Genomic DNA, 128,820 nt, shown 5'->3' with positions numbered 1-128,820 from the left:
AGGAGAGGAGAGGAGAGGAGAGGAGAGGAGAGGAGAGGAGAGAAGAAAAGACCATACATAGCCAATCCCCAAAACCTTGTCTTGGAGCAAGCTCAGGATTAGCAAAAACATGGGAAACTCCACAGCTCATCCCCAGTGTCTCCAGAAATTTCCTGCTCTGTGTCAACAATCATGAGTATTGATGATTCACAGGTAATCAACATTTCTGTGGCTGCATGGTTTATTAGACATAGCTAGCCTCCAGCAGAGAGCTTCACCTAATTACCTCTCAAACCTCCTCCCTCCCCTGTCAGCCATGGAAAAAGGAATAGGGAAGGGGGAGAATTCGGTATCTGTGACGCACCTGGGTTTTATAGGGGAAGGGCAAGGAAGTGGACTCATTTCTTTATTTTTTCACCAGCCTGAACATTTGGGCCCTATAAGGGGCAGCTAAGTAGCCCCATAATGCATAGAGCATTGAGCCTGGGGTCAGAAAGACTCATCTTCATGAATTCAAATTCAGCCTCATTCACTTCCTAGCTGTGTGACCCTGGGCAAAAATGGTAGCTGCCAACCATTGCTATTTCCCCATCCTGGGTGCATACTCTTTCCTTATACACACAAGGTCCTTGGGAAGAATTGGATCAAATTTAAAGTACAATGGGAGTGAGAAATACTTGTAGAGAACACGTGGAGCTGAAGAGGACCTTGAAACTCTTGGCCATGGGAGTCCTATCCTCCTTTTGTAGAACCCTCATCAAGTCCCTAGTAGGTGGAGCTCTGTGGTTTGAGGGTCAATGACTTTTTAGAGTCCAGAGCCAGAACTTCTCTCTGCCATGAGGAGTCATGATCCCTGAAGCTACACCATCCTTGGGTAACTGTCTTTCCATTTCCATCATCTGACATCAGCCACTGCTAAGGCCTCCATGGCCTCCAGGGGACCTTACTACCAACTCTGATGGCATCTCTGACAGAACTGATGGATCTCCTGGTCAGCTGGAGACTCTGCTCTTATATTCAGTCACCTAACATTGGGAAAGAATAAACATCCAAGAAATGAGTTGAGATGTGCACATGGGGAAACCAGGTGGGAAATAGGGCAGCCACCCCAACAGGAAGCACACCACAATTCTGCCTCACTGGCTGCCAAGAAGGGAAAGTGTGTGTGTGTGTGTGGGGGGGTCAATTGGGATTAAGTGACTTGTCCAGGGTCACACAGCTAGTAAGTATCAAGTGTCTGAAGCCAGATTTGAACTCAAGTCCTCCTGACTCCAGGGCCAGTGCTCTATCTACTGTGCCACCTAGCTGCCCCCAAGAAGGGAAAGTTGTTTTTGTTTTTGTTTTTTTAAAGGCCCAGGGGCAGCTAGATGGCGCAGTGGATAAAGCACGGGCCCTGGATTCAGGAGGACTTGAGTTCAAAAATCTGGCCTCAGACACTTGACACTAACTGTGTGACCCCGGGCAAGTCACTTAACCCTCATTGCCCTGCAAAAAAAAAAAAAAAAGGCCCAATAGAGGGGCAGATAATCTCCTTTACATGCACTCAGTTCATGAACTCAACAGCTCATGAGTCATTAGTCCTTTCAGATCCTCAGTCAGCCAGAAGACTCTTTACCACCTCAAGGACCAAGCCCTTCAGTTGTATAAGGACCTAAGTAGGCTCACCAAGCCTCTCTATCTTAGATTGGAATCAGACCAGAAATACCTGTTGTATATTCTGTATTATCCACTAGGAAGGGCAACACTGAGCTTATTCATGAGATAACCCTGGAGAACTCAAATGCTGAGAGCCCCCATTCATGGGGCCAGGGGCCAGGTGCAGGGCGTGCATGCAAGCCAACCTTCAGGCAAATGATTATTCTAAGAGTTGGCTCTAATTAGCCAGTTTCTCCATTACACAAGGAAGATGAAGTTCTTGGTCTTAAACCTTAATATGAATATATGGATCACCTGGATTTGATGAAGGTACCTTATTATCCAAATGGATTTTATGAGACCCTGGATTAATAGGAGCAGAATGCCCTTTGCTCAAAGACTTCAAAGTGAACCAGACAGTCCCTATTTACTTTCCCCAAGAGAATAAACAAACTCAAATACCCCTTTGAAATTCTCATTCACTATCTTCTTTCCCCAGGAAGTAAAGAGAGACCTCCCAGGCTCTGATAATACCACTCCTGTTTCCACCAATCTATCCATAGCATCTGCTTTAAGTTGAGCTGTTAAATTGATTTGTTTGTATTGTATTGTTTAACTGATTTATATTTGTAATGGGTTGATCTATATAATGCTAATGAAGTTATTCTGTAACCCATGAGCAAAGAAACCTTAAAACCCCTTAGAAAGGGGCAGCTAGGTGGCACAGTGGATAGAGCACTGGCCTTGGATTCAGGAGGACCTGAGTTCAAATCCAGCCTCCGACACTTGGCACTTATTAGCTGTGTGACCTTGGGCAAGTCACTTAAACCTCATTGCCCAGCCAGAAAAACCCCCAAAACAAACAAAAAAAAAACCCCAAAGAATACCAAATAATATACATACAAAAGTTTATCTTTAAATGCCCCAAGGATAACTCTACTTAGGTAGGTCTCTTGCCACGCTTTCTTTCAACAAGTTCTCTCTTGTTTTATGAAATGTACTTGTAGTCTTCCATCATCCTTTTCTGTAGGAGGTTACAAACTTCTTTATTTTCTGGGAGAAATAATTATTAATAATTAATATCTTGGGGGACCCAGAGATCTTCCCTTCTTTCATAGTCCTTAGTCCTCTCAGGCTCAAGGTCTGAGGTCTCCCAGAAAGTAAAATTCATCTGGGCCAAACCTGGCTCAAACTCACAAAGGAGTCTTGGGTGGAGATGGATTCTTTTGTCTAGATAGCCAGAGAACTTTACTGATGAGATTAAGCCACACCTAGATGAAATTATTTTGCCCTGAACAGCTTGAGTTGGGGGCCTTGCATTCCTTTCTCTGATGTCATCCCCTACTTCATTTAATACAACCCACCTCCAAAGCACATCAACCAATTAGATTTGATTGATGTATAATGACTCTCTCTTATCAAAAAGGGATAAAAAAAAAGCCTGGACAGGTAGCTTTGTGCTCTCTTGGGACCACAAGAAGCTAAGGAGATGTTGGGTCAATCCCTTACCTGTAGAAATTGATAAATTGATAATAAGCTTGGGCAGCTAGGTGGTGCAGTGGATAGAGCACTGGTCTTGGATTTAGGAAGACCTGAGCTCAAATCCGGCCTCAGACACTTGACACTTGCTACCTGTGTGACATTGGGCAAGTCACTTAACCCTTATTGCTCCACACACACAAAAATAATAAATAAATTACTTAAGGAGGTCAAGTTGAAGTTGTTTTAATTGCATACCACATCTGGTGTTTTTTTCCTCCTTCCATTTTTCTTCTTTTTTTGATCTGTGTATGAATTCTGGGTGTTACTCTGACAAGTTTGTAGTCTGACTTTAAGAGATTGGTGATTTTTGGATGGCTCCTACCCCAGCAACAAGTTGCTGCTTCATGTCTTTCAAAATGTAATAATAACGATAATAATAGCTATAATACGTTGAGGTTTGAAAAGCACTTTATAATTACCTTATTTGATCCTCATAACAACCCTGGGAGATGGGTGCTAATCCCCATTTTATAAAAGGGGAATCTTGGGCAGACAGCCTTTGCCCAGGATCACACAACTAGTGTCTGAGGCAAGATTTGAACTCAGGTCTTTCTGACTCCAGGTCCAGCATGCTATCCACTGTGCCATCTAGCTGTCCCTTCACACACACACACACACACACACACACACACACACACACACACACACACACACACGTTGATGTTTCTCCTTCATTTTAGAAGAGGACCAATGGCATCAAAAGATTGATGTCTTGACTTGTGTGTGAATTGGATTTAAATGAGGCAGAGTTGCTTGTGTCTTGCCTCTCAGAAGCTTAAAGAAAGAGTTATCATTTTATCATTAACCAACAAGGGAATGTAGTTTTCCATATTTGTCCACCAGGGGGTGGGCTGTTCCAGGTATCAGCCCAATCCTATCATCATGGATATATGAGCAAAGGATCCCCTTTCTTTGTTCTCAAGCATTGTAGTCCTACCATATCAGTTCAACTTCAATCAATCAATGAAAATTCACTAAGGGTATGCCTCTTATTCATAGGGCCAGGCCCTTTGTGTGCTAGTTGCAAAGATACAAAGCCCTCACTGACCTGGTTCTGAATGAATCTGGGGTATACTAAGAAATATGCCTCAGGATTTTAATGAAACTGTCTATAGCTCACTCCTACTCCACTCGTCCTGGGGAATTTCCTATTCTATGTCAACAATCTTCAGATTGATGATTCATAGGCAGTCAACATTTCTGTGGCCACATGGTTTATTAAACATAGCAAAATTGCAAAGAACCTGCCAACCACTCCCCTCCTAGATAGGGCTTCACCCAGTCATGTCTCAACCTCTTCCTATAACCACCAGTAACAGAAAAGGATCAAGGAAGTGTGTGTGTATGGAGGGGACAAAGGGGAAGGGGAGGAATTCTTTGTCACCCACCTGAGGTGGACTGCTCTCATTAACTTCTCCCCAGTCACCATCACCATGGCAGTCTTGTCTTACTTCTGTCTCATTGGTCAATTCCATCTCCGAACTTGGGATAGGTTTGACACTGGTCATAGCAGTGCCCCCTGCTCCCCTCCACATTCTTTTTTTTTTTTTTTAGTGAGGCAATTGGGGTTAAGTGACTTGCCCAGGTTCACACAGCTAGTAAGTGTTAAGTGTCTGAGGCTGGATTTGAACTCAGGTCCTCCTGAATCCAGGGCCGGTGCTCTATCCACTTCACCACCTAGCAGCCCCACCTCCACATTCTTTTGATCTCTGGTAATCAGTGGTAATCATCTCCACCCTCCCACCCCCACCCCACAGTTTTCATTTTCAACAGCAAAGGGGCAAAAGTTGGCTGTGTTTCTTGCTCCCTTTTCTGCTCCCTGGTGGCAACATCTGCCCACTGCACACATGGTAAAGGGGGTTTGAATCCAAGGGTAGGTGGAAGGAAGGAGACCATCCAGTACAATATACTCACATACTGGTTTCATCATGATCTTGGCCTCTACAGCCTCCTGTCCCAGAGGGAGGGAGGACTTCCCCTTGAACTCCCCCAGAAGTGCAAGATTAGTGACAATGATGTGATAACTGTAAAAAAGATAAGGATTGGGGGCAGGTAGGTGGCTAAGTGGATAAAGCACGTCCCTGGATTCAGGGGTACCTGAGTTCAAATCCAGCCTCAGACACTTGACACTTACTAGCTGTGTGACCCTAGGCAAGTCACTTAACCCCCAATGCCCCACAAAAAAAAAAAAAGAAAGAAAGAAAAAGAAGATAAGGATCCCAGCTCTAGAACCAAAGGGAAACTCAGAAGCCATGGAGCCCAACCCCCTCATTTTGTAGATGAGGAAAGACTCATCTCAGTGAGTTCAAATCCTGCCTCAGACACCAACTATGTGACACTGGGCAAGTCACTGAACCCTGTTTACCTCAGTTTCCTCATCTGTAAAATGAACTACAGAACGGGGCGGCTAGGTGGCGCAGTGGATAGAGCACCAGCCCTGGAGTCAGGAGTACCTGAGTTCAAATCCGGCCTCAGACACTTAACACTTACTAGCTGTGTGACCCTGGGCAAGTCACTTAACCCCAATTGCCTCACTAAAAAAAAAAAAAAAAAAGAGCTACAGAAGGAAATGGCAAAACACTCCAGTATCTTTGCCAAGAAAACCCCAAGTGGGGTCACAAAGAGTTGGACGTGCCTGAAATGACTGAACATCAACTTCCAATTCCAAACCCAGTAAATCTTTTGACTAAACTACATTGTATCCAAGGAGACACTTTTTGCTCTGGATGCCTCTTATACTTGTCTTGATTGAATAAAGGGAAAGTTTAGGGCATTAGACCCAGAGACTCAGTGAAATATTGAGGCTCTTGGGGATTCAGGGTTATGGCAGGTAGTCAACACTAAAGGAATAAATTCCCCAAAGTGGCTACAGTTTTGTTCACAAGATGTAGACCCTCAGACCCTCGAGTCGTGTGTGTGTGTGTGTGTGTGTGTGTGTGTGTGTGTGTGTGGTGTAAACCTAGTAAATATCAATGCAGTCAGATTCATAAAACAGAACCCAAAATTTTTCACACGCAGCTTATTTACCAACAAAGGTAAGTATTATCTCTCACAAATTAGTAATAAAACTGCTCTGTTCATTTTCTCTAGCACCTTCCAAACTTTTTTTTTTTTTAATGCCTCTCTGTTTTTCCAGACTGGAGCCAGGGGAGCCAGTGTGGAGGGGGAAGAGTCCCCAGTGAGGGGGATCAGAAAAAGGCTGCCCAGTGAGTGAATGAATGAATGGGTGGATTGTATGTTCCTCTCAGCCTCTGCCTTCCTGGCTGCACCCTCAAGGAGGGTGTGGGCTAGACCACGGAGCCCTGATTGCTGTATATGATGTAGAATGAGGGGGCACCCCAAGGGCAGTGGGCATAGTAAGAATTTAAGTAGGTGGGACTAAGAAAACAAGGCTGAAGTGGGGAAAGATCCAGAAAGAAGACTAAAAAAGGGGAGAGACTAGACCCTATTTGAATAATGGCCAGAACAGGCCAGCCTTAAGAGGATAAAAGCATTTGCAAGAAAAGGGAGGGGCCATTGTTCTTCTGACCCAGAGAGACTCCCCCTCTTGATGCTGGTAGCAGTGGTTGGATCACTCTCCCTCTGTAACTACTTTGGGGTCTGACTTTTCACCCTGTTTGTTTGTTGACTGATTGATAATTAGCACATGACAGATTGCTGTATCCCTTGATGATTCTCAGTTAAAGGGAGGTTCTATGGCCAGGCTTTGAAAAAAGACATTCTCTTCTGACCGACAAGGAGACAAGAGCACAGTCAAGTCGGAATAGCTGCCCAGAGGCTTCTGTGGTTGGCATCCCGGGCACGTCTGACTGCTCAGACCCTGGAAAAATTTGTGTTGCTATTACTCGTTCATTCTAAACATTAGTAACTACCAAGAAAAACAAATTTTACCTTTGAAAACAAGGTTTTAGAATATTCCTACGGAAAACTTAAAAACTTTGCAACTTGTTCAAATGATAGATGGTTGTCCTTCATTCCCAAAGGAGACCAAAACAGCTATGTTGGGGTCAAGGCACAGTGTATCTGACTGTGGCTGATCAGACCAACATGAGCTCAGAAGGCTCTACCACAGGTTGGGCACAAATAATCCATAGGAACTTTTGAAATGAAGATGGCTCTAAATTCAATCACAATTCTACTTTGCTCATGGAGCACAGCACCGGTCCTGTGCTAGTGTCTCCCATGTCTCACAATTGATTCCAAAGTTCTTCCAAGAGACCTTGAGAGTTTCCTTGTATCAGTTCTTCTGACTTCCATGGGAACACTACTTTGATAAAATATCAACAAAATGTCCTCTTGGCTTCCATGTCCTCTTCTCATCTCTTTTTCTGATCTTTTTCTTTTCTGATTTTAAAAAAATGTTAAATGGCCTCCTAATTGCTCTCCCTGTTTCCAAGTTCTCCCTTCTCCAATCCATTCTCCATACACTTTTTTTTTTTGGTGGGGCAATGAGGGTTAAGTGACTTGCCCAGGGTCACACAGCTAGTGTCAAGTGTCTGAGGTCATATTTGAACTTGGGTCCTCCTGAATCCAGGGATGGTGCTTTATCCACTGTGCCACCTAGCTGCCCCCCAAAGATTATTTTGAAAAATGTATGGAGGGGGCAGCTAGGTGGCACAGTGGATAAAGCACTGGCCCTGGATTCAGGAATACCTGAGTTCAAATGAGGCCACAGACACTTGACACTTACTAGCTGTGTGACCCTGGGCAAGTCACTTAACCCTCATTGCACCACAAAGCAAAACAACAACAACAAAATAATCTTAAAAGCTTATCTATATGTGTCCATCTTTATCCCTGCTCTAGATATTCCACAGCTCTCCATTGCCCCAAGGATAAAATGTGGATCCTTAGCCAGTCAGGACCTGTCCAAAAGTAGAAGAATGGGATTTATGTCAGACAGCCTCAACTGAGTCTTCACTGCTGCCAGGCAATCCTGCTATGCCTCCCTTTATCACCTCATTCTCCCTGTCTCCACAGTAGCTCTTCCAAACCTTTTCATCCTTCCTCAAACCTCCTGTGGCTCCTTATGCCCCGAATCCTCTCAGCTGAGAACCTTGTCTTATATTTTACAGAAAAAATTGAGTTGAACTCCCTCTTCTTCATTTCTCATACTCAAGTGCCTTTGACCATTCTGTCCTCTGTGAGAAAATGGGTAGTTGTCTCTTCTCAATGAGGATATAACAGTCAATCATACTCCTCCTAACCTGTTTGTAGGACAAAGGTCTCAGATCCCCTCCACCCCCATTGGCTAACAAAATCACATGGTTCAAGGAGCCCTGGACTCAGTAAGGTCCACTCTGGAGTTATGTCCATATAAGGAAGAATAAGGTCCACTCCTGAGTTATACTCATATAAGGAAGAGGGGTAGGAATACTGCATTCCGATTAACTAGTTTTTGCACATAGATTGTAATCCTTGAGTAATCGGACCAATGAGGAAAAGGGGAAGGTCCATTCACATTAGGGACTAGGGTATAAAACAGGGCCTGTGAGCCCCCTTTCTTTGCACCCACTAGCTGCACACTAGGGTGCCTCCTTCTCAGGAGAAGGAAATAAAAGAGCATTTGTCACATCTCTGCTGAGTTTCCTAGAATTATTGAGAAGAGGATTGTTTTTCTCTCACACCTCAATCATCCCTGTCTCACATGATGAAGTGGCCTTACCAAGGCTGTTCCCCCCCCACCCCCCTTCAAATGATAAATGATCCCATTCTATCCCATCTCCTCCAACAGATGGCCCCCTCTGTCATCACTATTCTTTCACTTCTCTCTCTCTCTCTCTTTCTCTCAGCTCATTCCCTCCTGCCTACAAACATGCCCATGTCTCCCCCATCCTGAAACCCTCCCATCTGATTCTTCCATCCCTACCATCTTCTCATCCTACCATCTTCTATCTTCTGTCCCTTGTAGCTGAACTTGAAACAGCATCTACAACAGGTGTCTCCACTTTCATTACTCTCACTCTCCTTGACCCCTTACAGTCCAGCTTCTGTCTTTATCTTTCTACCAACACTGTTCTCTCCAAAGTGACCAGTGATCTCTTAGTTACCAAATCCAACAGCCTTTCCTCAGTTCTCATTCTCCATGACCTCTCTGTGGCCTTTGACAGTGTGGATCACTCTCTCCTCCTCGATACCCTCTTCTCTCTAGGTTTTTTAGACACCCCTGTCCCCCACCTTGTTCTCCTCCTCCTTCTCTGACTGCCCCTTCTCAGTCTCCTTTGCTAGACCCTCCTCCATATCACACCTTCTGACCATAGGTGTCCTCTCTTCTCTTTCCCCCTCTAAAGAACTTCACTTGGGGATCCCATAGGCTCCCATGGGTTTAATTAACAGCTCTATGCTTTTAATTCTCAGATCTATCTTTCTGCTGTAGGGCATCTTCACATTCCTTTCATACATCTTGAAGGAGATATCCAGTAGACATGATGATGTGGGCTGGGATTAAGGGTCAAATGGATCGTGAGTCATCCCAAAAGAATCACAAGACTCAGTGACTCAGTTTCCCAAGTTTTATTGCATTACTGTGGGTGACCAGAAAAGTGGAAAGGTATCTCTCGAAGAGGGAAAGAAAAGATAGTTATATTTATAGTATGGATAAATTGAATATCAGTCTCATTATAATAATCTCCACCTTTGGGAGGTACAGGGGAGGGCTTATCCTTGTTTGGAGTTCCTGGGATCCTAAGCCAACCCCCGAGGCAGGTACCTTTTTCAGTGGAGGTGTGTTTTGGGGGTTTACACGTCATAAGGTGAATCTGGGGACAAATTTGGCCTTTTCTGGGCATTTCTCTTTCTAATTCCCATGGCTAGTTTCAAAACACCTTCATTTTTCATTTAATCCTAGTCTAAATTTCTATAGCTTGTCATTTAGTCTAAGGTCTTCATGGCCTCTCTCTCTCTTTTTCCATTATGGGTACTGATTTATGTGGGTAAGAGAACTTAGCATCCTGACTTCTAAGTTATCCATTAACTGAGGTCTGAATCTCTTTTAGAGCTCATATCTGAATTAGAGCTTGGACCTTAGGTTTTTCTTTTTCTTTTTTTAATTTTTAATGTATAAGGTATTTTATTTTTTCCGTTACATGTAAAGATAGTTCTCAACTTTTGTTTATACAAGCTTTCCAATTTCAGATTTTTCTCCCTCCCTCCCCTCCCTCCCCCCCTCCCCTAGACAGCAGGCAATCTGATATAGGTTATGTCTATATATCTCTATACATATAGATATAGATATATACACATAATAACATTAATCCTATTTCTGCATTAATCCTGTTACAAGAGAAAAAATCAGAGCAGTGATGCAAAACCTCAAAATAGAAAAAAAAAACAATAGCACCCAAAACAAAAGAAATAATATTGTTCAATCAGCATCTATACTCCACAGTTCTTTCTTTCTTTTTTTTTCTTGGATTTGGAGATCCTCTTCTATCATGAGTTCCCTGGAACTCTTCTGTACCATTGCATTGGTGAGAAGAATATAGTCCATCACAGTAGGTCAACACTCAATGTTGATGATACTGTGTACAATGTTCTTCTGGTTCTGCTCATCTCACTCATCATCAGCTCACGTAAGACCCTCCAGGTTTCTCTGAACTCTTCCTGCTCATCATTTCTTACAGCACAATAGTATTCCATTGTATTCATATACCACAACTTGTCCAGCCATTCCCCAATTGATGGGCACCCCCTCAACTTCCAATTCCTTGCTACCACGTAAAGAGCAGCTATAAATATTTTTGTACATGTGGGTCCCTTTCCCCCTTCCATGATTTCTTTGGGCAAAAGACCTAAAAGTGGAATTGCTGGGTCAAAGGGTATGCACAGCTTTATTGCCCTTTGGGCATAATTCCAAATTGCTCTCCAGAATGGTTGGATCAGCTCACAGCTCCACCAACAATGCATTAGTGTTCCAATTTTCCCACAGCCTCTCCAATATTTATTATCTTCCTTTTTTGTCATTTTAGCCAATTTGATAGGTGTCAGGTGGTACCTCAGAGTTGTTTTAATTTGCATCTCTCTAATCATTAGAGATTTAGAGCATTTTTTCATATGGGAATAGATAGCTTTGGTTTCTTCATCAGAAAACTGCCTGTTCATATCCTTTGACCATTTCTCAATTGGGGAATGACTTGGATTCTTATAAATTTGATTTAATTCCCTATATATTTTAGAGATGAGGCCTTTATCAGAAGCACTGGCCTCAAAAATTGTTTCCCAGTTTTCTGCCTCCCTTCCAATTTTGGATGCATTGCTTCTGTTTGTACAAAAATTTTTTAATTTAATATAATCAAAATCATCCATTTTGCATTTTATAATATACTCTATCTCTTGTTTGGTCAAAAACTGTTCTCCTTTCCAAAGATCTGATAGGTACACTATTCCTTTCTCTCCTAATTTACCTATGGTATCACCTCTTATGTCTAAATCATGTATCCATTTTGACCTTATTTTAGTATAAGGTGTAAGATGTTGGTCTATGCCTAATTTCTGCCATACTATCTTCCAGTTTTCCTAGCAGTTTTTGTCAAATACTGAGTTCCTATCCCAGAAGCTGGAGTCTTTGGGTTTATCAAACACTACATTACTAGTGTCATTTACTACTGCATTTCCTGAGCCTAGCCTATTCCATTGATCTACCACTCTATTTTTTAGCCAATACCAGATAGTTTTGATGACTGCCGCTTTATAGTAAAGCTCCAGGTTTGGTACCGCTAACCCACCTTCCTGTGAATTTTTTTTCATTATTTCCCTGGATATTCTTGATTTTTTGATTTTCCAGATGAATTTTGTTATTATTTTTTCTAGCTGTATAAAATAATTTTTAAGTAATCTGATTGGTATGGCACTGAATAAGTGAATTAATTTAGGCAGTATTGTCATTTTTACTATATTAGCTCTGCCTATCCATGAGCAATTGATATCTTTCCAATTATTTAGATCTGATTTGATTTGTGTGAAGAGTGTTTGGTAGTTGTGTTCATAGAGTTCCTGGGTTTGTCTTGGCAAGTAGACTCCCAAGTATTTTATATTATCTACCGTTACTTTAAATGGAATTTCTCTTTCTATCTCTTGCTGCTGGACTTTGTTGGTCATGTATAGAAATGCTGATGATTTATGTGGATTTATTTTATATCCTGCTACTTTGCTAAAGTTGTTAATTGTTTCAAGTAATTTTTGACTTGATTCTTGAGGATTCCTTAAGTAGGTTTTTCTATTAACCCCTTTTTGCCTCCTACATCAATCTAAAACTCAATATGTCCAAAGTGGAACTCATTATCTTTTCCCCCAAACTATCCCCTGCTCCCACCTTCCCTCTGTTTTTTTTATGCCACCTTCTCTTTTGTGAATTTCTTTCTTTCTTTGTTTCTTTCTTTTTGCAAGGCAATTGGGGTTAAGTGACTTGCCCAGGGTCACACAGCTAGTAAGTTGTCAAGTGTCTGAGGCTGGATTTGAACTTAGATCCTCCTGACTCCAGGGCCAGTGCTCTATCCACTGTGCCACCTAGCTGCCCCCATTTTTCTTTCTTTCTTTCTTTCTTTCTTTCTTTCTTTCTTTCTTTCTTTCTTTCTTTCTTTCTTTCTTTCTTTCTTTCTTTCTTTCTTTCTTTCTTTCTTTCTTTCTTTCTTTCTTTTTACAACTTCTCTTTTACTATAGAGGCAGCACCCTCCTCCCAGTCCTTCAGGCTCACAACCCAGGAATCAGCATGAACTCCTCACCCTCTCTCACCCCCAACCCCATATCCAAGTTATTGTCAAGGCGTGTCCATTTTACCCCTGCAACATCTCTCTCATATACCTCTTTTTCTCTTCTGATGCTGCCCCCACCCCAGTCCAGGTCCTCATCACCTCACAGCTGGACTATTTCAATAGTTGCTGAGGAAGCTGCCTTCCTCTGGTCTTTCCCCCTCCAATCCATTCTCCATTCAGCCACCAAAGTGATTTTCCTAAAGTACAGGAATGGCCATGTCACCCCCCTACTTGAGGAAGTCAACACTCTATCCACTGCACCACCTAGCTGCCCACCTGGTACATAGTAGGTGCTTAATATTTATTGATTAATGACTGGATTCCTTGGATAACTATTTTTTGGTTATGTAGTACTGGGCATTTCTTTAAGGCTATGGTTGGTCAAGATGGCTCCTTTCCAGTCTGCAATTCTATGTGTAGTCTAGAGATTCAACCTTGTTTTGATGTTTCTGTGGAGATCCTCTGAGTCCAAAGGAATGCTTTGGAGTAGATTCTGAAATCTGGGCACAGGAAAGGGTTTGATTGCCCTGGTTTTCAGTGTGGTTGCAATAATTCCTTTGTGACAGGAGCACAGATCTGCATGACAGGATTTTAAAAAAAACCCATCAAAAAAATCCATAATGTACCCTTTGTGGTAGACACAAGCTTGCCATCAACAATTTTCCCAAATTTATCGTTATTCTAAATCCAAGCAATGTTCAATCAGGAGAGAAAAATGTCTAAACTGAAAGAGATACTTGATGCTCTGGGACAGCTCTCTAATAGAAGACATTTTAAAGGAACATTTATAGGTTTCCTGAATAAGGAAATGTAACACAATATAGTTATAGAACTGAGGGTAAGGTAAAAGTTTACATTTTGCTTCATCAATCAAGAACAATTATCATATGATCTTGGAAAACTATTTTCCTAAAATTCATTCAAAGGGCCACATCCCCTCAAAGATTTCTGCTCTCCCTGCCCCCGCCCCCCCCCCAGGTGATCAAAAGTATGGAGGTGGCATCTTTCTTTAATGGGTTATCCCATTCATTATCTCTTCTGGGAGGGTGTGGAGAGGGTAAGGCAGCTACATTTAGGTGTACTAGTCAAGGGTGTTGGTCTCCTCCTTGCCTTGGTCCTTGTCTGGTCGATGACCCAATTACTTCAAAGGAGAAGTTCTTCATGGTTGATGAGAGAGGGGAGGGGGAGCATTGTTTCAGAAACTTGTTGTTTGTCCTTCATTCTGGAAGAGAACCATGACATTGGGAGGTGATGTCATGGCTTACAGTTGATAACTACAAGTTTACAGAGAACTGACTGATCCCCACCTACTCTCCATTCCCAGGCCTGGGGCTAACCAATCTTTGTCAATTCCAGACTCTTGATTGATTTATGGATCTCCCCCAAGAAAACTATCCCCTCCCAGTGATTCCCCACCTTACTCCTAGGAGTAAAAGGGTCCACTTACATTAAGTAGTTTCTATTTAGAGTTAAGTAGTGTCTATACTTAACTCAGAAGCAGTTAGTTCTATGGTTTCTTTTGTCAAAGGTTCATTTACATTAAGTAGTTGTAAGACTCTGGAGCAGTCTTTTGGTTCCCTTTTGTTCTGTTACCCCATAAAAACCCTGTCCTTGGTTCCTATCTTTGGGTATTCCTAGCTTCTTGCTTTGTGATACCACGAGCTATAGTTCATCTGCCCCAATTAAAGACCTTATTTTCTCCTATATTGATTGTTTCCTTAATTTCCAGGTTAACACAGTGAATTCAATTTAAGTGAGGAAGGGCTGTGCAAGGTCACCAACCTCATTCTCTCTCAAGATATACATCAGGATGACTGGAGATGGCCCTTGAAGTTTGAGGCAATCCGGCTTAAGTGACTTGCCTAGGGTCACACAGCTAATAAGTGTCAAATGTCTGAGGCTGAATTTGAACTCAGGTACTCCTGATTCCAGGGCCAGTGCTCTATCCACTGAGCCACCTAGCTGCCCCTGTTTCAGAACTAATAGTAAGAAAAAGAAGGATAAGCCTTCCCCTCAGAATAATCCAAAAGCTTCAGACCAGGCTAGTATTATTAAGATGCTATCTTACTATTTCTAAAAGAGGTTGGAGGGGAGGGAGTGTTCGTTCCCACAGACACTCACTGTACTTTGTCATCTCTTTTTCCCTAAATAGTTTCCTGGTTTTGAGGCAGTCAGTTCCAGAAGTCAAGAGGTAAATCGAGATTGGATCTGCGAAGGAGGGGAGAAAACCATGCTGAGATCATACGTAACAAGATAGCAACACAATGCCTCATTAGCTTCTGATCACTTTTCTAGCATCAACCAGAATCTATCAAGTGTCCTCCCCAAATCTCCTGAGGACTCACCACTGATAAGAATTCTGTTCTCCAGAAGTCTGGTGAGCTGGAGAAAAATCATCATCTCTTTGTCTTCCCCAGAGCTTGAGACAAGGGAGTGAAAACCTGTTCCCTGTCCCTCTTTTGGAAGCCCCAGGTATGAGTGCTTAGGAGGGCTTCTGTTCTGCTCCAGTGATCCATCAGAAGCAAGCATGACTGGGGCAGGAGGGAGCACAGGAATTGGAGAGTTTTTATTTCTTTGTGCATTTTAACTCCATGTCATTGAAACTACATTTTCATACATTGAATGTCTAAATTTAGGCAAGAGACTCCGGAGAAATATCTCAGAGGGTGGGGACATTAAGCCACGTAAATGTAGTCAATGTCATTTTACAATATTTGATCAATATTTTATGTCTTAGGCTAAATTGAAAGAACAAGAAGATGTAGAAAAAGCTAATTTGGAACTCAGAATGGATCAGGTTGGGGAGAACTGCTTAGCCGTGACTAGGCTTTAGTGCCCTCTGGTGGCCAGTAGTGGTACTGCGTGTTATAGAAAAGTGGAGAAGTGTACCCTTGTACCTCAAATAGACTTTAGATTAATTCAAATATTGCATCCTAAGAAAATCCAAACTCCTTGGATGGATTTTTTTTTTCCTTTTTTTTTTTTTGTGTGTGAGGCAATTGGGCTTAAGTGACTTACCCAGGGCCACACAGCTAATAAGTGTTAAGTGTCTAAGGTCACATTTGAACTCAGGTACTCCTGAATCCAGGACCGGTGCTCTTTCTACTGCGCCACCTAGCTGCCTCTGGATTTTTTTTTTAACAGCATCAGCACATTCAGGCTGATAGGCCAATTGAATACCACTACTTATCCCACATATGAGTCACATGTGTATGTAGGGACTTGATGTTATCACCTGTAATTCTGTTATGTCAATTTGGAATGGAATGAATGGTTAGGCAAGTTCTCAGGTAAAATTGTAGAGGAATCAGGGGAGCCACAGGAGGTTTGAGGAATAATATAACAATAATAGCTAACAATAATAATAACATTTACTAGTGCCAGGTACTGTGCTAAATACTTTATAATTATTATCTCATTTTGCTAAGCATTTTCTAATTATTATCTCATTTGATCCTGGGATCAACAAATGTGGGAGCTACATGCTTTTCCTGTCCCTATTTCACATGTGGAGAAACTGAGGCAAACAGGTTAAGTGATTTGCCCAGAGTCACCCAGCTAGTATCTGAGGCTGGATTTGAACTCAGGCCTTCATGACTCTAAGCTTGGCACACTAACCTAACTGCTCCCTGAGGAGGAAAAGATTTGAAAAAGACTTGATGAGTGACATAATGAATTGATATGGGAGGTATAAATGTATTACCTTGCTATAGTAGGGCCCCAGTTGAGATTATATACCATACATTTCTAATGGATCCAGTCATCAGGGATTTGTGTTTGTTTTTTTTCAGATCCATTCATAGTAGTATGTAAATTGGAGCAAAAGCAGTGGAGGATGGAGTAATCCAAGGCTGAATTTTGATCAGATATAGGAAAAGGGGGCCAAGAGCACTGGCCCTGGATTCAGGAGGACTTGAGTTCAAATCTGACCTCAGACACTTAACACTTACTAGCTGTGTGATCCTGGGCAAGTCACTTAACCCCAATTGCCTCACCAAAAAAAAAAAAAAAATCAAGGTGAGGATAAGGAACAGGGTTAAAGATTTCGAGGTAGAGAAAGAGGTGGAATGACAACAGATTATGAGTTAAAGAAATTTCAGAGTCATAATTGTGGAAGTGGAACATTTATGGGTGATGGAAAGATCAGGGAAGAGCAGGTCATGGAATATGAACAAGAGATAATAAAATGATGTCAAAGAAAATATGTAGAAAAAAATAAGATATCTCAGCAAAAAAAAAATATCTAGAAAACAAATTGAGCTAATTTACAAATAACTGGACTACCTGAAATTGATGGCCAAAAAATAGGAGCCTAGATATCGTATTTCAAGATATTATAAATGAAATCCACCCAGATGTCTTAGAACTACAGGGCAAAGTAGACATAAGGATATACCAGTCACTTCCTGAAAGAAACTCCAAAATGAAAATTCTGAGGATCATTATAGTCAAAATCCAGAGCTTCCAAGTCAAGGAAAAAATACTGCAAAGACAGACAGGAGCCACAGTCAGGACTGTACAAAATTTAGCAGCCACCACGATAAAGGAGCAGAGATCTAAGTATATAATATTCCAGAAGGCAAAAAATCTGGGTTTACAACTAAGAATAACTTGCTCAGCAAAGCTAAGTATAATCCTACAGAGGGGGAAATTAATCTTTGATGAAATAGAAGACTTCTAAGCATTCCCAATGAAAAGATCAGAACTGAGAAGAAACTTTAAAATATAAACACAGAAATCACTCATTTGATATGTTCAATAAGGTGTGATAGATGATGAATCAGACCCCTATTTTATTCCAGTCAGTATTTTTTGTTTTTGATTTTTTTTTTTTTTGGTGAGGTAATTGGGGTTAAGTGACTTGCCCAGGGTCACACAGCTAGTAAGTGTGTAAAGTGTCTGAGGCCAGCTTTGAACTCAGGTCCTCCTGAATACAGGGCCGGTGCTCTATCCACTGCACCACCTAGCTGCCCCTTATTCCAATTAGTATTAATCAGTTTGATAAGATTCCATAGGGGCAGTGATGATAAGTTCTGTATATTAGGCCCTAGAGTTGTGAACTTCAGATTGTAAATTCACTTGTTTAATCATAGGAAATTAACCAGAGGACCCCCAGCATGGCAGAAGTGACTCAATGACACAGAAAGTTCCACTCCCCCCAGCTATTTTTATTGCCTCTCCATCCTTCCTCACCCCTCTATTGTCCAATATGGGGAGATGGCCGTGAACATTTGGCCAATAAGTGATCCTGTTTGTCAGCCTGTGGACTGCCTTTCTACTGGACTATCTGTCCAGGAAGGTGTTTTGACATTGTTTATCTGCATAGCTTATGGGTCTGCTCAGCTAGGTAGGACTTCATGAAAGGTCCTGATAGGTAGGTCAAGGTTTGCTCATAGGCTCATTTGTCAACTAATGGAATTCTGTATTTTGTATTGTCAAGCTCTATTAACCAATAAGACTCTGCATTTGTCGTTTGCTTCATCTGTTTGGTTGGGTATCAAGCACCATAAAATGAAGGCCCTGGAGGAAGGGGGCATCTCAGATCATGAGATATAAGATTAATGTGAATGGAATGAACTCATCTATAACACAGAAAAGGATAGCAAATGGTTTAGAAAGCAGAATCCAATGATCATTTGCTTATAAGAAATATATTTAATACAGAAAGATGGACAGAGTTAAAATAAGGAGCTGAAACAAAATATATTATGTGTTGGTTGAAGTTTAAAAAAAGGTAGACGTAGCAATCATAGTCTGAGACAAAGCAAAGGCAAAAATAGACCTCAATTTACCCCTTTCAGACTTAAGTAAATCTGACCATAAAAGAAATGAAGGACCTGAATAGAATTTTAGAAAAATTAGACACGATAGATATCTGGAGATTATTGGAGGGGAATAGAAAGAAGTATACATTATATATATATACAATATATATACCCACATAAATGTATGTCCACATACCTATTATATATATATATATACACATACATACATATATATATGTTATACACAATCATAGGTGTGCATGGTACCCTCACAAAATAAATGCAGACAAGTGGCAATATGAAATAGTTTATTTACAGACCATGAATCAATAAAAATTATATTCAGTAAAGGTCCTTTGTAGCAATGATAAAAAACCCAAAACTAAATGCCAATATAGAAATCCTGAAAATTGAAAAGCAAAAAATCCCCCATTAAAATAATAAATAAAACTAGGGGCAGTTTAGAAAAAGACAATAAAACAGTAAGTGATTAGCTAGCTTAATTTAAAAAAAAGAAGAAAACCAAATTAAAGCATCAAAGATGAAAAAGTTGAATTCCCAACAAATGAAGAAGAAATAAAAGAAATTATCAGGAGGGCAGCTAGCCCTGGATTCAGGAGGACCTGAGTTCAAATCCGACCTCAGACACTTGACACTTACTAGCTGTGTGACCCTGGGCAAGTCACTTAACCCGCATTGCCCTGCGAAAAAACAAACAAACAAAAAAGAAATTATCAGGAATGACATGCCAATAAAATCACAATTTAAATGTAATGGATGAATATTTACAAAAATATAAAATGCCCAGGTTAACAGAAAATAATTAACAAGAAATAGAGGACTTAAATAACCTAGTCTTAGAAAAGAAATTGAATAAGCCATAAATGAACTTCCAAAGGAAAAAGCCTAAGGACCAGATGGATTAACACGTGAATCCTATCAAACTTGTAAACAACAATTAATTCCAATGCTACAAATTCGGGAAAGGAGGGAGAAGAGGAAAGGAGGAAGAGGAGGAAGGAAAGAGAGGAGGAAGGAAAGAGAGGAGGAAGAGGAGGAAGGAAAGAGAGGAGGAAGAGGAGGAAGGAGTGGGAGGAGGAGAGGGGAAGGAGAAGGGAAGAGGTGGGGGAAGAGGAAGAGAATCCTGGCTCTCTCGAATTTCACACAGTCAACCCACATAGAGACAGGGCTGTGGAACTGGCCTGGGACAATTCCGGGGGCCTGCCTCGTGGTCTTCAGTGATTCTTCGGTGGCTCAAGGAACAACTTTCCGGATGTCTGGGTACCAGCATCCCTGCTCCAAACCCAACTGAATCTCTCGCTTGGGGCTCAGAAAAGCTTTTCTCTTGGTCTATCGCTGGCCACACCCCTTTCCCCTTTTGGTCAATAGGAACCCGGCTCACACCTGCGGCCACAGCCCCCAGCCAATCGGAGGCTTTTCTCGAGGACGCTCTGGCTTTAACTCTGGACCAAGGTATGCAGGTGTATAAGGGACGGTGCGCAGCGCGTGAGGCCAAGAGAATTTCTCTTGCTGGCCGAGGGTTAAAGTGTTAGCTGTCCTCGTGCCCTTGGTCTGTTGGAGCAAGGCCTTGTCACGGATAGGACGCATCATGAGGGGCTTGTTGGTGAGCGCCCCACCCCCTCCCACCCCGACTTTCCGGTTTGGGATCCAACCCTAGAAGGATCCCCTTCTGACCCCAGGCAGGGAAGGAGTCATCCCTTATACCCTGTTACAAGAATGTTCAGATTCCTTACTTGCCATTGTATGAACAAGCTAACACAGGTGACAGGTACAGCTTCTTTGTCCACTCAAGAGTGAGACACCCCGCTCCCCAGTATGTATATATACATATACACACATATAAATAAATATAGACCATATATGTGTGTGTATGTGGAGATAGATGGATAGATGGATGGGTAGATAGATGGATGGATGGATAGATAGATAGATAGATGGATAGATGGATGGATGGATGGATGGATAGATAGATGCTTTCAGCACCTCCTATCCCTACACCCCTACCCCCAATCAGGTGGTGTGTGCAAAGGACTCTGGGCCAGACAATTAATGAGCTTCCATCCCAAATTGAGATTCTGTGACCCCGACTGATCCAGGAGCCAGAAGCCAGGGATTTAGCACCCCTCCCTGCTCTGCCCTGAGACCCTCACCCCAGATCCCTGTAGTCCCTGGGGCCTGCCTCATGCCCTCTGCGGTGTGTCTCCCATTCAGGTACGCCATTCCAGAGCTCTCTTCCGATCCTTCAGCTCCAGTGCCAGAAATCACTTTGAGAACAGAGTAGCGGAGAAACAGAAACTCTTTCAGGTTGGGGGGAGCCCAGGCCCTGCTCCCTCTTTGCCCAGGGACTCCCAGGGCTACAGACTTCCCCAATATAGCCCCCTTCCTTGGGATTCCCCCTTAACTCATAATTCTGCCCTCCTGCTCCTCAGGGACCCCAGCTTATCCCCCTGTGCTCTGAGGGGCACTGATTTCTGGTGGGGGGCTGAGACTTCCACCCAAGGGGCCAGGCTGCTGAAGCTTCCCTTAACTCTTGGGAGTGAGGGGAAAGACTCTGCCCTCACCTATCCTCATGGTCTCCATCCTAGGAAAACAATGACCTCCCAGTCTACCTGAAGGGTGGGTCCAAAGATAGATTCCTATATAGCATAACCATGGCGCTATCTGTGGGAGGTGAGTTATGGGGGAGGAAGGGGAAAGAGGGACTAAGGATATCGAGTCTGTGGGGTGTCTAAACCCAGACTGGGACCCGGCTTTCTGTCCAGGGTCTGAGGACCCTAGATTCTCTCTGGGCCCTCGGATTTTGTCTGGTGGGTCTCCAGGTTGGGCTGGGGTGTGTGGGGGGGTGGGTGCTGAGTGCTGCTGGAGAGCAGGGATCTGGGAGGGGGAGGTCAGGTGTAGTTCGGGGCACCCCTCACTTTTCCCTTTCTTCCTTCACCCTCCCAGGGACTGGTTATTGTATCTTTTTCTTCGGCTGGGCCTCCTTTCCCCATAAGAATAATTAGTAAGACAGCAAAGAAGATGGGCCTGGAAAAGGTGGGGCCAGAGCCAGGACTGGCTGAGGGCTGGGGCTGGGAATCAGTAAAACTTCCCCCCTGGGGGGACAGTTAATTCAGAGCCAGAACTGGTCTTTCTGTCTGTCTCTATGGACACCCCAGGACCCTCCCCATCCCCAGAAACCTCTCCAAAGCCCTATAACTATTGTTAGTCCCTACCCACAAGTTCCAATAGAAGAGAAAGGCTTCATGGCCTGGAGGGTAGGCTGCGGGGAGAGGGGCATTCCCATGCAAGGAGCCCCTTCCCCGGTAGGATCATCCCCTCCTAAGCAGAATCTTCCCGAGGTCAGGATGAACTTCCCGAGAGGTCTCACCCATGTTCCTAATAGTTTCTCTACATCTCCTTGCATTCGAATGCTCCTTTTTAGACCCCGGATCCTTGGGCTCAGCATGATGCTCCCTCACCCCCTCAGGACCGAGGGTTCCTGTTTTTTGGGTGTCCTGAGCCACAGGGGAAGGCTGGGGGCAACAAGATTCAGTCAAAGGGGATGTCCTGGTCCTGTAGCGGGTGAAGTGGTCTTGGGGGGAGGTGACCCCATGGGGCATCTGGGCACACGGATATCTGGACATTTAGCCCCCCCCCCCAGGGCCAACCTTGGACAATCCACCCATATTTGCTGCCAGTAATCTCAGCTTTAATTCACTCTTTACCATTGAACCAAACATTTATCAGGCAGCTACTATGTGGCAGGTGCTGCTGGGCACCAGGATACAAAAACAAAAAAGCAGCAGTTCCTTTGCCCGTAGGGAGCTTATATTCTTATCAAAGGAGACTCGTGTACAGAAAATAAGCATGTGTGTAAAAACATGCAAATGCCAGATAATTGGGGGGAGAGGCAGCCAGGGGCTGGAGGGAATTGGAAGGGGGGGTGGCATTTGAGCTTTGTTTTGAAGGCAGTTGGTGATTCTGAGAGGAGGTGAAGAGGGAGGGCATGCCCAGCATGGGGAACAGCCTATGCAAAGGCATGGACATGAGAGATGGAATATTGGGTGTGGGGAATGGAAGAGCATTAGTTTGGCCAGCCAGCCAGCCTGACTGACTGACTGAAGCTTTCAGTGCAAAGCTCACACATTCTAATGGGGGAGACACCACACATAGAAGGTTCCAGCTGCAGGGAGAGCTAGGTGGCACAGTGGATAAAGCACCTGCCCTGGATTCAGGAGGACCTGAGTTCAAATCTGACCTCAGATACTTAACACTTACTAGCTGTGTGACCCTGGGCAAGTCACTTAACCCCAATTGCCCTGCCAAAAAAAAAAAAAAAAGAATGAAAGAAAAGAAAAAAAGAAAAAGAAAAGAAGGTCCCAGCTGCAAGTCAGATGGGAAGGCCCCATGGTCCTTAGGGTACAGGGGCAGATGATGATGTCTCCTTTTTAATGCCATTTTCATTAATGAAACCATATCAGTTTCTGATATTGAACCATGATAGTGACAAGGACTTTTGGTGACAAGAACTTGCCTTTCTGGGTCTTCAGCAGCTGTGAGAGAAAGAGGAAGAGGAGGGGTGGGGGAGAGAAAGAGGGAGAGGAGGATAAGAAAGGGGAAAGAGGAAGAGGAGGAGGGGGACAGCTAGGTGGTGCAGTGGATTGAGCACTGGCCCTGGATTCAGGAGGACCTGAGTTCAAATCCAGCCTCAGACACTTGACACTTACTAGCTGTGTGACCCTGGGCAAGTCAATTAACGCTCATTGCCCCACCAAAAAAAAAAAAAAGAAAAAAGAAAAAAGGAAGTGGAGGAGAAGGGTGAGGAGAAAGAGGGAAAGGAGGAAAAGGGGGAGAGAAAGGAGGAAGAAACAGAGGGAGAGGGGGATGTGAAGGAAAAGAGGAAGAAGGGGGATCAGGTGGAAACAAAAAAAGATATCCAGATGACCCCTTTCTAAGAGATGAGGCACAGAAAAACATTTACCCTAACCCACCATTTAGAGATGCCAAGTACTAAGTATGCTGATGTGACACCTGGAGGAACGAGTCCTTATAATCAGTCGTTTGACCTTCTACTGGCAGAGATAAGGGTCAGGTGTGGGTTGCAGCTGAGCTACCGGCCAGAGCTGAGAGGCCACTGAAAGTCAGCCAATTCTCTCATCAGCCAAAGAGGGGCTGCTCACAGGAGACAAGGAGGAAGTTCATTTTCAGGGTGGGAGGGTTAGGAGAGGAATCCCCAATGAGTCCCATGTTCTCCCAAAAGTGTTTCCTGGTTTCTTGACTCTCCCTTGGGGCTCAAGGCACATTTTCCTATAGAAACAACAGAAAACTTACAGGGCTCTTAAAACCATGTTTCAACTGTACTATGACTTAACATGGCTTCCGGGGGCTAGCCTGGGAACCTAGACACCCTTTGGAAAATTGTTGTTCAGTCATTTCAGTTATGTCTGACTCTTCGTGACTCCATTTGGGGTTTTCTGGACTGAGACATCGGAGTGGTTTACCATCTCCTATTCTAGTTCATTTTACAGATGAAGAAACTGAGACAAACAGGGTGAAATGATTTGCCCAGGGTCACACAACTAGTAAAGTGAGGCCAGATTTGAACTGGAAAATTACCTTGCAAAAATGCATTTTAAGTCTGATAAACTTTGAAAGAAATAATAGGTCATATTTATATATTATCTATTGTGTACCAGGCACTGTACTTTATTCTTATCTCATTTGATCCTCACAACAACCCTTGGGGGCAGTGTCTGTTACGATCTCCATTTTCTGGCCGAGGAAACAGAGGTTAAGTGACTTGCCCAGGGTCACACAGCCGGTGAGTGTCTGAGGAGAGCTGAACTCGATTTCCTGACTCCAGGTCTGGTGTGCCACCTAGGGGTCTGCTACTTGCAGCGTATCTGATTTGGGTTACTTACCCTGTCCCTGCCTCACTTTCCTCATTTGTAGAGTGAGATGATTAGAATAATGGTTTCCAACATCCCTTATGGGTCTGGATCTTGTGATTTTCTAGCTTGGATCATAGGAACCTGTGGGGAGGCCACCAGAAGAGCAGCACTCCTTTGGCGGTCAGTCTGGTGAAGCCAGACAGACTCCTCAGGAAGCATAAAGTGAAATACATAGACAAGCAATTCTGTGGAAATGCAGCTGTCCAGTAATTGATTCAGCTCTGGGGTGAAAGTGCAATGAGGCACTCATGGGCCATAAAATTCAATGAAGCAACATTATTAATAGAGTAAATGAACGCAATTCCCAGAGTTAAAAAAAGCTACTAGTCCCAGCGTTACTCTACTCTGCCTCTCGTGCCACTGGGGACAGGAAGGTCTCCACAGAGCAGAAGCACCAGTCAGAATTCTGACCTCAATTCCCCCCAGGCTGGGCCCAGGAGACAATGAAGCCAAACGGCTTCCCCCCCCTCAAGGACCCAGTCCAGCCTCCAAACCACTTGAGCCACCACCTGTTCTGAAGGGCACTGGGCAGGCTGAGGAGGAGGAAGGGCGGGTAGGGACAAGAGGGAAGAGAGGAGGAAGTGCCAGCTGCAGCTCGGTGCATGGGGAAGGCCCACCCCTGATCTTAGTGGTGGGTGGGTACTGAGGGCTGGCTCAGGGGGCCCCCTCAGCATAACCACTGTAGCACAGCAGCAGCTATGACATCAGAGCCACAGGTGCAGAAAAGAGAGGACTGTGAATACCCTGGGGTGTGCCCTAAGACGAAAGGGCTGGTGGTAGTAAAACCTGGGAAGACCTGTATGAACTGATGCAGAGTGAAGTGAGCAGATGCAACCTCGATAACAGAGGACAACAGAACACACTGCCCTTCTGAGAGGGGAAGGACTCATGATGGAGAAAGAAAACCAGAGATTTTTGGACATGGCCAATGTAGGAATTTGTCTTGACTATGCATATTTATTGCCAAAGTTTTCTTTTTTTCCATCCCAGTGGGGTGAAGGGTGGGATGTGTGCAGGGGAATAGGAAGAAGAGAAAATATTTTTTGTTCACTGAAAAAATTTAATAAAGGGGGAAAAACCATGTATCATTCCTTCCACAGAGTCCCTTCCACTGTGGAAGAAGTGGGGCATGGCTCTTAAGGGTAACTGTGAGGGCTGAATAATCTAAAGTCATAACATGCCATGTGAAGTTGACAGAACAAAGAAATGCAAGAGATATCATGGTGGCTTCAGGCTGGGGATGCACTTAGTAGGTCCTCTTTTGTCTCCATTCTCACCTAGCCTGTAGTCATTGAATGGCTGTTGCCTGGGAAACACTGAGACCTGGGAAAGCCCTGAATGTAGAAAGACCAAGGTCTTCCACTGCATTCCAGGTCATCACCAGTCATCTTGACCTTCATCTTGTCACTGGACTTCAGTGACTCCAGAGGAGAGAGTTGAGACTGAGGACTTTCCACAGCTCTGCCTCACTTAATTGCAATTCATCCATGAGTCAAGATGTCACCCTTGAGGGGCAGCTAGGTGGCCCAGTGCATAAAGCACTGACCCTGGATTCAGGAGGACCTGAGTTCAAATCTGGCCTCAGACACTTGACACTAGCTGTGTGACTCTGGGCAAGTCACTTAATCCCCATTGCCCCGAAAAACAAACAAGATGTCACCGTTGTGATATCATTGGTCCTCTTTGAGAACAAAGGACAGACAAAAGAGTACAGGCCTGGAGCCAGGAAGACCTGAGTTCAAATCCAGCCTCAGACATTTTCTAGCTGTGTGACTCTGGGAAAGTCACTTCACCCAGCTTGCCCTGGTTTCCTCATCTGTAAAATGAGCTGGAGAAAGAAATGGTGAACCACTCTAGTATCTCTGCCAAGAAAACCCCAAAGGGGTCTGACAAAGAGTCAGACGTGACTGAAATGACTAAACAACAAAGCTGTCTCATTAGCCTATTTAGTAACTTATCCCATTTTCTCTGGAGAAATGCTCTGGCAACCTTACAGATTAATAGCTGTCTGGTCTGACAGCTCTCCAGATCATTACCAGGAGAGAACAAAGTGATATTCATCAGGTTCTCCTCTTAGAATGTCATAGGATTGGGAGATGGCTGTCCTCACACAGATATATGCAAGAGGATAAGCCTTTAGGCTGGTCCTTGGAGAGCAGACTCGAGATGTTTCCAGGTCCGGACTTGCCAGCTTAGTAGGACCTTCTCGACTTTGGGTTCCACCAATGTAACATGCCAATGCCCAGGTCATCTCCAAGCCGCTGAGACATCAGAGGAGAGGTATTTATAAATCAATGCAGTTTAGTGGCTCACTCCTAAGATCTAAGGTTACTGTTACTTTAGGAATGTCATATGCTGTATGAAGCCAACAAATATTTATTAAGAGCCTACTATGTGCAAGACCCTGTGGAGATGACAAAAAACAAGCTGCCTGCCCTCTGGAAGCTTTCAGTCTAACAGGCTGAGAAGATATCTACACAAATAACTCTAATCCAATTTAGATGATGCCAAGTAAATAGGAGAGGCCCAGAGGAATCACTCTTTTTTTTTTTTTTTTTTTTTTGGCAAGGCAATGAGGGTTAAGTGACTTGCCCAGGGTCACACAGTTAGTAAGTGTTAAATGTCTGAGGCCAGATTTGAACTCAGGTACTCCTGAATCTAGGGCCGGTGCTTTTATCCACTGTGCCACCTAGCTGCCCTGGTCCTTTGTTTTCTAATAGAACCAGTGACATCGTGGGATGAAAGAAGACCAGAAAAGAGAGAGAACACTTCTTTTATTCTCCATTACAAAGGATGGCTTTCTGGGGGAGGGAGGGAGGAGAGAGATCTGGAAATGAAGATGATGGAGAAAAGGATATCAATTCCTAAAAAACAAAAACTGGTAAATGTCAAAATGAGAGCAAAGACAATTATTATTCTCGGTATCTCTGGGACGCTGTCAAATTAAACCGAAAAGAGTAACCACAAAAAGACAAATCAGAGCCAAGAAAATACCATCACCATAACACTGTAAATGAAGGCAACAGTATTCTAGTCGAGAATGGTGGCCAGTGATATACCATACTCCCAGACCTGGGATATCTGTCACCTTCCTATGGATCCTAGATAAGCTTTTTTTTTTTTTTGGGGGGGGGTGTACTTTGTAACAGGATTTGTTAGGAAAGGGGCCTATTGTGTCAAAACAAAATATATCTTTACCTTTAAAAATAGGGCTAGAAAGGTAGGTTGAAGTGAGATGATGGTGGGGGGGGGCATACATTGCAGGCTGCTTGGTCTTTAACCTTTAGGCCCTAGGAAATGCTTTTTCACTTGTGAGCAAGGGAACAAGTGGATCATGACAGTAGATTTGAAAAATGTCTACTTTTCCCTTTCATGTTCCGTTCTCCACTCCCTTGCTTAATCCCAATGGAGAATGGAAGAGAAGGGGGCAGCTAGGTGGTGCAGTGGATAAAGCACCGGCCCTGGATTCAGGAGGACCTGAGTTCAAATCTGGCCTCAGACACTTGACACTTACTAGCTGTGTGACCCTGGGCAAGTCGCTTAAACTCATTGCCCTGCAAAAAAAAGAAAGAAAAAAAGAAATGGAAGAGCAGGGAGGGGGCCAGGAGGTACAAAAATCCTTAGGGGATAGGAAGAAAAGGAAGGAATGAAAGGGGCAGATGCTGGGGACTGAGCAGGGAGAGGTGGGAGGAGATGAAAGTCCAATACTCAGTCCTTCACCATCGAATTCATAGCAAATCCAATGATGACCAGGCTATATAAAGAAGTCTGTCCTGCAACTTTTTTTGTTTTTGCAGCGCAATGAGGGTTAAGTGACTTGGCCAGGGTCACACAGCTAGTAAGTGTCAAGTGTCCAAGGCCAGATTTAAACTCAGGTCCTCCTGAATCCAGGGCCAGTGCTCTATCCATTGTGCCACCTAGATGCCCCCGTCCTGCAACTTTTAACAAGTAGAAGTAGTAAAAGAAAGAGAGGAGAGGACAGTTTGAGTCTATAATGGATATGAAATAGCACTGGTTACCCAAGGTGGACCCTATGGGAGATAGTTATCCCTTCCACATCACCACTTTCCCCATGGAGGTTTCAATATAGTGGGTCCACATACAAAATTAAATGGGAATTTTGGGGAAGTTTTGTGGAAGCCACAGACTACACATAAAGGCCAGCAGATGACAGAGAAAAGGTTCAGATACTCAGAAATGCACAAAATATATGTATAGTATTGTATAATATTAACATATTTTATCATTTAATACCATAATAATTTAGGCTTCTTCTCTGGTACAAAGGGAGGGCAAAAAGTTTTTACACAGATTTTCTAGATGGTGGGGGCACTGTGCCCCTAACCCCTGCGATGTGGAAGAGAAAACTATTTCTTGAGTGGTCACTGAGACTCCCCTTCCAGCTTGACCGTTTGGGGGTAACTAGTGCCAAGATATTGCACTATTTATCCAAACATATAGAAAAGGAGAGGAATGGTCAGTGTGATTTGAAGCTCTTCCCTAAGGTCCAAGCCTTACTCACCCTCGCTAACAAGCTTGGGCTGGTGGATAGCACAACAAAGGACAGGAATTGGAGATCAGAAGGCACAAGGGCTAAAGGAACACACTAGGTGAGGGGGAGGAGAAAAGCAGAGGCAAGAAGGGGCCATGCTCTCCCCCAACCCCAGTGTACCCTGCTGTATACATTCATCTTCCCCAGGAGCGAATCAGAATAATAAAGTCAGTGTACAAACTTGAAAAAAAAGTTACCTCCCCCCCCTTTAAAAAGTCATTAGGAGGCGGGGGGCAGCTAGGTGGCGCAGTGGATAGAGCACTGGCCCCGGATTCAGGAGGACCTGAGTTCAAATCCGACCTCAGACACTTAACACTTACTAGCTGTGTGACCCTGGGCAAGTCACTTAACCCCAACTGCCCTGCAAAAAAAAAAAGTCATTAGGAAGAAGCTTCTGATGCTCAGCAGGGATCTAGTCAGAAAATTGTCCAACTACTCAGCAAGAGAGGAATATTGAGAATTAGGTGCACTCTGGAGAGGAAGTGCTCTAAAGATGCTGAACTGTGGAGTAATTCCACTGGGGGGGGGTCTTTATGACAAGCTGCTAGGTAGGGAGCTCTCAGGAGTCAGCATCTTAGAACTGTGCAGGCTAAATTAGGCCCTGCTGGGGAAAAGTTAATGCAGTCTCGGTGTGAGAAGAACAAAGCAGGGAGAACTAGGAAAGAAGGAGGCAGGCACGGCTGGAAGATGTTGGAAGAGGATGTACCATTCCTTTTCCCCTGGTTTGCTGTAGCTTCTTCGTGGTTTTGCCTGAAGCTGTTCCAACCTGGGGAACAGGGAAATGCCACTGTAGGAAGGTCCCAGGTAAGCATCAGTCATTCCGGTCAGAAGGCTTGGACTGCTCTTTTACCACCACCACACATATGGGTACACACACACACTCTCTTTTTTTTGTTTTTGTTTTTGTGTGTGTGCGTGAGGCAATTGGGGTTAAGTGACTTGCCCAGGGTCACACAGCTAGTAAGTGTTAAATGTCTGAGGCCGGATTTGAACTCAGGTCCTCCTGAATCCAAGGCTGGTGCTCTATCCACTGCGCCATCTAGCTGCCCCCACACACTCTTTTTTTTTTTTAAATTAATAAAGTATTTTATTTTTTTCCCGTTACATGTAAAGATAGTTCTCAACTTTTGTTTATACAGGCTTTCCAATTTCAGATTTTTCTCCCTCCCTCCCCTCCCTCCCCCTCCCCTAGGCAGCAGGTAATCTGATATAGGTTTTATATATATATATATATATATATATATATATACACATAATACCATTAATCCTATTTCTGTATTGGTCATTTTATAAGAGAAAAATCAGAGCAATGATGAAAAACCTCAAAATAGAAAAAACAACAGCACCAAAACCAAAAGAAATAGTATAGTTCATTCAGCATCTATACTCCAGTTCTTTTTTTTTTTCTTGGATTTGGAGATCCTATTCTATCATGAATTCCCTGGAACTCTTCTGTACCATTGCATTGTTGAGAAGAATATAGTCCATCACAGTAGATCAACACTCAGTGTTGATGATACTGTGTACAATGTTCTTCTGGTTCTGCTCATCTCACTCATCATCAGCCCATGCAAGACCCTCCAGGTTTCTCTGAACTCCTCCTGCTCATTGTTTCTTACAGCACAATAGTATTCTATTGTATTCATATACCACAATCATTCCCCAGCCATTCCCCAATGGATGGGCATCCCCTCAACTTCCAATTCCTTGCCACCACATAAAGAGCAGCTATAAATATTTTTGTACATGTGGGTCCCTTTCCCCTTTCCATGGTTTCTTTGGGGAAAAGACCCAAAAGTGGTATTGCTGGGTCAAAGGGCATGGACAGCTTTATCGCCCTTTGGGCATAATTCCAAATTGCTCTCCAGTATGGTTGGATCAGTTCACAGCTCCACCAACAATGCATTAGTGTTCCAATTTTCCCACAGCTTCTCCAACATTTATTATTTTCCTTTTTTGTCATTTTAGCCAATCTGATAGGTGTCAGGTGGTACCTCAGAGTTGTTTTAATTTGCATCTCTCTAATCATTAGAGATTTAGAGCATTTTTTCATATGGGAATAGATAGCTTTGGTTTCTTCATCAGAAAACTGCCTGTTCATATCTTTTGACCATTTCTCCATTGGGGAATGACTTGGATTCTTATAAATTTGATTTAGTTCCCTTTATATTTTAGAGATGAGGCCTTTATCAGAAGTACTGGCCTCAAAAATTGTTTCCCAGCTTTCTGCCTCCCTTCTAATTTTGGATGCATTGCTTCTGTTTCACACACTCTCTCTTAATAGCCAGAGGGTAAATTACCATTTCTACATGGCAATGGGCATCATTCTAATTCCCAAGGGCCTCTCCAGGTACCATGATCTGAGGCTGGAAGGGATCCTGTATCCCTTTCCTAATTCAAGAGGTATGAAAATGCAGATCCCTGCTTCTTTCTTGAGGCTCATATCCTTCCCATCTCACTAGGTGCTGGAGACAGCCCTGGTGCCTTCACGTCTTCCTGCCTTCTTGCAAGCTCCATGGCTGGATAAGGTTCCAGGGTGTGTAGGCCTAGGCCTGGACCTGTGTACACAGCACAGCAGAAGAGAGAGAAGGGAGAGGGTATGTAAATGCTCATGGAGACGAGGGGCCACCATCAAATCAGTAGGCCGGCAGACTGAGCAATGGAGAATGGATTAAGGGCAAAGTCAGGTCAATTTAGGGTATATCTGTAGTTTCCTAGCACTAGCCCCTCCCAGGTCTGTCTCCCCCAGGCTCTATGGCTCTCTGCTCACTTTTAATTTACAGGTATCTTTGACCACTCATTACAGGTCTTATAAGTTAGTATGAACTGTTTCTCAGTCTTCCAGGGGAGAGAAATGATTACTAGTAACCAATGATTTGGGGAGTTTCCCCCCTTTATCTAAAGTCCTCATCTCAAGACTCAGCCTCTGAAGGACAGGACCAATGTTAGTATATAGGATTAACAGTCTCCTCAATCTAGGTATTGCTACCCTGCCCAACCTTACCAAGAATTTAATGTAAGGTTTTGAAACTCTGGCCCACTGTGTTCTACTCAGGCTTGGGTGGGGAGATATAGATCCTTTGTCTAAATTTCCCCAAGACTGGGGGTGATTTAGAAGTAAATGATCAAGGTCACATGCCCAGTCCCTCATTAGAATATTCATTCTCCCTCATTAATTGTTAACCAATCAGAACTGATTGCCACCCTCAGGAACACCCACTCTTCCAAGGGCATATAAACTGGGAGCCTACCACTATGATTCATCTTTGGTCTGAGAGAGATGGTCAAATGACCATTCCTTTTATTAATAATACTCTAGTATTAGTTAATTATCCAGAAATTATGTCTTTTGAAAATTTCATTTGTCACATGGGTAAGCATCAGTCATTGGTATGGCAGTGCAGCAAGACTAAGCATAGGAAAAAGCAGAGGTGCAAATCAGTTTGTATAAAAAGGTGGGGCAGGGGCAGCTAGGTGGCGCTGCAGTGGATAAAGCACCAGCCCTGGATTCAGGAGGACCTGAGTTCAAATCTGGCCTCAGACACTTGACACTTATTAACTGTGTGACCCTGGGCAAGTCACTTAACTCCAGTTGCCCCGCAAAAAAAAAAAAAAAAAAAGGTGGGGAAGGGAATGGTATTATGTCAATGGAGCTCTTGGGTGAGCAGAAGGCATGAGTTTGAGAGAATCAGAAACATTTTTCAATAAGTGACATCTTTAAGGCACATGTATGTTTTCATGCCTCAATGTAGGAAACCATTCTCACCTTCCAGGTTCTCATGAGTTCAGGCTGCTCACTGAGGCTATCTTTCTATTAGTGGAACCATCTGTCTCAGAGGCAGTGGAGAGGGTACCCACGAAGTAGGTGGGGACTTGCAACCCACAAATGTCAGAAAATTAAAGGTTCTTCTCAAGGCAGAAAGAAAAGCCAAGATGTAGGTAAGCACTGCTTACTAACAACTGTATTTGGTGTTAAGGGTATTTAATTTGTGATAAAACATTTCCAATTCCTTCAGCTTCACTCTAACTGGTGTACTACTTCACTTACAAGCAAGGAAAACATACTGGAAGAATTATCAGCATTTACAGGGTTGGCTCTGCAACCCTGTACAGTGTAAATGTACAGTGTAACAAGTAGAAAGTCATCTAGGTTGACAACTAGGTTGATAAAAAAACATTTCCTAGATCCCACTGGTCCCATGGCCCAAAGGTCTGGATTTCCTTGGGGAATGGGCTGTCTTTAACTTCCATTGCTGTAACTTCATTTTCCTGTGCTACAGGCCTTGTAGGTTTTTCCCAACCACATTCCATCCCTGAAGTCCATCCGTTCACTTCTCTGCTCTCCCAGCGTTTGTTCTTCAGATTGGAGATGGTCTCATATTTTACTTTGCTAATTTTCAAATACCCCTGTATTTTCTATATGTCCAGACCTATGGGAGAGAAGCATGGAATGGACACTAGGGTTTAAATTCGAGCCATAACTTCATGGTTGAAAGTGTTTCTTTCACCAAGGCATTCTGTGGTTGGTCCCTCCTTCAGACTTCCTTGTCTTGAGTGATTCTGAACCATCCATCTGTAAATCCTTCACTGGCAACTCAGCTGGTTCACTGGAGGATTTTCTCTAGTCCTTTTAGCATCTTTCGGGTGCCAATGCAGCACACAAGTTGTGTATCTATTGTTTCTTATTCTCACTCCATTACCAGCTCACCTCCAATCTCATCACACATGTTCTTTTTTTTTTTTTTTTTTGACGAGGCAATTGGGGTTAAGTGATTTGTCCAGGGTCACACAGCTAGTAAGTGTTAAGTGTCTGAGGCCGGATTTGAACTCAGGACCTCCTGACTCCAGGGCCAGTGCTCTATCCACTGCGCCATCTAGCTGCCCCCACACATGTCCTTAATGACATCTTCTACATCATGTGTTACACATAAACCATCTCAGGAATTATGTTGCTACCTCCACTAGACCCAAGAGGCTTCTTTCTATTATACTTCGGAATGACTTGTGATTTCCACTCTTACGAGATTATGGTCATTTAGTAGTCACTGCCCAATAAGTCACAGGGAGAATTCAGGAGGTAGAGATGTGGTTGGGGGCAGCAAGCATTTTGAAAGCTATGCACAATTTCATCTGTGATTAGGAGCATTGGGAGACACCATGCCCCCTTTGACTAGGAATCATTTTGTTTGGACTTTGGATCATACACTATTGCAGGCCAGAGGGAGAGAGAAAAGCACCAAAACTCCAAGCTAGAAGAGTAAGAATTAGATGGGAAAGTAAGGAGATCACATGCCCATGTCATAATGTAGGGCTAGCTCAGAAATACCCAGCAGGGGTGAAAACGGCGGGGGGTGGGGTGGGGGGAGGCACTGACCTAACACCTCAAAATAAAGGCTACTTGGGTATGGAAAGGTTAAACTTGGAACAAGGCTAAGAAAAAAACAACCCTTAAACCACAAAAAAGGGTTAAGGTTAGACATGTTGGGAAGAGATCTAAATCTAATGAAAGTAAAAAGAATCATCTATACTTTTTTTCCCTTCCTTTGTTCCAAAAGGTTACCTTTAAGTTTTATTGCATTGTTTAGTATTCAAGTCTAAGTTATTTTGGGATCAACTACAACTCCAGAGACCTCATGATGAAGCATATTATCCATTTCCTGACTTGAGAAGTGATGGATTCAGGGCACAAAACCCATTTTTTTTTTTGGACACAAACCAATGCAGGAATTTGTTTTGTTTGCCTATACATATTTATTAAAGAAAAACAAGGGCTTGTTTTTCTTTCTTTTTCAATGAAGAGATGAGAAGATGGATTTTTATTAATGGGAAAATTAAATTAAAAATTTATTTTGAAGGAAAAAAGGTTTCTTTTTTTTTTTTTTTTTGCAGGGCAGTGGGAGTTAAGTGACTTGCCCAGGGTTACACAGCTAGTAAGTGTCAAGTGTTTGAGGCTGAATTTGAACTCAGCTCCTCCTGAATCCAGGGCCAGCACTTTATCCACTGTGCCACCTAGCTGCCCCCAGGTTTCTATCTTTTAAAGTGGATTCATAAATTAGGGGGTATTATTCCTATTCTCAGACTAGGGTACAACCTACTTGAACCTGTATGAGTTTACCACCCTTGGAGACTGCTAAAGTAAAAGGCTCTCCCCCCACCCTCAACCCTTTTTTCCCTACTCACATCCCAGTGTCATAGCTGCTGACAAAAATGTCATCTGGACTCTTGGGAATTTAACAAATTGAAAAATCTAAGTTCAACTTTGCTTTCTTTTATTGTACCCCTAGGGTTAATTCTTCAGTGTGCAGTTTCTGATGTTTGGTGAGGGCTGCACGTCTGCTGAAGGCACTCCCGCATTCATTACATGCATAAGGTTTCTCTCCTGTATGAATTCTCTGATGTTGAGTAAGGAATGTCTTTCGACTGAAGGATTTCCCACATTCACTACATTCATATGGTTTCTCTCCAGTATGAGTTCTCTGATGGTAAGAAAGGGATGAGCTCTGGCTGAAGGCTTTCCCACATTCATTACATTTGTAGGGTTTCCCTCCAGGATGTGTTTTCTGATGAGAAAAAAGAGCTGAGTTTAATCGGAAGGCTTTCCCACATTCACTGCATTCATACGGTTTTTCTCCAGTGTGTGTTTGCTGATGGCGAGTAAGGGTTGAATTCTGGCTAAAGACTTTCCCACATTCACTACATAAATAGGGTTTTTCTCTAGTATGAATTCTCTGATGGGAATAAAGGGCTGAGCTCTGTCTGAAGGCTTTCCCACATTCACTACACTCATAGGGTTTCTCTCCGGTATGAGTTTTCCGATGCTGTGTCAGGACCGAGTAGTATCTGAAGGCTTTTCCACATTCGCTGCATTTGTAAGGTTTTGCTCCAGTATGAATTCTCTGATGTTGAGTAAGAGAGGAGCAGTACCTAAAGGTTTTCCCACAGTCAGTACATTCATAGGGTTTCTCTCCAGTATGAATTCTCTGATGTTCAATAATATATGTGCTACGACTAAAAGCTTTCCCACATTCATTGCATTCATAGGGTTTCTCTCCAGTATGAGTTTGCATATGTTGAGTGAGGGATGCATGGTAACTAAAGGCCTTTCCACATTCACTGCATGCATAGGGCTTCTCTCCAGTGTGAGTTCTCTTATGGGAATAAAGGGATGAGATCTGGCTGAAGGCCTTTCCACATTCATTACATTCATAGGGTTTCTCACCAGTGTGAATTCTCTGATGTTGGGTAAGGCACGTGCTTTGGCTGAAGGCCTTCCCACACTGATTACATTCATAGGACTTCTCTCCAGTATGGATTCTCTGATGCTTAGTTTGGTCTGAATTCTGTCTGAGGCTATTTTCATATTTATTACAGGTGTGGGGTCTTTCGTCTCTAGGGATTCTCTGCTGTGCCACAAAGCTCCCCTCAAATCTGTTACATTCAGAGACTCTTTCCTCAGTCGCACTTTTCTTGTGTGTGATTGTCACTCGCCTCAAATATCGCTCCTTAGTTCTCTGCTTCCTCTCAAACTTGCCCTCACATTCCCAGGCTTCTTTCAATTTGGATAGTGAGGGAACATTCTTTGTAATTGCTCCCTGAGGTGATCTTTCTTCAGAACTGTCCCACTTTGGAGATAACACCTTGGTCTTGGCCTTGATCTCCCAGGCTGAAAGAAATTAAAAAAAAATGAAATATCCTCTGTGCTGAGAAAAAAGGAAACTTCTGTGGTGAGATGGGGATAATGAAGCTGAAAATAACATCTGCCAGGATGATGCCTTTGATAACTCTCCAATAAAGCCCATGCAATCTAGGAAGAAGATAACAAGTGGGAAAGAAGAAATGGGTTGAGGAACAGAGATCTAGTGTTTGGAGAATAAAGTCCATGCAGAAGGGTGGGCTGGGAGGTGGGAAAAGTGGAAGGTGGACAGGTTCAACTGAGGAATTGTGAATGAAGGGAAATAGAATGCAGTCAATAACACTGTCTCCTTAAACGTTCTCCCTTCTCTTCAACCTCCAGTCTATCCTGAACATTGCTACCAATCTAATTTGCTGAAAATATCAACTTTACTGAATCTATCTCTCCCTAAAACTCCTCTGATGGCTTCCTACTGGGTATAAGGTACAGTTGAAACATCCCGGCCCTCGAAAGCTGTACCACAATTTGGTCCAATGGCGCCGATCCAATCCTACGCATCACTGCTCTCTAACACATGCTGCAGTTCATCTGTGCAGGGATTGATCGTTCATGCCTTGAGTTCTTCCTTTACCGACTGGGTTCTGTGACTTTCCCCCTCCTTCCACGAAACCTTACCTGACCACTGGAGCCTAAAGACTTCCTCCCCTTCCTTTTCAGATGTGTAACACTTGTTACACAAACCACTTTGAGTACTTAATCACATGTTGTCTCTAGAGTTCTTAGGTCTTTTTTTTTTTTCTTTTCTTCCCTACTTATTTATCCTATCACTTAAAACACAACAATAACAACAACTTGGGACAATTAACTCTTTTGCCCCATGTAGATTCATTTGTGATTTCTTGAAATACAGCCCTGGAAAACCAGGCCTTGGTAAGGCCCATTGGGATTCAAACAGACAATGGCTTAAACCCAAATCACTCTCTCACTGACTAGCCAATAACGGGTCTCAGCTCAAGCCTCATTTGGTCATTGAATTTTTTTTTTTTTTTTAGTGAGGCAATTGGGGTTAAGCGACTTGCCCAGGGTCACACAGCTAGTAAGTGTTTAAGTGTCTGAGTGGTCATTGAATTTTGATGGCTCACAGTAAGTGTAAACAGAAATTTCTGTCTTGGCCAGAAATCCTGAAGGTCTTCCCCTCCCAGTTTGATTTCTTTCTTTCTTTCTTTCTTTCTTTTTTTTGAGTAAGCAAACTAGACTATTTTTCTTTGGGTAGGGCAATGAGGGTTAAGTGACGTGTCCAGGGTCACACAGCTAGTAAGTGTAAAGTGTCTGAGGCTAAATTTGAACTCAGGTCCTCTTGAATGCAGGGCCAGTACTTTATCCACTGCACCACCTAGCTGACCCACTAGACTAGCTTTTGCCTTATTTCTTACCTACCTTGAATCACTGAATCACTGAATGGGTGTTGCCTCGAATAAACTAAGACCTGGGAAAGACCTTAGCTTAAAAAGGCCACTTTAAGGTCAAGGCTCCCACTGCATCTGGGGCCATCTCCAGTTCTTTGGATCTATCTCTTGCCACCAGATTCAGATGACCCTGGAGAAGAGTGAGGCTGATGACTTTGCACAGCCCTACCTCACTTAAAAAAAAGATAAATATAGCAGGGGCAGCTAGGTGGTGCAGTGGTCCTAGATTCAGGAGGACCTGAGTTCAAATCCAGCCTCAGACACTTGACACTGGGCAAGTCACTTAATCCCAACTGCCTCAAAAAATCCCCAAACAAAACAAAACAAAAACAAACAAAAAAAAGATAAATATAAACAAAAAGGTAAAGGTTTCTCCTGAGCCTGATGTCAGGGTAAATACCTAATCAACCAATCAATTATTTGAGTGCAAATAGTGGGAAGCACAGCAGATAGGCTCATGGGTTCAAAAATGTAGAATTGGAAAGTCTTCAGAGATCAGCTAATCTAACCCAACACTTTATAGATAAGGAAACTCAGGCCCAGGGGGTGAAGTTATGGTACACTGGGCTTGGTGTCAGGAGACACCTGGCTTCAACTCTAGCTACTGATAGTAATTGTGTGACCATGGATAAGTCATTTAATCTTTAGAAGCCTCAATTTTTTCATCTGCAAAATAGGGGTTATATCTGTAGTATTACTGGCTTGTTGTAAAGATTACAGGATTTCTGTGAGTATATAAAGTATGCCAACCTTGAAGTTATCATCATCATTATTATTTTACTTAAGAACTATCAGGTAGACTCCTTACCCTCCAGGTGTTTATAATCTATCTGGAGAAAATATATTAGCCCACATGAAACAAGAAGAAGGCAGGGCAATATACAATAGAGTATGAGATCAATAACAAAGATTATATGTGCTGGAGAAACTCAGAATAAGGAGGTCTATGTTAGTTGATTTCATTCACTAAATATTTATTAGACACCTACTTCATGCAGTAAAGGAATTTCACAGAGGGAGCCTGACCTGGGCTCTAAATGAAGGGTAGACTTGGAAAATCATGATTTATCTTGGCAGGGGTTGGGGAGGGGAGGAAGAGAGGATAATATCTCATATTTACACAGCATTTTATGGCCCATAAATTGATTTCTTCACAACAATCCAGGGAAGCAGGTCAAAGACAATTGTGAGAAAGAGCATGTTGAGTAGAAAAGGCAAATAAGACTGCTGTTGTTCAGTTGTTTTTAGTCATGTCCACCTCTCTAGGACCTCATCTGGGGTGGTGTGGTTGGCCATTTCTTTCTCCAGCTCATTGTACAGATGAAGAACAGAGGCAAACAGGGTGAAGTGACTTGCCCAGGGTCACCCAGCCAGGAAGTGTCTGAGGCCAGGTTTGAACTCATGAAGGTGAGTCTTCCTGATTCCAGGCCTGGCACTCTATCCACTATGGCACCACCTAGCAGCAAGTAAGGTTGGGATGGGGCCAAATTATGGAGGGCCTTGAAAACCAGGGAGTCTGGTATATACCAGAGCAGATTTAGGGAAGTTCTAGGTTTCCACTCCAGCCAATACAGTTAGGCTGGGTAGTAGTAACAAGGTTTGAGAAAGCAATAAATCCATAGGTGGGTGGAAAAGAGGAATGGGCATGAACTTGGTCACTGACTGCATATATAGCCTGAAGAAGATGGAAGGCTCCAGAAGGCTCCTCCGTTCCTAGCCGGGGTTAGAGAGGTACTGGCACTGTGGTAGAGTTGCCTGTTGCTATTGTAATCATCACTATTTTACTTAGGAGGTATGAGATGCAGCATCTCCCAGCCTCTTTCCCCAGCCCCTCAAAAAAGTCCTTTTGGATTTGGGGTCGGCGTAGATGTGATCCTCAGTAAATATGAAGTTTTATAATTTTCGATGGTTCAAGAAATGGCCATATCAGGATTTTCTGAGCAAGATGCTCATGACTGTTTCTTTTTGTTTGTTTGTTTGTTTGTTTTTTTTGCAGGGCAATGAGGATTAAGTGACTTGCCCAGGGTCACACAGCTAGTAAGTGTCAAGTGTCTGAGGCCGGATTTGAACTCAGGTCCTTCTGAATCCAGGGGTGGTGCCTTATCCACTGCACCACCTAGCTGCCCCCATGACTGTTTCTTAGAATATGAATGTATATTTGAACCACATTTCCTTAAAGCGGAGAGGGTAGCCCCTGATGAGTGCTGGGGTCTCCAGGCTGGGCGAGGTGAGCTAGTGATGCCAGGAAATAGAGTTTCAAAGACCCAAGGGAGCTTTTTTAGTTTAAACTGTGTCTAGAAAGGAGAGAAAATCCAGGATGAGCTGTGATAGCAAACTACCTGACAGAAAAAGGCTTAAGAACAAGGGCTGGAGAAAGGAGACCTTGTTCAGCGGTTGAAGTATGGACCCAGGATAGAAGGACTGAAATTACTTCTCAAGGGACAAAGGACCCTGAAGGAGATCAATGAATCCAGGCCTGGAGTGACAATAGGGGAGGCAGCAAGATGGCAATTCTAAAAGATCAGACCTTAGAGAGGGGGCCTTCTTTTCCTGCTGCAGTTTATACTCTGTACCCTCAATCCTCTCACACCCCAGTTAAGATGACCGGTGTACTTTACATCAAATCAAATGAGGTTGTATGTGCAAACATTAACGAGCTACATAAATCCTGGCTGTCATTTTTACTTGAATTGGGAACTGGAAATTGAAGGGGGAGTGTGGGGAGGGTAAGTGAAGAAGGCCATGAACCCAGGGAGGGAGGGGCTTTCTGACCCTCTCTCCCTCTCCCCCTCCTCAGAAGCCTCAGCATGGTGAGGTGGGCCAGTAGCCTAAGCCTAAGCTCCACACAGGGAGTAGAATTTCACAGGATGATGCGTTATGTCACCCTGTAGCTCTCAAGGTGAGCACAAAGAGGACCACCAGGAAGATAATAGAAGTTTATGAGCCGGGGGCAGCTAGGTGGCGCAGTGGATAAAGCACTAGCCCTGGAGTCAGGAGTACCTGAGTTCAAATCTGGCTTCAGACACTTGACACTTACTAGCTGTGTGACCCTGGGCAAGTCACTTAACCCCAATTGCCTCACTAAAAAAAAAAAAAAAGAAATACAATTTAGGGGCAGCTAGATGGTGCAGTGGATAGAGCACCAGTCTTGGAGTCAGGAGTACCTGAGTTCAAATCCAGCCTCAGACACTTAACACACTTACAAGCTGTGTGACCCTAGGCAAGTCACTTAACTCCAATTGCCTCACTAAAAAAAAAAAAAATTATGAGTCAACATCTGTTGGAGGAGGAGTAGGTAGAGAAATTCTACAAAAAAAACTAAGTCAATATAAAGTATGTGTGCCTGGAATATATATATATATATATATATATATATATATATATATATATATATATATATATATATATATATATATATATATATGTATGTGTGTGTATTTACATGTACGTATATACAGTTTGTCATTCAGTTGCTTCAGTCACGTCTGACTCTCCATGACCCTATTTGGGGTTTTTTTGGCAAAGATCCTGAACTGGTTTGTCGTTCCCTTCTCCAGCTCATTTGACAGATCAGGAAACTGAGGCAAACAGGGTGAAGTGACTTGCCCAGGTTCACACAGCCAGTAAGTATCTGAGGCTAAATTTGAACTCATGGAGATGAGTCTTCCTGACTACAAGCCCAGTGCTCTTTGCACTATGGTGCTCCCCTAGCTGCCCTTATGCATAAATATACATATACATACATATAATATAGAATATAAGTTAATTTAGAAAAACCTTAGTGAGAACAGGGAAAGACTGAGTGTTGCTTTAGAAGACAGCAAAGGGCAGGAGAAGGTTAAAAATAAGTGTGTTAAGCTCAGTGTGAAACCCAGCTAAATCGCATCATCTGGGGAGCATTTATAGATGAAACTGGATGATATTAAGAGATCAGGGCAGATATTACATAGCAATCTTAGAAATGCACCTAATAAGTCTGCTGCAAAATTCTCAAAGGAAAACCTCAAACTTTTAAAAGAGGTACCATTTTTTAAAATGAACTCAGAAGAGCTGACAGATGGAACATACTAAAAGACCTGGAATCACACAGTCAAGGAGAACCACGGCAAAAACAGCAGAATCAGGAGTGCGAACACAGACCACAATGATGTTCTTTTATACAGAAAAAGAAAATAAGACAGGGCCAAAGGGGGTGGAATTCAGCAGAGGAACAAAAGCATCTTCCTTCCTTCCTTCCTTCCTTCCTTCCTTCCTTCCTTCCTTCCTTCCTTCCTTCCTTCCTCCCTCCCTCCCTCCCTCCCTTCCTTCCTCCCTTCCTCCCTTCCTCCTTCCCTCCCTCTCTTTCTTTCTTTCTTTCTTTCTTTCTTTCTTTCTTTCTTTCTTTCTTTCTTTCTTTCTTTCTTTCTTTCTTTCTTTCTTTCCTTCCTTCCTTCCTTCCTTCTTTCTTTTTCTTTTTCTTTCTTTCTTTCTTTCTTTCTTTCTTTCTTTCTTTCTTTCTTTCTTTCTTTCTTTCTTTCTTTCTTTCTTTCTTTCTTTCTCTTCCTTCCTCCCTTCCACACTCCCCTCTTTCTTTCTTGTCTGTTCCTTCTTCTAGCTCCACTTAGATAAAGGCCAAGGATCTGGGCCAAGATTCCCCCCTGCTTTATAAGCCTCTTTGATCCACTGTTGAGTTGATCCATATTAATAAAACTTGCAATTAAAAAAAACAAAACCCTGCTGACCCACATGCGTGTCTTTTCATCTCCACACCATGTCTAAACACATGGAAAGTGAGCTCAACAAAAGCCTGAGAAGCCGGCCAACCATGGTGACTGGAAGGTGCACCAACCCAAGGTTCTCTGGTATTATTGGGTGATTGTTAAAAAAAAACATTTGACTCAGGAACATAAAATGCAGCCTTAAATCTTCAGCATGGCGTTATCCAAGAATATTTCAATGGGGGCAGCAGAGAAGGAAGTGGATCAGGGAGGGGCGGGGGGCGGGAATGAGACTCCATGACAGAAGCTACTGTAGAGATATGTGGTGCTGTGATTAACAGCATTAAATGTGGCACAAAATAGGCCTGGCACCTCCCTGGAAGTCAGCACCCACGGGGTCCAAATGGAAGAGGGCCTCTTTATACATGACAATGTCCACTTTGGATGCTATGTGAGGATGGATGCTACTGACTGCCTGCATTAAGGCCCATGGCATGATGGAGCCTCGTCAATGAGCTCCGTGACTAATAAAAAGAGACCTGTCTGCCAAGCCCCAGAGGAAGTCAAATGGATGAAGAACACCTACTGTCCAGGCTAGAGACTATGGCTGGATGGGGAGTCCAATGAGTTAATCCAGAGCCCAGCCAGCCTGACCTTCCTAATGCCTAGCTCTGCTCCCAAACCTCCCAAGGCCAGGACGAGTTTAGCCTCAGTTCCAAGCCCTCCATAATCTCACTCACACAGCTGAGGCCCTGGCTGATTAGAGCACCCATCCTTCCTGGCAGGTGCCCTGCCCTGGTCTCTCTCCCATTCTGCTCAGACTGGCCTCCCGGCTCCACCCACTGCCAGGGGCTCCCTGCTCCTGGTTGTGGCCTCTGCAAAGTGTGTCTTTGGCACACTCTGAGATGCGCGGTGCTTTTTCTGCTTCATCTCCTTGGTCTTCATCTCTCTACAGAGGACTCCTGTATAGAGTAGGGTTTTACTAAATGTTCACTGAACCCAGAGAGTAAGGACGACAAAGATGGAGCAGAGAGTTGGCTGAATGAAGACCTAGAACAGGAGGAAATAAACAGTCTCTGGAGTTAAGGGGAAAGGTCATCTCCAGAAGAGGGGTGTAGCCCTTAGTTTAAATTGCAAGATCTTCATATAGAACGGACTTATGGCACAGGATGGGTCCTCTAGTTCTTGCACAGACCTCACCAATGTTGGCAAAGTCCTCCCCACCCCGGGTCAATTCTGACGCACCTGAGCCGAGGACCCCTTTCTCTGGCTTCCACAGCTCGCCCCTTCCTTCCAGGTGGGAGACAACTTCAGGCTTGGCAAGGATAAGCCCTGTTCATGGGAAGAGAAGCGAGATGGCCTGTTTGCTCTCTGGGGATGAAAAGCCAGCCCAAACTCGGTCCCCTGGGCTTCAGGGGAGAGAGGGTGTGCCAGGACACCTGTAGGGCAGCACGAGGGCAGGAGGGGAGCAGGCGTGGTCACAACAGGGCTCCCTGGAAAGGTGTCTGCTGACAGCAGGAGGGAAGCTTGCCCTCACAGGCAAGAACCCCAGGGAACAGAGAGGTGGAGGGAAGGCCTTCAGAATGGCAGAACAATAAAGCTGCCCGATTCTGATGAAGTCCAGAGGTACAGGTCTTACTCCAGGGACCAGGACCACCTCCCATAAAAGGACTGGGCTCTCGGGATCACCGGAGCATAGATTTAGAGTTGGCAGGAACCTGAGCAATCGACAGAAGAGGAAGCTAAGTCAGCGGCCATGGGGTGTCTGGGGTGGGCTTTGGACCCAGGTGTCCCTGACTAGAATTTCAGTGCTCTACCCTTCTGCTGAGCTGTGGGGAGCCCCAAGGCAGGGAGGCTCCTCAGAGGCCTCAGACCTAACAACTGGGGGCGCTAAGATGCCCCAAAGGACTGACTCTGAGTCTTAGAAGAAGCCGTCCTTACCTAGTGACACCAGGTTCCTGTAGTTCTCCAGCATCACGACCCTGTAGAGGTCCCTCTGGGCAGGGTCCAGCAGCCCCCATTCGTCCTGGCTGAAGTCCACAGCCACATCCTTGAATGTCACTGGCTCCTGAAACATCATGGGCATTCCGGCTTGCCCAGGGACCACCCCCCCACTACCCCCACTACCCCATGGAGCAGAGGGGCCAACATACAGAGGAATGCCAGCCCAACATCATCCAGCACTCTCCAAGTCTTTATTGAGCAGCTGCCCTGTGCCTAGCACTGTGCTAGACTCCAGCACACAAGACTGATGTGACAGAGTCATAGGCTCTCTACTTAAAGACCAGAATCCTGCTGCCTTTATCTTATAGACGAGGAAATGGGCCCAGCACAAGAAGTCAGACGCATCATAAGCATAAGTGGCAAGATTTGAATCCAGTGCCCTGGGGGGGGGCATATCTTTTAACTGGCAGCCAAACAGTGCGTTGATACAATCCCTAAAGCACTTCGAGGTCTGCAGGCATAGAGAGCTGCCAGATGGAAAAGAAAACAAAGGAGGAAGTGGTAGGAATAGAGGGCTGCTCAGGCTGACCTGTCTTTACAAGGATCCCCTAGAGGTCAGCAGGCCTCTGCTTGACAGCCATTAATGAGGGGGCGCCCTCTACTACACCAGAAGTGCCTAGTTCGCTATGGGACGGTTCTCTTGACATTTAGTCACTGCTCCTGCTTTTGCCCCTTGGCCCAGGCAGAACAAGGATTCCTCTCTCACAGGACAGCCTCCGAGATGCCTGGAAACCATGATTATGCTTTCCTTAATTCTCCTCTTCCCCACTTCCTTCCATCACTTTTCACTTGGTGTGAATGAGGCTCCTCACTACCCTATGGACCCTCCTCTGGGCCAGTTTAACAAGGAGTCACATGGGGCGTAAGCAGAGCAGAGGACAGGGTGACCTCGCCTCTGCATTCCTGGAAGCTCTGAGGGTCAAGGGTTGGTTTAGTGGGACGGAGGGTGCCTCAGTCAAGACAAAATGGGCTTAAGCTGAACTTGGCCCAGCAGCGAGCATTCATGCCAGGGAGCAGGATCTGCAACCTTCTTCCTGCTGCCTGTGTATTTGCAAACATGATTTCTGACACACAACAGAAAGGACTTCCTCCCTACGAGCCATCCATAGGGTAACAACAAGGTGCCGTGGGTGAACACTGGCCCTGAAGTCAGGAGGACCTGAGATCAAATCTCACCTCAGATACTTACTAGCTGTGTGACCTTGAGTAGGTCACTTAACCCCAATTGCCTTACCCAGATGGCTCTGGAGGAGAGAGTGAGGCTGGTGACCATGCACAGCCCTCCCTTGATTAAATCTAATTCGGTACAAGTCATGACATCACCTTCCTGATGTCATGGTCCTCTTTGGGAATGAATGAATGAATGGATGACAAAAAAACCAAGGGTAGCACCACTGTTGTCCAGAAAGCCCGTGCACGAGACAGTCTGAAGTAGAGCTTCTAGACAACAGGAGGTTGATTTACACAAACATGGTAACCAGTATTCACTGAATTCTTTCTTCCTCATTCCCTATATCTTATTAGTCCCAGTCTTGCTGGTTCTTCAGTCTATGAGGACATATGATTTAAAAAATATTATTATTATTTTTTGGTTTTTTTGGCGGGGCAGTTGGGGTTAAGTGACTTGCCCAGGGTCACACAGCTAGTAAGTGTTAAGTGTCTGAGGCCGAATTTGAACTCAGGTCCTCCTGAATCCAGGGCTGGTGCTCTATCCACTGCGCCACCTAGCTGCCACGAGGGCATATGATAAAGTGCTAAATTCCCTTAGGGAGAAGAGGGTTCTGCTTTGTCTAAGTTTATCGGAAGCTGCATCTTTCCTGAGACTTAAAGGATCGACAAGGTTTGCACAGGCAGTGAATGGAGCTGCGTGCTTCTAATCGCCCATCTACACAACTGTCTACACAAGGGTGAAGCAGCTTTGTTCCAGGCAGGACTGCTGACCTCTCGCTCTGAAGAGAGATGGGAGACAGGAGGAGAAGGGCTCTGCCCTCTTAGGGTTATCTGCATTCCTCATCACTAAAGCATCTGGAGTCCCTATAGCTGCCTGTGTGTCCTGGATGGGGGGCCAGCCTCGGACCCAGAATGTCCTAACTCTGACACATACTGGCTGCCTGATGACCCTGTACAAGCCCTTACATGGTGGAGAGGTTGCAGACCTACCACGGTCGGAGTGTCCTCACCAGGGAATTTCCTATGCCAGAGCAATCACAGCTCCAGCCTACATGCCCTTTCCCTGTGCTGAATTCCCTGTATAGTGGCAGAGGAGTGAACTTAGCCAGGTAATGGGGACCAGGTCAGGGGAAGCACCGAAAAGCAGGTGTCGAGAGGTGGGACTGCCCTCTCAGCTGTCCTGATGTGCTTTCACAGAAGCTTCCGCAGGGCGGCTGCTGCAGGCAGATGTGCTAAGGGGCAGGGAGGACAGGGCAACTGAGAGGAAGAAGGCCCTGTGATCTTGTCCCTGTGCCTGTCACCATGGGCTCCCATCACCCTGGAAGACACACCTCCACTGTCTGGATCTGCTATCCCAGAAGGAGTCTCAGGGAACACATCTTTCATCAATTATATTACACTTCCCACTCTCAGCAGATGATTTTTCTTCTTACTTAAAAAAACCCCCAAACCGAGCATATGAATATAATAATATCACTGTACCATGGGGATAACAAGTATGAAGAATGCAAAGAAATATGGGAAGACACGCATGAAATGATGCCCACTGCTGCAAACAGAGCCAAAAAAACAACAGCTGTTATCATCACGACTATGTAAATGAAGGCACCTCTAAACAGCAGAAGTGGTCCCCAAAGCCCAGAACAGATTTGCTGTGGACTTGGGGAGCACTTTCTCAGCCTGTCTGTCCATTACTGGAGACCTCACCCAGTGGTGAGGCCCATCAGCCACTGACACATTGACTTAATTTGTTCTTGGGGAGCAGGCACAGGGAGATTCTACCAGGGTCGTGTGGTGGGTTTATCAGCCCCAGAACATTCTTTACGTGTTTGTTAATTCATTTGGTTTGGCTTTGGAGTAACATTGTACCCCCTTTTAAAATCAGTTTGCTTGTTTCTGCTGATGTTTGTTACATTTATAAGGAAAGATGTTTCTTAAAGAAGCAAATGTTTATTGAACTGAACTGAAGAGGGTCACAGGCCAGTCCCAAAGCAACAAAGACTCTGATGTGGCAAGTCCCTCCCTTCTCCAGGTCATCCTCTGCAGCCCTGGGCTGACCACCACACTCCCCTGCTCAAGAGACACTCCTCTAGGCTTAAATGGAAATTCCTCTGTTTGGCAATCAAAGGTCTTCCCAGTGGGCCTCCGGCCAGCCTTCCCAGAATGACCATACAAATACACTCGATGTTCCAGCCAGAAGGAGGAACTTGTTGTTCCTACACCAAATGTTTCAGTTCCCACTAATGGGTCTTTCCAGGGGCTTTACCGCATGCCAGGAAGGCCCAAGAACTACTGTCCCTATGAGACCTTTCCCGATTCCCTCCAATGCTAGAGCCTCCCACCACCCCAGAAATGACCCGATAGTCACCCCATAGATCTTGGGGGTAGAGACTGTTTCATTCACTGTATTCGTATGCCCAGTGCCTTGCACACTGTAGGTGCTGATTGGTCAGTTTCTCAATGGTCATCTGGGGCACCTGCTGCTCATGTTGCTCCTGACCTCTGACGTGTCCCTAGATTCTCCCCAATGACTTTCCTCCCATGAATCAAAGGCAGACTCAGAAGATAGAATGAGGGTCTCATGTAGGGCACAGCAAGAAGACCAGTCAGCAGAGGGCACGAGGGAGACAAACACAAAATCAATCTGGAGTAACAGACCGGAGCCAGATGGTAAAAGGCTTTCAATACCAAACAGAGGCCCTGGCCTGGGTCTGGGAATCTAATCAGCCTCAGACACTTATTAGTCATGTGACTCTGGGCAAGTCTATTAACCTCAGTTACCTCATTTGTAAAGTGGGGATAACACACAAGGTTGTTGTGGTGATCAAATGAGATGCTTGCAAAGAGCCTGGCACAATGCCTGGTACACAGTAGGTGTTCCCTTTCCCCATGGGGAGTCGTGGTCAGACTGAAGCTATCATAATGTCACTTTGACAACTGACATAAAGGATGGATTGGAGGGGAGGGACAGAGGCAGGGAGTCCAATGGTGAGGAACAAGGATCAGCATCACTTGGCAAACCATTTGGGGAGAGGGACCTGGGGCTGTGAGCCCCAGGTGCCAGCTGGCAGGGTTTAGGGGGAAGGATGACCAGCCAAGCAGACTTCACTGTGGAATCCATGGCCTTTGACTCCCCTGGCTCACATCACATCACGCGTGACAAAACCCCAAGCTTGGTTGAGCCCCGCCATCTACCTTTTCTACTCCTCAGTGATGCTGGAGGAAGTCCCACTGGGGCCCTTCTCTGACAGACTTTATCAGAACCCCTCCATCGGCCGTGCCAAACCTGCTTTTCTCCTCAAGCCTCCTACACCACATCCCTCCCTCTTGGCAGAGGACTTCCCCTCCTACTTTGCTGAGACAATTATGGATGAAGCTAATTTTACCAAGTCTCTGATTATACTGAGTCAAAATCTGTGGTCCTAATTCCCTAGGCTGGGATCACAAAGAAAAAAAAAATCTGACCCCTTGTTTTTCAGATGACAACCCTGGAAGTGTTTGGAAAAATGAATCTTCTCCAACTGCATGTGGCAGCCACTGGACAAACACCAGGAGGATGGATTAATAAATGTTGGGTGGAGGGGAAGCCCCCAAAGCAAATAGAGAAAATCATCTCCCATTCCTGTGGAGGTCATCACCTGCCAGGAACAGCATCATAAATATGGTGGAACGAGCACTGAACTTGGGAGTCAAGAGACGTGTAGGTTCAAATTCCATCTTTGAAACTTACTAGTGTGGGCCTCTCTGAATATGAGTCTCTTCATCTATAAAGGGGAAGAATTTCTGTAAGAATAGACTTCTTCGGGGCAGCTAGATGGCATAGTGGATGGAGCACCAGCCCTGTAGTCAGGAGTACCTGAGTTCAAATCCGGCCTCAGACACTTGACACTTACTAGCTGTGTGACCCTGGGCAAGTCACTTAACCCCAATTGCCTCACTAAAAAAAAAAAAAAAAAGAACAGACTTCTTCATTGACTACCAGCACTACAGAAGACACTATGCCTTGCGGGGAGAACCAGAGATAATGTTCACATAAAGTACTTTGTAAACCTTAAAATGTTATGGAAATGTCAGTTATTAGTATTATTTCATCTTCAAGCAGGACCTAGTTTCCTGGGAAAGGGAAATTGGGTCTCAGTTCTCTGGTCTGGGCTGGGCATAGATGCTACAGAATAAAAGGGAGAAATGTGGATTACACTTTGGGTAAAAAAAGACCCCCCTTTTCCTCCAACTCACCTGGGGCCCGGCAGTCAGAAGCCTAGTTGCCATTCCCTCATCCTCTTTCTCTAATCTTCCCTCTTGGAGAAAGGGCAGAGTCTTTAGAAGACAGAACTAAGAGAGAAGAAAGAAGGCAAGAGACACACGTACAGAGTTAGGGATGACCCCTTTTCGATCCAGTCCCAGGGGCTTTGGTGGGGGCCTCCATTCCGACCTTGTGATCATAGCAGGCTCCCAGGGACAGAGGTGGGGCCTGGGATTCAGTACACAGAGGTTGAATGAGTAGCTCTGTGCACACACTGCTGGTGCCTGGCACATATTACCAAAAACCTTCTATGTCTCTGGGGTTTTTTGGTTTTTGTAGAAGCGCCTTCCCTCCAGGCTCCAGATAAAGACCAAAGAAAATCCCAAATGGGACAGACACATGAAGCGCTTCAGTCACAGGTCACTTAATGAAGGCTAGGATGGCAAGAGCTGGTAGAAGGATGGGCTTCCAAAGGGGTGATAAGAGAACACTCCGGGAGAGGAGCTTAGTGGTGGAGATTCTTATCCCTTTCCTCCCACCCCTCACTCCAATTTTTCCTGTGGTCTCACTTTTCTTTTCAGGCAGATGGTTCAAATATTGCAGGGTCACGGCCTACTTACTTGGGCTCTGGACGTTGTGGCTTCATAAAAGTCCCCCACCTTCCCAGGTAAAATGGACAAACACTGCTCTGCTCTGGGCTCCACCTGGAGAGTCCTCAGGAATCCCCTTGGATGGGTCAACCTGAAATAAAGAGGACTGCCAAAGTAGAAACAAAGGTCTTTCTTTAATCGAGGTACACAGTACAGCATGAGAGTATAGGAATGCCCAGCAGGTCCAGAAGACTGGGGTACTTTAAATAACTTCAAACAGGAGGGAATCTCCCGGGAGGCACAGCCTGGAGAAGCTGTTATGTAAGCTGTTTTGCATAACAACCTAAAATCCAGAGAGGGAGGACAGGGGTGGTGGTGGTAGATCTGGTCAATATGGAGGGCTCCAGGTGCAGCCACTGGGAATTTCCAGAGAAACCACAAGACTCGATTCAATGGGTTTGAATCTGTTCTGACCATGGGGTCAGGGGTCAGTCAGGTGGCCCCTCTGATGGCTGCAAGCAACAAGGAAGGGGGAGGGGGAGAAAAAAGAAAGAGAGGAGACATCGAGAGGGAAAGAGAATAAGAGAGAGACAGAGAGGGAGAGAAAAAGGGAAGAAAGGAGGAAAAGAAGAGATATAGACAGAAAGAGAGGGAGGGAGGGAGAAAGAGGACAGAGGAAGAGAATGAAAGAGGCACATGAGAGGGAGGGAGGGAGGGAGAGAGAGAGAGAGAGAGAGAGAGGAGGAAGAAGAGGAGAGAAAGGGGAGGGGGACGGAGAGGAAGGGAGAGACAGCCGCACAGACACAAGGTCGGGGCAGGGAGGGGCACCTGGAGGAGGGAGCCCCCTCTGACCACCAGGTCGTGGTTGGGGGGGGCGCCCACGCAGGGACACACTCACACCCTTCTGGCTTTCCATGCGCGTGCACACACACTTATGCATTCACACTCAGCTGGCCACACCCACACTGAGTGCACACACAGAGACAGGCACAAACGCACCTGGCCACAAACTCCCACAGGGACAATTCCACCCCCACCCCCGCGTCACCACCCCCCGCCCTTTTCACCACGCGCCAGCACGCGCACATACGCACGCGCACGCGCACGCGCACACAGACGCGCACGCCCTGCGCCACAGTCTTACGCGCTCCCACAAGGAGCTCACCTTCAGGCCTGTAAGCAACTACGCCTGCGCAGGAAAGACTGCGGGACTACAATTCCCAGAATCCTCCAGGCGGGAAGCTCTCGGGGTCGGTTACTACCCCAAGACTCCATTTCCCAGAGGCTTCTGCGGAGGCTTCCTTCTGCCCTGTGACTCCTTACAGACTCTTCCCCAATCCACGCCTCGACCCCCTCGCCCCCATTCCTTCGACGAAGGGTGGAGCAAACGCCCTGCAGTCTGACACCCGGGTTCACACATGGACACAAACACACACACGATCCACACTGGCCCCTCTTCACAGGCACACACCTGCACTGACAAACTCGGATAGACAGGGTGTCCCCAAAGTCTTGAGGACACCCCATATACAGACAGACATCGATGGAGAGAGCATTTATTAAGCACTATGTGCCAGGCGCTGTGCTAAATGCTAGATATTCAAAGGATATGAACAGCTTTTGAAAGATTTTCAAAATATCAATATCTGTAGAAAAACAATATTCTGAAGCACAACTAATAAGAAAATGCAAATTAAAACAGCCCTGAAGTTTTACCTCATACCTAGAAAACTGTCAAATATGACAAAAGATGGCAATAGTCAATGTTAGAGGGTGTGGTAAAGCGGTTTTTGAAGGACCGCCCCTTTTGGGGAGGAGACCGTGGCCAAGCACGTGGTACTTGGGGGGGGCAGCTTAAAACTAAGAGGTAGAACGGAAATTCAGCGTGGAGTGGACACTCTGGCTTCTGAGTTTAGCAGTGACGGCGCTGCACGTGGTGGTGATTGGCTCTGGTTCTCAATGGCGGCAGCATTTGACTCTGGTTCTCAGCCTGAGAGAGGCAGTTTTGGGATTTGTTGAGTTTTATAAAAGAATATAGACTAAGTTTAGATCTAAGATTATTCATTTGTATTTCTACTTTCCTATTTCCCTAATCAGTATCACCTGTTTGTTGTCTAAACAATAAAAGCTAATTAATCCCTCTCTAATTAAAGCCCAGAGGCTTCTTTCTCTTACTGGTCTGGGAGATATATAAGGGAAAAGTTAAAGGGGAGTTTAATGCTCTTATAGTCAATTTTAAATCTCACAAGGGGATGGAGGAAGACAGGCACCTTAACACACAGCTAGTATACATTGGACTGACTGTTCGATAAAACAACTTGGAATTATACCAGAAACGTCTCTAAACAGTCCATATCCTTTGACCCAGAAATCTCTCCTGGACTTATATCCCAAGGAGGTAAAAGACAGAAAGAGTGGTCCCATGTTTACAAAAGTATCCACAGTGCCCTCTGGTGGCCAGTGGGGATACTGCAGGCTCTTGAAGCACTGAAGACTAACAAAGCCCCTTGACGGGTCACTTGAGTCAAGTCAAGAAGTATTTATTGGGCTTTTCCTATGTTCCAGATATTGTGCTAAATGCCAGGCATACAAAGAAAAAAAAAAAGTCCCTGCTCTCAAGTTGCTCATGGTCTAATGGGGGAAACAGTGCAAACAACAGGTACAAGCAAGATCTGGTGGAGATAATCAGTGTGTAGCGCCGCCTGGTGGACAATCTACATGTCACACCGCCCTGATGGTTAATTTATCAACCTTCATTTCTGTAGTTTGGGGAAAACAGGGCAAGGAGCCAAGTGTGAGCTGCCATTGCACTTCAAGCATCATCTGGGACACCCAGCAAGTATGTACCTAGTCCACTGTTGTCACAAGAATAGAGGACAAAGGGTCACTAGTCCCACTCTGTCCCTCTCTCTGGGTTTCTAGCTGTCATCCCCTGGATAATTTTTCCATTGCATTACCATCCTCCGGATCTCTTCTGATTCTCTGCTGAACTGATGCCATCTGCTGAGTCTCCACTGAACTGCATTTGATATATGGACTGGATTTGATATATGTCTTTTTAAGTCCATGTAGCCCACAAATGTTTTATCTCTTTTGTAATTGTTGGGGGGGGGAGCTAACACAGTGAAAAGTCACTCATCCCCATCTGTCTTTTGCTTTTCTCTTAGTTGCTCTTCACTCAGGTCCACCTGTTTGAATTGGGGTGAAAAGATGCTTTTCAACTCCCATCATGCCCCTGGCCACTAGCACTGAATCCATGCAAATTATCCAGCAAGACTGTCAAGGTGGAAGGAACAAATGAACATAGTGGTCTAGTGTTTGAAAAACCCAGGGGCATAAAGGGGAAGGACTTCTTATTTGGAAAGAATTGTTAGGAAAACTGGAAGGGAGTTTGGCAGATATTAGGTTTAGGCTAATATCTTATCTTAGGCAGCTAAATGGCAAAGTGGATAGAGCACTGGGCTTGGAGTTAGAAAGATTCCTCTTCCTGAGTTCAAATCTGGCCTCAGACACTTACTAGCTTCATGACCAAGGGTGAGTCACTTAACCCTGTTTGACTTAGTCTCTCATCTGTAAAATGAGCTGGAGAGAAAAATGACAAACCAATATCTCTGCCAAGAAAACCCCAAATGGGTCACAGAGAGCCAGATATGACCAAAACAACCCAACAATAACAACAAACATCTTACATCATATAACAAAATAATTTCTTAAGGGATATTGACCTGAAAGTCACATTATAAAATAACTAGAAGACAACTATGGCTAGAAAATAAATTCTTAACCAAAGGAGTGATGGAAGTCAATCAACAATAGATTAGGTAGGCAGCTAGGTGGCACAGTGGATAGAGCACAGGCCCTGGAGTCAGGAGGACCTGAGTTCAAATCCGGCCTCAGACACTTAACACTTACTAGCTGTGTGACCCTGGGCAAGTCACTTAACCCCAGTTGCCTCACTAAAAAAAACAAATAAACAAACAAACAAATAAATAAATAACCACAAAAAAACTCCAATAGATTAGGAAGCATTTATTCAGGACCTACTCTGTGTCAAGGACTGTCCTAGACTTTAGAGATATAGATGATAGAGAAAAGATTTATTAAATGATTGCTTATTATGTGACATTTCCTGTGTTGAATCTGAGGATTCAAACACAAGGAAACAAGACTACTACTTCCAAGGAGTTTATATTCTGATGAAGAAGACAAAAGCTAGAGGAGGTCCAGAAAGCAGGTGGCCTGCAAAGGTGCAAGACTGCTTAGGAGGTGGAGTGAAGTCAATTTTGTTCAGTTGTTTCAATTCTGTCTAATTCTTTGTCACCCCATTTGGGTTGGCCATTTTCTTCTCCAGCTCATTTTACAGATGAGGAAACTGAGGCAAACAGGGTGAAGTGACTTGCCCAGGGTCATATAACTAGTAAGTGTCTGAGGTTGAATTTGAACTCAGGTCTTCCTGACTCCAGGCCTGGTGCTCTCTCCATTGTGCCACATAGCTGCCCCAACTTCCTAATACCTGGAGCCATCTATCCCAAAGGATGACTCTATGTCCCAGAAAACAGTGATCTCTGTCCCATCCCCCCATTCTTCAAACAGAAGCTGTAGAGGGAGGTTATTATTCAGCTATGCATTGGACCACTTCAATTGCCCTCCGAGATCCAACTTGGAGATTCTATGACTATCCAGTCCCCTGAAGCCTTTGCTTGTTTTCTTATTTGAACTCATCTAGACAACTCATCTTATCCTTACTTGTCCAGCCCCATGCAGAGGCTAAAATTGCAAGTTATTCCTTTAGGATACTCCCTAATACATAATGAAAACCCCTTTGAGGCTGGAGAGAGATCCAGACTTCCAACAACTTTCTTGGGAAGGGGCTGGTGGTATCATTAGTCAGAGCTGTCTCACCCAGGGCAGTTGGAATATGTGAATCAGCCACCAGCACTTGGGAACACTGCAGCAAAGGTTGGGATAGAGAAGGGATTATGCTGCAGAGAAGTGGGAGGTCAGGGATGAACTTCTGTAGGATCCTATCCCCTATGAGTGGGACTTTAAGGAAAGCTGAGCACCCCACCAGCAGAATTGATACTTTCAAATGGTGATGCTGGAGGAGACTTTTGAGAGTCCCTTGGACAGCAAGGAGATCAAATCAGTCAATACTTATAGAAATTAATTCAGGCTGTTCACTGGAAAGTCAAATACTGAAACTGAAGCTTACATACTTTGGCCACATAATTAGAAGATGGATTCATTGGAAAAGACCCTGATCTTGGGAAAAAATTGAAGGCAAAAGAAGGAGACTGCAGAGGATGAGGTAGATGGATAGTGTCATGGAAGCAATGAACATCAACTTGGACAGACTTTGGGAGATGGTGGAGGACAGAAGGACCTGGTGTGCTATGGTCCATGGGGTCACAAAGAGCCAGGCACAACTGAATGACTGAACATCCCCTATCAGAAATGAGAACTGGGCTCCTGGGCTGGGGTGATGGCGGATGCAGTAACTGCTCTCCTGTCTAGTGGCTTTGTATGACATGGGGTGGGGAGAGAGAAGCATCCTGAACCCCAGCATGAAACACCACCTTTTGGGTAGAGACTGGGAAATCTTACACTTGACCCACACCATCCCTACTTTTGCAATAGTGTCACTGCTCTGGGACCCCCTGGGAGCCAAGGTGGTGGCTGGGAATGTTCCAAGGACTAGCAGCTGCCTTCTGCTCAGCTGGGATCTCTCTTGCGCTCACTGCCACCTGGCTCTCCCCTCGTCTGTCTGTCTGTCTGTCTCCTTCCTGTTTGCTAACTTGTTAAAATCAACTCAAGTTGTTGAACACAAACACCAGAGTCATATGGGGCTGGGGGGGTGTGGGGGGGTGACTGGAGACTGTTTTCATTTGGGTTTGATTTGGCATCTGTCTGTGACCAAACAGCCAGTAAGTATCTAAATGATTGAATGGGTACATTTGTAGCGAGGAAGGTTATTAACAACCTCCTTGTTGGAAAAACCAAAAATATTAAGATTTCTTCTGGTTTATGAAGGAAGCCCTTTCCAGATGCCTCAAAAAGGTCTCTTGGAAAGGTAGGTGATAGGTGGAGGACAAAGAGGTCTCTCATAAGGAAAGGAATGAAGGGTGGACCCTGGACTGTGCACAGAGAAAACCTCTTGTTTTAAGAGTTCTTACTTTCCTTTTCTTCAGAAAGGATTAGCCCAAGGATTAGCTCACTCAAGGGAAGAGCGCTTCTAGTCAGAAGAGATTCTGGCTATTGATATAGACATTGATCTCTGGGGGGAGTGGTCCAGGAAACAATGGGATGGTGGTTATTGTGTTACTGAGCTAGTCAGGAATGTTAACCCCAAACTGGATTTTTACGTTCTATGATTTTTCTTCTCTAAGATTCCTATATATATATGATCTTTTTTTTTTCTTTTTCTTTTTTTTTTCTGGAGGGCAATAAGGATTAAGTGATTTGCCCAGGGTCACATAGCTAGTAACTGTCAAGTGTCTGAGGCTGGATTTGAACTCAGGTACTCCTGAATCCAAGGCCAGTGCTTTATCCACTGCACCACCTAGCTGCCCCCCCATATTTTTATCTTAGGGAGAGACATATCAGAGGGCATGGAGGAATGATGCTGATTTAGATATCTCTAAGACAGAAATGACCCTGTTATTAATGTTAAATTAATTTGTTTCTGACAGACTTGTGCCTAAAACACAGAGTACAATATTAATCTTTTAGCATTATTGGGGGGGGGGCTATAAACACCTGAATCTGATATTTAAATCATAGAAAAGTTTTGTGTGTGCCTATCTGCCCAGTTACTCCTCACTGTGCAGAATTTCCTTCTCCAGCTCATTTTACAGATGAGGTAAACAGGGTTAAGTGACTTGCCTAGGGTCACACAGCTAGTAAGTGTCTGAGGCCAGATTGGAACTTGGGAGTCTTCTTGATTCCAGGTTTGGTGCTCTATGGCGCCCCCTAGCTGCCCCATCAATCTGGTAATCCTGTTTTCAAAAAATTAAAGAGGGGGTGGCTAGGCAGTGCAGTGGATAAAGCACTGGCCCTGGATTCAGGAGGACCTGAGTTCAAATCTGGTCTCAGACACTTGACACTTACTAGCTATGTGACCCTGGGCAAGTTACTTAATTGCCTCGCAAAAAATTAAATAAAAATAAAGAGGTGAGATACCCCAACCATTTTATAAATCATATGAAACGGAATCATTCCCCTTTCAGGCTCAGCTGTCTCTGATTCCATTGGGCCAGAGATTAGAAAAAATCTTAGAAAAAGGAAAAGCAGATAAGAGGCCTTCCTTCCCAAAGATAAGAATGGGGAATGACACCTTGAGAAAGGCTCCTTAACCTAAGATCCATGAATGTGGTTCTTTTAAAAAATGGTTTGATTTAAAACAACTCTGAGGTACCACCTCATACCTATCAGATTCGCTAATATGACAAAAAAGGAAAATAATAAATGTTGGAGCTGTGGAAAAATTGGAACACAAATGCATTGTTGGTGGAGTTGTGAACTGATCCAACCATTCTACAGAACAATTTGGAACTATGCCCAAAGTGCTATGGGGCTGGGCATACCCTTTGACCCAGTAATACCACTACTAGATCTATATCCCCAAAAGAGAAAAGGACCTGCATGTACAAAAATAATTCTAGCAGCTCTCTTTGTGGTGGCAAAGAATTGGAAATCAAGGGAATGCCTATCAATAGGGAATGGCTTAACAAGTTGTGATATATGAATGTAATGGAATACCATTGTGCTGTAGAAAATGATGAACAGGCAGATTTCAGAAAAAACCTGGAAAGACTTAAGTGGACTGATGCTGAGTGAAGTGAGCAGAACCAGGAGAACATTGTACACAGTAACAGCAACATTGTGTGATGATCAACTGAAGGGTTGGCAAATGCAGTAACTGCCCTTCTGTCTGGTGGCAGGACAGGGATGCTCCTAGGAATAATTGCAAGTTGAAGGGACTCTCTATAGTCCTGACCTTGAAGAAAAGGATACACTTAGGGCATATCAAATCCTTTCAGCCTCCAAGACATAGGAGTATTATATAAATTCCCCATCAAGTCACAGAATGTCAGAATGGGAGGGGACTCTGTGAGGTCTTTTTGCCCAATCATCTCCTTCGGGGAGCACCAGTCCCCTCTACCACAGGTCCAGCCAATGCTTATCTGCCCTTTGCTTGAAGATCTCCCATGGCATCTTTTTGTTTTGTTTTGTTTTTTGTGCAGGGCAAAGAGGGTTAAGTGACTTGCCCAGGGTCACACAGCTAGTAAGTGTCAAGTGTCTGAGGCTGGATTTGAACTCAGGTACTCCTGAATCCAGGGCTGGTACTTTATCCACTGCACCACCTAGCTGCCCCCTCCCATGGCATTTTCTACCTCAAGATATAGTCTATTTCTGAAAGAGGGAGCCCAATTGTCCCTTTCTAAATTTTCCCAATCGGCCCTATGAGTTCCCTCTGAGAATGGGCCATTCTTTCCTTCTGCAATTTAAGGAGCAGAGGGGACTGGCCAGCCTGAGGCACAACAAGGGCCATGATCCTGGGGATTGTCTTTCTAGCGTTCCTCTCACACCTGTGCTCCCGCTGAGGACCAAGACTTTTAGGCAACTGTGGCCCAAGGGAAGTTCCCTGTCCTTTTTCTTTCTCATCATGCTTGGGGTTTGGTCATTGTGCCAAACATGGTAACTTCACATGTTGTGGCTGTTTTCTCTCTGTTTTCTTATCACCTATAATGGGGAAAAGGGGAAGGTGGTGACTAAAGGTTTTTTTTACCCTTAATGTTGACCCTTTTTTTTTTTTTGGTGAGGCAATTGGGGTAAAGTGACTTGCCCGAGGTCACACAGCTAGTAAATGTTAAGTGTCTGAGGCCGAATTTGAACTCAGGTTCTCCTGACTCCAGGGTTGGTGCTCTATCCATTGCACCACCTAGCTGCCCCAATGTTGACCCTTTTTGAACTCTTCTTGAGTTCAAATCTGGCCTCAGACATTTACTAGCTGTGTGATCCTGGGCAAGTCACTTAACTCTGCCTCAGTTTTCTCATCTGTAAAATGAGCTTAAGGAAGATATGACAAGCCACTCCAGTATCCCTGCCAAGAAAACTCCAAATAGGATCATGAAGAGTCAGATATAACTGAAAAATAAAATAAAAAAACAAAACCCAAAAAAACAAACCCCAAACCCAAATATTTTTCAAGCAAAGCAACTAAAGAAATAGCTGGTTGGGACAGTGAATCTGTGAACTTTCCTTGAAATATTATTTACAATATTATTGTTGGTGGAGTTGTGAACTGATCCAACCATTCTACAGAAAGACCCAGTAATACCACTACTAGATCTATATCCCCAAAAGAGAAAAGGACCTGCATGTACAAAAATAATTCTAGCAGCTCTCTTTGTGATGGCAAAGAATTGGAAATCAAATATTATTTATTTACAAATATTATTTAAGGATAGCTAGATGGCCCAGTAGATAGAGCACTGATCTTGGAATCAATGACTCATCTTCTTGCGTTCAAATCCAGCTTCAGACACTTACTAGCTGTGTGATCCTAGGCAAGTCACTTCACCCTGTTTGCCTCAAGTCTTTATCTGTAAAATGAGTGGGAAAAGGAAATGGCAAACCACTCCTGTGTTTTTGCCAAGAAGACTTTGAATGGTCGCACAAAGACTGGGTCATGACCCAGCAACAACGTCTACCCATCAGAGCCATTCTCTGAAGTCTGGGCTGGAAAGTCCCACTCCTACTGCTCTCATAATGGTCATTTCTGGAGGGGACTAAGGCAGGAGCTCTGATTGATGTCTGTGAATCACCCTAATTATCAATGATCCTACAGACTTAAGCAAGGGCTTCTCTGGATAGGTCTCGAGACTGGGTAAAGGAGATAGTCACTGAAATTGCCCTTGGGTGGTTTAGTCTTTCCCAGGGCTCCTTGTTCTTACTTATATGACAAAATAAACAAATTGTTTTCAGGATCACCCTAATTTTTCCCCCCTATAATTTTTCCTGAAATGAGATTTCACTGGCATAGAAAACTCTTGAGGAAGAAAACCCCTCCACCAATGTAGACTGCCAACTGTTTAGAAACTCAATAGTCTCATAGAATTTTCTGGGTCACAAAGAAGTGAACTTCCTAGGGCACCATGGCCTGTTAAGTGTCAGAAGTGGACCTGAATCTTGGTCTGCTTGACACTGAGGCTGGCTCTGTGTCCAGTGTGCCCATGCAGGTAATGGGATGGTGAGTCTAGAGTCACCTCCAGCTATTCTAAAACAGCCAGCAGAGAGAAGGGAAGTGCTAAGGAAGGAACTAAGCCCTAGGAACACCCAGGCTGCAAGGATGCTAAAATCAAGATAAGCTTGGGATGAGTTTAAAGATGTAGGGGCATGTGTGTGTATGTGTGTGTGTGTGAGATTTCCTTCCTTCCTTTTTTTTTTTAAACCAAACTCATGTGCTGGTTGTGGGTGTTAGGCCAGGAAGAGAGCTGAGGCTAGTGATAGAATCAAAGAAAGTTCACAGGTTCACTGTCCCAACCAGCTATTTCTTTAGTTGCTTTGCTTGAAAAAGCATTCTGTATGTGTGTTTAAAACTTGTTTGTGGTTTTAGCCAACGGATTTCTTCAGGAAAGTGCCCCAGGTGGCTGTTATTTGACATCACAGACTTGGCATCTTACAAGTTTTGAGGATGTGACTGACTCCTGGTGGAGGAGTCTAAGGGGAAGAGGAAAAATAAAGGGGAAAACCCTTTTATAATCAATCAACAAAGAAACATCTATTAAATGCCTACTGTGTGCCAGGCACTGTGCTAAGGGCTGGGGATACAAAAAGGCAAAAGAGAGGCCCTGCCCTCAAGGAGCTTACAATCTAAGGGGGGGGGGAGACAACAAGCAAACAAATATACACAAAGCAAGCTTTGTACAAGATAAATAGGAAACAATTGACAGAGGGAAGGCACTGGAATCAAGATGGACTAGGAAAAGGCTTCCTATAGAAAGTGGGATTTTAGGTGGGAAGCCAGGGAGGTCAGTAGTCCAAGCAGAGGGAGAGTGTTCCAGGCAGAGGGGACAGCTAGAGAGAATGCCAAGAGCTGAGACATGGAGAATCTTTTGTCTTGTTCATGGAACAGCAAGCAGGCCAGTGTCACTGGATTGAAGAGAATGTGTTGGGGACTAGGGCACAAGAAGACTGGAAAGGTGGAGGGAGGGAGCTAGGTTATGAACGACGCTGACGGCCAAACAGAACATTTCGTGTTTGCTCCTGGAGGCCACCGGAGTTCACCTAGTGGGATGGCGATACGGTTGATCTGTACTTTAGGAAAATCATTTTGGCGGCTGTATGGAGGATGGACTGAAGTGGGGAGAGACTAGAGGCAGGCAGCCTCCCCCCCGCCCCCAGACTATTGACATAATCCAGGTGTGAGGTGGTGGGGGCTTATAAAAGGCGGGTGGCTATGTCAGAGGAGAGAAGGGATGCTGAAAAGGTAAAATTAGAGGCCTTGGCAAGAGCTTGGATATGGGGAGGGGTGAGAGGGAGTGAAGAGCCATCCTCGGCTGGAAGCCTGAGGCACTAGGAGGGTGGTGTTGTCCTCTACAGTGACAGGGAAGGTAGGAGGCGGGAAGAGTCCAGGGTAAAGATGATGAGGTCATTTTTGGACACAGTGATTTCAGATGTCTACTGGACGTCTTGTTTGAGATGTCTGAAAGGCCATTGGAGATGTGAGACTGGAGGCTGGCAGAGGTGCCACAGCTGGTGAGAGTTTGGTGCTTGGCTATTTGATAAAGAGATGAGTTTGGCCTAAGCTTTTCTCAACAAGCCTTACACTCCAAGGGTTATTCTCTTGTGAGAAGTCTTGTGTTTGATGAGGGATGAACGCCACCTGAAGAATTTCCCACATTCCTTGCACTCATAAGACTTCTCTCCAGTATGGGTTTTGACATGCTCTGTGAGAGATGAGCTATAGCTGAAGGATTTCCCACACTCATTGCATCGATAGGGCTTTTCTCCAGTGTGAGTTCTTAAATGGTGGGTAAGGGATGAGCTGTAGCTGAATGCTTTCCCACATTCATTGCACTGATAGGGCTTCTTACCAGTGTGAGTTTGATGATGTTGAGACAGGGAGGTACAGTAACTGAAAGCTTTCCCACATACCTTACATTTGTAAGGTTTCTCTCCTGTATGAGTTTTCTGGTGTTGAATAAAGGCTGAGCAGTACCTGAAGGTTTTCCCACATTCGGTGCATTCATAGGGTTTCTCTCCGGTGTGAATCCTCTGATGCTGAGTGAGGAAGGAATTCTGGCTGAAGGCTTTCCCACAGACACTGCACTCGAAAGGCTTCTCTCCAGTGTGAATTTGTTGATGCTGATTAAGGACTGAGCAGTAGCTGAAGGACTTTCCACACTCACCACAAACATAAGGTCTCTCCCCTGTGTGAATTCTCTGGTGGTAATACAGGGAGGCCCTTTGGCTGAAGGCTTTCCCACAGTTACTGCATTTATAGGGTTTCTCTCCAGTGTGAATCCTCTGATGCTGAGTGAGGAAGGAATTCTGGCTGAAGGCTTTCCCACAAACACTGCATTCATAAGGCTTCTCTCCAGTGTGAATTTGTTGATGCTGAGTAAGGACTGAATAATACCTGAAGGCTTTCCCACATTCACTGCACAAATAGGGCTTCTCTCCAGTATGAGTCCTCTGATGGTAACACAGGGATGATTTCTGGCTAAAAGCTTTCCCACATTCATTACACTCAAAAGGTTTCTCACCAGTATGGATTCTCTGGTGTTTGGTAAGGCATGTGCTCCAGCTGAAGGTCTTCCCACACTCATTACATTTATAAATTTTCTCCCTACTGTGTGTTTTCTTGTGGGTAACTGTCCCCTGCCCTAATTGCTTCTCCAGATTCCTCTGCTGCCCCTTTAACTTGTCCTCACATTTCCAGGTTTCTTCCAATTTTGAGTCCCTGGGACCATCTTTAATAACTTTTTCCAACACTAGAGATGACATTTTGGTCTCAGACGTACATTCCAAGTCTGAAAGGAATAAAAAAGAATACATAAATTTCCTGTTCTCTGAGCTAGGAAAGAAAACAAAAGTCCTCAACAGGAATGGGAAAATGAAATCAGTGCTTGTCAGTGTCAATTCAAAAAGGGAACAGTCAGAGGAGACCTACATCCAAATCTAGCCTTAATACTTACTAGTTGTAAGACCCTGGGCAAGTCAGTTTTCTAGTCTGTAAAATGGAGATAATAAAGTATAACATTCCTATCTCCCAAGGGTTGTTGTGAGGGAAAGGCTTTGTAGATTGACAATGGCTCCATAGATGGGAGCTAATGATTCACATTTATGCATATGCCCTGTGAGATCTGGGGCATGCTTTTTTTTCTCCCTGCAGCCCTGGGCCATAGGCAGCTTGGCCCAGGAGAAGAATGGTGGGAATGGTCACTGGAGGATGAGTTTAGCCATGGTGGGATCATGTGAAAGATGAGAGTATGCATCAGTGGGAGGAGCAGGCTGGGTTTAGGGGAGATGGCCTTTCAGAGTGCTGCTCAGGTTCTACAGACTGATCCTCACCTCTCTTTGCTTTCCAAGCCATACTCCTAGAAAATGCTGTGTACACTCATTGCCTCCAAATTTTCACCTCCCAACCCCTTGTAAGCTGGCTTCTCTCCCTACCACTTTATTGGAAACCATTAGTGGCAATGCCACCAAAAATTTCTTCACTCCTCAAGCCATGGGCCTCTTTCTCAGTGCTCAGCCTTCTTGACTTCTCTGCAGTATCTGACGTTACAGACCCTGGTCCGGCATAGTTTGCTTCCTGGCCATCAGAATAGCCTCTCTGCTCCTTTTGCCAGTTTATCATCCATATCCTGTCCCCTACACAAAGTGCGTGCAGCCTAGGGCTCCACCCTGGGCTCCCTCCTCTTTCTTTTTTATCTTACACTTTTTTGTCAATCTCAGCTCCAGTGGACTCAATGATCATCCTTAAGCAGATGATGTTTACATCTATACACCCAGGCCTCCTCTCTTTTCTGAGCTACAACTCCCCACCTCCAGCTGCCTGCTTGACATGCCTAGATGTCCTGGGGCCACCTCAGATTCCACATGTCTAAAACTGAGCTCTATTTCCCCAGCCATCCTCTGAAGCATCCCTATCTTAGGTAAGGGGCCCCCACCCTTGCAAGTCACTTGGGTTTACAACCCAGGAATCACCTTTGACTCCCATTCATCTCTCATATCTAATCAGTTCTGCCTCCTTGACATCTTTGTGTCCATCCCTTCTCTTGAAGGGATCTAAGAGGAGCTATCCACTTCTCTAACAGATACCTCGACTGACACTTTCCCTGAACCTCCTGTCCTTGGGTTTCCCTCCCCCATAAGTAGATCCTATCTGTGTGTGTGTGTGTATGTGTTTGTGTAATGTTGCACACTGTCAGACAGGGCTGATGGGCCAGTTGGCTTTTCTACCTTTTGTTAAAAACAGAAGGCTAAGGGGCAGCTAGATTCAGGAGGACCTGAGTTCAAATTCAGCCTCAGACACTTGATACTAGCTATGTGACTCTGGACAAGTCATTTATCCCTCACTGCCCCATAAAAACCCCAAAAAACAAAAACCAACTAAACAAACAAACAAACAAAAAAACCCAGAAGGCTTACTTGGTAAGGGGGGGGGGGCCATATTCAGAAATAAAAGGAATGTGAAAATACAAAGCATAAAAAAAAACCAAACAGATGGAAAGAGGAGTCACAGCCCCAATAAAGGTACGGATGAAGGGAAAAGTAGGCCATAAGCCTGCAAACAAGAAAGGGTGTAGCAACATGCTTTACATGATCACACAAATGTAACCTCTATTAGATTGCTTGCTGTCTGGAGAGAGGTGAGGGAGGGAGAAAAATCTGGAACTCAAAATGTTATTTAAAAAATAAATGTTGGGGGCAGCTAGGTGGCTCAGTGGATAGAGCACCAGCCCTGGATTCAGGAGGACCTGAGTTCAAATCCAGCTTCAGACACTTGACACTTACTAGCTGTGTGACCCTGGGCAAGTCACTCATTGCCTGGCCAAAAAAAAATGTTGAAAAAAAGAGAAAGTAGCAGAGGCTATATTTAAACTCAAGTCCTCTGATTTTGAGCTCAGTGTGCTTTCCTATAGGCCATGTTACTTGTCCACATTAGGGCCAATCAATAAATCAATGGGTAAACATTAAAAAGAAAAGCAAAGATAAGGTGCCAGAGAAAATGGGTATGATAGTTTAGCCTTGCTTTGGTAGACAACAAGGAGTCACTTGCCTGTGGGCAAGGCAGTTACGTGATTCCATGCTTTTCTACCAAGGAGATTAAAAGATTAGAATGAGGGACAGAAACGGGGAATTGTGCCTGGTTTTGGAAGCATTAAATGAGTCACCCAAGGGGAGGATCCTAAAGGCAAGAAAAAAAATGGAGTTAGGACTGAAGATTATCAGAGGCAGAAGAGAGAGTTGAAATGACTTCCTGAGGATGTGGAATGTCCAGTGAACTGAGCAAAAGAAAGGGTCTTGAAGACCCTTATCCTCCATTATTAGGATAATGAGGGAAGAAGACAAAAAGGAATTAAAAGGGTGAGGCAGAAAACCACCCAATCTTTCCTGTTCAAAATGCATTTAAGTGATCAGAGGAGTAAAACCAGCTTTGGTCAGGGAGCCAGACAAAGCTCCCTTAACAGGGTCCTTCCAGGAATGCTCACTTGGAAGGGAGACTGAGGCACTGAAGGGGTGAAGGAGCCTTGGGAGTAATTTCTTCATGACTAGGCCAGGGGGTGGAGGGGTCTTATCAGTCAGGGAAAGAAAGGAGGATTAGCTTTTCTCCTTTTTTTTTCTTGTTTCTGACCTAGAAGAAAAAAGATCAAGGAATAGGAGATGTAGGAAAAATCTTCCTTGAAATTAAAGGCAGGGCAGCTAGGTAGTGCAGTGGTTAAAGCACCGTCCCTGGATTCAGGAGTACCTGAGTTCAAATCCAGCTTCAGACACTTGACACTTACTAGCTGTGTGACCCTGGGCAAGTCACTTAACCCTCATTGCCCCGCCAAAAAAAAAAAAAAAAGAAAGAAAGAGATTAAAGATGGAGCTTTTATTCCAAAGCCCATGATAAAGCACTGGATGAGTTGAGTAAGATGGCCCAATCAGGGGAGTTATCAGTAAGAAGCCACCTGAGGACTTCTAGCATTGACTGGCTTCCCAGAAGGCTGCAGTCCTGCAGAATGAGTAGCCCATCAATGTCTGCAAATACTTTGAGTAAAAAAGCTGAAGTGTTCTCCATAAAAGAAAGAAATGTAAGCTTCTTGAGGGCAAGGACAATGTTGTTTTTGTCTATGAGTAGCAGCTGACACAGTGCCTTGCACATACCTGGGGAATGGACAAAGTGGAGATCCAGAAAATGAATGCATTTTTAAAAATTTTACTCCTTAGTATCCTAGGAAGTGGTTAACTCAGTTTTAGAGTTTTTTCCTATACTATAAAGAGCACAGAGCTAATAAACTTTATATGCAAAAATCAAGTGGGGAAAAGCATCATGAGGAGCCATAGAAAAAACTGATAAAAAGGAAACAGCCCCACCAGATTTCAAAACATGCCTTAAAGTAGTAATTACACAAAATTCTCTAGTATTGGATTTTTAAAAATAGCTCAACAAAGCCAAAGAGAACCCAGAAAAAAACAAATAAATGTAAGAGATTAGTGTTTGATGATTCTAAACACTAGGGAAATTTTATTTAATCCAAACAGCTGAAAAAAATCAGCAAATGGCATGACAGAAAATGAGTTTAGTCCCACTCCTCACACAAACTACTATACTAAATTTCAGATGGGTCAACAATCTAAATATAAATGGATAGAAGGGGAAAAATAACATTTTTTATCTCAAGGAGAAGAAAAAAATTATTATACATCAAACAAAAGGGAGAAATTAGAGACAAAAGAGATTTAGTCCCATTAAAGGAGGTTGCACAACAAAAGCAATATAGCCAAATTTAAAACAAAACAATTAAAGTGGGGGAAAAAGTTTGTCAAAAATATTTATGATAGGGGCAGCTAGGTGGTGCAGTGGATAGAGCACCGGCCCTGGATTCAGGAGGACCTGAGTTCAAATCCGGTCTCAGACACTTAACACTTACTAGCTGTGTGACCCTGGGCAAGTCACTTAACCCCAGTTGCCTCACTTAAAAAAAAAAGAAAAAGAAAAAGATTTATGATAAAAACCTGACATCCAGAATCTATAAGGAATGGATACAAACTTTCAAGAGCAATGAATGTTCATTCAACTAGACAAATAGTTCAAGGGTATGAACAGACAATTCTCGAAAGAAGAAATGTAAATCAACAATCACTTGAAATGGTAAAATCTCTATAGTAAAGAAATATAAATTAGAACCGCTTCGAGTTACCACCATGCTCATCAAATTGGCAGAGATAGTCAAAATAATAAAACTCAATGTTGGTGGGACTGGAGGCGTGAGAAAATAATGGGGTTTTGGGGCTCCCAGAGACCCCCTCACTTGAGGGCCTAATTGCCCGACCTTTTAAGACTGGCCCAGAGTTAGCCAAGTGGGGCCTTGGACTCTGAACAGAGGTTACAACTACACCTACCTGAAGGTTTTTCCCCTTGGAGAGCTCTATGCTCCGGCATGGGCTCTTAGTGCACCGGACTACCCTCAAATCCAGTAAACCAAGAGATGCAGATGATGCTAGCCAATTAGCTTTGAGCGATGTACAAGAGCGAGTTCTCCTCCGGCTGCAGGAAGCTTACACAGTGACTCGCTCTCTTGGCCCAGGAACTTGGAGAGAGCAGGCGGGACCATTTTCTCTCTCCCCCCCTAGATCCTAGCTAGGCTTTCTTATCTTTCAGAGCCATGTGTGCTCTCTTTACTAATATTTAATGTTTTAATAAATGCTTAATGCTCCCCAAACTGGTGCAGTAACCTCTAATTTCTAAGTAGCAAAGTATTAGAATCCCAGCTAATTTTCCCTAAACTTGGGACAGAAATAGGGCGCCCACAAATAATTTTATTCTCCACAGAGGGAAATAGGTACACTAATTACATGGGCTCCTGATGGACTTGGATAATCAGTGTAATTGTTTTGGAAGATAACGTGACAATATGCAATAAGGCTTATAAGACATACTTCACCTTTTGCCCATGATCCCACAACAAGCACTGAGTCATGAAAATGATATTAAAAGGAAACACCTCCATCTCTATAAAAATATTCTTAGCTGCTTTTCTTGTAATAGGACAACCCTGGACATAACCTGTATATTGAATAGTTAGGCAATGCTAGACTAAATACACTACTATGATGGGATATTCTTATACTATTAAAATGACACATATGAATATATATAGAGAAACCAGAAAAGACAAAATGAGGCTGAGCAAAGAAAGAATGAATGAAAAGAACTAAATATTTACTACAACTTAAAAAAAAACACACAGCCACAAGCTATGAAGAACTATTGTACAAAAAAAAGTAAAGATGGAAGAGCTGGGATGGGGACAGAGAGTAAATCAGCTGTTCTTGTTATTATGTGATTAAAGTTTATATGTGTGTATAGAACAATATTGTTGCAAATGTCTACTTCAACATTTGTGTGCAATCTAAAGTTACAGTTCTCTTCAGGAATCTATTCCTCAGTTTATTTCAGTATTTGTTACGATAAAAAAATAACAAAAATAAAACTCACTTCATTACAACACAGAAGCTTGTATAGACACAACAGTCTGTGTCTCTTCTCTCAGGTCTCACCTGGGGAAAGGCCTCTCCTGCCTGAATCCAGGGGACCCCAATGTAGATCCAGGAATAGTAACTACAAGGTCAGGAATGGCCTCCATAGGGTCAACACCTTGAATTCAAATGTACCGATGGAGAGTAGCAGAAAGAGGCCCAGCAGATTGAGTGTTACACAGGCCAGTGGAGAAGAGAGGACCAGCCCAATATTATCAAGTGTCCAGGAGGACAAAAACTGAGAGGTCTGGGCAGGCCTGACAAGGATCACCTTGACAAGAACAGTGTGAGAAAATAATGGGGTTTTGGGACTCCCAGAGGCCTCCTCTGAGAAAGCCTGGACTGACCTTTCTTAAGGCCAGCCCAGAGTCTGGAAGTTACCTCATTTAAAACCACACCCACCTGAAAGCCCTGTTTCCACAAGAGGATCTGTTCTCTGGGCTCTGACATCAGCACGACCAATAGATTTGTATGATGCTAGCCAATTAGCTTTAAGCAGTGTGTGAGGGCCGCCTCTCTGGCTTCCCTCAGAGAGCTTATGTTTGCTGAGCTCTCTCTTGGGCCCGAGAACTTGGTGAGAGCAGACGCAGACCACTAGGGATCCCCGTTTTCTCTTTTCTCTCTCTTCTCTTCCCTATCTTTCAGAGCCATGTGCATGCTCTTTACTAATATTTAATATGCTTTAATAAATGCTTAATGCCCCAAATGGGTACAGTAGCCTCTAATTTCTAAGTAACAAATATATTATAAATCCTAGCTAAATTCCCTAACACTTGGGACAATTATAGGGCAATCACATATAGTTTTACTCGCCACAACAGTTTCAACAAAGCGGTGAAGATGGAGACCAGGCTGAGGCAGGGTATTAGGAAAGGGGTCTGGGAGGCAGGGAGTACAGGAATCCATTCCCATGGTTAGACAGAAGGAAGAAGGAAAAAGAGGTAACCGAGTCTGTTTTATTTTTTAAAATGGGGGAAGCTGTGATGTTAATGGCAGAGAGGGTGAATCTGTGACAAGAGCCTGACTTGTCCGGTTTGGGGAATGATGGCTGTGGGAGTGTGGTCCAGGTACATGAGGAAGTTGCTGAAGAGGGGGGATGTTGAGGGGGAGAGATGAGCCTAAGGAATGAGAGGACAGAAGAGGAGATAAAGATACCTTTATGTTCACTTCAGCCCATGACTACACTCATACCAGGGCTCAGGGACCCTGAGCAGAGTCCCCCCCACCCCTCCAGCCCTTTAAGGTGCAGACCCTCCCTGACAAGCTGCTATCTCAGTACTGACCATCTCCCTGGATTTTTCACTTACTCACCTGGACGGGTGCCTCTGAGGTCTTCCAGCCTCCATGGCTCGTCCCCTCGTTCCAGGTGAGAGACCATTTCAGGCTGGGCTTGGACCAGCCCTGCTCATGGGAAGAGAAATGGGATGTGTCTGCTTACGCTCAGAGGAAAGGGAGTCAGGGGAGGGCTCAGTGTCAGCCCCCTCCCTGGCCCTGAGGAAGAGAGGACATTGCCTGAGGGGTGAGACAAAGGAGCTACAGGGGTTGGGGTGGAGAGGGGCACCTCTGTGCTCCTTGGAAGACTGTCTGGGTTCAGAGACAAAGAGCTCGTTTGTCCAAGCAGGATGTTTGCTCCTTGAAAACGCCTCCTCACTGGGAAGGACCCCGGGGAAAGAGAATACTGAGGAGATAGTCTACTGGTCAGCCCAGTTAATCTGGCCAGTTCTAATTCTACAAAGCACAAGGCTTTTTCTTGGGAACAGAAGTAGAAATACTTCATGGATGGGCCACAAATGGACTGGGAAAATATAGCCCTGGAACCCCAATACCAAGGACAGAGATAATCTCCAGAAGGCCCATAGTTAACAATAATCAAGGTGATCAAGGTGCCCTAAAGGCAGATTCTGAGCCTCAGAGGAAACCGTCCTTACCTAGTGAGACCAGGTTCCTGTAATTCTCTAGCATCACGACCCTGTAGAGGTCCCTCTGGGCAGTGTCCAGGTGCCCCCATTCGTCCTGACTGAAGTCCACGGCCACATCCTTGAACGTCACTGGCTCCTGAAACATCACATGCATGCCGGCTTGCCCAGGGACCATCCCCCCATCCGCCCTTGGGGGAGGGCAGTGACAGGGATCAGGGCACAGAAGAAATGGTTCTGACATCATTCAGGGCTTTATTGAGCACCTGCCACGTGCCTCCTGTTGTGCCAAACATAGTCCTTCGCCTTGGGAAGTGCACAGCTACAAGACCAGAGAAGGCTAGAAGCTGGTCCCCATTCCTAGGCTAAGAGTGGGACTCACCTCTCCAGCAAACCCCAGACTGGTTTATTTTCCAAGGGGGGTCCAAACCACAGGTTGGCATCATGAGTCTAGGGAACTAAGCAGGGGACAGTGGGAGAAGATGAGGTAAGGTCTAGAAGGGGTGATCATATGAGTCTTTTATATGTTTTCTGTGGAGTAAAATAAAGGTTGTCCTGTAACTAATATGCCTTATTACCACATGTACTTGTATGAGATCTGTGATTCTTCTTATCTACATATGCTAATTTCCCAGGGAACTCTGGGTAGGGGCAAAACAAATCAGAAAGATGATTTTGTGGGGGCTGCACCCAAAGACTGGACCTGGTTAAGTCTGGTGACGAGGAGGCTGGGCCACGGGTGACATGTTTTGTATTTCTTTATCTGTGTACATGCTATTTGTCCCAACAGGACATAAGCTCCGGGGCAGGGGGTAGGCCCTGTTTCACTGCTGGTTTTGTACTTCCAGGGCCTGGCACACAGGAGTCACTTGGTAATGTTTGTGAAACTGAACCGAGGGCGGTAAGTGAGTCACATACTTATTTCATGCCTCCCACATTGTCTAGCACGGGGCAGTCACACAGCAGGCACTTCAAAAAGACTTCATTTCCAACGCCAAACTGCAGAATCATCAGGTGGTAACAGAGTGGGGTGTTCATAGTTTCTCCTCCAGGGTTTTAAAGTTTGTGGGTTCAGACAACAAGGATCAGAGGGGGATGAAGACCAAAGCGCTACAAAGGACCGTGAGAGGTGAGGCCTGAGAAGGGCTTAAAGCCTAGGCCAGGGCTAGGCCATGACTGGCCAGGGGAAAAGCTAAGCAAACAGACTGATGTTAGGATGATGGGGACCCGCCTGGCGGCCCAAGGAGCGTGCACACTACAGACAGTTCATGCAGAACAAGTCCAGCCTGGAGAGGCCCCCCCAGCACTGCCTCTATATTCCTGAATAAGGAGTTCCCCCTTGGGTCCTCTAATGCATTAAACAACTCCCAGATCCAGAGAACTGAGGATTCCACATACATGAAGGCCAGACGTCTTCCTGGGCCACTCTCCTCTCTCTTTCCTTCCTGAACCTTTGCTCTGTATTTCTCCATAGCTGGAGACCTCATCCCTCTTCTCCCTACTAATCCTGCCTTCCTCCTTCCTGCCTTCAACATGCCAGGCCCACAGTGAGCTGACCCTTCTAGAATTCTTATACCACCTGTAACTGGGTAGTACTGGAGTATGGTAGTGCAGCATAGCAAGAGCAGAGAATTCAGTCAGGAGGCACGGGTTTGAATCCCAACTGACACTTGGTAGCTGCAAAATCTTGGAGGCAGAGATCCCTACACCACAGAGTTCTGCCTTAGAGAGGAGAGGAGAGCTGGGTATGGCACAATGTTCTCGCTAGATGTGGGGAAATCAGGTTTCAAAGAGTTTGGTTAAATGATAGATGCTAAATGCCTGAGAAGAGCATGAAGCTCTTGTAACGAAATCCTGAAGACCAAAGTGGATTCTGGTAGAACTTAATTTTAAAAAACGTAAGAGGGATAAATGTAAAGTCTTACAATTGGGTTCAAACAATCAACTTCCAAAAGTACAGAAGGAAGGTGTGGCAAGACAACAGTTATCTGAAAAGCACTGCAGGTTGACCACGATCCAATATGGCAGCCAATGAGCCAATGCTGCCCCATACATACTGCATCAAGGGATACCCTGTGTCCAAGAGGGAGGCACTACAGTCCATAGTACCTTTGCCCTCTGCCCTCCTCTGCCCACATCCAGAGGAAGACCAAGGTGAGGTGAAAACATCCCAGAGGGATGGCAAGAGGCCTGGATAGCAGGGCCTGCCAGACTTCGATGGGGAAATGGGTGACATTTAGCCTGAAGAGAAGGCTGAGGGGTGGTGTGAGGGCAGGCATCAAAGGCAGCTGTATGGGAGACAGACAGGGAGCCCTCAAGACTGAAATCTTGGAGGCAAAATTAGAAAGATTTTGATGGAATTTAATTTTTTTAAAATGTGGGAGGGATAACTACTGTCTTCCATGAGGCTCCTCTGTGCTCTGGAGAATAAATGGTGAGCTGAAGATTTAGGCTTGACCTAAAGAAGAACTCCCCAAAGATTAGGCCTGTCCCCAAATGGAGTAGGCTGGGGAAGAGGTGCCAAATGTTCCCCTTCTCCAGAGGTTTTCAAGAAAAAACAAATAACCCCTGGTTGGGGATGTCACCGAAGGGACTTCTGGTCAGAAAAAGTCAGTCCAAAATCCAGTTAATAAAATTTATTAAATATCTGCTGGCAGCTGGGTAGTGAAGTGGACAGAGTGCTAGCCTGGAGTCAGGAACATCCAAGTTCAAATCTGGCCTCAGACATTTACTAGCTGTGTGACCCTGAGCAAGTCACTTTACCCTTTTTTGCCTCAGTTTCCTTATCTGAAAAATAAAACTCCTCCAAATGGGGTCATGAAGAGTTAGACACAGTCAAAGGTGAATAAATAATGACAAATGCTTACTATGTGCTAGGCACTGTGCTAAATGATAGGGATGCATAGAAAGGCAAAAGAGGGTGCCCACCCTCAAGAAGCTCACAGTCTAATGGAAAGTGGTTCAGAGTGGAAGGCCCTGTGATTTCCCTAATTACAACATTTAAGATTTCATCATTCTTCGATCATGTGCAAGGCCCTCCCTCCCTGAGCCTCAGTGAGGATAATGTTATTTGTGCTGCCCTCTTTACAGGGCAGTGGTGAGGACAGAACTCATTCAGCATCAAAGTCTTGCATACGTGTGACATAAATGTGCTTCCTTGCATTAATTACGTATGTCATGTTCAGTCCCCAAAAGAGATCTCATCCCTTGAGGAAAGGGACAGTGCTCCGTGCTCAACTGTCCCGGAGGGCAGGGACTATCTTGGTGCCTAGCAAAGGCCCAGGCAGCCAAGAAAAGTTGGCTGATTTTTCATTATCTTGTACACCCACAGCACCCAGAACAGATTTAGTATCATAGATAAAGAGTGGGCAGGCACTTGAGAGGTCAGCTGGTTCAGCACCAACCCTCTCCCCTCTGAGAGGGCCAGAGAAGTTAAGATTAATCCCGGGGTTGCAAAGGAACTAAGTAGCAAAGTCAGAATTTGAACTAAGGTCCTCAGACTCCAAAGGCTCTTCCCACTGGACCATGCTGCCTTTTTGAGAGGCCACAACAACACTTGAGGGATATGTGAGCGAATGCTGAATGCACAAGATTGCCTAGAGAATCCATTCTCCATTAGGAAGACCCTGTGTCCTAAGGACGAGGGCTACAGGCCCTGGTCTCCGCATGGGTGAGGACTGCCAGGCAGAGGAGCTTGGGCACAAGAAAGAGACTCGAGTGCACCTGCTGGTATCTCAGACGAGGAGAAAAAAACCCACCTCACCTGAGAGCCGGCTGTGGGCCGCCCAGCAGCCAATCCCTCTTCCTCCGTGCTCCCCTCCGTAGGAAGTGGAGAATCCTGGGAAAGCAGAGCTGGGGAGACAGAAACAAGCATGGAGACCAGTCTTGCTGCCCCTGCACATCGGCACAGAAATCCCCAACACCTTCAGGAAGAGAAAGGTCACCCCTGAGCACAGCAAGCTCTCAGTGATCTTTGACATAAGCTACTAGCTCAAGGTTTTTACCTGTAGGAAATCCATAGAGCGCATCTGGGCAACAATAAAGGAAAAGAAAGGATATGCTGTGTCTGCGGCAGCACATAATACCTGGCACGTAGTTAGGTACTTAATAAATATTTATTGATTAATTAACAGCTCTCTGAGCTAGCAAAGGGAAATTTCCCAATGGGGACCAAAGCAATGTTGTTGGTTCAGTCATTTTTCAGTTTTCTGACTCTGTGACACCATCTGGGGTTTTCTTGGCAAAGACACTGGAGTGGTTTTTGCCATTTCCTTCTCCAGCTTGTTTTACAGATGAGGAAACTCAGGCAAGCAGGGTTTTGTGGCTTGCTCAGGGTTACACAATTAGAAACTGTCTGAGGGGGCAGCTAAATGGTGCAGTGGATAGAGCACTGGCCCTGGAGTCAGGAGGACCTGAGTTCAAATCTGGCCTCAGACACTTAATACTTACTAGCTGTGTGACCCTAGGCAAGTCACTTAACCCCAATTGCCTCACCAAAAGAAAAAAAAAAAAAAAGAAACTGTCTCAGGCCAGATTTGAACTCAGGAAGGTGAGTCTTCCTGACTCCAGGCCTGGCGTTCTATCTGCTGCTCCAAGCAGTAACAGAAGCAAAACACTGTAGAATAGAACCTCCCTGAGGGTAGGGCTTTTCTCATTTTCATAGTGTTCCTCACTTATACTGTCCCCTGTAGTGCCTAGCACAGTGCCTGGCATTTAAATGCTTGTGCTGACTGACTGAAGGGGATCTCCTGCTCTCTGGGCAACCCCTGGAAGAACTGTTAGAGTGTGAGGGCCCGGAAGTCCTCCATCTCCTTCTTTGGACCCAAACCTTGAGCACAGGAGGCACCTGATGCCAACTGGCATCTTGGGTGAGTCACCTCCTGTCTGTGCATCCCAGCTGACTCAGTTCTCAAAGGAGGGGCTCTAAGGGGCCCACCTCCTCTCAGTCTGTGGTCCTCTGAGCATCTAGGATTGTCTTCCTCAGAAGGAAGGAGACACAGAGATGGGAGGATGCTGTGTGTGAAGCTCCCCATAAAGCTTGATGAAGGGCCAGGGCATAATTACTATTAAATAGCTGGGGATGTGAATCCAAATGGGAGCCTAGGCCTGGAGGAAATGTTGGAGACCATGAAAAGGACACTGGGGGCAGCTAGGTGGCACAGTGGATAGAGCACTGCTCCTGGATTCAGGAGGACCTGAGTTCAAATCCAGCATCAGACCCATGACACTTACTAGCTGTGTGACCCTGGGTAAGTCACTTAACCCCAATCGCCTCACCAAAAAAAAAAAAAAAAAGACATTGGAAGCATGTTCAGAGCAAGGACATGGACGGAACGGTCCTCTGAGTCTGGCAGATCCTATGTGCAGAGATGAAGGGAAGTCCATGACTCATAAACTCCTCTTTGGCTCCTGTCTTCTGTACGAAAAAGAACAGATCAATTGAGAAAACGCAAAACACACACGATTCAGTAGGAATTTGAGAGCAAGATGGCAAGGAGCCTGTCAGAGTTTTAGGAGGACGTCGGCCCTTCGAATCCTGACAAACCCCCTGCCGGGATCCTGGAAGCAGCTGCAGATGGACTCACAGGAACAACTGACAATCTTTAGGAAAGAATGAAGGCAAAAGCCAGGAGACCAGAGACTGATTTTCAAACACAAAAGTGGAAGAGAAGGATTGTGGGACTTGAGACTAAGAAGCTTGATTTTAATCATCAGCATAACTCGAGGCCAGATCATGAGGCAGATCAGGATGAGCCCAAAGAAAACAAAAGCACAATTCACAAGGAGCCAGGAACAGCTTCGCTGAGTGTAAGCTGAGGCAAGAAAACGTCACCTTCCTTTTTTAGAGATGGTGACTAAACAGGAAAATTGAGGGCTGGCCCCAGACCATAAGAGCTGACAAAGATGGACAAATGAGGGATGAATGACTCAAAGGGACCGATTCGTGACTCTGTGAACCAGTGTCCCCAGAGACAAAGGCTTGATAGCGGGTGGCAACCTGGAATCTCGGGTATGTACCCAATAGGGTCCTACCCTTGGCTCTCTTCTCATCAATATTTCTTAGTAATGGTCTTGAATGGAGACAGGAAAGCCATGCTTGGAAAACGTGTGTCTTCGCCAGTCCCTTATCTTTTTTTTTTTTTTTTGTGAGGCAATTGGGGTTAAGTGACTTGCCCAGGGTCACACAGCTAGTGTTAAGTGTCTGAGGCCAGATTTGAACTCAGGTCCTCCTGAATCCAGGGCCGGTGCTCTATCCACTGTGCCACCTAGCTGCCCCCGAAAATGTGTGTCTGACACCAAGGTGAAAGGAGTAGTAAACGTATTTGTAAGCTGAATTAAGATCCCAATTGAATGGAATGATGGACCCAAACCAACGAGACGAAACTCCACAGCGGTAGATGCCAAGACTCTCGAACATAATAACGCTAAAGAATAAACTCTGGAGTTCATTTTTTAAAACCACAGAGATATCTTTTTACTATGGTTTGTGTGGATGTGACTCAATAATAGCCCCAGTGAGGGGGAGTGGTAGGTGGGACTATGCAAGCATGGACTGTGTGACTGGGATAACAGGAACATGGGCATCCTGGCCAAGAGGCAGCAGTACCAGTGTCCTCCACCATAGCTGATAGATCTGGACAACTTCATTGAGCTTTAGATACCGCCAAAGCAGAGACTGCAGAGGAGAGACAAAGGGACGGGGTCTAGGATACACAGTATGGTTAGAAAGAATGGTTTTGAGAACTAAGGGGCAGTGATGACAAGCCAGAGACCTGACTCTGGACCTCTTTGGATCTCCATTTACCGTTCCTTTAAGCAATGTGGTTAGACTAGATGATCCAAAAGGGTCCCTTCCAACTCTAAACATCCATGATTCTCAACTGGATAGGTATGGTCTGGAGAAGGGAAGGCTGGGGGATGTCACTGGATACTTGGAGGAGGAAGCCACAGGTATTCTGGCTGGCTCCAGGAAAAGGGACAGGAAGGTCGATGTGGGGTCAATGATCAGAGAGGGCCAACAAGGGAAGAGGAAGTATTACAACCTAGGGAGTTCCTCTTCATTAGAAGTACTTCAGCAGGGGCTAGACGACTACCACTCAGAGGCTGGGTCTGAGGCCTCTTTGGTTTCTAAGGTCTGACCCCAGGAGCCACCAGAGCCACAAAGGAGAAAAGAGATTGGTAATAGGTGTCACCCAGGGGGCCCTGATCTCCTTTCTAAGGGAATGAAAGGAGGTCGCCTCTGAAAGTCAGGACACACAAAGGGAATTTGACGCTCTGTCTCCAAGGCTGTCTGGTGGTGTGAAGGGTGTTCAATGCCACCATATTTAATAAGGAAAAGACATCTCTCTTCATCCTCCTAACTCAAAAGATGTGAAAAGATCACCTTCATTATGAGAGGGGCCTTGGAACAGAAAAGGCAAGGAAGCTCAGGAGCCCCAGGTTCCTTTCCTGTCTCCAATAGGACCTGGCCTTGAAACTTCATGGCATTTACTCAGTTTCCTTGTTTATAAAATGGAAATAACCACGTCTGCTTTACTTGCCTCACAGGACTCCAAGAAGAACCAAGTAAGACCACGGATGGCATATGTGAAAAGTCAAATTCAAAGATCATGTGATCCTTCCAACAACACTAGAAGGTAGATGCCAAGATTATCTCCCTTCTACAGATGAGGAAACTGAGGCAGAGGTTAAGTGACTTGCTCAGGGTCATACAGCAGGCCAGTATCAGGGTGCTGTGGATTTGAACTCAGGTCTTCTTGAATCCAGGCCCAGTGTTCTATGCACTATACCACCAGGTGTCTAGTTATCATCTCAATGGAAGATGTTCTCCCCAATAAAGTATTTTTTTGGGGGGGGTACATCACTGCCCATGGTGGCTCTGGAAGGACCACATGCAATGGCACCAGGCTCCCCTACCCTTTCCAATAACTACTGACACCAATGGATTCTTTTTAAAAGTTTGCAAAACACTGCTCACACACGATCTCCCTTGAGCCTCAACACTACATGGTGAGGTGGGGGGCCCTTTTCTGTTCTGGTTGAGAACTGTGATTTCATCAGCTTGAAGAAGAAGATCTTTGCTTCATCAGTAATTTAGAGTCTTAGAGTTTAGCCTCTAAATCTGGGGGCCCTTAACTCTTTTTCTTTACATTTTGATAACTGTATTTTTTTTTTTTGGGTGGGGCAATGGGGGTTAAGTGACTTGCCCAGGGTCACACAGCTAGTAAGTGTCAAGTGTCTGAGGCCAGATTTGAACTCAGGTCCTCCTGAATCCAGGGCTGGTGCTTTATCCACTGTATCACCTAGCTGCCCCTTGATAACTGTATTTCAATACAACTGGTTTGCTTTGTTATTCTCTGTACTTTGCTTTATGCATTTAAAACAGTGATTCGGAGAAGGGGTCCATAGGCTTCACCAGACTGCGGCCAAAGGGGTCTAGGACACAAAAATGGTTAAGGATTCCTGTCTTGGAAAGTTGTCTGGGAGTGGGAGTGGGATGCTGAAAAGTTAAGTGGAATTTGGAGGTGGGATCTGAACCCAGGTCTTCCCAAGTCCAACACTAGTAACTCATTACCTTCCCAAGACCAACACCTATTCATCCACCCCCAAACCCCCCACCCACTTCCCTGATTCTTCTGTCAGTCTCACCTTTCTTCTCAAGAGTCTGGGTCAAATGCTTGTGCTCTGGGTGCTGTGGCCTCCAGTAGGTCCCCATCGTCCTAGGCAAGGTAGTCGAGGATTGCTCTGACCCACTCCCCCCTCCGTCATGTGGATCTCTGGGCTTTGTCTTGACCTGGCAAGAGGTCCCAGGGCCAGCTGGGTCCCTTCCTTGGAGGGATCCTTGAGGCCTGGCATCATCTTCCTCCACCTTCAGACTCAGGAGCCCAACTTGTTCTGGGGGAGCTGGGACCTGGAGGGACAGAGGGGTGGCCATCACCCAAGCTGGGGTGGGGTGTTTCTCTGGTTGGCAGAGCCTTGGCTCTTCAGATCAGAGATGGAAGGGTGCAGCAGCCTCGATCATCCAGATCTGCTCCCGAGCCCTGCTGAAACCCTGTAAGGTACAAAGGGCCCAGCAGGTGGGCACCAGGCAGGTGGCAATGACCTCTTGGGGGATCCACGGAGCTCCTACATCTATGGTGTCGTACACAAAGACACACGTGCACATGTTTAACAGGAAAGACTTCACATAACACACACAGTTACACACACACGGACTGCCCCAGCTTGGGTCCTTCCCCCACAATCAGAAGGACCTGGGTGGCGCCTCACACCCGGCTCCCTTTCTTAGTCACACTGCCGCTGCATACACCTGTAGGGCACAGACACACAAGTGGCTACTCAGACACAAACACCAGGGCTTCCATATGTGCTTGGGGGGTGGGGTGGAGTGTGGGAGTAGAGAGTGACAGAGAGAGACGAGTAAGGGGAGGAAAAATGGGCGAGGAAGAGGAAGAGATGGGGGAATGGGAGGAGAGGAAAATGGGGGAGGGGGAGGTTGGGGGAGGAAAATGATAGCTCGGAGAGGATAAATTGGGGAGGAGGAGGATGAATTGGGGAGGGGGAGGTTGAATTGGGGAAGATGAATTGGGGAAGATGAATTGGGGAGAGGGAGGATGAATTAGGGAAAGGGAAAAGATAGTTGGGGAGGAGGAGGAAGAGAAGGCAGATGGTCAGTAAGTGGGGAGGGGGTGCTGCAGTTCTTCGTCCCCTTCCCTAGGCCCGGCTGCGGCCACAGGACCGTGGGGTTCAGGGTCAGAGCCTGGGGTGGGCCAGAGGAGGAGAGGGGAAGGACCCCCCATCCCTGCCGGGCACCCGGCGGGGGCCGAAGTCACCTCAGCTGCTGGCGATCAGAGCAGACAAAGACCACGGCCAACCCCCCCCAACCCAACCCCACCTCCGCCTTGCCCCCGTGACACTGCGCCTGCGCGAAAGCCCACCAACGGACTACGAGTCCCAGAATCCTCCAGAGCATGGAGTCTCACATTTTTGTTTTCCCAGAGATCTCAGCGACCCCATCCAGGGCCAAGGAGAATGGGATTCTCTGGGACAGACTATGGGAGCCCGGATGTGCCCATCTGCAAGGATTCTGGGAAATGTAGTCCCGGAGCTAATGGCCCCGTAGTCATTGGAGGGGAGATGCTTTGTGACTTCTGTTCTTGTCCCATACTTTCATGCAACATCTATTTGTAAAAGCCACAATACAGAAGGAGAACGGCTGCTGGCCTGCTTGTCTCTTGGAAGTGCATCGGCTATTTCTGTGTTTCAGTAAAGATTTCAGTTCTTTAGTGCCCGAGACCTCAGCCCCGGGGCCTCCCCACCATGGAAGCCCCGCTGCCCACGATACAGAAGCGAGGATGGTTCCCCCGGACCCGGTTTTGTGCGAGCCGCCTCTGGAGTGAGCGCGGGTGCTCAAGTCATTTTAGAATGGACCCTGTTTATCAAGCAGGGCAGTATTGCGGTGAAATGAGGACGCTGGAGGGTGTCGCGTCTATGCCACAGGATCAATGAAAGGAAAGGGGATGTTCATCCTGGGTGAGATTTACAGGGCATTTAACAAAGGTCTTCCACTTTTTGAAGGGCTGGGTGTAACCGGTGGAAACACTGGCTCTATTTTTGGAGGACTTCTAAAAAGAGGTACCCCAAAGCAAAGTGAATGACTTCCAGAGGCTTCAAGTTGGGGGGCCATTTTGGGGTCTGTAGAAGGGATTCTTCAGAGGGGTCCAAGAGGGTCTAACTGGCCTCTGAAAGTCCTTTTTTTGGGAGGGGAAGTAGGGCAATGAAGGTTAAGTGATTTGCCTAGGGTCACACAGCTAAGTAACTGTCAAGTGTCTGAGGCTGGTTTTGAACTCAGGTCCTTCTGCCCCCTGAAAGTCCTTTTAAACTTGGACATTAAGGAAAAAGGAAACAAAGGGGAAAGGGGCCTATTTCTCAAACTCCCAGCTGTGACACCTTACCAACAAAAAAAACCCAACAAGTGTTCTTTATTCAAGGAGGGATGAGCATCTTAAAGAATAAACGAATAAACATGCATTTGAGAACCAATGATTTATGGGCAGCTAGGTGGCACAGTGGATAAAACACCAGTCTTGGTTTCAGGAGGACCTGAGTTCAAATCTAACCTCAGACACTTGACATTTACTAGCTGTGTGATCCTGGGCAAGTCACTTAACCTTCATTGCCACACCCCCCCCCCAAAAAAAAAGAATAAATGAGCAAACATGCGTTTGAGAACCAATGATTCATGGGCAGCTAGGTGGCACAGTGGATAAAGCACCAGCCCTGAATTCAGGAGGACCTGAGGTCAAATAGGGTCTCAGACACTTGACACTTAGTAGTTGTGTGACCCTGGGCAAGTCACTTAACCCTCACTGCCATACCCCACCCCCACCCCCACCCAAAAAAAAAAGGAAAAAAAAAGGAGAACCAATGATTCAAATATTCAGTTCCCAAAAGGCCACCTATATCTGGCATGTCCTCCAATTTGAAAAATATTCAACAGAATCTACAGAAAGGAAGTTCTTTGTATAAAATCACATCACAGAATCAAGGATGAGAACCTTGTTTTATATATTTATTTTTATAGGACTACATGTAGACAACTTAAATATATAGTTCCAAGGAGAAACACTCCAATAAAAGCGCAGATCTTTTAGTATATTCTCACGTTAAATTATTTGCTGGAATCACTTCAGTCTTGATTTTTTCTTTAAAAAAATCAAAAACTTTCTTAGTATACACCCTGTTTGCCTGAAATGCAATCTCCTGTGGACACATTAAGTTTCCCTCATCTATGTCAAACCCAAATTCACCTTCCTTGGCCACTGTGATTTTTGACTTGGGTGAATCGTTAGACATGTAGGCTACCTGTTGAACTATACCTGAAACCTTTACTGCACTGTGACTCTGTCCTCCTTTACTGCCTACGTAGGGTGGGCAGGGCCCGGGCTTGGGCCTGCTGCTTAAAGGCTACTGGACACAGATAGACCTGGGGCACAGGCCACTATGGCTACACAAACTCAGGGTCCCACTCTGTGACATCTTGACTTGTGACACGAGGCTCAGCCCACGTTCACCGCAGATACCCTCTGCAGTGAAGATTCTGGTGCTTGGTGAGGGCTGCACGCCTACTAAAGGCACTCCCACATTCATCACAGCCATATGGTCTCTCGCCAGTATGAATTCTCTGATGCTGAGTAAGAAATGTGCTCCGGCTGAAAGATTTCCCACAGTCATTACATGCATATGGTTTCTCTCCAGTGTGGGTTCTCTGATGGTAATAAAGGGACTGTCTCTGGCTGAAGGCTTTCCCACATTCATGGCACTCATAGGGCTTCTCTCCACTATGCGTTTGCTGATGACGAGTAAGGAATGTGCTCCGGCTGAAGGCTTTTCCGCATTCACTACATTCATAGGGTTTCTCTCCGGTATGAAATCTTTGATGTTCAGCAAGGGATGAGTGCTGGCTGAAGGACTTTCCACATTCATTGCATTCAAAGAGTTTCTCGGTAGCATGGATCCTCTGATGCTCAGTAAGGTATGTTCTTCGACTGAAGGTTTTCCCACACTCCCTACATTCATAGGGCTTCTCTCCAGTGTGCGTTTGCTTGTGTTGGGTGAGGGATGCGTTGTAACTGAAAGCTTTCCCACATACGTTGCATTTGTATGGTTTCTCTCCAGTATGTGCTCTCTGGTGATAATAAAGGGATGAGTTCTGGCTGAAGGCTTTCCCGCATTCGCTGCATTCGTACGGCTTCTCTCCAGTGTGAGTTCTCTGATGCTGGGTAAGGCACGTGCTGTGGCTGAAGGATTTCCCACATTCACTACATTCATAAGGCTTCTCTCCAGTGTGAATTCTTTGATGTCGAATATAGACGGAGCAGTAACTGAAGGACTTCCCACATTCGTTACATTTATAGGGTTTCTCCACGTTATGAACTCTCTGATGTCGGAGAAGGTTTGCGCTATCGGTAAAGGCTTTTCCGCAGTCATCACACTTATAGGGTTTTTCTATAGTATGGATTCTGTGATGCTGAATTAGGGATGAGCAGTACCCAAAGGTCTTCCCACACTCACTGCATTCATAGGGCTTCTCCCCAGTGTGAATTCTCTGATGTCGGATCAAGGCCGAGCAGTAGCTAAAAGATTTCCCGCATTCATTACATTTGAATGTCTTCTCCACATTATGAATTTTCTGATGTCGAAGGAGGGTAGAGTTATCACTAAAGGCTTTCCCACATTTGCTACATTCAAAGGGTTTCTCTAAAATATGAATTTTCTGGTGCTGAGTGAGGGATGAGCAATATCTGAAGGTTTTCTCGCACTCATTGCATTTATAAGGTTTCTCTCCTGTATGAATTCTCCAGTGTCGAATGAGCTCAGAGCAGTAAATAAATCCTTTCCCACATTCACTACATTCATATGGTTTCCCCTGACTTCCCTGCTTTATGTTTAAACTGCCCTCACTTTCTCTGGCTTTTCTACCCCTAAACTTGGAGTACAAGGGACTATTCCGTGGGAGTCTTTCCATTATCAGCCCCTGGAAAGAGCTTTCTTGAGAAACTCTCTGCTTTGGAGTTGATGCCTTGGCCACAGGCCGGCTCTCTGAGTCTGAAAGGAATAAAAAAAAAAAATGTTCATTATCTTAAGAGAAAAGAAACAGCTACAGTGAAAGGGGATAGGAAAACCGAAAATAATGCCGAGGGGGAAGTATGTTTTTCACAAGTCTGAAATCCATTCAGTGCAATTATGCAATCTTGGAAAACACTAAGGGACAAAAGAGAGGAAAAATGAACAGGGGACAGAAGTGCAGAGGGAGCCAATACAGAAGATGAGAGAAACGAAAGGATTTTTTACATGACATTATATGTATAATTGATATCATATTGCTTATCTTCTCAAGGAATGGGAGAGAAGAGGGAGGGAAAGATTTTGGAATTCAAAACTGTTCCAAATGAATGTTAAAATTTTTTTTACATGTAATCAGGAAACATTTAATGAAATAAATATCATTGTAAAATAACTATTTCTAGAAACAGAAAATAAGTATAATATATACATATAAGATATGTAATTCATTGTATATAATATATTATATAGGCTATTAATAATTAATAATATAATATATAATAATAAAGTAAATAAATATATATTCTTTTTGGTGAGGCGATTGGGGTTAAGTGACTTGCCTAGGGTCTCACACAGATAGTAAGTGTTAAGTATCTGAGGCCGAATTTGAACTCAGGTCCTCCTGACTCCAGGGCCAGGACTCTATCCATAATAAATATATTTTAATATAAATAAAATAAATCTATTCTTAAAAATAGAAAATAAATACAATTCCTTTGAGGGGGGAAAAAGAATGATTGTTGGCTCTTTCGAGAGAGGTAGTATATGGATCAAGGTCAAGATCAGCACTTTCTGGACTGTCTATTCCATGAGGTTAACACACTCCTGCCTCCTTTCCCCATCTGGCTGCACCCTGGGATTGCCTCCTGTCCCAACAGGGCTTTCTGCAGAGAGCAGGGGTTTCTTAGTTTCAAGGTCTTGTTTCTGCACCCCCCGCCCCATATGTCTGGATATTCAGTGCCTGGGCTTCTTGATCTGGTTATTACATGGATCTCTAGCTGCTGCTCTCACATTTTGGGGGGCTTTCCTCTTTCTGACTTGCCTCCTTGTCATTCTCCACAAGCCACAGACACATATGGCCTAGGATGATTCTTTTTTTTGTTTGTTTTTTTAGTGAGGCAATTGGGGTTAAGTGACTTGCCCAGGGTCACACAGCTAGTAAGTGTTAAGTGTCTGAGGCTGGATTTGAACTCAGGTACTCCTGACTCCAGGGACGGTGCTCTATCCACTGCGCCACCTAGCTGCCCCCTAGGATGATTCTTAAGCTTTATTAAGCTGTTATTGTCTGCCAGGCAGAACGTTAAAAAAAATAGACAAGACATCCTCAATATGGTCTTTGCGCCAAAGGAGGTTATAAGCTGCCCGGGCAGTGGTGGGGTTCCTCTCCCTTGGATCAATCAAGCAAAGGCTGGATAAACTTGCCAGAAATGTATGGGGGAGGGTGTCCTGTTTTTTGGCATTCTGTGCATTAGATGGCTTCCGACTTCCCTTCCAAGTCTGCCATTTTGTAATTCTGTAAAGGAAACGTCCTATTCTAGTGCAGGGGTGGGCCAAATCTGTCTGGCCACCTGGTTCTGTACAGCCTGTGAGCTAAGAATGGTCTTTATATTTTTATATCCAACTGCAAAATGTTTAAGACCATTCTTAGCTCTCCAGCTGCACAAAATCAGGCCTTTGGCCCTTAATCCGAAGTTTGCTGCCCCTGACCTGGGGGAGACCGAGAGGACTGGGCTCTCTGTAGCACTGGTCGGTGGGGGGAGTAGGCCTCTCCTGAGGGAGTACATGCTGGGACATCTGCACACTGACCTGACAGCAAAGACCTGTGGCTGCTCCTGAGCTGAATGAGAACAGTGCTGCCCACCTCTCCCTGGCTGAGCAGCACTGTCAGGACAGGGGAGTTCAGATACCAATTGAGAATCAGGGAATGCATGTTTACCAAGATCCCACAAAGTATCACAGAATTCCAGGCTGGAAGGGGCCCTGAGCAGCCATTCAGTCCAACTTGTTACTCCCCCTGCCCCGCAAAGAATGCCTCCTACAACTATCTGAAGGCTGGAAGAGCCAAGGTCTGGAAAAGGGGGAGCTGGGGGACAATCAATTAGGATCCATAAGGCAACAGTCAAGTCACAGAAGGGGGACAACAGCAGAGCCCCTGGCTCCACTCCAGCTCTGCCCTGGGCTCTTAGGCTTTGGCCTGCTGGTCACTCACCATAACCAGGCCGACCAAGACCCTCCCGCCATCTTTATGCCCTGCTCCCACATTTCCCCGCCTGGTTTTCCACCTCTAGTTAGGGGAGCAGGAGTCAAACCAAGGGCACCAGCTGACTCCACTCAGTGCCCCATGATAATCCCAGGGGATACAACCCTGGCTGGCCACCACTCCTCGCACATACAATCCTTCCCTATTGAAACGCCAGCTCCTCCAAAGCAGGGTGGCTTTATATTTTTGTATTTGCATCCTTAGTGTTCAGCATGGGCTCAAAGGCCTGCCCATCCATTCATTCAAGGGGGAAGCCAACAATGGATACAGGCATTAAGCACCAGGGACTGAAGGCACTCTGTCCCAGGCAGGATGCCTTATCTATGGTTCTTGATGGGCAGTGCCTGAGGAGCCAGTCTCACACCAAAGGGGTGAGAAGCAGGTGGGTCTGATGGTCTGATGGGTTACAAAGGGTCTGAAATATGAGCTCTGACGACTTCTTTTTTTTGCAGGGCAATGAGGGTTAAGTGACTTGCCCAGGGTCACACAGCTAGTAAGTGGCAAGTGTCTGAGGCCGGATTTGAACTCAGTTGCTCCTGAATTCAGGGCCGGTGCTCTATCCACTGCACCACCTAGCTGCCCCCACTCTAACGACTTCCAATGCTGCTGCCCAGCACCCCCTAAAATGCCGATGCTGGGGAACTCAGCTTCCCTCCTTCATCCAGCAAACCACAACTCTGCAACTATAGGTGGGCATCCCATTAAGAAGATGGGAAATGGGTAAGGGATGTGCTCAGAAATGAAGGTAAGGCAAAGAGCAAGATATTTTTTATAAGATGATGAGCAGGTTAACCAGACGCCAGTCAGTGAAGGGCCAAAGCTAAGGGCAGACTCAGACGTTTTGAGAAGAGGTCCCTGATCACCATTTCAAAGCTGCCCCTGGCCCTAAATGATCAATTGGCCTCCCCATGGCTTTTCCCTACGTTCGCTCACCTGGGCAGGCCCCTCTTGGGACTTTTCTCTTGTCAGCACCCTGTAGGTTCCACGGTTCTGTCCTTTGTTCCAGACGACAGATGATGTCAGGTTTGGAAACCACAAGTCCTGCTCATGGGAAAAGGAACTCCAGTCATTTACTAATAAGCTTGTTTCAGAAACTCCTTAACACATCTGGCAGCTACCAAAGTAAATGGTGCCCAGGGGGCTTAGAGGACCTGTCCTTCTGGGCACTGACAGTACACGACATGGCACGTAAATGGTCAAACTCTATTCCTCCCGGACTTCTCTGGGTCTTGTTTTCCCTTGAGGATGAGGCACAGAACCAAGTGGTTTGAACGGTCCCTGGCTCAGAACACAGCAGGAGAAGGAAGGATAGATACATCTTCAGAATAATAAGGTCACCCAAAGCATCAGGGAGTTAGTACAACAAGGACTTAGGAAGCTGCCCCGCTGGGCAGCAGCAGCATGGGTAAGATCCGTATAACCACTGCTGTCAGCCTGAGATTCTCAGTCCAAGGCTAATTCCACATAACAGAGCATGATGAAAAGCTGGAGGAGGAACTACAGGCTAAACAAGGCCACATCCCAAGAAAGGTGATGCACTGACAAGCTAGTACCGGAGGGTGTGGTCTTCTGAAGAGGGAAAGAAGACCAGCTTCCTTGTAGTGGGTCAGGTGGGAAGGAGCATAGGGTCATGCCTGACCCACTGGGTACATAGATTCAAGAGGCAGGGTCTACCCTTCCGCCTCTCCCCAGAGAAACATGACCTTGCTTCTAGTGTGGGGAGAGAAATCTCCTTTAGAAAAAACCGAAAAGGGGGCAGCTAGATGGCGCAGTGGTTAAAGCACCAGCCTTGAATTCAGGAGTACCTGAGTTCAAATCTGGCCTCAGATACTTGACACTTACTAGCTGTGTGACCCTGAGCAAGTCACTTAACCCCAGTTGCCTGCAAAAAAAAAAAAAAGAAAAGAAAAAGAAAAAAAAAAAAAAAAAAGAAAAAACTGAAATGGATTAGTTGAAAAATGAACCTGGATTTTATTTTATTCCCTCCAAATTGTGAGATTCTTTCACAGATCAACAGGCAGAAGATGTTTATGCCTTAGAGGATGGGGGAGCCCCAAGACACCTGGGGAGGTTTGCCATCTTGCCTCAGGCTGAAGGCTTTTTTTTTTTTTAAGGCAGAAGATTTTCTTTGATAAAGAAGAAAAGGAGCAGCAGGGTCCCTGAGGGAGATGAGGAGAACCTTCCCCCCATGTTGAGGGGCGTGCTGACCTTAGGTAGGCCCCTGCTTGCTTGCCCAAGTTTCTCCCTAGAATAACTGCTTCTTTCCCTGGTAAGTGGTAGGCTCACAATAATTTTTTTTCATTCATTTTGTTTTAAATGCATGTTTAAAGATAACCGGCCACAGCGAACTGTTTTTTGGAAACAGGTGACGTATAAATCACAACTGAATAGTGGCTGCCAAAAGCAACTTGACCAGTGGGTTTCTGGGGCCAGAGCTGCGTGGATCTTGCTTGACTTGCTTGACAGAGAGACAGAGGGAGCCCTTGCTGCCCTGGGCCCATGGTATGTACCCCATGAGCACTTTGCAGATCCTTCAGCACCAGACACATGGTGAACACCAGCAGCAACATTCTTATTCAGGCTTGTCTACTTGGGTCAGTTGCCAAAAACCAATGGGCCCTTGACTCACTTTTTTTTGGTTAAGGATGAGGGGGAGATTTTGGTATATTTGCAAAGAGATCCCAGAGAAATAATAAGAGGAGAACTATTCACCCTGCTGCAAGGCCCCCAGGCAAGTGGGGTTTTTCTCTCCTTGGCTTCTGGTGATGCTCAGGGGCCACCAAACTCCCAGTGTTCAGAACACCAGATGCTCAGCTGAGGGAAGGTGCAGGGACCGTGTTGTGTCCAATACAGCCCTGAGCCCAAAGTAGAGGTCCAGCCAATGGCATACCCATGGATCTTGGGGTTACAGAATTAGAGGCAGAAGGGGCCTGAGAAGGCGTCTCATCCAACCCCCTCATTTCACAGATGAGCAAACCAAGATCCAGCAAAGTTGAGCGATTTGCCCATAATGGCACAGGTCACAAGGAGCAGATGATTTAAGTCCAGGCCCTGCCTCCAGATGTGGTGCTTTCTAATGCCCCACCCTGAGTGGTTGGCTGAGAAAGGGATGCAGGATTGACACTTCAGTCCAACTCACTCACTCACTTTGGTGGCACTTGGTATAGGAAGGAGGACAGGAGGGGGCAGCTGGAGGGGCATGTGGAAAGGCAACCAAGAGTGAGAGAACCCTCCCAAATGAGCGCTTCTTTTGGGGTGCCTCCCATCCTCAAGGCTTCCCTAATTATCTCAGGGGGCTTCCATGGTGAAGAAGGAAGGGAGGATCCTCTCTCATCTGACCTATGGGCATCCCTGCAGGCAAATACCTTCTCAGGGGAGAAAATCTTCAGGGGCAGTGAGCTTCTCTGAGGAGATCACTTAATCAGCTGGGAAAGGACCTTGAAGAAGCAACCATGGAGGGTGTAAGGGAGAGAAATCCCTGTAGAAAGGGTCACTACAAGAGAGAGGGTCCGTCCTCAGGAAGAGAACATGGTATTTCCCTTTGGAGAAAGGAATCTATTTCTAGGGGGAAGCTGGAGGGGAGGGCTAAGAAAGAAGGGCAGAAATAGCTGAAGGAGCCATAAACGCCGGTGAGATGTTCCCTCTTAAAACCTGGGAAGGGGCAGGGGACCTGGGGGACATGTTGTTAAGATGGGAATCCCCCTCCCCCGACATGGAGGGCCAGAAGCAGAGTGCTGGCCTCTCCAAAATGAGCAAGCAAGTGAGCGAGCAAGAGAGAGAGAGACAGAGACACACACACACAGAGAGACAGAGACAGAGAGAAAGACAGAGACACAGAGACAGAAACAGAGAGACAGAGAAACAGAGACAGAGACAGATAGCGAGGGAACAAGAGAGAGAGAGAGAGAGAGAGAGAGAGAAGGAGGAAAGAGGCTGGTCCCCAGCTACTGGGAGGGAAGCCTCCCCTAGACATGAGGGAGCAGCCAGGAACAGTGGGATTGGATTGGGAAAGGGCTCAGTACCTGCTCACTGAGTGATTCGAGCCCCAGGCCAAATGCTTGGGGATGAGTAAAGGCCCTTGCTAAGCCCCTTGAGGGGGATGAGTTTGCAGGAAGCAGGAGAAGCCAGAGGAAGACTTCCCTTCCCTGATGCCCTGACAGGCTGAGAGGGAGAAACAGGGAGGACAGGAAGGGCCTCAGGATGGGCACATGCCTTTGAGTGGCTGGTTTGGTGGAGAAGCTGTAGCCTTTTCTACATCAGAAATTGTGCTTCGGGGCTCCCAGGGACCAGTTCTGGATTAAGTTTTTTTTTGTTGTTTGTTTTGTTTTGTTTTGAATTCTGTTGTTGGGTTTGTTTTTGGTTTTGGTTTTTTGGTGAGGCAATTGGGGTTAAGTGACTTGCCCAGGGTCACACAGCTAGTAAGTGTTAAGTGTCTGAGGCCAGATTTGAACTCAGGTTCTCCTGAATCCAGGGCTGGTGCTCTATCCACTGTGCCACCTAGCTGCCCCAGGGACCAGTTTTGAAGAACCCTGGGACAGGATGAGAAGAATGTGTGCTCCCAGAGCCACCAGGAGGTCATCAGCCCAGTACCAAGGGACAGCAAGGCTGAAGGAGTCTAAGAAAGCTTGGAGGGAGTTTGCCTGAGTCCCCAGAAAGATGGTGGGAGGAAAAGAAATGAGGTCCCATGTCCATAGCAGGCTGGGGTCCCACCTACCCACTTTGGAGTTCTCGGCTCTGGGCAGGGCCCCCACAGGGGGACCCGAGAAGGATGAGGCACAATACGGCATGCATTTCTTTTCTTTTTTTTTTTTTTTGTGGGGCAATGGGGGTTAAGTGACTTGCCCAGGGTCACATAGCTAGTAAATGTCAAGTGTCCAAGGCTGGACTTGAACTCAGGTCCTCCTGCATCTAAGGCTGGTGCTTTATTGGGGGGCACAGAAACCCCTCTGGCTCATGGCAGGGTTAGGTTAGGTTCCCTGAACCCTCAGACCAAACCTGGCTGGACTCTCGACAGGCCCCCACGACTCTCCACAATCAAAACAGATACCAGGACAGAGTGCCGGAGGAAAGCCATCCTTACCCAGGAAGACCAGGTTCCTGTAGTTCTCCAGCATCACCTCCCTGTAGAGCTCCCTCTGAGAAGGGACTAGGTAGCCCCACTCCTCCTGGGTGAAGTCCACGGCCACATCCTGGAATGCCACGGATTCCTGAAACACCAAAGACATTCCTGCTCATGCTGCCGCCCCTCCCGCCTCCCCGCCAGTCTAAGGCTCAAATGGCCACCGAAGAAACGCTCTCACCGCGTGGGAGAAGAAGCAACCTCTCTACCGGCAAGCCGCCTTCCAGCTCTGGAGCTACAGCTAGGACGGGGCTGGGGGAGGAAGAGCAGGCGCGTGCGCTCATTCACCGCTGGCCGAGCTACAAGTCTGCTAGCCCAGCCGTGGCTGGGTGTCATGCAAGAAAAATGACAAAACTCGTGCACTCACTACTGGGTGATGCCCCAAAGAAGTCATTGATAGCAAGAAACGACCCATCTGGACAAAATTGTTCATAGCAATGTTAGTTCAAAAGCTTGGAAACGTACAACAAGCCCAGCTGGGGAAGAGCCGGACAAACTGAGGTGTAATGAGGGTAACAGAATGGAGGGAGGCTGTGCTACAGAGGGAAGGGCACCACCTCCAGAGGCAGAGGACCTGGGTTCAAATCCTACCTCCTGTGTGACCATGGGAAGCTATCAAACCCTGCCGAGTCTCAGTTTCCTTAACTGTAAAATGGGCAGATTGGGTGAAATGGCCCCTCAGGCTCCTTCTAGTTCTCAGTCAGTGATTCTATGAGTCCTATACCATAAAGAAGGATGATTATGAAGACCCCATGGCTACATGGGAAGACTTGTATGAAATGATTCAGAAAAAATAAAGCAGAACCAAAAGAATAATACATACCTGTGACTAATGGGGAAAATGTCAAGTCTTATGCTCAGGTTTTTAAAAATCCACTTCATAGGGGGCAGCTAGGGGGCGCTGCAGTGGATAAAGCACCAGCCCTGGATTCAGGAGGACCTGAGTTCAAATATGAGCTCAGACACTTGACACTTATTAGCTGTGTGACCCTGGGCAAGTCACTTAACCCTCATTGCCCCACAAAAATCAATCAATCAATAATTAATTTAAATTTTTTTTTAAGTATGATAAAGGGGCAGCAAGGTGGCACAGTAGATAAAGCACTGGCCTTGGAGTCAGGAGAACCTGAGTTCAAATCTGGCCTCAGAAACTTGACATTTATTAGCTGTGTGACCCTGGGCAAGTCACTTAACCCTCATTGCCCCACCAAAAAGAAAAAATCCACTTCATAAGTATAAGAGAAGCTACAGGGGCAGCTAGGTGGCACAGTGGATAGAGCACCGGCCCTGGAGTGAGGAGTACCTGAGTTCAAATCCGGCCTCAGACACTTAACACTTACTAGCTGTGTGACCCTGGGCAAGTCACTTAACCCCAACTGCCTCACTAAAAAAAAAAAAAAAAGAAAAAAAAGAAAGAGAAGCTACAGTTACTTAGCGGCAGCTAGGTGATGCAGTGGATAGAGCTCTGGGCCTGGAGACAGAAAGACCTGAGTTCAGTTCTGGCCTCAGACACTTCCTAGCTGTGTGACCCTGGGCAAGTCACTTCATCCTGTTTGCCTCAGTTTGCTCATCTATAACATGAGCTGGAGAAGGAAACGGCAAACCACTCTAGGATCTTAGCCCAGAAAACCCCAGATGGGGCAACAGAGAGTTGGACACAACTGAAAGACTAGACGACAATAGCAAAAATGGTTAATTAACAGTAGCTATGAAAAGGATTTGGTGTTTTGGGGAAATAGGTGCTCAGTGTGCCTCAGTGGTACAAGTATTGCCTTGGGTTACACAAAGGGAAGCTCAGCACTGTGGAATAAGGAGGCACTGATGCCTGCTCTCTGCCCTGCCCAGACCACATCTGGGCACCACATTTTGGAAAGGGCATCGATAAGCGAGGTAATGGCTAGAGGCTTACGAGAGAGGGTCAGCTGGAAGAACGAAGGACATTCAGCCCAGCCATCTCGAGTGTGAAGGTCTATCAGATTTGTCTCACTTGACCCTTGAGTAGAGTAAAGTGAAGAAACTGCAGAGAAGCAGACTTAGGCATAACATAAAGAACAAACTGGCTAAAACTCTGAATGACCCAAAAGAGGAATGAGTGGCTACTGTGGCAAGTAGTGAGCTCCCCATCACAGGAGGTCTTCAGGCAAAGGCTGGGTGACTGGAGGTCCTTAAGGATGCCCGTTCAGATGCACAGGATGGCAGCTACGGCTCCTGCCAGCTCTGAGAGTCTGGGATTCTGCTTTATAACCATTCAGTGAGGAAGCTGAGTTACACGGGGCTGTGAAGCAGCGGCCCTCCCAGAGAGGCTGCCTCGCACACTACAGCAGTCCTGTGGGTGTCAGAGGTGAGGAGAACAGTGGAGGTGAAGGGACTTATTCCTGAAGGGCACCGGGATGGGGGTCTGAATGGAGCCAGATCTCCCCAGATAGTCCAAGTCTAGTTTCTAGTTCCAACTACAGAACTAGCTAAAGAAAGGACATTCATCGTAACGAAAGGCCTCCAAGAAGACACAGCACACAGTCTCAGTCCATAATTTCACAAGAAATAATCCAGATTATTGTCTAATACATAAGGAAGACAAGTTTAAGAAAGTTATTGTGTCCATTCAATCCAACTCAGCAAATACTTCTTTTAAAATTATTTTTCTCGTATTTTTTCTTATCAGCAAATACTTCTTTGGTTTTTTTGCTTGTTTGTTTGTTTGTTTTGTTTTTTTTGGTGGGGCAATTGGGGTTAAGTGACTTGCCTAGGGTTACACAGCTAGTAAGTGTTAAGTATCTAAGGCCGGATTTGAACTCAGGTCCTCCTGACTTCAAGGTTGGTGCTCTATCCACTGCGCCACCTAGCTGCCCCAGCAAATACTTCTTAAGGACCTACTCTGCGCAGGCCACTCTCCTGGTACTGGAGACAGAACAACAAAAAAACCCATACAATCTGGGCCTTCAAGGGGCCAGCTGTCCACTGGGGACATGTTGGCTGTGATGGGGCAAAATGCTTTAGGGAAAAGTGAGGAGATCCCCTTTGGGGGGGATTGGGAAATGCTTCCTAGAAAAGGTAATTGTCAAGGCTGGCCTTCAAGGGGTAGGAGTTCAGTGGGCAGAGATAAACAGAGTTCTTTCCAGACACGGGAAACAGCCTAAACAAAGCTCTAGGAAGATTAATATGGTCAGCTAGGATTGCTGCCTGGATGGAAGCAGACCCCCAGCTGCCAAACACCTATTTTTGCAAAAATCTCCAATGCACTCCAAAATGAATAATGATCCAGAAACTAGAATAATGATGAGAAACCAGAGTTCCACCCCAGAACTGCAGAAATGTTGTCCAGAATCCCACAGGCAGTCTGGAAGGAGCCTGCCAACAGAGCCAGGGCCAAGGTAAGCAAACAGAACGGCAGCCTCCCAGCAGGCCAGAGACTGGTCAGAGGAACGGGCTGTCTTCAAGTCTGCATCCAGAGACAGCAAGGCTCCTCCTCAAATGCCTGAGAGCGGTTAGGCTTTCTGGGCAGCCTTAGGGAGTGTCAGGGACTAGACTGGGATAGCCCAGGTGACCAGGGCTGTGGAGGCCTTAGCACTCTGTCCTGAGATACCACAAAGGCCCTGGAAAACCAAGTGCTTGAAACCTCAGAGATGAAGAGGCACCACACTCCGGGAAGAAGAGGTCAGTTTAAGTACCCAGGTATCCCAGGCTGAGGCCAAGTAGAGCCAACAACCCCACCCAAAGAGTGCTGCAAGGAGTGGAGCCTGGCCCAGGCACAAAGACCCAATTCAGGAACCAAAGCTAGAGAGTTGAATAAATCAAATGTGATACCAATTAAGTATAAAAAAATTCTTTAAAAAATCAAAAATGCCCAGAAATCTAGCCTAGGAGAAAGTTACTCTAAGAAGGGACTCAAAGGAAAAAAGAGATTTCCTATAAGGACTACATAAATACTTGGAAGAAGAAATAAAGTATAAGATTTAAAAAAATAAAATAAAGGCCTTAGAGGAGGGAATTAGGAAAAACTAGTTCAGAATGGAAAAGGGGTAAACCGTACCCAAGAAATGGAATTCCTGAAAACCAGAATAGATCAAACAGAAATCAATGATTCCACAAGGCAGCAAGAAATATTAGAACAAAACCAAAAGCTTAAAGAAATGGAAGAACATGTAAGAATATCTGATATCAAAAACAAATGGGTTAGGGGGCAGCTAGGTGGCGCAGTGGATAGAGAACCAGCCCTGGATTCAGGGGGACCTGGGTTCAAATCCAGCCTCAGACCCTTGACACTTACTAGCTGTGCGACCCTGGGCAAGTCACTTAACTCCAATTGCCTCACTAAAAAAAAAAACCACAAACCCCCCCCCCAAAAAAAAACCCCAAATGGGTTAAGGACAGAGAGCTTAAGAATCACCGAACTCCCTGCAAACCATAATAAAAGAAAAGCCTGGACAATATATTTTAAGAACTCATAAATGAAAACATGTTAAGATATATTGAAATCTGAGTCCTGATTCTACTATAAACTATAGAAGATATTGGCATATAATATTTCAAAAGGCAAAAGGTTGAGGCTTAGAACCAAGAACAGACTACCTTGCAAAGCTGAGCATAATACTGGTGGTAGGGGGTGGGGAATGGATCCTTAATGAAATAAAGGACTTTCAATTATCACTGATCAATGAACAAGAGTTAAATGGATCTTTTCCAGCATAGAACAATCAAGAGAAAGGTAAATTTATGGGAACAATCTGAATAGTCTGTATGATAATGTCACATTCTAATAGGGGAAGAGGAAGCAAGCATCCCTTCAGAGCATGGAGGAAGCTAAATAGGAAAAACAGGATCTGAGAGTAGATGAGTTCTGTTCTGAGGGTTTTAAGAGGGGAAAGTGGAGGGAGGGCAAAAGGAATACACCAATGTAGAAAGGAGGAAGACAGGGCTAGAACTCGCTATATAATTGGGGTGAGTAAGAAGGAGAGTATGCAAACGCGGAATGAGTGGTGGGGGAGCAGGCATGAGATGAACTCCTGTCATATCTGAAATGGTCAAAGGAGGGTTGAACACACACAAACATTTTGCTGGAAAAATGCAGTACATCAAATTCAATAGGGGAACAAAGCGGGAAAGGATGAGGTTAAATGGCCACCACTCCTAGTTCTCCTCCTCCCTCTCTGACTGTTCCCTCTGTCTCCTTTTCTGGCTCCTTCTCTAGATCACTCCCTCTGACCCTAGGTATCCCTCAGGGCTCTGTCCTGGGCTCTCTTCTCCCTCTAAACTACTTTACTTGGTGATCTCATCAGCTCCCATTGATTTAATTACCACCTCTATGTTGATGGTTCTATTAAAATTATTTTATTTTAATTTTTAAAAAATTATTTTTAATTTTTATCAATTACATGTAGAGATATTTTTTGAGTTCCAAATTTTTCTCCCATCCTCCCTTCCCTCCCACCTCCCAAGGCCAGCAAACAATTTTTTTGTTTTGTTTTGTTGTTGTTTTTTTTTTCAGGGCAATGAGACTTAAGTGACTTGCCCAGAGTCACACAGCTAGTAAGTGTCTGAGGCTGGATTTGAACTCAGGTCTTCCTGAATCCAGGACCAGTGCTTTATCCACTGCACCATCTAGTGGCCCCGCCAGCAAACAATTTGATATAGGTTATACATTATTATCATGTTAAACATATTTCCACATTAATCAGAACAAAAAAAAACAACAAGGAAGAATAAACAAGAATAACAAAAACATGCCGATGATTCTGAAATCTACCTTCCCTGCCCCAAACTCACTGCTGACCCCCAATCTTGAAGCTCCAATTGCCTTCCAGACATCTCAAACTGGATATCCAGTAGACATCTGAAACTCAGCATCTCATTATCTTCTCTCCTAAACCTTCCCTAATACTGTTGGGGGCACCACCATCCTCCCAGTTCCCCAGGAGTCATCTTAGGAGTCATCCTCAACTCCTCACTATCTCTTCCCACTTTGCTCCCATATCTAAGCCATTGCCAAGGCCTGTTGATTTCACCTTTGTGGCATCTCTCCAATATCTCCCCTTCTCTCCTGATACTACCTCCACTCTGGCTCAGGCCCTTATCACCTCACACCTGGACTACCACAATAGCTGCTGGGAGATCTGCCTGCCTTTGGTCTCTCCCCTCTCCGATCCATCCTCCATTCCACCACTAAAGTGATTTTCCTAAAGTCTAGATCATCCTACTCAATAAACTCAGTAGCTCCCTATGCCTCCAGGATTGAATACAAAATCCTCTGGACAGCATTCAAAGCCCCCCATAATCCATCACCTTCTACCTTTACCATCTTGTTACACCCTACTCCCCCACACTTACTCTCTCTTTTTGGGGGAGGGCAGGGCAATGAGGGTTAAGTGACTTGCCCAGGGTCACACAGCTAGTAAGTGTCAAGTGTCTGAAGCCGGATTTGAACTCAGGTCCTCCTGAATCCAGGGCTGGTGCTTTATCCACTGCGCCACCTAGCTGCCCCACACTTACTCTTTAATTTCCTCTTTATGCCCTCTTCATTTTCAATCAATCAGTCTTTGTAAATCTCCTTATCTGGGGACTTGGATTTGGTTATTCTCTGTATTTTGATAACTACCAATTCTTCAAATCAACTGAAGAACTACAAATTATTCAAATTTAAATCTCTCCCCTGAGTTTATTTCCCTGTCACCCATCCAACTAACACCTCGAATGTGGCTTGTCCAAAACTGAACTTACAATTTTTGCCCTTAAATTCTCCCCTCCTGATTTCTCATTCTGTCGATAGCAACCCATCTTCCCAATGATGACAGTTTGAAATCACAAACTCATCTAGGACTCTCCTCTCTCCCACCTTCCATGGTCAATTAATTCCTGAGTCCTTTTCATTCTATCTGCACATTATTTCTCAAACCCACCCCTTTTAGCTATATTCATCTTGCCTCATCTTAGTTCAGCCTGAATCACCTCTTGCTTGAACTGCAGCAATAGATTGATTACTTATTGGCTCCTCCCTACTTCTTCCTTCAACTACCAAATTCATCTTTTCAAAAAATTCTAACCCTAGACATCTTCAAAACTAACTATTTCCATAAACCCCCCAAAGAAGATTATATATGAAAGCACAGCTCTCCATTTCATGCCACCGGCTTTATAATGAACTCCCCCTGTCTCACTAGAAGAAAGCTGATGTCCTCCATAGGACTGGGGTGAATCGTGAGCTTGGCTTGACCAGACCAGATGCCAACAAGATGTCCCATGAGGGGTATCCAAGAGGCAGCTGGTGAGAAAGCCCTGGAGCTCAGGAAAGAGACTGGGGCTGGACAGATGAAGCTGTGGGTCATTGGCATCAGGATGACAACTGAAGGCATGGGAGCTAAGGAGGTCACTGAGAAGGTGGAGGAGAGGAGAGGAAAGGAGAGGAGAAAGAGGGAAAGGGGGAAGAGAGAGAAGGAAAGAGAAGAGATGAGAAATAAAAGAAGAGAGGAGGAAGAAGGGAAGAGAAGGAATGGAACAGAAGGGAAGAAGAGAAGAAAAGAGAAAAAAGAAAGAAAGCAGAAAAGAGAAGGGAAGAGAAGAGATGAGAAAAAAAGAAGAGAAAGAAGAGAAGAGAAGGAATGGAATAGAAGGAAAGAAGAGAAGACAAGAGAAAGCAGAAAAGATAAGGGAAGAGAAAAGAAAAGAAGAAATGAGAAAAAAAGAAAGAAGAGAAGAGAAGGGAAGGGAAGGGAAGAGAAGGAATGGAACAGAAGGAAAGAAGAGAAGAAAAAAAAGAGAAGAGGAGGAAGAAAGAGAGGAGAGAGCCCAAGACACAGGATGTAGGACATGGCGGATGACCCAGCACATCCAGGAGGAGAGGGTCTCCCTCAAGTTTGAGAAGACTGGAAAGATGAGACAGGACCAGGTCTTGAATAACTTACAAATGGAGGGCTTTTGGTCTGACCCTGGAAGGAACAGGGAGCCGCCGGGCTTGTCTAGTACATGTGTGGGTGTGAGTGTGGGGGACCACATCAGACTTGCTTTAGGAAAATCCCTTTGGGAGCCGTGGGGAGGATGCATTGGGATGGGGAGAGGCTGGAGGCAGGGAGCCCAGACAGGAGGCTCTAACAGTCCAGATGGGATGCAGTGAAGGGCAGAAGCAATGTGAAGAGACTATGGAGGATGGTGTGAGGGCAGAAGGGACAGAACTGAGCAAGATTTGGGGGATGGTGCGGTCAGGTCCCAGAGGATGGGGACTGGGAAAAGGGTGCTGTCCATGCAAGGGGCAGTGCTGGCTTTGGAGGGAGCCCCTTCCTCAGCTAGACGCAGCAGGAAGGATGCACCTGAGGCGGGAGTGAACTCCTAGAGAGGCCAAACAGCCTGGAGACCTCTCAGGGGCCAGATTCCCTTCCATGGGAAGGAGCTGAGGTCAGGAGAAAGTCTGCCAAGGACTTTTAGGCACAATCAGGTTCAGTGCAGGCTAGTGGAGAGCGACTGCTCCAAGTGGTCCCTAGCCTGTGCCCCATGGTCCCCCCAATTCACATCAGGTGCACATAGAGCTAATGCTGCTCACATCTAAGCTTCCCCCCTATCCCCTGACCCCCTTCACAGTGGCCAGGAGAGAACCTTATCCTTGGTGGGCAAACTCCCCTCTTTGCTGAATCTTTTTCTTACCTCTTCCCTACATCTCTTTACTCTAACAAGGTAGAGGGGGCACAATGGAGAGGAAGCAGGAACTAGAAAGTCCTGGGTTCCAATCCCACCTCCCTTCTCAGTAGTGGGGTGACCATGTCCCGTAAGCTCTGTGTCAATCTCCTCATTCGGAAGTAAGGGTAATGACAGCACCCCTCATAGTTGGCTGTGAGGATCAGAGGAGATGCTGGGAAGGAAAGTGTTTTCTCAGCTTTAAAGCTTTCCATAAGCCCTCCCTAGACTCCTGCCCCTACCCCTCAGCTCCCTAGGCCGACTCTGGAGGAGCCCTCCCCTCTTCTTCTGCCCTGGGGCCTCAGGGAAACTAGGAGGATTAGCCCCTTGGTGCTTGGCCCCACAAGCAGGGCATGGGGCTGGTTCCCAGACTTCAGCTCCTTTCATTTTTAATCAGGGCCCTCCATCTGAACTATTCTCCCATTGAATTATCCCCTCCAGCCTCTTGCCCCTAGATCCCTGCTCCCCAAGGGCAGCAGCCTCAGCAGTCCTGTGCCTGATGTCATCATTAAGAAGGTCAACATCCCCACAGATGACCCCTGCAACACCCTAACGACACAGTTCTTGGATCCAAGGCTCTTGATTAAGGCCACCATTGACACCAAACCCTCGCCCTTGGCCTCATAGATTACCGTTCTGCTGGGCACAAACCCGGGGAGCTGAGAACAATGGACTCAAGAACATGTAGAACAGGACAGCCCAGATGGGAACCTGATCTTGAGCTTTGTCTCTCTTTCAGTCGGGGTAGGGATTTATGGGGGGACGTGGGGCTAGTGACACGATTATTAAAAAGAGAAAAACAGAGGGTCATTGAAGTATGTTTTGGGGTGCGCAGAAGGAAGGCAGGAAGGAAACACAAACAAGCAGGATAGCTTTGAAAGTCACATGCTGAATGTATTACACCCTTAAAATGAAAAGCAAGCTGCACAGAGTAGATCCGGGGCTGGGGGAGGAGCTTCCTTGTTTGCTGTAAGTTGTATAAAGAGATGCTTGGGGGTTTTTTTTTGGGGGGGGTTGTTTGTTTTTTCTTTTTGCGGGGCAATGGGGGTTAAGTGACTTGCCCTGGGTCACACAGCTAGTGTCAAATGTCTGAGGCCGGATTTGAACTCAGGTCCTCCTGAATCCAGGGCCAGTGCTTTTATCTACTGCACCACCTAGCTGCCCCTGGGTTTGTTTTGTTTTGTTTTGTTTTTTTTTGGTGAGGCAATTGGGGTCAAGTGACTTGCCCAGGGTCACACAGCTAGTAAGTGTCAAGGGTCTGAGGTAGAATTTGAACTCATGTCTTCCTGAATCCAGGGCCAGTGCTCTATCCACTACGCCACCTAGCTTCCCCAAGAGATGCTTATTTTACAGAAGGCATGGTGAGGCCTCCAGAAAAGCCAAGGAGGAGAGAAGACCCAGCCCGGTGAATGGGAGTCAGGAAGACCTGGGTGCCAATCCTGCCTGCTACACTTTCTAGCCTGGGTGGGCCCAGGCCCATCTCTCAGAGCCTCACTCGTCTCCCCTATAAAATGGGGATAATCACAGCTACCTCACCAGGCTAGTTTGAGGCTGACACGGAAAAGGCAAAGTCTAGCAATCTTAGAGCCCCCACCCTAACCACATCCCCCTTACGGGTCCTCTCTCCCCACTGAGTGAGCCTCGCTCTTTTCCCAACCAACCTACTCCTGGGGGCGGCTGCTCCTCTCTGAAGCCTGGTCTGCGTGCTCAGTCACAGGTGTGGACCCTCAACACAAGCCTAGGCTCTCCACAACACCCATCACAGAAATCCTTGATGTGGGATGGCTCTGCCCAGGAGCCAATCGCCTTTCTAGGCCCAAAGACACTCCCTGGCCTGTGTCACCTGGGAACCCAATCCAGAAATCCCCTTCAGACACCACCAGACCCGTTCCTCTTGGCATTTCCAGCATCCTGTGCCACACAATTCAGGACCCCTCTTCTTTTCTGCCTTCAAGGACAAGGGGCTATGAAGACTCTCTACTCAGAACAAAGAGCTTCATCTTTCCCCACAAATGTGTTTCCCAGACACGTTCCATGTCCAAAACTGACCTCATGGTCTCTCCCCAGTGGCCTCCATGAGACGTGATCAAGGAACAGAAGAGGCTCAGGTCTCCTCTGTGGCTCTAAAGGGCAAAGCCAAGATCATACGGGAGGGAGCTATAACAAAAGTGGGGTGAGCCTCACATGGGGTGAGATGCCTTCCACTGAACTGTGGATGTCTGCTTGGCGGTCAAGGGTCGAGCAATCCAGCAGCAGTCTCTCTGAGTCCCCAGCTCCTTCTAAGACCCTGCTTTCATTGAGCTCAAGCATCTTCAGAGGGTCCTTGATGCCCCCCACCTCAAGGACAATGTCCAGCCCTCTGAGATCTCTCCAGACTACACTGGTTCTGGCTTCTGCCTTCTCTTTCATTGGCCCCCAACACGACCCTTCTGCTTCAGCCAGACCCTGCACCCACATGTACAGCCATTCCCCGACCCTCCCCCCATCTACAAGCTCCTGGTCATTATCTGATGAGATATCATCAGTGAGAATCATGCTTCCTGAGGGCAGGAGTACAGCACAGACAGTGGCCCTGGAAATATCAGCAGGATGAGTGAGTGAAGGATGAATGGGTGTAAAAAAGAGAAGGCCCCAAGGAAGGGCAAGAGGCAAGCCAGGAGACTTCCCCGTGGACTCCGCCATCCACCAGGGGCTGAGGGTCTTGAATCTCGCTGGGGAGAGTGGACAGACATGTGTCCACTACCTTGGGATAGGGAAGAAAGCCTCACTCACCTGGGATCCAGCTGTCAGAGGCCTTTCTTCTTCTGGGATTCCCTCCCGATGAAGAGCAGCATCCTGGAAAGGAAGGCCTAGGAGAGAAGAAAGACGCTGTGAGAGACACAGTCATGGAGGTGTCAGCACTGGGTTTGGCAACCATCACCCCACCATGTGCGGGATACTGCAGTAGACGCTGTGGAGCCTCTGCCCTCCTAGAGCTTACAACCTGCTCCAGGCTCACCTCTCCTCCTGCTCCCCACTGGGTCAGGACTCCATCTGCCCCAGCAGTCCCAGCAGACTGAGGAGGAGAGTGCAGGCTAGTCCACAGAAGCTGGTGAGGGGGAGAGCACAGGCTAGCCCACAGAGGCTGGTGAGGGGGTGAGCACAGACTAGCCCACAGAGGTTGGCAAGGTGAACATGCCACTGGATTAAGTCAAGGCTAGGGACCAACAGACAGGAAGTAGACTGATCGTCCCCTGTACCGTTCAGATCAAATCTCCAAAGTCATGGACTGTCACTGTGAGGGCTAGCTTTGCTGAACTGTGTTTCTGTTACCAGAGAAGGCTTGGGATTGGAAAGGGAGGAAGAGGTTGGAAAGAGGAGGGCACATCTACAGATTTGTCTGTGGGGTAACAACATAGGGAAGAAAGAATTTGTTTTAAAGAATCGAATGCAGTTCTAGATATGGAAGTGTAAGAATGACATTGACTAATGCAATTTCTGTATATAGATGGATATATACATGTATGTATGTATGTGTGTATGCATGCATATACACATATAAATATGTATTTATATATATAAATATGAAGAATTCAGAGAAGCACAGGAAGACTCACATGAACTGATACAGAATAAAGGCATCAGAACCAAGAAAACAATTCACATGATGATGGCTACACCCTCAAAAATTACTCCCTGATGTAAAGCACAAGAATCCAAAACAGAATGCTGAGTAATTCTAATGACCAAGCTTGGCTCTGGAGAAAAGGAAGGGGTCTATGGGTGAGAAATACTGCATGCCTTCTTGTCAGACCTAGCTGTTGTGTGGTCGGTTTTGTTGGAATTACCTTCTTTCTCACTAATTGGGGCGGCTAGATGGCACAGTGGATAAAGTACTGGCCCTGGAGTCAGAAGGACCTGAGTTCAAATCTGGCCTCAGACACTTAACACTTACTAGCTGTGTGACTCTGGGTAAGTCACTTAACCCCAATTGCCTCACACAAGAAAAGAAGAAATTACCTTCTTTCTGTCTCTTTTCTTTTTAGGTCTGGGTTACAAGGGATGTCTCACTGGGGAGAGGGAGGGATATATTTGGAATTGAAGGTGATTAAAAACCAAAGGTATCAATAAAAATAAGACTAACAAACAGAAAGCTATTGACCAAATGGGACACTTCCTGGGGATGGCAACCGCCTGGATGGTACAAGGCCTGGAGCAATGAGGAATGTTTAGCTTGGAAAGGGGAAGAGCTAGGTCTTTGTCTTTAGACACACAAAAGGAAGTCCACCAGCCATTAACATGCCCCTTCATGTTGGTGTGCCTGATCCTGTTTTCTACTTTTTCTCCTATGATTTCATGGTTGGCACTTAAACGTTTGCTGAACATTGGAAATGAATCTGGAAAAGGGATTAGGCCTTTGTGTCATGGCCAAATACAGAATTAGGACCATCTTCTTTAACAAGGGAACCTAACTTTTCACCTTCCTTATTCAAAGGATATGTAAGGAATCCATTTCCCGAATCCTCTGGAGAAATAACTTCTACAGGACCTGACTTTTGTTGTGAAAGAGGCTGGGCGGCCTAACAGGGAATCAAAGCATCAAGGGGCCTGGATTCTTCTCCAGGATCTAACATTAACTTGTTATGTGAAATGATGAAATTTGCTTTATAGCTGCTGTTTCCTCATCTGTTAAAAAAAAGGGGGGGGGGGGCGGCGGCGGCCGGGATCACAGCATTTCCCTTCTCTGTTTCAGAGAACTCCCAGAAGAACAAAATGAAATCACAGACACACCAAAGGCCAAATAGGGTTTAAAGCCAGGCTGGCACAAAAACCTTTGGAGGATGAGGTTTCCAAGTGGGTGGGGACACGGCCCCGTCCACCAGCCCCAGTGACCTGGGATGTCCCCGTGTCTGGAATGTTTTCCCTCTCCAACTCCGCCTACTGATTTCCTTGGCTTCCTTTATGTTTCAATTCGACTCGCATCTTGTACTGAAAGCCTTGCCCTGCTCCTCTTAAGGTTTGTGATTACTTCCCATTTATACCTTGCCTTGTATATATTTGTTTGCGTGTTGTCTCGCATTAGATTGTAAGCTCCTTGAGGGAAGGGGCTGCCTTTTGCCTCTTTTTGTATCCCCAGTGCCTGGTACATAGTAGGTGCTTAACATGTGTTTACTGATTGAGTGCTGCCTTCAAGTCTTAGCTCAAGCACCACAGCACCCCTTCTGAGATCCCAATTTACTTTGTGTCTATTTTGTACATTGTGTTTGTCTTTCCCCAGTAGGATGTAAGTTCCTCCGGGGCAGGGGGTGCTTTAACAAATGCTCATCCAGGCATGGAGCCCAGGGCCTTTCCCTTCTCATGGGCCCCCCTCCCCAGATGTCTGTCCCACTCATCCAGCCCTGGGCCTCTATCACTCCTCCCAGTAACTTTCACTTCAAGGATTCTTGTGGTATTGAGTCTCAAGGTACTCACTGTGGCCTGGATGAAGCGGTGCCTTTGCCCATGTGCCTGTCCTCTCAGGCACAGCAGATAAAGTTGGCTCTGGCCTGGGTCCTGCTCTTTCCCAGGCATCTCTGGGTCCTGTCCCGAAGCACTGCCCGGGGGGCCCAGGGGCAGGCTTGTGTCCTTCTAGGAAGAATTCTTCATGCCCTGGAATGTCTGCTTCCAGCTTCACTATCAGGAGGTCAACTGGTTCCTGCGGGGTCAGGAGCACGGCCATGGCCTAGCACTGAGGCTATGTTCCTTTGGGAGGGACCAAACTCCCTGGCTAACACAGAGGGATGTGGCAGCTTCGAGCACCCTCTAGAACCCTGCCCAGGTGGCCAAGAGACCCTGAAAGAGGTAAAAGATGCACAGGGTGAGCACCAGACAGCAGTTTGGCAGAGATCTCAGTTAAGCCCCCATAGAGCTTCTGCTGGCCAGCTAGGGGGCAGTGGGAAGCCAGGTGGTGTAGTGAATAGAACACTTGGCCTGGAGTCAGGAAATCTCAAGTTCCTGAGTTCAAATCCAGTCTCAGACACTTCCTAGCAAGGGTGACCCTGGGCAAGTCACTTTACCCTGTTTGCCTCAGTTTCCTCATCTGTAAAATGAGCTGGAGAAGGAAATGGCAAACCACTCCAGTATCCTGGCCAAGAAAACCCCAAATGGGACCGTGAAGAGTCAGACGTGACTGAAAAATAAATAACTGCAACACAGTTTCTGCAGAAGTCATATACAAAGAAGCGTGCACCTGTATTCTGGTGAAAACCCACATTTACATGGGTAGCAGAGAAGATAAAGTTCTATGACTCTTCTGGATACAAAGTCACACCCTGACACTTCCTTAGACCATAGCCCTTTTCTTACAGCAAGAAGATAACCAGCATTTATGTAAAGCTTCAAAATTTGCAAAATACTTTACATACATTATTTCACAACAATCTGGCTGCAGGGGTTTTTATACCCATTTTACCAATAAGAACAGTGAGGATCAGAGAAGTTAAGTGACTTTCCTGCAACCACAGAGCTAACCTCAGTCAGGATTTGAAATTGCCTCTTTCCAGTTCCAAGTCTAGCACTCTACAGAGGGTCAAAGCATCCAGTGGCCTCAGGGGCATTGGCACACAAGCTGCCAGCCCTCCCAGGTCCCCAGACATACACTCACACAAATACAGAATCACTGAACCCAAGAGGGTTTGGGGAGGAAGGAAAATGTGAAAGGAGGTCAGAGAGGTTTTGAGGAGGGGAAGTAGGAAGAAAGCCTGGAATAGGGAGGCAGGAAGGGAAGAAGAGACACTAGGAAATGGGAGGGATGGGGGGCAAAGGAGACAGGGAATGGGGGGGGGCAAGATGAGGTAAGGTTGGTGGGAGACAGAAAAGGGGAAAAGAGGTAGGATTAATGGGAAAGGCAGAGACATGGAAGGAGGGGGGAGATGGGAAGAGATTGAGGAGATGGAGAGGGATGGGGAGATGATGGGGTGGGATGGGGGAGGTGGGAAGGGATAAGGGAGATGGGAAAGGATGGGGAGGGATGAGGAGATGGTGGTTTGGGGGAGGAAAAAGAGATAGAGAAGATGGAAAGAGATGGGGAGATGATGAGAAGAGATGGAGGAGATGGGGAGGGATGAGGGAGATGGGGAGGGATGGGGAAGATGTGGAAGGGATGGGGGAGATGGGGAGGGATGGGGAGATGTGGAGAAATGAGGGAGATGGAGAGGGATGAGGGAGATGGGGAGGGATGAGGGAGATGAGAAGGGATGGGGAGATGGGGAGGAATGAGGGAGATGGGGAAGATGGCCGTTTGAGGGAAAAAAGAAGAGGCAGAGGAGATGGAGAGGGATGGGGAGATGATGAGAAGGGAGGAGGGAGATGGAGAGGGATGGGGAAGATGGAAAGGGATGGGGAGATGGGGAGGGATTAGGGAGATGGGAAGGGATGGGGAGGGATGGGGGAGATGGCCATTTGGGGGAGAAAATAAGAGATAGAGGAGATGGAAAGGGATGGGGAGATGATGAGAAGGGATGATGGAGATGGGGAGGGATGAAGGAGATGGGGAGGGATGAGGAGATGGGGAGGGTCTATTGGGGGACAGATGGGGAGCATGGAGCAGAGCAGGGGGATGGTGGGTCACTGGGGAGGATGGGGGCGATGGGGAAGGGCTGGCAGGGGCATATACAGGGGACCTCTCTCGTCTCCGCGGGTTGGCGCCCCCCGGCCCAGGGCTCCCTGCCAGCGTCACCTCAGCTGCTGCCACCGTGGTCCAGGGCTCTCTCTGGCAGCCCGCACCGCCGCGCCTGCGCAGGAACAGCTCTAGGGAAGCCAGTCCAGGCTAGTCCCAGAATCCTCCTCACGCTGTCAAGACCTTCGCAGGGGGACCTGTGGCCCACGTGGGTGAGACTGAGAACCAAGGATGCTGGGAAGTGAAGTCCAGAGGGCTTTAGCGCAGGCGCACTGCCGCATTGCTGGGCTTGGGAGTCAGAAGTGGGAGCCCCTTAGAGCCAGTGCGGGTGGAGGCTGGGGTGTTGGATGAGATGACCTTGGAAGTCCCTTCCATTTCTAAATGTAGGAGTCTACGAACCTCTGGGCCATGCCAACGGTTCTCCCGGGGCACTAAAATGCATCTCTAACATCCCAGAGAGCATCCCCATGCTCATTCTCTGCAGGATGAGCAAACCCAAACAAAACTCCTTAATGGGCTGCTGTCTCTATGGGGGTGACCAAGGCATCTCCCTTGACTCCGAGCTGATTAACATTTTAATCAAAGGCTTGAGAGGCAGCGGTGGCACAAGTAGATGGAGAGCTGAGCTCTTGGGTTCAAGAAGTCCTGGGTTCAAGTCCTACCCCTAACGCGGGCTAGCGCAGTGACTCTGGGCAAGTCACTTAACCTCCCAATACTCTGAGCCCTAGCTTCTTAAACTGGGGGTCATGACCCCATATGGAATCGCTTAAGTGAATGTGGGGGTCGTGAAAAATTTGGCAACAGTAAGAGGTTATGAATGCCTATTTTATATACCTATATACCCAGGGTTGTGTAAAAATTTCTAGGGCTAAAATGGATCGTGAGTGGACAAAGTCTAAGAAGCCCTGCTCTAAGCAACTCTACAAGTATAAATTGCAAAGCAAGTGCCAATATGCGTATGTAGAGACAGTTCTCTCATTTGGAATTCCCTACACCAATGAAAGTCAACATGCATTTATTAAGCACGGTGCTAAGTGCTAAGGATACAAAGAAAGGGAAAGTCAGTCCCTTCCCTCAAGGAGCTCACAGTCTAACGGGGGAGATAAACTATGAGCGTACAAAATAGACACATAGTAAATTGGAAGTAATTTCAGAGAAGGTACAAGCATTGAAGAAGGCGGTGAAAGTCTTCCTGTAGAAGGTGGGATTGTAGCTGTGATCTGATGGAAGGCAGGGGGTGAAGATGAGGAAGGACAGCATTTCAGGTTCCAGGGAAAAACAGAGAAAAGGTTCCAAATGAGGAGGAGTGTGGTGTGTATGAGTGAGGAATAGCCAAGGGGCCAATGTCCACAGGATCAGAGAGTACTGGGAGGTGAGTAAAGAGTAAGAAGATTGGAAATATGGGAGGGGACCAGGCTATGAAAGACCAAAAAAACAGAGGATTTTATATTTGGTCCTGGAGGTGACAGGGAGCTACTGGAATTGATTGAATGAGGGTAGGGTGGGGAGGGGGGCTATATCCTATTAGATATAATCAGATCTGCACTTTTTTTTTTTTTTGCAGGGCAAAGGGGGTTAAATGACTCACCCACGGTCACACAGCTATCAAGTGTCAAGTGTCTGAGGCTGGATTTGAACTCAGGTCCTCTTGAATCCAGGGCCAGTGCTTTATCCACTGCACCACCTAGCTGCCCCCCATTTGGGATTTTCTTGGCAAAGACACTGGAGTGCTTTGCCATTTCCTTCTCCAGCTCAGTTTACAGATGAGGAAACTGAGGCAGATGGGGTGAAGTGACTTGTCCAGGGTCACACAGTTAATAAGTGTCTGAGGCTGGATTTGAACCCAGGAAGATGAGTCCTCATGACTCTAGGCCTATGGCAACACCAAGGTACCTCAGGAGAGATGTAGAATTGACAGGATCTATCAAAAGATAGCATATGGGAGGTGAGTACAAGGATAAGTAAGGAGTCAAGGATGACACCAAGGTTGTAAGCATTGTCTTGTTCTTGTTAGTGATCGGGAAGTCAGGAAGAGAGGAAGGTTTTGGAGAAAAGATAATGATTTCACTTTTGGACGTTTAAGATAAGTTTAAGATGTCTATGGGGCACCCTGGGCAAGTCACTTAACCCTCATTGCCCCGCAAAAAAAAAAAAAAAGATGTTTATGGGACATCCAGTTTGAGACGTACAATTGGCAGTTAAAGATGTGAGACTGGAGGTAAGGAGAGAGGTAAGGGCTAGATAAAAAGATCTGAGAATCACCTGCAGAGAGACAGTGATGGAATACAGAGAAACTGATGAGATCACCAAAAATAGTATATAGAGAAAAAAGAGTCCAGGACAGAGCCTTGGGGGACACCCACAGTCATTGTGTTTGAGCCAGAAGAAGATCCAGCAAAGGAGACTTGAGAAATAGGGGGTCAGGCAAGTGGGAGGAGAACCAGAAATGACAGGGGAGTGTATCAAGAGAAGAGGGTGACCAACAGTGTCAAAGGCTGTGAGGAGGTTAAGAGCTATGAGAAAGGAACATCAGATTTGGCAATTGAGGGGTTATTAGGAGAAAGAAGTTTTAGTTGAATAATGAGGTCAGAAATAAGATTTGCAGAAGATTTGGAAGAGACTGAGAAAAGAAGAGCTATAGGCACCAAAGGTAGCCATTTTTTTTTTTGGCCAATTATTTTTTCAAGGAATTTATCCATGAAAGGAAGGAGAGAGATGGGAAGATAGGAGGTACTCAGTGAAGAGGGGTGGAGGAATTGGAGATCTGGAGGGGGAAGGGACAAATAACAGAGCTAAGGATTATAAGGCAAAGGGAAAGATCAAATGATTTTTTTTTTTTTGGTGAGGTAATTGGGGTTAAGTGATTTGCCCAGGATCACACAGCTAGTAAGTGTCAAGCGGCTGAGGGTGGATTTGAACTCAGGTCCTCCTGAATCCAGGGCCGGTGCTCTATCCACTGTGCCACCTAGCTGCCTCAATCAAATGATTTTTTAAATCGTGATCAGGTAAAGAAATCTCATGAACAAAGAATTGGGACATTTGTGAATGATGTCAAGATCATCTCTGTGTACAGCAGAGGTGGTATGGAGGTCTTGGGAAATGAATGAATTGAGAAAGTGGGAAATTAGGATGGTTGATGGAGTATCAATATGTACGTCAAATCCCTTAGTACAAGGGCAGGAAAGACCATGAGCCAGGCGTCAAACTCATTGAGGAAGGAAGGAGAGTATCCAGAAGGTCTGTAGACAACAGCCACCAGAATCTTGATTGAGTCATAAATGTGGGTTGAATGAACCTCAAAGGATGGAAGCAATGGTGGTAGTGGGGGAGTGTGGAACTGGCATTGGGAAGCAAGGAGTATGAGTCTGGGTATAAGTGAAGGGGCTTCTAGTGCTGGAAGGGGTGGCCAGGGAGGCTATGGGATCAGGAGGAAGCCAAATTTCAACAGGAGTCAGAAGATGGAAGGAGTAAGAAAGGAAAAAGTTTAAGATGTTAAAGGTTTGCTACCTATGAGTAGACAGTTTAGAGAAGAATGTTTGCAGGGGAAGAAGGGAGGGAGTAGGCAGTGGGGGATGGGAAATGGAAATAATGTGTCTGGTCTAAAAAATCAATGACTTGAGAAGTAGAAGGGGTGTAGCTGATAGAGGACTATCCTTGGAGGTGGGAAAACCTGGGTTCATGTCTTTCCTATAAGACACACTAGCTGTGTGACCAAAGGCACATCACTTAGCCTCTCAATGCTTCACATGATTCTCTAAGACCAGATATTACAGATTAGTCTGCATCACTTGGTGGGAGTTTCCATACTAAAATTTCCTAACAGTGATGCAATTATTAAGTTACCTCTCACTGTAGCGCTTTCAGATGAGTCTTGGTTACCACCTCTTGGAGGTACTGTAAAAGGAAATTTTATCAGGTTAAACTAAATAGATCCAGAGGCCACATGTGTGTGAGAAGCGGGAGTTAGGATGAAAGATAAGAAATTATAGACTTTGGAATTATGAGAAAGACCAGAATTGACTTTGGAAAAGGGGAATTTGAGAGTGCTAAGTTTCAAGAGGAGGGCTAAAATGTAAGGAGAGGAAAGACTTGAGCCGAAGGGCAAGGGTGGAGGGAAGGGGTGGAAAGAAGGAGAGAGACAGATGGATAGACCGAAAGAAGAAAGAGACAGAGACAGAGAGAGGAGACCTAAAGGAGAAAATAACTCAGAGAGAAGATAAAGGAAAGAGCCACCTGCTCAATTTATACTAAACACCAATTGCCTCAGAAGATAGGACAGAATTCCCTATTTGGGGGCAGCTAGGTGGCAAAGTGGATAGAGCACCAGCCCTGGTTTCAGGAGGACCTGAGTTCAAATCCAGCCTTAGACACTTGGCACTAGCTGTGTGACCCTGGGCAAGTCACTTAACTCTCATTGCCCCGCAAGAGGAGGAGGAGGAGAAGAAGAAGAAGAAGAAGAAGAGACAGAATTCCCTACTTAATGATTGCTTGTAAGGAAAACAGTCTAGGAGAAATTAGCTTTAGACCAACATCTCATACCATATAATACAATAAATTCAAAATGGACATATAACTTGAAGATTAAAGGTCATAACATAAAAATTAGAAGAGAACTTTTCATAGCAATTGTTAGGGGGCGAACCCTTGGCCAAACAAGCAATAAAGGTAATTACAAAATATAAAATAGATATTTTAATTAACATGAAATTGGAAAGCTTTCCCTGGAACAAAATCAATGCAAGCAGAGTAAGAAGGGAAACAGTAGACTTGGAAAAATAATTGTATGAAATATCTCTGATAAGAATATGATAGGAGATAGGGGAGAGAGATTAGACATGGATTTTTTTGGAACAGGGAAGACTAGGTGATAAAACTCCCCCTACCACTGTAGGCCAGTATCTTTGCTGAAAGGTAGAGTCTTATAGAGTGGCCCAGAGCATGGAGGCTTGCCCAGGGTCACATAGGTGTGATGTATTAGAGACATGACTTCAACTCAGGGCTTCCTAGTATTGATTTTTTGTTTGTTTTTTGTTTGTTTGTTTTGGGGGCAATGAGGGTTAAGTGACTTGCCCAGGGACACACAGCTAATAAGTGTCAAGTGTCTGAGGCTGGATTTGAACTCAGGTCCTCCTGAGTCCAGGGCCAGTGCTCTATCTACTGCACCACCTAGCCGCCCCACTAACGTACTGTTAATAGAGCTATGAATTGCTCCAACCATTCTGGAAAGGAATTTAGAAATAATGACAGTAACATAATTGCTATCTTTTTTTTGGTAGGGCAATGAGGGTTAAGTGACTTGCCCAGGGTCACACAACTAGTAAGTGTCAAGGGTCTGAGGCTGGATTTGAACTCAGGTCCTCCTAAATCCAGGGCCAATGCTTTATCCACTGTGCCACCTAGCTGCCCTTTAGCATTTATATAGCACCTGCTATGTATCAGGCACTGTGCTAAGCACTTTACAAATGTTATCTTGCTTTATCCTCACAACAACCCTGCAAGGTAGGAGTAAATAATAATAATAATTATTATTATTCCTATTTTATAGTCTTCCCTATTAGAATGTAAGCTTATTGAGGGTAGGGACCATCTTTTTTGCTTGTATTTGGTTTTTTTTTTTTTGTGTGTGTGTGTGTGTGTGTGTGTGTGAGAGAGATAATTGGGATTAAGTGACTTGCCCGGGGTCACACAGTTAGTAAGTATCAAGTGTCTGAGGCCAGATTTGAACTCAGGTACTCCTGAATCCAGGGCCGGTGCTCTATCCACTGCGCCACCTAGCTGCCCCTTGCTTGTATTTGTATTGCACAGTGGCTGGCATATAGTAAGCACTTAATAAATGTGCTCTTTCAATACAATGATCCAAGACAATTCCAAAGAACTCATGATAGAAATTCCTCTCCACACCCAGAAAAAAGAACTGTGGATTCTGAATGCAGATTTAGACATACCGGTTCTACTTTTTTGTTTGTTTTGTTTTTATTGAGGCAATTGGGTTTAAGTGACTTGCCCAGGGTCACACAGCTAGTAAGTGTTAAGTGTCTGAGGCCAAATTTAAACTCAGGTACTCCTGAATCCAGGGCCAGTGCTCTATCCACTGTGCCACCTAGTTGCCCCCGTTTCTACTTTTTTGTTGTTTTGTTGTTGTTGTTTTTTGATATTTTTCCCTTGTGTTCTGATTCTTCTTTCACACATGATGAATGCAGAAATGTTTAATGTTATTGTACATATATAACCTATATCAGATTGCTTTCTGTCTTGGGAAGGGGGGTAGGAAGGGAGGGAAGGAGAAAAATTTAGAACTAAAAATCTTATGAAAACAAATGCTGAAAACTATCTTTACATGTAACTGGAAAATAATACAATACTTTTATTTTTATTTATTTATTTATTTTTGCAGGGCAGTGAAGGTTAAGTGACTTGCCCAGGGTCACACAGCTAGTAAGTGTCAAGTGTCTGAGGCTGGATTTGAACTCAGGTCCTCCTGAATCCAGGGCTGGTGCTTTATCCTCTGTGCCACCTAGCTGCCCCCTACTTTTATGATTAAAAAATAAATATGCTTTCTTTCTTCCTCTCTCTCTCTCTCCCCTCTGTCTTCTCTGTCTCTCTCTGTGTCTCTCTGTTTCCGTGTCTCTGTGTCTCTGTCTCTCTTCCTTCCTCCCTTCCCCCCAAAGAAGGAGCCCTGGTGAGGAGGTAGGACTGTTCTGAGTTATTTTCCCAGAGCCCTCTGGAGGAAGTGACCTATTTTTCTCCAGGCTGTTGGTGACTGACTGTGAGCACAAGGCTACCCCTGTTCTTTTGTGTTTGCTCCCTGGTTTATGAGACTGAGTAGCAACTTTGGGTTGGAAGTGCCCAGACTTTAAATCTGGCAAGGTCCAGAGAGATTGCTGGTGCCTGGGGGAGAAAACACAACCAGAAGCTCAGGGGAAAGTCATCTGCCCAGGTGTGGAGCTTCCAGGAATGAGCTTGGCAGAGATGCTATGCCTGGCAGGGGCCAGCCCAGCTGAGCAGCAGAGGGACTCATCTGTCACCGAGGCTGTGCCCGTGAGGAATCCACAAAGAGAGAAAAAGACTTGAGGGGCCAGGAGTCAGAACCTACCTCTGGCCACATTAGAAATATTCAAACCAATGTATATGACCAAGGTCAGAACAGGAGCCTTCATATAGCCTACAAATGGAAAATGATGAGCCAGGCCCCAAACAGAGCGGGCCAACTTGTCTTTGGGGAAGAGACAAGCTCTTTGAATGAACCCAGGCTTTCCCCTGAAACAGATCTGAGAGCCTCTGTGCTTAGGAAGGACCCATCCTGAGCTGCTTCCTTAAAAACTGATGAGTTTTAAAATGATTCTATCCAAGTGGGAAGATGCTTGAATTAATGTCACAAATGTCACTGTTGAAGAAGCTGAGAGAGAAGAGATTATCCTCAGAAAGATGAGTTTTCCTGACTCCAAGCCCAGCATTCTATCCACTGCACCAAGTAGCTGCTTCCCCTTGCTTAGATTAAGGAGAGGAAAATACCCTGAAACACTTTAAATTGCTCCATATGAGCAGAGGCCTTGTCTCAGTTTCTCTAAGAGCCTATGCTTCTCACTCACCCCATGCCACCAACAGATTAGGGCCTTTCTTTTTTTTTTTTTTTTTTGGTGAGGCAAATGGGGTTAAGTGACTTGCCGAGGGTCACACAGCTAGTAAGTGTCAAGTGTCTGAGGCCGAATTTGAACTCAGGTCCTCCTGACTCCAGGGCCGGTGCTCTATCCACTGCGCCACCTAGCTGCCCCTGATTAGGGCCTTTCTTAAAGGGAGAGAATATTTTTTGATAATTTGATAAGAGGAAGAAATAAGGTATCTAATTGAAGTGGAGAGAACTTCCCACTTAAGCCTTTAAACTGTGAGAATATCCTTTTCTTGGCTTCAAGGTAAATGAAGGGCCCTTCCTTGTTTGACAAGAACTTTCTAAATATTTCCTTACTTTACCTACTTCTTTAAATTGCATCTGTTTTTTCATTTAAAAAATAATTAGGGGGCGGCTAGGTGGCGCAGTGGATAAAGCACCAGCCTTGGATTCAGGAGTACCTGAGTTCAAATCCGGCCTCAGACACTTACTAGCTGTGTGACCCTGGGCAAGTCACTTAACCCCCATTGCCCCGCAAAAAAAAAATAATAATAATAATAATAATTAACTTAAATCATGTCCAAAAAGGCAGCATAGCCTGGTAAATAGGGAGCTGGCCTCAGAGCCAAGAAGCCCTGGGTTCAAGTCCCACATCTGACCCTCACTGGCTGGATTAAGTCATGGTGGCCCAGGAAACTCTAAGACTATTTACATCACTGGAAGAGGCTCCTAACAACTGGAGGATTCCTATGGCAATATGATCACAAGTTGCTGCCCAGAAGTCATGTCAAATTGTTTCTTGAAGCAATTGGTATATAAATGATAAATAAATACCATTTGTCCCGACTCAAGATCTCTGACTCTCTTGGGAACAATGGGCTGGCACCTAGGGCTGGACCTTGGTAGCTTTGTTTCTCCCTATCTAAAGCCCTTGCTGTCTTGGGGCTCAGGAGACTGAACTGTGGGATGGAGTCTGGAGAGGTCTTTTTTTGGCAGGGCAATGAAGGTTAAGTGACTTGCACAGGGTCACACAGCTAGTAAGTGTCAAGTGTCTGAGGCCGGATTTGAACTCAGGTCCTCCTGAATCCAGGGTCGGTGCTTTATCCACTGCACCACCAAGCTGTCCTGAATCTGGAGAGTTCTAATTCCATTCAATAGACTTTAAAAGGGCAGCTAGGTCCAATAGAAGGACCAGTTAGATAATGAAAGGAGAGCTCATTGGGAACCTATAAGCACCTTAAAAGTTAGACTTTCTCATTATATAGTGTGCGATTTGCCAGATTCATTTGTCTCTAAGCTGGCAAAAGGAGTCACCTTTTTTCCCTTTGTTTGTGAGTGTATTGGGGCAGCAAGATGGCACAGTGGATAAAGCACTGGCCCTGGATTCAGGAGAACTTGAGTTCAAATCCAGCCTCAGATACTTGACACTTACTAGCTGTATGACCCTGGGCAAGTCACTTAACCCTCACTGACCTACCCCCCCCAATATAGATAGATAGATATAGATAAAGAAAAAGACCTTTAAAAAATCTAGATAAATCTAACTCCATCATTTCCCTTATCAAGCATTGTCAAATAAAAGTTATGTTGTTTAAAAAGGAAATGGTAAAACCTTGTTGGTTCTTGTCAATGGAAGTGAGTGTATTTATTCAAGGATTGATCTAGGATGGATAGATGGATAGACAGAGGGGATAAGACAACCTTGATAAATACTCAGCTGAGGGCAAAGGGCCATGTTCTCCCCTCGTTATATCTGCTGCATCAAGTTCAAACCAGCTGTGAGCCCCAAGCAGAACCTTGGTCAATAACATACTCATGGATTGCCTGCCTAACTGATAGAGAGATAGAAGTAGAGATGGTAGAAGCATGTGCCCCTGACGTGTTCTTTTCTTAATAATATATTTCCAGTTTGGAGAAAGTCATTTATTTGAAAAAGGGGAAAGGATCAGAAGGGGGACAGGTGGGCTGTCAAAGTATAATAAATTCCTCAAAAATGACTATAGAAGAGAAAGAATTGATGGAGTCTGATTGCAGATCAAAACATACTATTTTTACTCTTGGGAAGGGGTTGTGGTTTTTTTCCCTTTTGTTCTACATGTAATTGAAAAAACAAAATACTTTTAGAACTGAAAAATAATGACTGTGGAAGTCAGGGGTAGAGGGAAGGGGACATACATTGATTTAGCATCTACTGAGTTCCCAGCTTTATCCCATTTGATCCTCACCACGACCCTGGGTGGCAGATCACAAGCAGATTCCTGTGTACCCTCCCTTTAGGAGGGTACTAGTACTCAAGTACTCCCCTAACTCTGAGGAAGGAAGGAATGAAGGAAGGCATCTGAAGAAGAGTCCACTCTTATCTGATCTGTGGGCTTCCCTGCAGGAGAAAAATGAACTAGCTCAGTTTAATAAGAAGAATGAGTTTCCCTTCTTTTAAGATTCAGGGGCCCTTCTATCCTTTTTCAGAATTAACTGTGAGGCTCTGACCCCTGAAGCTTCCACTAACAGATGTGCTGTATCCTGTGGGGATTTGGGGGGAGTACAGAGGCATGGTCCTTGCCCTTTTGATTGGGGGTGCCCTCTTCCTGTAAGAAAAGCTGTCCCTGTCAGCCAGAAGGAGAACCTGATCTAGAATCACTGGGGATCCCACATGAAAAAAGAGAAAGCACATTCGGAGCCCTGGAGATAGGGTCTGTTGCTTGGGAAATGATTCAAGCACCAGACTGAAACCTTGGGGAAGCAGAAGGGTCCCATGATCATAATATCCTCTTTTATGAAACAAGGGGCCAGATTAGTGAAGGGAAGCCAGGGAGACTGACTCCGCACATTCCCCTCATTTCCAGACAGCCAAGATGCTGGAGAGAACAGAAACCTTCCTGAAACACAGTGCGGCCAGTGTCTGGCCTCTCCTAGATCAGTTCCCTCAGGGATCAGTTAAAAAACACACAACAAAAACGCTGAGAACACTGGGATAGTGTGAAAGAGCCACCTAAGAAAACAGCTGCCAGGAATAAATATTCCCGTTTGTGGAGGACTGTTGTTCTGTTGTGCTGGAACAAAGATTCGACTCAGAGCTCAGTCCCGGCCCCTCAGTTTGCAAGGAAGAGAAAACTGGATAGGAAGCTCTGAGGGTGGCACGAAGGGGCCTGGAGTCCCATTGCTCACATAGCCCTGACTGGCCATTGTGACACCTGAGGCAAGCACCGCAAAATATGTCTAGGGACATGACTGTGAGAAACCTCCTCAAAATAACATTTAAAGACAATTTCAGTTGGGCAGGGGTTGGAGAGCAAACTCCCGGGACATCACCCTAGAGACATTGGATCCCCATGGGTGGGGGCCCCAGGACGTTGCTGCTGTGGAGGCTTCCACAGTTGGAGGCAGCAGGCAGGGCCAGCGAGAACCTCATCCCTAGCAGCTTTCCTTCCTTCTAAATTTCAGGCTAAAACCCAAAGTAAAAATCTGGATCATTCTGCCCTAGTTATGCTCTGGTTACCAGAGAAGAGGTGGTTGGCCATGGAGATAAGGTAAACTCAGACAGATAATAAGACCACTTACCTATAGCAGATCGGCCCATCTCTTCCTTCCCACCTCCATTTGGATTCCTTTGCCTGTAAGGGGGATGCTGAGGAAAACTAGCTTGAAAAACAGAGAACCTCAAAGGGACAGAAGATGACAGCTTTAAGGAAAGCACGAGAAAGCTACTCATTTCCCAATCTACAAAGCACAGAACATTCTCTGGGGAACACACAACAGAAATGCTTTCTTCTCACCTTGACTAGATTAAGAATGTCTGATCATTGAGTACCCAAACAAAAACCATCTGAACCCTCAAGAAACCATAACACTCATAGCTGGTATCCTCTGATGCTAAGCTTCAGTGGGAAGTGGTCCTTACCCAACAAGACCATCTTCCTGTAATTTTCAAGCATCACATCCCTGCATAGATCCCTCTGACCAAAGTCTAGTCATTTCCATTTTTCTTGAGTGAAGTCCACAGTTACATCCTCAAATGACATGGATCCCTGAAATCCCAAAGGCATTCTTCCTTGTACCTTTTTCCTTGTCAAAGCTCCACTGCCCCTCCCACCTTCAGGATGGAATTGCTATTGAAGGGATTCTGGTATCCTGCAGGAAGTTGGACTAAATAAACTTCCAAGAAAGGCTAGCCTAAACAACTTTCAAAACTCATTCTGACTCCAAGGTTCTAAGATGTGACTAGACAGAGGGGACAGTGGAAGTGAAGACAAGGGGAAAGAAAAGCACATAAGATGAATGTTGTTTTGATTTTCAAACCAAGAAGGGATTAAGAAGAGAAAGAAAGGGGCAGCTAGGTGGCACAGTGGATAAAGCACCGGCCCTGGATTCAGGAGTACCTGAGTTCAAATCCGGCCTCAGACACTTGACACTTACTAGCTATGTGACCCTGGGCAAGTCACTTAACCCCAATTGCCTCACTAAAAAAAAAAAAAAAGAAGAGAAAGAAAACTGTAGACCCATATTACTAATGGATATTGTTATATACTGAACATACTGACTAGAATAATAGGAAAGAAATTATAGAAATATATCTTAAAATATACTCATTTTAACCAAGGAAGATTTATAGCAGAAATGGTTAAACAGGATAGTTAAACATTAGGAAAACAATTAGCAGAAGAAATCTTATTTTAACCACTACTGTCACATGATTATGTTAATAGATGCAAAAAAGAATTTTTATAAACTATGGTCATAATTTTTTTCTTTGTGGGGCAATGGGGGTTAAGTGACTTTCCCAGGGTCACACAGCTAGTAAGTGTCAAGTGTCTGAGCCCAGATTTGAACTCAAGTCCTCCTGAATCCAGGGCTGGAGCTTTATTCACTGTGCCACCTAGCTGCCCCATAATTTATTTTATTTTATTTTATTTTCAGGGAAATGAGGGTTAAGTAACTTGCCCAGGGTCACACAGCTAGTAAGTCTCAAAAAAAGAAAAAAAAAGAATTTGATAATGGTTAGGAAATGGAAAAGTCATAAGTGGGAGAGATTAGATATAAAACATAGAGAAGTAAATGAGCACAGTAGGCTAGTGCTTGATGATTCCAAAGAAACCAACTACTGAGGTAAGAACTCACTATTCAACAAAAATTGCTAAGAAAACCAAAAGCAGTTTCTTTCTGGCAGAAACTAGGCATAGGATAATATATCATGTACCAGGATTAGCTTTAAATGAGTACATAACTTAGACATAAAGAGTGACATCATCAACAAATTAGAGGAGCAAGGAAGAAATTACCTTTCAGATCCATGGAGGGGGAAATGTTTATGACCAAATAATGGATAGAAAGCAAAAAAGAAGATTAAATGGGCAATTGTGATTATATAAAATTCAACTTTTGTACCAATCAAATAAAATCAGCTAAAATTTGAAGGAGAGCAGGTAACTGGGGTGAAATCTTTGCAAGTAAGTTTCTCTGACAAAGGTCTTATTTCTAAGATATATAACATATATATGTATATATATGAAACTGATTCAAATTTATAACAATAAGAGCCATTTCCCAACTGAAAAATGGGCAAACAAGTAGCTTTCCCAGGAAGAAATCCAAGCCATCAACACACATCTATCTGTCTGTCCATCCATCCATCCATCCATCCATCCATCCATCCATCCATCCATCCATCCATCCATCCATCCATCCATCTATCCGTCTATCTATCCATCCATCTATCTATCTATCTATCTATCTATCTATCTATCTATCTATCTATCTATCTATCTATCATCTATCTATCTATTATCTATCTACATATCTATCTATCTATCTATCTATCTATCTATCTATCTATCTATCTATCTATCTGTCTGTCTGTCTGTCTGTCTGTCTGTCTATCTATCCATCTATCTATCTACCTATCTATCTGTCCGTCCGTCCATCCGTCCATCTATCTATCTATCTATCTATCTATCTATCTATCTATCTATCTATCTATCTATCTATCTATCTATCTATCTATCTGCATATCTATCCATCCATCCATCCATCCATCCATCCATCCATCCATCCATCTATCTATCTATCTATCTATCTATCTATCTATCTGTCTGTCTGTCTGTCTGTCTGTCTGTCTGTCTATCTATCTATCCATCTATCTATCTACCTACCTATCTATCTATCCATCCATCCATCCATCCATCCATCCATCCATCCATCCATCCATCCATCCATCCATCTATCTATCTATCTATCTATCTATCTATCTATCTATCTATCTATCTATCTATCTATCTATCTATCTATCTATCTACATATCTATCTATCTATCTACATATCTATCTATCTACATATCTATCCATCTATCTATCTCTCTCTCTCTCTATCTATCTATCTACATATCTATCATCTATCTATCTATCTATCTATCTATCTATCTATCTATCTATCTATCTATCTATCTATCTATCTACAACCCTAAGGTTTTACCTTATACCCATCTAGTTGGAAAAGTAGACAAAAACAAAAATGAAAAAGTCTGGAGAGGCTGTGGGAAAATAGGTACATTAATGTACTGTTTGTGGAATTGTGCGTGGATCCTAGGCTTATGGTTTGTCAGGCATGGCTTAGGTTCAGTAAGCAATGCTCCAAAAGTTATTAAATAAAAATTGTTATTGGGTATTGTAGATCCAAGGTAAATGGAAGTATCTGTTCAACAGCCCATGGATCTTCCAGGATCCATGTTTGTTTTTTGTTTTTAATTTTTTTTTTGGCAGGGCAATGAGGGTTAAGTGACTTATCCAGGGCCACACAGCTAGTAAGTGTCAAGTGTCTGAGGCTAGATTTGAACTCAGGTCCTCCTGAATCCAGGGCCAGTGCTTTATTCCACTGTGCCACCTAGTTGCCCCACCAGGATCCAAGTTTTTTTTTTTTTTTTTAGTGAGGCAATTGGGGTTAAGTGACTTGCCCAGGGTCACACAGCTAGTGTTAAGTGTCTGAGGCCGGATTTGAACTCAGGTACTCCTGACTCCAGGGCCGGTGCTTTATCCACTGTGCCACCTAGCCACCCCAGGATCCAAGTTTTGAGTATCTATTAATGTATACTTAAGAATTTTGTGTTTCAAGAATTTCTTTTGGGGTAATGGGGTAATGAGTACCTTTCTGGAGGGAACCTTGTTTATTCTTTACTGGAAGAGTCCCTAGACATGAGCCATACCTGAACTATATTTAGGAATATGTCCCTGAGAAAACTTATATAAACTGACACAAAGTGAAGTGAGCAGAACCAAGAGCACATTATACACAGTAACAGCAATGATCAACTCCAAAGACTAGCTACTCTAATCAATATAATGATCCGCCACAATTCTAAAGGAAAATGCTATTTGCCTCCAGAGAGAGAGAGAGAACTAGTGGACTGTAAGTACAGAATTAAACTCCCTCTTCCCAATTTCTTTATTTTTCCCCTTTGCAACATGGCTAATGTGGAAATGTTTTGCATGATTTCCTATATATAATGGCTATTGTTTCTTTCTTTTTTTGTTTTGTTTTGGGTTTTTTTTGCAGGGTAATGAGGTTTAAGTGACTTGCCCAGGGTCACACAGCTAGTAAGTATCAAGTGTCTGAGGCTGAATTTGAATTCAGGTCCTCCTGAATCCAGGGCAAGTGCTTTATCCACTGCTTCACCTAGCTGCCCCCATTTCTTGCTTTCTTAATGGGTGGGGGAGAGAGAGAGAATTTGGAACTGAAAATAAAATTTAAAAAGGAAGAAAGGAAGGGAGGAAGGAAGGAAGAAGGAAGGGGGAAGGGGGAAAGGGAGGAAAGAATTGTTCCTGAAACTCTGGAATGGGGTGATGAGCTAGAAAGTATGAGAAAAAAAAGACTTGATCCTTCTCTTTGGGGTCAGGTTCCCTCAAGATCAAATTTGGTCCCCGTAAGTACAGGGCCCCTTATAGGAAAGGACCTCAGTGACAAGGTAACAAGTATATTAAGTGCCCACCATGTAAATGCCTGGCATTATGATAGGGACCCAAAGCAAAAACAAGTGTCTGCCCTCAAGAAACTTACATTCTAATATGTCTCCGTAGCTCTAATTCCCCTTATTTGCAATGGGAGATAATTTGCCCTGATTTAAGACCACAGATAGGATACACAAAAAGCTAACTTTAGATGCCAGTGATTTATTTATTTATTTATTTTTAGTGAGGCAATTGGGGTTAAGTGACTTGCCCAGGGTCACACAGCTAGTAAGTGTTAAATGTCTGAGGCCGGATTTGAACTCAAATACTCTTTACTTCAGGTCCAGTGCTTTATCCACTGTGCCACCTAGCTTCCCCTGATGCCAGTGATTTAAGGCCAGGTTAATAAAAACCTTTGAAGGGTTTTCTAAAGGGTAAGGCCTAGCCCACCCACCCTTATCATGAACAGGATCTCAGCAGAGAAAATTCTCCCTGCCATCGTATTTGAGGCAAGCTGTCTGTACCCATGGCTGGATGGTGTAGGCTCCTCTTTGGATATTTGCCATTCCTCCCTCTTATCTTTCTACATTTCACCTTTTATTTACATAATATCCTCCAACAGCAAAGCCTATTCACTGTGCTCCAGACACTGTGACTTCATCCAGGTACCCATCTTGCCAGGCCTAATGGTTGGGACCTGCTCTGCTCTTCCACATGAATCTCTGGATCCTGTCCTGAAGCCTTGGTAAGAGGCTGGTTTGTCTCCTCCTAGGATGAAGCCCTGGTCTCCGGGAACTTCTTCCTCCACCTTCACTTCCAGGAGGTTGACTCAGTCATGGACCAGGGAGGATGGGCATCCTCCAACACTGGGACAGCACCTCCTGCAGGTGGGAGTTCTGCTTTAGTGGGGGATGCACAGTGAGGACTTAACTGAGACATCCTGAAATGGGCTTTGCTGGAAGGAATCCAGCATCTTCAGTCACAGCCCTGGGACCCAGAGGAGATGGGCAATTCCCCTTGAAATATAAGAGAGGATCCACAAGGTAAGCACCTGACAACTGGAGTCTCCAGCAAGGCCCCACACAACTAGAGCTCTCTTAGCTGCTAGGTCATACGTGGAGACTGAGGTACAGGCATGTCACGGAAAACGTGTGCACGTGGGTAGCCAAGAAGACACAATCACCAAGGGTGATGCAAAAGACTGTCCTTAAATACAAAGTTTATACACAGTCTCTCTCGAGCTTAGCTTTCAGTTCAGTTTTCTTTTTATGTTTCTTTTTTTTTCTTTTTCTTTCTTTCTTTTTTTTGTTTTGTTTTTGCAGGGCAATGAGGGTTAAGTGACTTGCCCAGGATCACACAGCTAGTAAGTGTCAAGTGTCTGAGGCTGGATGTCCTCCTGAATCCAGGGCCAGTGCTCTATCTACTGCGCCACCTAGGTGATCCTTCAGTTCAATTTCAAAGGATGAGGACACAGAGATCGCCCAATCCAGTTTCTAAGAGCCAAATTCCCACAGTGGGCTCCCAACCTGGCATAAGCATTTAAGGTTACAAACAGAGTCTCATAAACAGACCTACACATTCTGGTGGGAGCCTAGAGAAGGAACACAGAAATCATCACTGCTTACATTTATAAAGAATTTTTGAGGAAAAAAAAGGAGAATATCTGGGATCTCGGGGAAGGAAAGGGAGAGGAGGACAGAGGGCTGGAAGAGGGGAAAGGGGAGAAGATGGAGGAAAAGAGGGGTTGAAGAAGGGAAGAGGGAGAATGAGAAGAGGAGGAGGGGAGGAGAAGAGGGAGAAAGTGGAGGGGAAGAGGGAGAGGTTAAAGAAGGGAATAAGGGGAAGAGGGAAGGGAGAAGACAGAGAGAAGATGGGGAGAGGGAAAGGGGGAGGGAGAAGTGAGAGGAAAAGAGAGGAAGAGGGAGAGGAAGAAGAGGAGAAGAGGGAAGAGAAAGGGGAGGAGAAGAAGAGGGAAGAGGAAGAGGGAAGGGAGGGGGTGAAAAAGGAGGAGAGAGAAAGAGGGGGCGATGGGTGTGAGAAGGGGAGGAATGAAAGAAGTGAAAGAGGGGACAGGGGAGGAGGGCTGGAGGGGGAGGGGAGAAACAGGAGGAGGAGGGGAGAGGAGAAGAAGGAAGGGCAAGAGTAGGGGTAGCTCTGGGGCCCGACCTGTTGCCAAAGGCTTATGTTCAGACTTGGGGTCCCTGCACCGAATCCCTCAGCTCAGGCACACAAACTCTGCTCTGAGTCACCTCATGTCCCGGATCAAGTAGACAGCCTCATCCCGCCACTGCGCTTGTGCAAAAGCAGCTGGCCAAACTACTATTCCCAGAGTCCTCTGCTCCATCTCCGGGAGGCCTCAGTGACCCAGGGCTAAGCTTGCAGCTTTGGGAGCAAGGAAGGAAAGGGGGCGGAGTGTGGATCGCCTCTGGATTGAGGAAGCAGGAGGTGGGACTCAGTTCTGGGAGGGGTGTGTGTGTGTGTGTGTGTGTGTGTGTGTGTGTGTGTGTGTGTGTGTGTGTGTGTTGGGGTGTGGGGGGAACTGGAACCAATTGTGAAGGGCCATAAGTGTTGTCTGAGACCCTTCTACTTTACATGAGAGGCCATAGGGAGCCACTGAGGGGCTGTGAGCAGGGGAGTAACAGAAAAATTATCTGGCAGGTTTTTTTTGTTTTTTGGGGTTTTTTTGCAGGGCAATGAGGGTTAAGTGACTTGCCCAGGGTCACACAGCTAGTAAGTATTAAGTGTCTGAGGCCAGATTTGAACTCAGGTCCTCCTGAATCCAGGGCTGGCACTTTATCCACTGTGCCACCTAGCTAACCCTAATCTGGCAGTTTTAAATCGAACGTTCACAGTCAGACTTCTCCCTATCTTTCTAGGCAGATCACTCTCCCTCACACATTCTAATCTAGCCAGATTGGACCCGCTTCCTGTTCCCTCCCACTTCCAGGATATTCCATTGGTCAGGAGTTGGTCTCCTCATCTTTGGACAATCCCCTGGTTGTGTCAGGAGGCTCTCTCTCTTCAGCCCTTCCTCTTGGAGCTCTCTTCCAAGCTTCTCTCACAGCCAAAGGGTCCCAGCCATCCTTGAGCCAATCTCATCTCCCTGGTTTGGCTTTCTCCTGACCCACCTCCTAACTATTGGAGACATCCTTCTTAGACTCCCTGGCAGGTTCATCATCCGTATTCAGCCCCACCTTTTTTTTGCAGGGCAATGAGGGTTAAGTGACTTGCCCAGGGTCACATAGCTAGTAAGTATCAACTATCTGAGGCTAGGTTTGAACTCAGGTCTTTCTGAGTCCAGGGCCGCTGCTTTATCCACTGTGCCACCTAGCTGCCCCACCCCGGCCCCCTTTGTTTAGCTGAACATCAGCCCTGGACCATTTTTCCCCCTCCTTCCCCTCATGGTGACTCCATCAGCTCCAATGAGTTCCGCTCTCTCACTTATCTTCAGTCTCTCCTTGTCCACAGTTTCCTTCTCTCCTCCTACAAACATGCCCATGTCTCCTCCATCCTCATAAAATCCTCACTTGACCCTTCCATCCCAGCTAATTATGGTCCTCTATCTCTTTTGCCTCTGGGGCTAAACTCCTCAAAAGGCTTCTACACCAAGTGCCTCCACTTCCTCTTCTCTCACTCTCTCTCTTTTTTTTTTTTTTTTAATTTTTGCAGGGCAATGAGGGTTAAGTGACTTGCCCAGGGTCACACAGCTAGTTAAGTGTCAAGTGTCTGAGGCTGGATTTGAACTCGGGTACTCCTGAATCCAAGGCCAGTGCTTTATCCACTACACCACCTAGCTGCCCCTTCTCACTCTCTTCTTAACCCCTTTACAATCCACTTTCTGACCTTACCATTTGATTGAAACTCCCCTCTCAGGGTAACCAAAGGTCTCCTAGTGGCCAGATCCAGTGGCCTTTTATCACTTTGCAGCCTTTGACCCTGTGGATCACCCTCTGTATCTTGATTCTTTCTTTCTTTCTTTCTTTCTTTCTTTCTTTCTTTCTTTCTTTCTTTCTTTCTTTCTTTCTTTCTTTCTTTCTTTCTTTCTTTCTTTCTTCCTTCCTTCCTTCCTTCCTTCCTTCCTTCCTTCCTTCCTTCCTTCCTTCCTTCCTTCCTTCCTTCCTTCCTTCCTTCCCTCCGTCCTTCCTTTCTCTCTCTCTCTCTCTCTCTCTCTCTCTCTCTCTCTCTCTCTCTCTCTCTCTCTCTCTCTCTGTCTCCTCTTTCTCTCCTGGTTCTCCTTCTACCTCTCTGATGGCTCCTTCTCTGTCTCCTTTGCTGGATCTCCATCCAAGTCAACCCCAGTGACTGTGCATGTCCCCCGTGGCGGCTCTCA

The 128,820-nt window shown here is 45.5% G+C and overlaps 4 protein-coding genes across 6 annotated transcripts; 1 reads left to right on the top strand and 3 right to left on the bottom strand.

Moving 5' to 3' along the window:
• Nucleotides 1-20,279: 20,279 nt before the first annotated feature.
• Nucleotides 20,280-21,693, top strand: LOC122748189 (cytochrome c oxidase subunit 7A1, mitochondrial-like). Its single transcript, XM_043993870.1, has 4 exons — nucleotides 20,280-20,294; nucleotides 20,903-20,995; nucleotides 21,277-21,361; nucleotides 21,635-21,693. The coding sequence occupies exons 1-4, from the start codon at nucleotides 20,280-20,282 to the stop codon at nucleotides 21,691-21,693; spliced, it is 252 nt and encodes an 83-aa protein (XP_043849805.1).
• Nucleotides 21,694-35,117: 13,424 nt separating this feature from the next.
• LOC122746566 (zinc finger protein OZF-like) lies at nucleotides 35,118-52,160 on the bottom strand. 3 transcript variants are annotated; one of them, XM_043992283.1, is made up of 6 exons: nucleotides 52,142-52,160; nucleotides 51,007-51,127; nucleotides 50,380-50,475; nucleotides 44,911-45,037; nucleotides 44,215-44,301; nucleotides 35,118-36,836 (listed from the first exon to the last, which is right to left on the bottom strand). In XM_043992283.1, the coding sequence occupies exons 3-6, from the start codon at nucleotides 50,410-50,412 to the stop codon at nucleotides 35,443-35,445; spliced, it is 1,641 nt and encodes a 546-aa protein (XP_043848218.1). In that variant the 5' UTR covers nucleotides 50,413-50,475; nucleotides 51,007-51,127; nucleotides 52,142-52,160; the 3' UTR covers nucleotides 35,118-35,442. The 3 variants fall into 3 exon arrangements, with proteins under 3 accessions (XP_043848218.1, XP_043848220.1, XP_043848217.1); XM_043992285.1 differs by lacking the exon at nucleotides 52,142-52,160 and adding an exon at nucleotides 51,976-51,995; XM_043992282.1 differs by lacking the exon at nucleotides 52,142-52,160 and having other exon boundaries at nucleotides 51,007-51,591.
• Nucleotides 52,161-61,947: 9,787 nt separating this feature from the next.
• On the bottom strand, nucleotides 61,948-109,110 carry LOC122746568 (zinc finger protein 420-like). The gene is made up of 7 exons (XM_043992287.1): nucleotides 109,011-109,110; nucleotides 106,766-107,125; nucleotides 104,087-104,163; nucleotides 92,618-92,744; nucleotides 88,471-88,578; nucleotides 83,788-85,259; nucleotides 61,948-63,795 (listed from the first exon to the last, which is right to left on the bottom strand). Exons 2-7 carry the CDS (start codon nucleotides 107,010-107,012, stop codon nucleotides 62,803-62,805), a joined length of 3,024 nt encoding a protein of 1,007 aa, XP_043848222.1. The 5' UTR covers nucleotides 107,013-107,125; nucleotides 109,011-109,110; the 3' UTR covers nucleotides 61,948-62,802.
• On the bottom strand, nucleotides 70,599-81,526 carry LOC122746567 (zinc finger protein 69 homolog). The gene is made up of 5 exons (XM_043992286.1): nucleotides 80,301-81,526; nucleotides 75,415-75,503; nucleotides 71,664-71,790; nucleotides 71,047-71,136; nucleotides 70,599-70,853 (listed from the first exon to the last, which is right to left on the bottom strand). The coding sequence occupies exons 1-5, from the start codon at nucleotides 80,584-80,586 to the stop codon at nucleotides 70,699-70,701; spliced, it is 747 nt and encodes a 248-aa protein (XP_043848221.1). The 5' UTR covers nucleotides 80,587-81,526; the 3' UTR covers nucleotides 70,599-70,698.
• Nucleotides 109,111-128,820: the final 19,710 nt, after the last annotated feature.

Source organism: Dromiciops gliroides, chromosome 3 (genome assembly GCF_019393635.1).
Source record: "Dromiciops gliroides isolate mDroGli1 chromosome 3, mDroGli1.pri, whole genome shotgun sequence".
NCBI classification, from domain to species: Eukaryota; Metazoa; Chordata; class Mammalia; order Microbiotheria; family Microbiotheriidae; genus Dromiciops; species Dromiciops gliroides.
This window is presented reverse-complemented; position numbering and strand designations above follow the sequence as displayed.

Excerpts from the sequence above, each read along its gene's own strand:
- LOC122748189 (XM_043993870.1), top strand. Across the intron at positions 20,996-21,276 it reads AGAAACAGAAACTCTTTCAG|GAAAACAATGACCTCCCAGT; the intron begins GTTGGGGGGAGC and ends TCTCCATCCTAG. Across the intron at positions 21,362-21,634 it reads CATGGCGCTATCTGTGGGAG|GGACTGGTTATTGTATCTTT; the intron begins GTGAGTTATGGG and ends TCACCCTCCCAG.
- LOC122746566 (XM_043992282.1), bottom strand. The coding sequence starts at position 51,453 with ATGGTCAGAACAGATTCAAACCCATTGAATCGAGTCTTGTGGTTTCTC. Across the intron at positions 45,038-50,379 it reads TTCTGACTGCCGGGCCCCAG|GAGCCAGTGACATTCAAGGA; the intron begins GTGAGTTGGAGG and ends ATGATGTTTCAG. Across the intron at positions 36,837-44,214 it reads GAAAGGGGTCCTCGGCTCAG|CCTGGGAGATCAAGGCCAAG; the intron begins GTGCGTCAGAAT and ends AATTTCTTTCAG.
- LOC122746567 (XM_043992286.1), bottom strand. The coding sequence starts at position 80,586 with ATGGCCACCCCTCTGTCCCTCCAGGTCCCAGCTCCCCCAGAACAAGTT. Across the intron at positions 75,504-80,300 it reads CCAGACTCTTGAGAAGAAAG|CTCTGCTTTCCCAGGATTCT; the intron begins GTGAGACTGACA and ends CTGTCTCCCCAG. Across the intron at positions 71,137-71,663 it reads CAGGAACCTGGTCTCACTAG|GGCTGGTCCAAGCCCAGCCT; the intron begins GTAAGGACGGTT and ends TCCCATGAGCAG.
- LOC122746568 (XM_043992287.1), bottom strand. The coding sequence starts at position 107,012 with ATGGCCGTGCTCCTGACCCCGCAGGAACCAGTTGACCTCCTGATAGTG. Across the intron at positions 104,164-106,765 it reads ACCGCTTCATCCAGGCCACA|GCCTTCCTTTCCAGGATGCT; the intron begins GTGAGTACCTTG and ends CTTCTCTCCTAG. Across the intron at positions 85,260-88,470 it reads CCCAAGAGGGGCCTGCCCAG|ACTCAGAGAGCCGGCCTGTG; the intron begins GTGAGCGAACGT and ends TATTCCTTTCAG.